The sequence below is a fragment of the Salvelinus namaycush genome, unplaced genomic scaffold, assembly GCF_016432855.1.
Source record: "Salvelinus namaycush isolate Seneca unplaced genomic scaffold, SaNama_1.0 Scaffold113, whole genome shotgun sequence".
NCBI classification, from domain to species: Eukaryota; Metazoa; Chordata; class Actinopteri; order Salmoniformes; family Salmonidae; genus Salvelinus; species Salvelinus namaycush.
Genome location: NW_024057820.1, coordinates 158,294 through 302,472, shown reverse-complemented (window position 1 = coordinate 302,472; position 144,179 = coordinate 158,294). Strand labels below are relative to the sequence as shown.

The 144,179-nt window shown below is 40.8% G+C and overlaps 2 pseudogenes; both read left to right on the top strand.

Annotated features, from left to right (window-relative positions):
* Nucleotides 1–25,823: 25,823 nt before the first annotated feature.
* Nucleotides 25,824–62,448, top strand: LOC120035883 (annotated as a pseudogene).
* A 10,534-nt stretch (nucleotides 62,449–72,982) lies between these two features.
* Nucleotides 72,983–142,159, top strand: LOC120035882 (annotated as a pseudogene).
* Nucleotides 142,160–144,179: the final 2,020 nt, after the last annotated feature.

Sequence of the window (144,179 nt, the reverse complement as noted above, 5' to 3'; positions counted from 1 at the left end):
GTTAGACCCTATGATTGTAATAGAAGATCATAAGTTTACAATCTGTTTGATGTTCTCGTTCACACAGGAGAGAGACATGACTATTGTGGATCCTCTGGGGAGCCTCAACAACATCATGATGCTGACGAGGCAGAGGAGAGTCTCTCCAGATCAGAACACCAGATGGTACAGCTTGGTTTGGTCTAGCATACAGCTTGCTCTATCAGGGTCTGGGCTGGGTTTCTGTAAAGCACTTCATGACAGCGGTGACATCAGCATCCATAATGGTCTGTGTCCCCTCTTTAGGGTTACCAGGACAACGCTAGCCCTTCCGTCCTCCCGGAGTCCCCGTGTTGTGCCTCTTCTGGTAGCGCCTTACTGCTGGGTATGAAGAGGTTGTCTGTGCTGCTGGTGGACTGCAGGAAAACATCGGGGCTGAGTGGAACTGTGAGAGGAGGAGGAGAGAAGAAAGGATCAGATTTGACTCATCAAAGTAAGTGCTGTAGTTTAGTTTGAACAAATAAAATAGATCTGCCCTCTGGTATCTGTTACCAGGACAACCAGTCTTGAAGGAGTTCCCACATATGCTAAGCACATGTTGGCTACTTTTCCTTCACTCTGCGGTCCAACTCATCCCAAACCATCTCAATTGGGTTGAGGTCGGTTGATTGTGGAGGCCAGGTCAACTGCTGGAGCACCACATCACTCTCCTAATTGGTCAAATAGCTCTGGGTGGCGGGTGCTCAGACGATGTGGAAGTCCTGGCCTGGCGTTGTTATACATGGTCTGCGGTTGTGAGACCGGTCGGATGTACTGCCAAATTCTCTAAAACAACGTTGGAGGCGGCTTATGGTAGAGAAATTAACATTACATTCTCTGGTAACAGCTCCGGTGGATATTCCTGCAGTCAGCATGCCAATTGCACGCTCCTTCAAAACTTGAGACATCTGTGGCATTGTGTTGTGTGACAAAACTGAACATTTTAGTGGCCTTTTATTGTCCCCAGCACAAGGTGCACCTGTGTAATGATCATGCTGTTTGATCAGCTTCTTGATATGCCACACCTGTCAGGTGAATGGATTATCTTGGCAAAGGAGAAATGTTCACTGACAGGGATGTTATCAAATTTGTGAACCAGATTTGAGAGAAATAATCTTTCATGCGTGTGTAAAAATTCTGGGATGTTTTATTTCAGCTCATGAAACATGGGACCAACACTTTACATATTTATATTTTTGGAACATCTACCCAAAATATTTCATTCTTTTTTTTTACTTTACTCAAAATATCATGACATTAATGATAGTCAAAATGTTTAAAAAATGTGTGAACTTAAATAAATAAAAATTGCCTTTTTTTCCCACCTTTATTTATCCAAGTTCTCATTTCCAACTGCGACCTGCCAAGATACAGCAAAGCAGTGCTACAAAAACAACACAGAGTTACACATAAACAAACGTACAGTCAACAACACAAAAGAAAAGGTCTATGTACAGCGTGTTAAAATGTAGTAAGATTAGGGAGGTAAGGCAATAAATAGGCCATAGGCCAATTTAGCATTAACACTGGAGTGATAGATGTGCAGATGATGATGTGCAAGTCGAGATACTGTGGTGCAAAAAAATCAAAATAACAATATGGGGATGAGGTAGTTGGGTGTGCTATTTACAGATGGGCTGTGTACAGGTAAGCTGCTCTGACAACTGATGCTTAAAGTTAGAGAGGGAGATACAAGTCTTGCTGCAAGTCTTGCTGCTTGTCTTGCTGCTTTTTGTTCTATGTTGCTCTGTCTGTATGCTACGTCTTGCTTGTCCTATGTTGCTCTGTCTGTATGCTATGTCTTGCTTGTCCTATGTTGCTATGTCTTGCTTGTTCTATGTTGCTATTGTCTATATTGTAATTGTTTTTAATAACCTGCCCAGGGACTGCGGTTGAAAATTAGCCGGCTGGCTAAAACCGGCACTTTTACTGAAACGTTGATTAATGTGCACTGTCCCTGTAAAAATAAAAATAAACTCAAACTCAAGTCTCCAGCTTCAGTGATTTTTGCAATTCGTTCCAGTCATTGGCAGCAGAGAACTGGAAGGACAGGCGGCCAAAGTAGGTGTTGGCTTTGGGTGTGACCAGTGAAATATACCTGCTGGAGTGCGTGCTACTGGTGGGTGAGCTGATGGTGACCAGTGAGCTGAGATAAGGCGGGGCTTTACCTAGCAAAGACTTATAGATGACCTGGAGCCAGTGAGTTTGGCGACGAATATGTAGAGAGGGCCAGGCAACGAGAGCATACAGGTCGCAGTGGTGGGTAGTATATGGGGCTTTGGTGACAAAACGGATGGCACTGTGATAGACTACATCCAATTTGCTGAGTAGAGTGTTGGAGGCTATTTTGTAAATGACTTCGCCGATGTCAAGGATTGTTAGGATAGTCAGTTTTACGAGCGTATGTTTGGCAGCATGAGTGAAGGAGGTTTTGTTGCGAAATAGGAAGCCGATTCTAGATTTATTTTTGGATTAGAGATGCTTAATGTGAGTCTGGAAGGAGAGTTTACAGTCTAACCAGACACCTAGGTATTTGTAGTTGTCCACATATTCTTAGTCAGAACCGCCCAGAGTAGTGATGCTAGTCGGGCAGGTGCGGGCAGCAATTGGTTGAAGAGCATGCATTTAGTTTTACTAGCATTTAAAAGCAGTTGGAGGCCACGGAAGGAGTGTTGTATGGCATTGAAGCTCATTTGGAGGTTTGTTAACACAGTGTCCAAAGAAGGGCCAGATGTATACAGAATGGTGTCATCTGAGTAGAGGTGGATCAGAGAATCCCCAGCAGCAAGAGCGACATCATTGATACAGTTGAAGTCAGAAGTTTACATGCACTTATGTTGGAGTCATTAAAACTCGTTTTTCAACCACTCCACAAATTTCTTGTTCACAAACTATAGTTTTGGCAAGTCGTTTAGGATATCTACTTTGTGCATAACACAAGTCATTTTTCCAACAATTGTTTACAGACAGATTATTTCACGTTTAATTCACTGTATCACAATTCCAGTGCCTTTACACAGCTTGGAAAATTCCAGAAAATGATGACATGGCTTTAGACGCCTCTGGTAGGCTAATTGACCTCATTTGAGTCAATTGGAGGTGTACCTGTGGATGTTTTTCAAGGCCTACCTTCAAACTCAGTGCCTCTTTGCTTGACATCATGGGAAAATCAAAAGAAATCAGCCAAGACCTCAGAAAAAAAATTGTAGACCTCCACAAGTCTGGTTCATTGTTGGGAGTAATTTCCAAATGCCTGAAGGTACTACGTTCATCTGTATAAACAATAGTACGCAAGTATAAACACCATGGGACCACGCAGCCGTCATATTGGCTCATTCATCCCCCTCTTCTCCCCTGTAACTATTCCCCAGGTTGTTGCTGTAAATGAGAATGTGTTCTCAGTCAACATACCTGGTAAAATAAAACATTTATAAATACAGCTACGGAAGGAGACGCGTTCAGTCTCCTAGAGATGAAGGTACTTTGGTGCGAAAAGTGCAAATCAATCCCAGAACAACAACAAAGGACCTTGTGAAGATGCTGGAGGAAACAGGTACAAAAGTATCTATATCCACAGTAAAACAAGTCCTATATCGACATAACCTGAAAGGTCGCTCAGCAAGGAAGAAGCCACTGCTCCAAAACTGCCATAAAAAAGCCAGACTCCGGTTTGCAACTGCACATGGGGACAAAGATCATACTTTTGGTCTGATGAAACAAAAATAGAACTGTATGGCCATCGTTATGTTTGGAGGAAAAAGGGAGAGGCTTACAAGTCGAAGAACACCATCCCAACCATGAAACACGGGGGTGGGAGCATCATGTTGTGGGGGTGCTTTGCTGCAGGAGGGATTGGTGCACTTCACAAAATAGATGGCATCATGAGGAAAGAAAATTATGTGGATATATTGAAGCAGTATCTCAAGACATCAGTCAGGAAGTTAATGCTTGGTCACAAATGGGTTTTCCAAATGGACAATGACCCCAAGCATACTTCCAAATTTGTGGTAAAATGGCTTAAGGACAACAAAGTCAAGGTATTGGAGTGGCCATCACAAAGCCCTGACCTCAATCCCATAGAATATTTGTTGGCAGAACTGAATAAGCATGTGCGAGCAAGGAGGCCTACTTACCTGTCTCAATTACAATTTTGGCCCTGTCAGGAAGGAATGGGCCAAAATTCACCTAACTTTTTGTGGGAAGCTTGTGGAAGGCTACCCGAAACTTTGACCCAAGTTAAACAATTTAAAGCCAATCCTACCTAATACCAATTTAGTGTATGTAAACTTCTGATCCACTGGGAATGTGTTGAAAGAAATAAAAGCTGAAATAAATCATTCTCTGTACTATTATTCTGACATTTCACACCTAAAATAAAGTGGTGATCCTAACTGACATAAGACAGGGAATTTTTACTGGGATTAAATGTCAGGAATTGTGAAAAACTGAGTTTAAATGTATTTGGCTAAGGTGTATGTAAACTTCCGACTTCAACTGTATATACAGAGAAATTGAACCCTGTGTCACCCCCATAGAGACTGTCAAAGATTTTAGAAAGGCAGGGCAGGATGGGAATAGGTCTATAACAGTTTGGGTCTAGAGTGTCTCCCCCTTTGAAGAGGGGGATGACCGCAGTAGCTTTTCAAATCTTTGGGGATCTCAGACAATACGAAAGACAAGTTGACCAGGTTAGTAATAGTTAGGGTTAGGGTGGGGTTTGCAACAATTTTGGGAAAGAGAGGTTCCAGATTGTCTAGCCCAGCTGATTTGTAGGGATCCAGATTTTGCAGCTCTTTCAGAACATCAGCTGTCTTGATTTGCATGGGGGGGTGCTTGGGCAAATTGCTGCAGGTGGTGCAGAGCTTTTGGCCGGGGTAGGGGTAGCCAGGTGGAAAGCATGGCCAGCCGTAGAAAAATGCTTATTGAAATGATCGATTATTGTAGATTTATCGGTGGTGACAGTGTTTCCTAGCTTCAGTGCAGGGGGCAGCTGGGAGGAGGTGCTCTTATTCTCCATGGACTTTAGTGTACCAAAACGTTTTGGAATTAGTGCTACAGGACGCAAATTTCTATTTGAAAAAGCTAGCCTGAGCTTTCCTAACTGGCTGTTGTGGTGGCATATTTCTACTTTACCAAATGAGGAGAGTTACAAACTTCACACACCAGTCAGAGTTATAGTTAAACTACATCTTTAATAATAAGAGCTTTGCAATAGCATTTTACTTTCAATGATGCGCTATCTCTAATGAACCATTGAAAGTGTCAACAGAAAAGTACAAAGATCTTTTATAGCCAAAATACACCCCTCTCAACTTACATGACGAACCACATATCTTAAGAAAAGTTCACAAAGAAAGACTTTTACTTGAGAGAGAGGAGTATCCCATAGCCAGATAGCATTCGCTATAAATTATCGTTCAGTTTGGTCCCTAAAATGAGGTTCTAATCTCGTTCCTGGTACTTCAAAGCACAAAAACATTACCTCATGTTATCTGGAATGCTCTTTAGGTTTTATCACCCAAAGACATCCGTAAATCTCTTCTGTCAGTGCTGTCTCATAGAGGCCCATCCTCAGTGGAACACACAATAGTTAACAGAACACTCTATTCTGTCGAATAAAACAACCATTATAATATATTATATAATATAATAATAATAATATATTATAATATAACGCAATACAAGCATTATAACATAATCAATGAGGCAGTGATCGCTAAGATCCTGGTTGAAGACGGCAGAGGTGTGGTAGCGGTCCCGTGTGGCTCAGTTGGTAGAGCATGGCGCTTGCAACGCCAGGGTTGTGGGTTCGATTCCCACGGGGGACCAGTACAAAAAAGTATGAATGTATGTACTTGTAAGTACTTGTAAGTTGCTCTGGATAAGAGCGTCTGCTAAATGACTTAAATGTAATGTAAATGTGTATTTAGAGGGCAAGTTAGTCAGGATGATATCTAAGAGGGTGCCCATGGTTACAGATTTAGGGTTGTACCTGGTAGGTTCCTTGATAATTTATGTGAGATTGAGGGCATCTAGCTTAGATTGTAGGACGGCCGGGGTGTTAAGCATATCCCAGTTTAGGTCACCTAACTGTACGAACTCTGAAGATAGATTGGGGGGAAATCAATTCACATATGGTGTCCAGGGCACAGCTGGGGGCTGAGGGGAATCTATAACAAGCGTGAGAGACTTGTTTCTGTCACTTTAACCATACCTACATGTACATACTACCTCAATAAGCCTGACTAACCGGTGTCTGTATATAGCCTTGCTACTGTTATTTTCAAATGTCTTTTTACTGTTATTTTATTTCTTTACTTACCTACACACACATACCTTTTTTTTTTCGCACTATTGGTTAGAGCCTGTAAGTAAGCATTTCACTCTAAGGTCTACACCTGTTGTATTCGACGCACGTGACAAATAAACTTTGATTTGATTCTGGAAAGGTGGATTTTTAAAAGTAGAAGCTCTAATTGTTTTTGGCACAGACCTGGATAGTATGACAGAACTTGGCAGTAGATTGTAACTCTGCCCCCTTTGGAAGTTCTATCTTGTCAGAAAATGTTGTAGTTAGGGATGGAAATGTCATGATTTTTGGTGGCCTTCCTAAACCAGGATTCAGACACGGCTAGGACATCAGGGTTGGCGGAGTGTGCTAAAGCAGTGAATATAACAAATTTAGGGGGGGGGGGGGGGGGGGGGGGCTTCTGATGTTAACATGCATGAAACCAAGGCTTTTACAGTTACAGAAGTCAACAAATGAGAGCGCCTGGGGAATGGGAGTGGTGCTGGGGGCTGCAGTGCCTGGGTTAGCCTCTACATCACAAGAGGAGGAGTAGGATAAGTGTATGACTAAAGGCTATAAGAACTGGTCATCTAGTGCGTTCAGAACAGAGAGTAAAAGGAGCAGATTTCTGGGCACGGTAGAATAGATTCAAGGCATAATGTACAGACAAGGGTATGGTAGGATGTGAGTACAGTGGAGGTAAACCTGGGCATTGAGTGATAATGAGAGAGGTTTTGTCTCTAGAGACACCAGTTAACCCAGGTGAGGTCACTGCATGTGTGGGGGGTGGGACAAAAGGGCTATCTAAGGCATGTTGGGCGGGGCTGGGGGCTCTACAGTGAAATAAAACAATAATAACTAACCTAAACAGCAATAGACAAGGCATATTGACATTAGGGAGAGGCATGTGTAGCCGAGTGATCATAGGGTCCAATGAGCAGCAATAGGTGAGTCAGGGAGCCGTTCGGTAGTCGCTACTACGCTAGGCGAGCTGGAGACACGGTGATTCAGACAGCTAGCGGGCAGGGGCTAGCAGATGGGTCTTCGGCGATGTCGGGCGATTACGTCGGCAGACCAGTCGTGATGGATCGGCGGGGCTCCGTGTCGGCAGTAATGGGTCCAGGCCAATTGGCAAAAGAGGTATTGTAGGCCAAGAATTAGCTGGTGGATCACTTTGGCAAGCTGGGAGATGGGCCTAGTTCGAGGCTAGTTCAAGTCTAAGTGGTGCTTGCTTCGGGACAGAGACGTTTGCCAGGAGTAGCTACTCGGATTGCAGCTAGCTAGCTGCGATGTGTAAAGGTTCAAAGCTTGCGGTAGGAATCCGGTGATGTGGTAGAGAAAAAGCAGTCCGGTATGCTCTGGGTTGATATCGCGCTGTCCAGACTGGCAGGTATTGACCGAGCTGAAGCTGGCTGGTGTCCGAGTTAACGGTGAAGACCGCTAGTAGTGGCTAACTGACTACTAGCTAGTAGCTAGTTAGCTGGCTAGCTTCTGATGGGGGTTCCGGTTCTAAAGTATAAAAATAGCAGATCTGTACCACATTGGGTGAGGCGGGTTGCAGGAAAGTTAATTCAGTCCGTAAATGGAAAGTGAGATTACAATATATACGAAATGAAAACAATATATAAAAATATTTACATGGGACAGGACGGGACAAGACAAAAAACACGTCCGACTGCTACGCCATCTTGGAATGTGTCGACCCTATCGACAACGGGGAGATGTTACTGATGTGCTTTGTGTCTGTCTCCAATGTAAAAATGAAACTTCCACACAAAATTACTTCTTTACTTAATTTAGGTTCAAGGAAGTGTGTAGGTCACATTCTGTATCATACAGCTATGAAGGTTATATATTTAGAACCACCTGCTGATTGGAATCCAGTCTGTGTCTTCAGTGTTCTAGAACTGTTTAGTGTTTTGTGATCTGACTTATATAACAGAAAGAATAATAAGTAATGTAAACATTATCAGTAATTACCAGGAAGCTCTACATCATTTGTTTTAAATTATGAAATGTTTGAAAACTGGCATCAGGATATTGAGCGATGTGATTTGGATTAAACCTCAGCAAGGCAGTTTTATCATGTGGAGATTTCATTCTGGCATCTCTTAAAATTAACACTGTCTTTTGCAGGAGGAAAACCAACCTTGGAGGAACCAAAGACGTCCAAACCAGCAAGACGACACCTCTGCTCCCATTGTGGATTTTTTTTTAACCAGTTAGTTAGCTTGAAAAGACAGGAGAGGGTACACATAAGAACGAAGCTTTCCAGTGTGGAAAGAGTTTTAAGCGGTTAGACACCCTCAAAGCTCATGAGCGAATACACACAGGGGAGAAGCCATGCCATTGCGCCCAGTGTGGAAAGAGTTTTACCCAATTAGGAAGCCTGAAAGAACACATGAGACTGCACACAGGGGAGAGGCCTTACCACTGCTCCCAGTGTGGAAAGAGTTTTAACCAGTCAGGAAGCCTGAAAGCTCATGAGCGAATACACACAGGGGAGAAGCCGTACCACTGCTCCCATTGTGCAAAGCGTTTTATCCAATTAGGAAGCCTGAAAGAACACACGAGAGTGCACACATGGGAGAAGCCTTTTCCACTGCTCCCAGTGTGCCAAGCGTTTTACCCATTTAGGAAACCTGAAAGAACACAAGAGACTGCACACAGGGGAGAAGCCTTACCACTGCTCCCGGTGTTCAAAGCGTTTTACCCATTTAGGAAACCTGAAAGCTCATGAGCGAATACACACAGGGGAGAAGCCTTACCATTGCTCCCACTGTGGAAAGCGTTTTAACTATTCAGGAAAGCTGAAAGAACACATGAGACTGCACACAGGGGAGAAGCCTTACAAATGCTCAGACTGTGGGAAGACATATTACTCATCACAGTCACTTAAACATCATGTGCGAATCCACACAGGAGAGAATAATTACTTCTCCTTGTGTGTAAATTTATATTTCACATCACATTAACTTAAAATTCATCAGAGAACATACACAGTGCTCCCAGTGTCTTATATTGTTGCCTGATAATGTGTTTACCTGTTTGTACCATATTAAATTAAATGGTTCAAAGTATACTCAAATGTATGTTTTTGTAATAAAACATGAATTGAATATGGAGTATGCCAGTTTGAATATAAAATTGATCAGATTCCATGGTCCTTTTTTAAACTCTGTGTGTGATTATCTGCATGGCATTCCTCCAGCACTACAGATAATCAACTGATATTTGGATGTGATGCATTTGTTCCATTGTTTAAATTTGCATTGTTGGCCCACTGATGATTTAATGACATGAAAAGGTTCACAGACTCTATAATGGAACATTTTAATCGTATGTGTCCACATATCTGAGTATGTTACTAACCTTGTGAAACTGACCTATTATAATCTCCTGTTCCTGGGAGTATCATCCTGTGTTGCAAACCAGCTGCACCTGTGCCCTTGTATGAATAAAGTCCCTCCCAGGAACAGGAAACTATAAAGATATGTGCTCATCACCCAATGCTTCAGGAATTCAGACTGTCTACACTGCGCTGTGTAACTCTGTTATTCTCTCTGAGCTCAGAAATAAAGAATCTTGGTTTGACTTGGACTCCAGCAGATCCTTATTTTATAATATCCACCACAACTCTCCCACGGATTGCTGTTTATCATTGTCTCAATGAAGAGTTCCTCGTTCCACTTTCCTGGGGGCATTTACAAGCCTCCCACTGGTTGAATAAACGTTGTTTCCACGTCATTTCAACAAAACAAATCCATGTGATGTTAGATCAATGCAGAAAACTGATTGGATTTGTAAAAAGCCGTCAACATCAGGAATCTTTATTTATTTTTCACCCAACTTGTAAGCTAAATCCAATGACAGGTGACATTTTGTGCTGATTTCATGTTGAATTCACTTTAGTTGACGACTCAAAGAAATGTAAATAGAAACTAGATGTTGAACTGACGTCTGTGCTCAGTGGGCTGGTTTGAATAAGTGGCAGGTGTTGGATCAATATCCACCTTTGTAGCTAAGTTTCCGTGCAATTTTCGACAGATTTTCATGTGAATATTCTTAAATATGTACAAAGCATTTTCCCACCAGAAATGTTTCTTTCAAACAGACTAATTGCAGACATAAGGCTTTGTGTGACAAATAAAAACATTTTTGCTGTTAAAATCCCATATACCGTATGAAAAATACAAGTTAAATGGGTTTCCGTCACATTTTCAACTACTGAGGGTTTAAAAAGCTGTTGTATTATATAGCAAACGTGCTCTTGTCCCGTGTACTGTAGCCTGCAGCACACATATACAGTGTTGGTAGGCTACCTACATGATGAGATTATTATGGATGAGAGAGATATTATTTTATTTGTCAAATGGCAACCAAGCATCAATCATCATGTCACCAGAATAAGACCATCAAAATGTATTGGAAAGGAGCATCAAGCTCATCACATGCAGTTTCACCACCCCGTGAAGTTCATAACTTACTTAATCTGTAGCCTAATAAACTACATGGTTTCCCAAGTCGTAGAGGGAGGACCACACAACATATCATCACGTGACTCCAAGTTAACTGAGATGTGATGGTTATTATATAAATATTTGCACATAAAAGGAGTTTCCATCGCCATTTCTCATTCATACATTTTTACTGACACAAAAAGACCCCACCATGTAAAACAAACTAACAAATTGTCTGTCTGCATTAATCAAATTGTACAGGCATATCCTGTTTCCATCAGCCCGGTGATTACTTTTGAAATGGTTGGATCAATATCCACTTTCATGATATGGATGAAGCCTGATTTGGAATGTCTGAGTAGTTCTATCTGATGTCATAATACACTCCTCTGATGATCAAGTGATATTTGGTATGTCTGAGTAGTTCTATCTGATGTCATAATACACCCCTCTGATAATCAAGTGATATTTGGAATGTCTGAGTAGTTCTATCTGATGTCATAATACACCCATCTGATAATCATGTGATATTTGGAATGTCTGAGTAGTTCTATCTGATGTCATAATACACTCTGATAGTGATCCATTTGCTCCATTGTTTCCATGTCAGTTGGTTTCCCACTCTGATGATTTATATCTCACAGAGGGGCTTTAAAGGAATAGTATGGTGACATCTTAGTGTGGCTTGAAATAAATAGTATGGTCATATTTACAGGTTGTGGCTCAGTATTCTTAGTATGATGTGAAAAAAGAACAATCAACTATTTATTGATAATGTATATTCCTATTCAGCTTCTACATCTGCATAGAGGCAAACAGTATCTTAAAACTTCTTAGGGATAGGGGGCGACATTTTCACTTTTGGATGAATTGGTGCCCAAATTAAACGGCCTCGTACTCTGTCCTAGATCATATGATATGCATATTATTATTACTATTGGATAGAAAACACTCTGAAGTTTCTAAAACTGTTTGAATTATATCTGTGAGTAAAACAGAACTCATATGGCAGGCAAACTTCCAAACAGGAAGTGAAAATTCTGAAATGGGTCGCTGTGAAAGGCATCGCCTATTCAATTCTCCTATATTTATGGATATGCACTTCATATGCCTTCCAGTAGTCAACAGGCAGTAGAACGTGGAATGAAGCGTATAGCTTGATGTGGGACCGAATGAGAGCCATTGGAGGGAGAGGTCAGGCATATTGCATACATTTATATATATTCTTGGCCACGCACACTACGCATGTGATGTCCTTCCTTGCTATCGGTTATATAGATATGAAGAAATGCTCCGTCTGGGACATTATTGGATATATATGAGAAAAACATCCTGAAGATTGATTCTCAACTGAGTTTGACCAGTTTATTCGATTTGTAATATCACTTTTTGAAGTTTTCGTTCATTAGCGTAAAGTTCTATGGACACGTGAACTACACATGCTAGCCAAAGTTGCTAATTCGACAGAAGTAATGGACATTATAAAACAAAAAAACGATTTATTGTGGAACTAGGATTCCTGGCACTGCATTCTGATGAAAGATCATCAAAGGTAAGGGAATATTTATGATGTAATTTCGTATTTCTGTTGACTCCAACATGGCGGAGAATGGCTGAGCGTTGTCTCAGATTATTGCATGCTGTGCTTTTTACTAAAATTATTTTTTAAATCTAACAGCGGTTGCATTAAGAACCAGTGTATCTTTAATTATATGTTAAACATGTATCTTTCATCAAAGTTTATGATGAGTATTTCTGTATTTCACGTGGCTATCTGTAATTACTTTCGCTATTTTGGAGCCATTTCTGAACATGGCGCCAACGTAAAACCACGATTTGTGGCTATAAATATGCACATAATCGAACAAAACATAAATGTATTGTATAACATGATGTCATATGACTGTCATCTGATGAAGTTGTTCAAAGGTTAGTGATTAATTTTATCTCTATTTGTGGGTTTTGTGAAAGCTATCTTTGCTGTGAAAAAATGGCGGTGTGTTTTTGGATATTGTGGTGAGCTAACATAAATATATGTTGTGTTTTCGCTGTAAAACATTTTAAAAATCGGACATGTTGGCTGGATTCACAATATGTTTATCTTTCATTTGCTGTATTGGACTTGTGATTTCATGAAATTATATTATGTTTGATTAAATATATATATATATATATATAAATTGTACATTTCTATTTTCACAATTTGAATTATTATTCATCAAAAACTATACCAACAATACACTGCAGCTTTGACTTCAAGAAGAGAATGGGCTGATGGGTGGTGGTGCTACTCTACAGGTAAGGCTGTCCAATATGAATGTTCAATATCAATCAATCAAGTTTATTTTATATAGCCCTTCGTACATCAGCTAATATCTCGAAGTGCTGTACAGAAACCCAGCCTAAAACCCCAAACAGCAAGCAATGCAGGTGTAGAAGCACGGTGGCTAGGAAAAACTCCCTAGAAAGGCCAAAACCTAGGAAGAAACCTAGAGAGGAACCAGGCTATGAGGGGTGGCCAGTCCTCTTCTGGCTGTGCCGGGTGGAGATTATAACAGAACATGGCCAAGATGTTCAAAATGTTCATAAATGACAAGCATGGTCAAATAATAATCAGGAATAAATGTCAGTTGGCTTTTCATAGCCGATAATTAAGAGTTGAAAACAGCAGGTCTGGGACAGGTAGGGGTTCCATAACCGCAGGCAGAACAGTTGAAACTGGGACAGCAGCAAGGCCAGGTGGACTGGGGACAGCAAGGAGTCATCATGCCCGGTAGTCCTGACGTATGGTCCTAGGGCTCAGGTCCTCCGAGAGAGAGAAAGAAAGAGAGAAGGAGAGAATTAGAGAGAGCCAAGATGTTCAAAATGTTCATAAGTGACAAGCATGGTCAAATAATAATCAGGAATAAATGTCAGTTGGCTTTTCATAGCCGATCATTAAGAGTTGAAAACAGCAGGTCTGGGACAGGTAGGGGTTCCATAACTGCAGGCAGAACAGTTGAAACTGGAACAGCAGCAAGGCCAGGTGGACTGGGGACAGCAAGGAGTCATCATGCCCAGTAGTCCTGACGTATGGTCCTAGGGCTCAGGTCCTCCGAGAGAGAGAAAGAAAGAGAGAAGGAGAGAATTAGAGAGAGCATACTTAAATTCACACAGGACACTGGATAAGACAGGAGAAGTACTCCAGATATAACCAACTGGCCCTAGCCCCCCGACACAAACTACTGCAGCATAAATACTGGAGGCTGAGACAGGAGGGGTCAGGAGACACTGTGGCCCCATCCGATGATACCCCCGGACAGGGCCAAACAGGAAGGATATACACACAATAGGTTGATCAGTAGCCAGTTAGCTAGCTGCTACAGTCCAATATGAATGTTCAATACAAACAATAGGTTGATCAGTAGCCAGTTAGCTAGCTGCTACAGTCCAATGTGAATGTTCAATACACACAATAGGTTGATCGGTAGCCAGTTAGCTGTGCTGCTACAGTCCAATGTGAATGTTCAATACACACAATAGGTTGATCGGTAGCCAGTTAGCTGTGCTGCTACAGTCCAATATGAATATTCAATACACACAATAGGTTGATCGGTAGCCAGTTAGCTAGCTGCTACAGTCCAATATGAATATTCAATACACACAATAGGTTGATCGGTAGCCAGTTAGCTGTGCTGCTACAGTCCAATATGAATGTTCAATACACACAATAGGTTGATCAGTAGCCAGTTAGCTAGCTGCTACAGTCCAATATGAATATTCAATACACACAATAGGTTGATCAGTAGCCAGATAGCTAGCTGCTACAGTCTAATATGAATGTTCAATACACACAATAGGTTGATCAGTAGCCAGTTAGCTAGCTGCTACAGTCCAATATGAATGTTCAATACACACAATATGTTGACTGTTGACCAATATGAATGTTCATAATGATGGAAAAATAAAGGTGGGCTCTCCTGTCAACATGGGGCTCCTGCTGCAGGTAGCCTAGCGGTTACTAGTGTTGGGCCAGTAACCGAAAGATCTCTGGTTTGAATCCCAAAGACAACTAGGTGAAAAATATGTCAATTTGCCCTTGAGGACAGCAGCAGCAGGAGCCTCATGTTTCTCCCATTCTTCTCTGCAGATCCTCTCAAACTCTGTCAGGTTGGATGGGGAGTGTCACTACAAAGCTATTTTCAGGTCTCTCCAGAGATGTTAAATCGGGTTCAAATCCGGGCTCTGGCTGGGCCCCTCAAGGACATTCAGAGACATCTCCCAAAGCCACTCCTGCGTTGTCTTGGCTTTGTGCGTAGGGTCGTTGTCCTATTGGAAGGTTAACCTTTGCCTTGGTCTGAGGTCCTGAGTGCTCTGGAGCAAGTTTTCAAAAATTCTCTCTCTGTATTTTGCTCCGTTCATCTTTCCCTCGATCCTGACGAGTCTCCCAGTCCATGCCGCTGAAAAACATCCCCACAGCATGATGCTGCCAACCCCATGCTTCACCGTAGGAATGGTGCCAGGTTTCCTCCAGACGTAACCCTTGGCATTCATCAGACCAGAGAATTTTGTTACTCATGGTCTGATAGTCCTTTAGGTGCCTTTTGGCAAACTCCAAGCTGGCTTTCATGTGCCTTTTACTGAGGAGTGGCTTCCGTCTGGCAACTCTACCATAACGTCCTGCTTGGTGGAGTGATGCAGAGATGGTTGTCCTTCTGGAAGGTTCTCCCATCTCCACAGAGGAGCTCTGTCAGAGTGACCATTGGGTTCTTGGTTACCTTCCTGACCAAGGCCCTTCTCCCCCGATTGTTCAGTTTGGCCGGGCAGCCAGCAGTAGGAAGGGTCTTGGTGGTTTCAAACTTCTTCCTTTTAAGATGATGGGGACCTTCAATGCTGCAGAAATGTTTTGGTACACTTCCCCAGATCTGTGACACAATCCTGTCTCGAAAGGAGTATATCACATCAAATACAGGCTACTTAAAGTTCTTGAGAGAACACACATATGCTCGTACTCTTGTCTCATTTAAAAAAATAATAATAATTGTGCTTTTGGTCATGCAATATTTTCTTCATATATATATACACTGATCATACCAAACATTTGGAGAGAAATAAACGTCCTAATATGGACTAGGAACCTCCTCCTTTTTCCCAATACAAAACCTAGGAGGGTTATGGTTCTCAAGGCTTCCATAGACTTAAACAGTAATTATGACAACTTCCGGTGGACATCCTCCAACCTATCAGAGCTCTTTCAGCATGAACCTTCTCCGCTGTGCAATATGGTTTCCGAGCTGGTCATGGGTGCACCTCAACCCCGCTCAAGGTACTAAACAATATCATAACCGCCATCGAGAAGAGACAATACTATGCAGCCGTATTCATGGGTTGGCACCCCCCATTGGGTTGTGCCATGGCGAAGATCTTTGTGGGCTATACTCGGCCTTGTCTCAGGATGGTAAGTTGGTGGTTGAAGTTTTCCCTGTAGTAGTGTGGGGGCTGTGCTTTGGCAAAGTGGGTGGGGTTATATCCTGCCTGTTTGGCCCTGTCCGGCGGTATCATCGGATGGGGCCACAGTGTCTCCTGACCCCTCCTGTCTCAGCCTCCAGTATTTATGCTGCAGTAGTTTATGTGTCAGGGGGCTGAGTCCGTCTGTTATATCTGGAGTATTTCTCCTGTCTTATCCGGTGTCCTGTGTGAATTCAAGTATGCTCTCTCTAATTCTCTCTTTCTCTCTTTCTTTCTCTCTCTCGAGGACCTGAGCCTTAGGACCATGCCTCAGGACTACCTGAAATGATGACTCCTTACTGTCCCCAATCCAGCTGGCCGTGCTGCTGCTCCAGTTTCAACTGTTCTGCCTGCGGCTATGGAACCCTGGCCTGTTCACCGGACGTGCTACCTGTCCCAAACCTGCTGTTTTCAACTCTCTAGAGACAAATGTTTCTTAGACAGAAAAAAACGGGATAAACATACCTGAATTTGTCAAATAAAATCAAACTTTATTTGTCAAATGCGCCGAATACAACAAGTGTAGACCTTACAGTGAATTGCTTACAAGCCCTTAACTAACAGTACAGTTCAGGAAGAGTTAAGAAAATGAGCAAATGACCAAAGTAAATAATTATAAAAAGTAACTCAATAAAATAACAATAACAAGTCTATATACAGGGGGTACTGGTACCGAGTCAATGTGCAGGGGTACAGGTTAGTCGAGGTAATTTATACATGTAGGTCGGGATGAAGTGACATTTCATAGATAATAAACAGCAAGTAGCAGCAGTGTACAAAACAAATGGAGGGTCAATGTAAATAGTCCAGGTGGCCATTTGATTAATTGTTCAGCAGTCTTATGGCTTGGGGGTAGAAGCTGTTAAGGAGCCTTTTGGTTCTAGACTTGGTGCTCCGGTACCGCTTGACGTGCGGGAGCAGAGAAAACAGTCTATGACTTGGGTGACTGGAGCATCTGACAATTTTTTGGGCTTTCTTTATAATTGTCCTGGATGGCAGGAAGCTTGGCCCCAGTGATGTTCACTACCCTCTGTAGTGCATTACGGTCAGATGCCGAGCAGTTGCCATACCAGGCGGTGATGCAACCGGTCAGGATGCTCTCGATGGTGCAGCTGTAGGTCTTTTTGAGGATCTGGAGACCCATGCCAAATCTTTTCAGTCTCCTGAGGTGGAAAAGCTGTTGTCGTGCCCTCTTCACGACTGTCTCGGTGTGTTTGGACCATGATAATTAGTTGGTGATGTCTTCAAGACTGTCTCTCACCTAAAAAACCTATCTCGACCTGTGTGCATCTACATTCTAAACTTTCAGTCATAGGCTAGGTTGTAGCAATCTCATGATGGGTATAGGGAAAATGTTAGTATCATGTAGTAGCCTAAACCTATTGCTGTTACATTGAACAGGGTGAATGGAATATGAATGACAGTCATCCAATATGCTGTAATAGATTTAAGGCCATGCTCATGAAAAAACAAATCGTTCTGCCTCATCTTAAACACCACTGTTTGGGTGGTGGATGATTCTTGGTACACATGGGAAACCGTTGAGCTGGAAAACCCCAGCAGCGTTGCAGTTCTTGACACAAACCGGCGCCTGGGACCTACTACCATCCCCCGTTCAAAGACACTTAAATATTTTGTCTTCCCCATTCACCGTCTGAATGGCACACATACACAAGCCATGTCTCATTTGTCTCAAGGCCTAAAATGCCTTATTTAACCTGTCTCCTCCCCTTCATCTACACTGATTGAAGGGGATTTAACTAGTGACATCAATATGGGATCATAGCTTCCAGCCCCAGCTAACACACCAGACTCCAATAATCACCTAATCATAATCTTCAGTTTAGGATGCAGTTTGATTAATCAGCTGTGTTTGCTAGCGATGGAGAAAAAGTGTGACACCAATCAGGCCCCCGAGGACTGGAGTTGCCCACCCCTGGTTTACAGGATGATTGGTATCTTAAAGAGCGTAGCTTTAATGGAATAGTACCGTCACATCTAGATAGAAACGAATGTGAAAAATGAACAGAGCAAATGTTTATTAAAACACTACCTATTCATAGAAGTATGTATTCATCATTTACAATATATCAGCTTATTGTTAAATAATTCTGACGTTTTTGCCAATACAAAAGTGTAGTAACTGTTGTTTCCAAACTGCGTTACCAACTCCAGTCAGCAGATGGCGATATGCGTCTTTCAGGTGTTGATTCTTGCGTGACGTATAATGGACTGGACGGGACGCTTCTTCAGGAACAATAACACGGCTACTCTTTCAACCACCTCGGTAGCTTGCTAGCCAACATAAAACTGAAAGATTGACGCTTTCGACCATGTTAATGTACATTAGCTAATCTCAGTGTTGTAAACGCAGTTCAGTTGACGTATCAACTGGTTAACTTTAACCTAATTTGCTTGTTCAATTTGCAAAGTTGTTAAACATTGATACTGAGCCTAGCGTTAGGCTAGTCGCTAATTCTAACATCCCAGACCATGAGCTCACTAAACTACTCCTCCTCCGTTAAAGAAGAAGAGGTCTGCTGTATGCAGAAAGAAGCTCTGAGGCTGAACATTGTCGTGAAAGAAGAAGAGGATGTTATAGAGGAAACAGAGGAAGAACCTTTCAGAGAGGAAGAGGATGCTATCTCAATAAAGGTGGAGGAAGACGAATTGGGAGTGAAAGAGGAGGAGACAGAATATCAGATTAACACCAGTGAGTACTGTCTTAAAAACAGAGTCACACACTATGCCGTTGTTGAACTAATGTGGGGGTTTTAAGGGGCATTCTACTGAAGTTCTACACTTGAATATGTTGTTCAGTACTGTAGGAATTGTTAAAGGGGCCATCTGCCTTTGTTAGTTTTAATCTGCCATTGGTACATATATTTTGGGGACTTTTAAATTAGATTTATTAAATTATCCATGTGGTCTACATTAAAGTGCATCTCATCTAGTATAACAGGCTTTTAAAATGCAATGTTGGAGCATAATTTATACTTAAAATATCAAAGGGATGCAAAAGGACCCATTTAGTGGAACGACCCTTTAACATTTGCATTTTAGGCCCTGTTTAGAGAGATTAATGCCTCTTGTAAGACCCTATGATTATAATAGACGGTCGTAAGTTCACTATCTGTTTGATGTTCTCATTCACACAGGAGAGAGACATGACTATTGTGGATCCTCTGGGGAGCATCAACAACATCCTGCTGACGAGGAAGAGAAGAGTCTCTCCAGATCAGAGCACCAGATGGTACAGCTTGGTCTGGTCTAACATACAGCTTGCTTTATCAGGGTCTGGGCTGGGTTTCTGTAAAGCACTTCATGACAGCGGTGACATAAGCATCCATAATGATATGTGTCTGTGTCCCCTCTTTATGGTTACCAGGACAACGCTAGCCCTTCCTCCCTCCTGGAGTCCCCGTGTCATGTCTCTCCCGGTAGCACCTTACTGCTGGGTATGAAGAGGTTGTCTGTGCTGCTGGTGGACTGCAGGAAAACAACGGGGCTGAGTGGAACTGTGAGAGGAGGAGAAGAGAAGAAAGGATCAGATTTGACTCATCAAAGTAAGTGCTGTAGTTTAGTTTGAACAAATACAATAGATCTGCCCACTGGTATCTGTTACCAGGACAACCAGCAGAGTTCTGTTAGTTGACAGGAAGATAGACTGGTGGATATGGATGTTATGAATATAACACTGGAAAAGGATTCTGCCAATGAAAAGAGAGAAACCAATAGACCATATAAAACCTTGATGGAAGTTAGCTTTAGAGAGAAAGTTTCAAGATGATCTGATGTAAGGTGCATGTTTTACAAAACCTTTTCCTTAAAACATTATGGGTGTTACATTGCCTGTCCCAGTCAACCGCCCCTATCTTTACAAGACTGTAGAACACACAAACTAAACTCCAGACACTTCAATATGGTCTGTATTGCTTCATTAACATCTGATCTACACAACTTGTTAAAGATGGCAAATATATATTTTAAAACAAGCTCCTTTTTTGTCTTGACCTTCGTCTCTGTAATGGACAAAGTTCATTTCATTTCCTACTTTAACAGGTCAAATAAAGCCTGAACTCCAACATATTGACCTTAAAGAACATGGTTTCATTTGGAAATGACTAACTTTATTAATAAAATGTGTAACTGATGCTAACAGTTGAAATTCCTCCACTGTCCCTGTCCCCATACCAGGCTCAAACCAGTGATCCTCTGCTTCTCAACACACGCGACCGCTCTCCTTGAGAATAAACTATATTCAGAGTTCTAGAGCCACACACTCACTATAGCACAATAATTACTATAGCACAGTGTATTTAACAGATGGTGAGATCAGAAACAAATCAGTCCCTTTGTTGCTCTGTTTCAGAGCTACTCTGCCTTCTGACGAAGGAAAACCTTTTCAACTATAAATGTATATTTGGCTGCCATTTAGGCTGCAACAACTATACAGTGGAACACCCCCTGATCTGTTGTTTTATGAAGGGTCACCTACGCCCAGTACCCAAACAGCTAGTCCCATCCTGGGATTTTTATGTTTTGCTTGAGGCCATTTCCGCTGTTGGAGCCGCTGGAAAGAATAGAAATTAGATTTATCTTGTTTAAAACTGCTTTACTTTAGCCATTATATCCGTATAATGAGTTACACCCCCATACCTTCATGGGGTTCTATAGTAGCAAGGATCTGACACCTCCGGAGGTCTTGATGGCTCAATCCACCAGAGGTATGGCTACAACATAGGCATTGTTCAAAGGCATCTCTGTTCAAGAGATCTGTAATGCAGCATGTTGTGGTGATGTACCTTCATGAGGTTCTACTGACTGGACATCACTACACATACGGTGAGTAGAGTGGGGACCTCTGAGGGATGATCCTGTCTAGACTTGGCATCAGAGAGTATATGAGCTCTGTGGTAGTTGACTATATCCCCAAAGTGAGAGACTAACGAGTCACTGAAATAGAACTGAAGGTTCCCTAACAGAACCCTGATTCAATGATATTCACCAGGTTACCTAACAGAACCCTGATTCTATGATATTCACCAGGTTACCTAACAGAACCCTGATTCTATGATATTCACCAGGTTACCTAACAGAACCCTGATTCTATGATATTCACCAGGTTACCTAACAGAACCCTGATTCTATGATATTCACCAGGTTACCTAACAGAACCCTGATTCTATGATATTCACCAGGTTACCTAACAGAACCCTGATTCTATGATATTCACCAGGTTACCTAACAGAACCCTGATTCTATGATATTCACCAGGTTACCTAACAGAACCCTGATTCTATGATATTCACCAGGTTACCTAACAGAACCCTGACTCTATGATATTCACCAGGTTACCTAACAGAACCCTGATTCTATGATATTCACCAGGTTACCTAACAGAACCCTGATTCTATGATATTCACCAGGTTACCTAACAGAACCCTGATTCTATGATATTCACCAGGTTACCTAACAGAACCCTGATTCTATGATATTCACCAGGTTACCTAACAGAACCCTGATTCTATGATATTCATCCAGGTTACCTTTCACACATGGAAGACAAATGGAAGACGGGAGCGACTATGTCCCTGATATAGGAAGTGGTCTGCTATTGGCCGTTGCTATCGGAGTGTACAGTGCCTCCTGAAAGTATTCAGACCCCTTGACTTTTTCCACATTTTGTTACATTACAGCCTTTTTCTAAAAACACAATACCAAACATTTTTGTTTGATAATTTTGCTAATTGATCAAAAAATACAAAACTGAAATATTACATTTACTTAAGTATTCAGACCCTATACTCAGAACTCTGTTCAAGCAGCAGGTTCTGCTCTGGAGCAGGTTTTCATCAAAGATCTATCTTAAAGGAGGACTGTAGCATCTAATGATGAAACATTATGGAGTCTTAAAGGAGGACTGTAGCATCTAATGATGAAACATTATGGAGTCTTAAAGGAGGACTGGGATGGGAAAGGAAAGGGGATATCTAGTCAGTCACAACTGAATCCATTCACCCTAAATGTGTCTTCCGCATTGAACCCAACCCCTCTGAATCAGAGTGGTGCGGGGGCTGCCTTAATCGACGTCCACGTTATCGGTGCCCGGGGAGCAGTTGTTGCAGGTTAACTGCCTTGCTCAAGGCAGCTTTTTTCTACAATAGAGATAGTGACCTGCGTCATAAGTCTTTGTATGGTGGATAGGCTTTCAATGGAAAAACAGGCATTTCAAAATAAAAGCATTTCCTGGGTGGATTTTCCTCAGGTTTTCACCTGCCATTTCAGTTCTGTTATACTCACAGACATTATTTTAACAGTTTTAGAAACTTCAGAGTGGTTTCTATCCAAATCTACTAATTTGCATATCCTAGCTTCTGGGCCTGAGTAGCAGGCAGATTACTTTGGGCACGCTTTTCATCCAAAATTCCGAATGCTGCCCCCTACCCTAGTGAGGTTAAAGGAGAAGTTTACCCAAAATCCAGAAACTCTGAAGTGATTCCATACATTGAAACTAGTCCAGTGGAGTTTTCTCTCTCCCTGTAGTGCTGTACTGAAACAGCTGCAAAACGTGACTTGTGACGTTGCTGGATGCGGGCCTCACTCTGCTGCTTTGCCAGTTTGTTATTTTATTACAGCTATGACCTCTGGCTTTCACCTGGAATTGTTTATTTATGTCTGAGAAAAAAAACACTTTTCAACCCATAAAATGTATATAAATATGATGATGTCATAGTGAATTCATGACATGTGACTGAACAAGCCTTTTCATACTTCATAACATGGCTACATACAGTGCCTTCGGAAAGTATTCAGACCCCTTGACTTTTCCATATTTTGTTACGTTACAGCCTGATTCAATCTACAAACAAATACCCCTTAAACCTGTCTAGCGGAACCCCTCGACAACATTCTGCGGGAAATCCAAAAATATTTTTTTGAAATATGTTTCACACATTAACAAGTCCAATACAGCAAATGAAAGATAAACATCTTGTTAATCAATTTTAGAACAATGCTGAAATGTAACAAAATTTGGAAAAGGTGAAGGGGTCTGAATACTTAACGAATGCACTTTATGTGTGTGTGTGTATACTGAACCAAAATATAAACAACAATTTCAATGATTTACAGTTCATATAAGTCAGTCATTGTAAATAAATAAATAAATTAGGCCCTAATCTATGGACTTTACATGACTGGGCAGGGGCGCAGCCATTGGTGGGCCCTGGAGGGCATACGCCCACCCATTGCAGTCAGAATGCCAATTGCTCGCTCCCTCAACTTGAGACATCTGTGGCATTGTGTTGTGTGACAAAACTGCACATTTTAGAGTGGCCTTTTATTCTCCCCAGCACAAGGTACACCTGTGTAATAATCAAGCTGTTCGATCAGCTTCTTGATATGCCACACCTGTCAGGTGGATGGATTATCTTGGCAAAGAATAAATGTTAACTAACAGGGATGTAAAAAATTCTGCAATCTTTTTTTTCAGATCATTAAACATCCAAACCTTTACATGTTGCATTTATATTTTTGTTTATTGTAGTTACTCTCAGTTTTAGGAACATCTTGCCAAATATTTCACTATTTTTTACTTTACCCAAAATATCACATCAGCGATAGTCAAAATGTTGAATATCTGTGAACGTCTAAATAAGAAATTGGGCCATTTAAACAGCATGTGTCGAACCCTTTCGTCAACGGGGAGAAGTTACTGATGTGCTTTGTGTCTTCGACGTAAAAATAAGTTTTGGACTTCCACTTAAAATTACTTATTTACTTATTTTATGTTTAAGGAAGTGTGTAAAGTTCTGGCCAAACGTTTTGAGAATGACACAAATATGAATTTTCACAGTCTGCTGCCTCAGTTTGTATGATGGCAATTTGCATATACTCCAGAATGTTATGAAGAGTGATCAGATGAGTTGTAATTAATTACAAAGTCTCTCTTTGCCATGCAAATGAACTGAATCCCCCCCAAAACTGGAAGCTTCAAAAGGAGGGTGGTGCTTGGAATCATTGTTCTTCCTCTGTCACCCATGGTTACCTGCAAGGAAACACGTGCCGTCATCATTGCTTTGCACAAAAAAGGCTTCACAGGCAAGGATATTGCTGCCAGTAAGATTGCACCTAAATCAACCATTTATCAGATCATCAAGAACTTCAAGGAGAGCGGTTCAATTGTTGTGAAGAAGGCTTCAGAGCGGTTTAATTGTTGTGAAGAAGGCTTCAGGGAACCCAAGAAAGTCCAGCAAGCGCCAGGACCGTCTCCTAAAGTTGATTCAGCAGCGGGATCAGGGCACCACCAGTACAGAGCTTGCTCAGGAATGGCAGCAGGCAGGTGTGAGTGCATCTGCACACAGACTGATATTCTGCAAAGGGTACAGGGATTGGACTGCTGAGGACTGGGGTAAAGTCATTTTCTCTGATGAATCCCCTTTTCGATTGTTTGGGGCATCTGGAAAAAAGCTTGTCCGGAGAAGACAAGGTGAGCGCTTCCATCAGTCCTGTATCATGCCAACGGTAAAGCATCCTGAGACCATTCATGTGTGGGGTTGCTTTCAGCCAAGGGTGTGGGCTCACTCACAATGTTGCCTAAGAACACAGCCATGAATAAGGAATGCCACCAACAAATCCTCCGAGAGCAACTTCTCCCAACCATCCAGTAACAGTTCGGTGACGAACAATGTCTTTTCCAGCATGATGGAGCACCTTGCCATAAGGCAAATGTGATAAGTGGCTCGGGGAACAAAACATCAATATTTTGGGTCCATGGCCAGGAATCTCCCCAGACCTTAATCCCATTGAGAACTTGTGGTCAATCCTCAAGAGGCGGGTGGACAAACAAAAACCCACAAATTCTGACAAACTCCAAGCATTGATTATGCAAGAATGGGCTGCCATCAGTCAGGATGTTTTAGCCCAGAAGTTAATTGACACCAGGGTGGATTGCAGAGGTCTTGAAAAAGAAGGGTCAACACTGCAAATATTGACTCTTTGCATCAACTTCATGTCATTGCCAATAAAAGCCTTTGACACTTATGAAATGCTTGTAATTATACTTCAGTATTTCATAGTAACATCTGACAAAAATATCTGAAGACATTGAAGCAGCAAACTTTGTGGAAATTAATATTTGTGTCATTCTCAAAACTTTTGGCCACGACTGTAGGTCGCATTCTGTATCATACAGCTATGAAAGTTATATATTTAGAACCACCTGCTGATAGGAATCCAGCGATGTTAGTGTCATAGAACTGTCTAGTTTTTTGTGTTCTGACTTGTAAAACAGGATGAATAAAATAAGTAATGTAAACATATCAGTAATTACCAGGATGCTCTACAACATTTGTTTTAAAATCACACCAAGATTGTTAAAACTGGCCTTAGCTTATTGAGCGATCTGATTTAGGATTTACCCTCGTAGCAAGGCCTATTTATCATGTGGAGGTTTCATTCAGATCTCTTTTTTTAAAAACACTCTGTCTTTGGCAGGAGAAAGACCAGACTCAGAGGAACCAGAGCCAGGGACGTCCAAACCAACAAGAAGACACCAGTGTTCCCTCTGTGGAAAGTGTTTTAACCAGTTAAGGGACCTGTACCGACATGAGAGAATACACACAGGGGAGAAATCTTACCACTGCTCGCAGTTTGGAAAGAGTTTTAACTGGTCAGGGGATCTGAAAAAACATGAGAAAATACACACAGGGGAGAAGCCTTACCAATGCTTGCAGTGTGGCAAGTGTTTTAAACAGTTAGGGGATCTGAAAAAACATGAGATAATACACTCAGTGGAGAAGCCTTACCACTGCTCCCAGTGTGGAAAGTGTTTCAACCGGTCATGTCATCTGAAAGAACACGAGAGAATACACACAGGGGAGAAGCCTTACCACTGCTCCCAATGTGGAAAGAGTTATAACCATTTAAGGACCCTGAAAGTTCATGAGATAATACACACAGGGGAGAAGCCTTACCACTGCTCCCAGTGTGGCAAGTGTTTTAACAAGTTAGGGAACCTGAAAAAACACAAGAGAATACACACAGGTGAGAAGCCTTACCACTGCTCCCAGTGTGGAAAGTGTTTCAGCCAGTCAGGGGATCTGAAAAAACATGAGATAATACACACAGGGGAGAAGCCTTACCACTGCTCCCAGTGTGGAAAGTGTTTCAACCGGTCAGGGCATCTGAAAGAACATGAGATAATACACACAGGGGAGAAGCATTACCACTGCTCCCAGTGTGGCAAGTGTTTTAGCAGGTCAGGGAACCTGAAAAAACACGAGAGAATACACACAGTGGAGAAGCCTTACCACTGCTCCCAGTGTGGAAAGTGTTTTAACAGGTCAGGGAACCTGAAAAAACACGAGAGAATACACACAGTGGAGAAGCCTTACCACTGCTCCCAGTGTGGAAAGAGTGAGCGTGTGGAAAGAGTTTTAACCAATTAAGCAGAACAAGAACACATGAGACTGCACATAGAGGAGAAGGCTTACAAAAGCTCAGACTGTGGGAAAACCATATGAAATTGCTTCTTCCAATTATTGATAAACATGTACCTGTTAAGAAACTGACTGTTAGATCTGTTAAGGCTCCATGGGTTGATGAGGAATTTAAAAACTGCATGTTTGAAAGAGTTGGGGCAAAAGGAGTGGCTAATAAGTCTGGCTGCACATCTGGCTGGCTTATGTACTGCAATTGGAGAAACTTTTTATCCCCTACTGAGGATCACCCCGCCCAGAGTGATGTCCCTTAACTTTAATACCACATAAGCTCATAATTAATAGTTGCTAATACAAAGACACCTCGCGGCACAACGCCTCTCCTCTATTTCACATAGATAGTTTGTGTGTATGCATTGATATGTAGTCTACGTGTGCCTTTTACAAAATGTATGTAGTTCTGTCCTTGAGCTGTTCTTGTCTATTGATGTGCTGTATTATGTGTCATGTTTTGTGTGGACCCCAGGAAGAGTAGCTGCTGCTTTTGCAACAGCTAATGGGGATCCTAATAAAATACCAAACTCTGTTATTCTCTCTGAGCTCAGAAATAAAGAATCTTGGTTTGACTTGGACTCCAGCAGATCCTTATTTTGTAATATCCACCACAACTCGCCCACAGATTGCTGTTTCATCATTGTCTCAATGAAGACTTCCTCATTCCACTTTCCTGAGGGCATTTACAAACCTCCCACTGGTTGAATAAACATTGTTTCCACGTCAAATTAAAATTAATCTTTAACATTGATGAACCTTCACCTTCTTCATCCCTAAACTAGTAACATTAACTATTGTATATTGTTATTCTCAGTGACCTTCCTGGCCTTATGAAATCCTAGCTAAATATAATGTTCCCACCAGTTTTCATGTCTTTCGTTATGCAAACATTTGTTTATTCAATTCTAATACTCATTAAAAACCTCTTTGGGCTAGGGGCCGGTATTTTGACGTGCGGATGAAAAGCGTGTCCAAAGTAAACTGCCTGCTACTCAGGTCCAGAAGCTATGTATTTGCATATAATTAGTAGGTTTGGATAGAAACCACTCCAAAGTTTCTAAAACTGTTAAAATAATGTCTGTGAGTATAACAGAACTGAAATGGCAGGCGAAACCCCTAGGACAACCCCCCCCCCCTCCCCCCAAAAAATGCTACCACTGATTTCAATGGCTTGCAGTATTATAATAAGGCAAAATCCTCCCCAATTGCAGTTCCTAGGTTTTTTTTCTTTTTCTCCGGTAAAGACAATAACGTTTCTCCGTCTTAAATTTTATTGTTTATTTACGTATTAGGGTACCTAAGGTTTGATTATAAACGTTGTTTGACTTGTTTGGAAAAGTTCATTAGTAACGTTTGGGATTCATTTTGTATGCATTTTGATGGAGGGAAACAGATTGGATTATTGACTGAAGCGCGCCAGCTAAACTGAGTTTTTATGGATATAAAGAAGGACTTTATCGAACAAAAGGACCATTTGTGACGTAACTGGGACCTTTTCGAGTGCCAACAGAAGAAGATCTTCAAAGGTAAGGCATATATTATATCGCTATTTCTGACTTTCGTGTCGCAACTCCCTGGTTGAAAATGATTTGTTATGTATTTGTATGCGGGGCGCTGTCCTCAGATAATCGCATGGTTTGCTTTCGCCGTAAAGACTTTTTGAAATCTGACACCTTGGCTGGATTAACAAGAATTTAAGCTTTATTTTGATGTATAACATATATTTTCAAGAATGTTAAATATTTGAATTTGGTATTTTTTAATTGCGCGTTCTGCAATTTCACCGGATGTTGGCCAGATGGGACGCTAGCTTCCCAACTACCCCAAAGAGGTTTTAAGATGAATGTTGTTTTAATTCTATATGGGTCATGCATTGCTTTGGTCTGGTGTTCTCTTATGGGTCAATGTTTTTAATTAGAATATAGCAATGAGGCTCTCTCCTCAATCACTGACAGTTTCTTTGGAAAGTATTCAGAACCCTTGACTTTTTTCACATTTTGTTACGTTACAGCCTTATTCAAAAATGGATTAAATAAAATTATTTTCTCAGCAATCTACACATAATAGCCCATAATGACAAAGTGGAAACAAGTTTTTTATACATTTTTGCAAATGTTTTAAACACACACAAATTATTTACATAAGTATTCAGACCCTTTGCTATATGAGACTCATAATTGAGCTCAGGTGCATCCTGTTTCCATTGATCATCCTTGAGATGTTTCTACAACTAGAATGGAGTCCACCTGTGGTAAATTCAATTGATTGGACATGATTTGGAAAGGCACACACCTGTCTATATAAGGTTCCACAGTTGACAGTGCATGTCAGAGCAAAAACCTAGCCATGAGGTTGAAGGAATTGTCCGTAGGGCTCCGAGACAGGATTGTGTTGAGGCACAGATCTGGGTAAGGGTAAAACATTTCTGCAGCATTGAAGGCCCCTGATTTAGCCCCTTGCAGTAAAAGGTTATTCATGGAGTAAAATTATCTGTTTAAGTCATTAGTAAAGGGCACATCGTTAAAGAATACAATTCTATTTTTTTTTTGTGGTCTATATCCTGTCAATCATTTATTCCTTCATAAACAGAAAACGTTTACCTAAACACAACATGTGTGCAAGGGCCCCTCTAGGTTCACAACCTCTTGACCATTACATCTGGATAGCTGACAACTATTTTTAAAAGGGTAAAAGTGATCTGTTTAGGTCGTCAGTAAAGGAAGCATAGTTAAAGAGTACAATTAACCTTTCAAAGAGGATGGTGTGAGGCCTCTGGGGCTTATTTTGGTGGGGTTGACTGAGACATCCCTCGGACACTCTTTTATGGGGGGTAAAATGTATCTGTTTAGGTCATCAGTAAAGGGGACATCTTAAAGATTACAATGACCCTTTCAAGACAGACATCCCCCGGACATCCCCCCATAACTATTTTTAAAAGGGTAAAAATTATCTGTTTAGGTCGTTAGTAAAACATATGTTTTGAAAGACACCTGGGGGTCCAGGTTGTTAGTTATTTTGTGTACATGTAACCGATGTGAAATGGCTAGCTAGTTAGCGGTGGTGCGCGCTAGCAGCCTTTCAGTCGTTGACGTCACTTGCTCTGAGACATTGAAGTAGTGGTTCCCCTTGCTCTGTAAGGGCCGCGGCTTTTGTGGAGCGATGGGTAACGATGGGTGACTGTTGTTGATGTGTGCAGAGGGTCCCTGGTTCGCGCCTGGGTATGGGCGAGGGGACGGACGTAAAGTTATACTGTTACATACATATAGTTCCCCTGTGTGCAAGGGCCCCCCTAGATTCACAACTTCTTGACCCTTAACATTCCCAGCCAAGGGGAGAGATAGAGGGAGAGAAAGAGAGAGAGATATATTTCATTGAAGGTAAATGACATTTTCTTTCAAACCTTTTATTTTATTCAAAAACTTTAGTACAGTCATTTAAACATACATATTACAATTATTAAAGTTTACTATGTAATATTAAATACTAAATTATGTCACTAATGTTTTTTTACTAAAGAACTTTATATAAATCATACATGTTATTATTACATGTAGCAACACAACATGACAACAACATGGTTGCAACCCCACATAACAACAACATGGTAGCAACACAACATGGTAGCAACGCAACATGGTAACAACACCACATAACAACAACATGGCAGCAACACCACATGGTAGCAACACCACATAACAACAACATGGTAGCAACCCAACATAACAACAACATGGTAGCAACACCACATAACAACAACATGGTAGCAACACCACATGACAACAACAAGGTAGCAACACAACATGGTAGCAACAACATATAACAACAACATGGTAGCAACACAACATGGTAGCAACACTACATGGTAGCAACACAATATAACAACAATATGGTAGCAACACAACATGGTAGCAGCACCACATAACAACAACATGGTAGCAACACCACATAACAACAACATGTTAGCAACACCACATAACAACAACCTGGTAGCAACACCACATGGCAGCAACACAACATGGTTGCAACACCACATGACAACAACATGGTAGTAACACAACATGACAACAACATGGTAGCAACACCACATGGTTGCAACACCACATGACAACAACATGGTAGTAACACAACATGGTAGCAACACAACATGGTAGCCACACCACATAACAACAACATGGTAGCAACACAACATGACAACATGGTAGCAACACCACATGACAACAACATGGTAGCAACACTACATGACAACATGGTACAAACATTATTGGGCACAGACAAGAGCACAAAGGCAAGAAGGTAGAGACAACAATACATCACGTGAAGCAGCCACAACTGTCAGTAAGAGTGTCCATGATTGAGTCTTTGAATGAAGAGATGGAGATAAAACTGTCCAGTTTAAGTGTTTCTTGCAGCTTGTTCCCATCGCTAGCTGCAGCGAACTGAAAAGAGGAGCGACCCAGGGATGTGTGTGCTTTGGGGACCTTTAACAGAATGTGACTGGCAGAATGGGTGTTGTATGTGGAGGATGAGGGCTGCAGTAGATATCTTAGATAGGGGTGAGTGAGGCCTAAGAGCGTTTTATAAATAAGCATTAAACCAGTGGGTCTTGCGACTGGTATACAGAGATAACCAGTTTACAGAGGAGTATAGAGTGCAGTGAGGTGTCCTATAAGGAGCATTGGTGGCAAATCTGATGGCCAAATGGTAAAGAACATCTTGCCGCCCAATGTATCCTACCATGACTATATCCAACTCTACTCCATGTGTTGCCACTATCATGTATCCTACCATGACTATATCCAACCCAACTCCATGTGTTGCCACTATCATGTATCCTACCATGACTATATCCAACCCAACTCCATGTGTTGCCACTATCATGTATCCTACCATGACTATATCCAACCCAACTCCATGTGTTGCCACTATCATGTATCCTACCATGACTATATCCAACCCAGCTCCATGTGTTGCCACTATCATGTATCCTACCATGACTATATCCAACCCTACTCCATGTGTTGTCACTATCATGTATCCTACCATGACTATATCCAACCCAACTCCATGTGTTGCCACTATCATGTATCCTACCATGACTATATCCAACCCAACTCCATGTGTTGCCACTATCATGTATCCTACCATGACTATATCCAACCCAACTCCATGTGTTGCCACTATCATGTATCCTACCATGACTAAATCAACCCAACTCCATGTGTTGTCACTATCATGTATCCTACTTGGCTGAAGCTTTGATCCAGAGGAAGAGGTATTGAGGAGCAGGGAGGTTAAAGGTCACTTCAGGATACAGCTGTTACTCTACACTATCTTTAGATAATCCAGTAATGAGAGAAACTGAATAGAATATTTAGGGCCCTATCAAATCCGTTTTCTTTTCTTTTTTTAACCTAATTACATTTTCTCAGTTTAGTTTTTCCAGGTTTCTGATTTGTCCCTGTTTTTCTGTTTTTCTCTCTAAATCACACTGTTAATAGAAAAACAACAACAATGGATGTTCTAAGTCCACAACAATACTTAAACCACATCAGGAGACCACTTTTGAAGTCTGAGAAAAATCTAAGAAATGTTCATTTTTGTGTGTAGATACACTTTAATGTTAGTGGCACCAGCAAGAGCCTTGCTTGGTTTGTGGTGTCTCTGTAGCACACATGTGATTGCAGAGTCTGCTGAACAAATCACAACTGGATTGATGCAAATAATCATGATATCATTCTGTCAGGTAGGCATAGACTACTTTGTAGTTAACATTTAATTGACAAGGTTTGTGGGAAAGCTTTTCAACCAGAAGATGGTTGTCATTAGCATAATCGCCCAACAGCTACACATAGTGGCAGACAAATGCACTCAGACAGGGGCATTTCCTGGCTGTTTCCTCTTCAGAAAGTTGAAGGAAAATACAAATCACTTAGGCTAATTTAGACGACTTGCAGGCAGTGGGTTCAGAATAACTATGACATAAAATTTAAAACTCTTTAATCTGTCACCTAATCCTACCTAATGGGCAGGTCAGCCCTGGAGTAAAGTATTGGCTGTAAGAGAAAACATAACATCTGTTTTTTTATTTTTTATTAGCTCTCATGACATTGCTTGCAAGAATAAACATTGTAATTAATATTTTTCCAATCTGCGTTACCCACCCCAGTCAGCAGATGGCGATTTGAGTCTTTCAGGTGATGCTGCTTGTGTGACGTATAATCTAGTGGACCGAACTGGAGGCTTCTTCAACAGCGACAAAAGGCTTCTGATTCAACCAACGTGGTGATTTGCTAGCGAACCTAAAACTGAAACATTGAAGCGCTTTAGACCAATCTTGTGTATTTTACTCTTAGTGTTTTGAATATAATTCTGTTTACTTATCTACTAGTTCATTTAAACGTAATTTGCTTGTTAAATTTGCAAATGTGGTAAACTGATAATGCACTAGGCTAATCGACCGGAGCATGAGTTCACTAAGCTCGGCGGAGAAAGAAGCTCTGATGAAAGGAGAGGAAGAAGCTTTCAGGATGAATAAGGAGGAAGAGGAAGCTATCACATTGAAAGAAGAAGAGGATGATATTACAGTGAAAGAGGAAGATGGGGAAGAGGTTGTCAAAGAACATGGCCAAGATGTTCAAATGTTCATAAATGACCAGCATGGTCAAATAATAATAATCACAGTAGTTGTCGAGGGTGCAGCACCTCAGGAGTAAATGTCAGTTGGCTTTTCATAGCCGATCATTAAGAGTATCTCTACCGCTCCTGCGGTCTCTAGAGAGTTGAAAACAGCAGGTCTGGGACAGGTAGCACGTCCGGTGAACAGGTCAGGGTTCCATAGCCGCAGGCAGAACAGTTGAAACTGGAGCAGCAGCACGGCCAGGTGGACTGGGGACAGCAAGGAGTCATCATGTCAGGTCGTCCTGAGGCATGGTCCTAGGGCTCAGGTCCTCCGAGAGAGAAAGAGAATTAGAGAGAGCATATTTAAATTCACACAGGACACCGGATAAGACAGAAGTACTCCAGATATAACAAACTGACCCTAGCCCCCCGACACATAAACTAATGCAGCGTAAATACTGGAGACTGAGACAGGAGGGGTCAGGAGACACTGTGGCCCCCTCCGATGATACCCCGGACAGGGCCAAACAGGAAGGATATAACCCCACCCACTTTGCCAAGGCACAGCCCCCACACCACTAGAGGGATATCTTCAACCACCAACTTACCATCCTGAGACAAGGCCGAGTATAGCCCACAAAGATCTCCGCCACGGCACAACCCAGACAGGAAGATCACGTCAGTGACTCAACCCACTCAAGTGACGCACCCCTCCTAGGGACGGCATGAAAGAGCACCAGTAAGCCAGTGACTCAGCCCCTGTAATAGGGTTAGAGGCAGAGTATCCCAGTGGAGAGAATTGGAATTGACCCTATACATTTGCAACACAAACAATATTTGACAAAATCATGATGAAAAAGGCCATTTTAGACATATTCATGCCTCTTGATTGTAATAGATGGTCCTAAGTTTACGTCTGTTTGCTGTTCTCGTTCACACGGGAGAGAGACGTGACTATCGTGGATCCTCTGGGGAGCCTCAACAACATCCTGATGCTGATGGGGCAGAGAAGAATCTCTCCAGATCAGAACACCAGATGGTACAGCTTGGTTTGTTCTAGAATACAGCTTGCTCTATCGGGGTCTGGGCTGCGTTTCTGTAAAGCACTTCATGACAACAGTGACATCAGCATCCATAATGATATATGTCTGTGTCCCCTCTTTATGGTTACCAGGACAACGCTAGCCCTTTCACCCTCCCGGAGTCCCCTTGTCGTGCCTCTCCCGTTAGCGCCTTACTGCTGGGTATGAAGAGGTTGTCTGTGCTGCTGGTGGACTGCAGGAAAACAACGGGGATGAGTGGAACTGTGAGAGGAGGAGAAGAGAAGAAAGGATCAGATTTGACACATCAAAGTAAGTGCTGTAGTTTAGTTTGAACAAATACAATAGATCTGCCCACTTGTATCTGTTACCAGGACAACCAGCAGAGTTCTGTTAGTTGACAGGAAGATAGACTGGTGGATATGGATGTTATGAATATCATAACACTGAAAAAGGATTCTGCCAATGGAAAGAGAGAAACCAATAGACCATATAAAACCTTGATGAAAGTTAGCTTTAGAGAGAAAGTTTCAAGATGATCCAATGTAAGCTGCTTGTTTTACAAAAACTTTTCCTTAAAACATTATGGATGTTGCATTGCCTGTCCCAGTCAACCCCCCCTATCTTTACAAGACTGTAGAACAGGAAAACTAAACTCCAGACACTGTTAATTAATAAACTAATACTGGAGGAAAGCTGTGATCAGGCTGCCCACTCAAGAGAAAGCTTCAAACTGTAACCAGTGCTGTCAACCTTGTTCAGGTTATCAGTCAACCTACCAGGGTAGTTACAAACAGTAGAGGAATGAAATCATCAACATGTTTTGATCATATCTTTACTAATGCTGCAGAAATGTGTTTGAAAGCAGTTTCCAGATCCATCAAATGTAGTGATCACAATATAGTAGCCATGTCTAGGAAAACCACAGTTCCAAAGGCTGGGCCTAATATTGTGTTTAAGAGGTCATACAATAAGTTTTGTAGTGATTCCTATGTTGTTGATGTAAATAATATTATTTGGTCCGTGGTGTGTAATGATGAGCAACCAGACGCTGCCCTTGACACATTTGAAAATGCTTATCCCAGTTACTAATAAGAATGCACCCATTAAGAATATTACTGTAAACACTGTTAAATCCACATGGATTGATGAGGAATTAAAAAATGGTATGATGAAGAGGCTAAAGAGATGGCAAATAGGTCTGGCTGTATAACTGATTGGCAAACGTATTGCAAATTGAGAAATCATGCGACTAAATAAAAAGAAGAAGAAACTACACTATGAAACAGATAAATGACATGAAGAATGATAGTAAAAATCTTTGGAGCATCTTCAATGAAATGTTGGGCAAAAAAATCAACAATGACATGTCACCGGCGTCTGACAACGTGGATGGAAAATTGAGGATAATAGCGGCCGATATTGCCACTCCTATTTGCCTTGTCTTTAATGTAAGCCTACTAGAAAGTGTGTGCCCTCAGGCCTGGAGGGAAGCTAAAGTCATTCCACTACCCAAGAATAGTAAAGCTCCCTTTACTGGCTTAAATAGCCGACCAATCAGCGTATTACCAACCCTTACATTTTTTGGAAAAAATAGTTTGGCCAGATACAATGCTATTTTACAGTTAACAAATTGAGACTTTCAGCTGATAGGGAAGGACATTCAATAAGCACAGCACTTACAAATGACTGATTGGCTGAGAGAAGTTGATGACGATAGAAATATTGTTGGGGCTGTTTTGTTAGACTTCATTGTGACTTTTGACAGTATCGATCATAGTCTGCTGCTGAAAAAAACATATGGCTTTACACCCCCTGCTATATTGTGGATAAAGAGCTTTAAAAAAAAAAATTTAACCTTTATTTAACTAGGCAAGTTGGTTAAGAACAAATTCTTATTTTCAATGACGGCCTAGGAACAGTGGGTTAACTGCCTTGTTCAGGGGCAGAACGACAGAGTTTTAGCTTGTCAGCTTGGGGATTCGATCCAGCAACCTTTTGGTTACTGGCCTAACGCTCTAACCACTAGGCTACCTGCCGCCCCAGAGCTACCTGTCTAACAGAACACAGAGAGTGTTCTTTAATGGAAGCCTGTACAACAAAATCAAGGTAGAATCAGGAATTCCACAGGGCAGCTGTTTGGCACCTACTTTTTTCAATCTTTACCAACGACATGCCAACGACATTTGAGTAAAGCCAGTGTGTCTATGTATGCGGATAACTCAACACTGTACACGTCAGCTACTACAGCAACTGAAATGACAGCAACACTTAACAAAGAGCTGCAGTGAGTTTCAGAATGGGTGGCAAGGAATAGTTAGTTAGTCCTAAATATTTCAGATTACCTTAAATTACATGGCCTACTATGCTAATTCTGTAGCAGTATTGTTAGAGGGGGGTAAAGATAAAGATTTTGTTGGGGAGCCAGGCAGGTATTAACCCTAGTTATTAAAGTTAGTTATTACGTATTATAACATTATTATTATTATAAAATATTATTAAAACCGAAAGGATGAGAGTAGGATAGATAGAGTAGCGCTTCCAGACACATTCTAAACATGATAGGGTCTTAAAGGAGGATTTTAGCATCTAATGATGAAACATGATGGAGTCTTAATCTTATGGCTGCAATCCCGGTAACGGGATGGTATGACAACAGCCAGTGAAAGTGCAGGGCGCCAAATAAAAAAAACAGAAATCTCATAATTAAAATTCCTCAGACATTCATGTGTCTTATATCATTTTAAAGGTAATCTTGTTGTTAATCCCACCAAAGTGTCCGATTTCAAATAGGCTTTTCAGCGAAAACACTACAAATTATGTTAGGTCACCACAAAACCACAATAATCACTGCCATTTTTTCCAGCTAAAGATAGCTTCACAAAAACCTGAATACAGATAAAATGAATCACTAACCTTCGATTATTTTCATCAGATGACACTCATAGGACTTCATGTTACACAATACATGCATGTTTTGTTTGATTCAATTCATATTTATATAAAAAAATCTGAGTTTACATTGAGGCGTTAGATTCACTAGTTGCAAAAACATCAAGTGACTTTGCATAGTCACATTGTTTCAACAGAAATACTCATCATAAATATTGAAGAATAATACAAGTTATACACATGGAATTATAGATATACCTCTCCTTAATGCAACCGCTGTGTCAGATTTTTTTTTTTAATTACGGAAAAGAAACCCACTCTATAATCTGAGACGGCGCTCAAAAGTAAAACACCACAGCCGCAAAGATGGCGTCAACATAAACAAGGAAATATATGATAAATATTCCCTTACCTTTAATGATCTACATCAGAAAGCACACCAGGAATCCCAGGTCCACAATAAATGTTTGTTTTGTTCGAAAAAAATCCGTTATTTATGTCCAAATACCTTCTTTTGTTAGCGTGTCTGGTTTACATATCCAAACACTAATTCTGGTCAGCGTTATATCGGACAAAAAGTGATATTACCGGTCGAAGAAACATTTCAAACTAAGTACACAATCAATCATTAAGATGTTTTTAACATATAGCTTCAATAAAGTTCCAACCGGAGTATTCTTTCTTGCCTTCGTGATAAATGGAACGCAAGTGACTCCCATGAGGAAAAAGCATGATCAGAAAATGTCTGCTTGATGGACACCTGACTGATTCTGCTCTCATTCTCTCCCATAACATCATAGAAGTCTCATTATAATTTATATTGATGGTTGACATCTAGTGGAACCCATAGGCAGTGCAAACTCATATCTCAAGGGAATTTCTTTAGGGACTCTGGTGAATACATACAAGCTCAGATTTCTGACTTCCTGTTTGGATTTCAACTCAGGACTTTGCCTGCCAATATGAGTTCTGTTAATCTCACAGACATAATCCAAACAGTTTTAGAAACTTTAGAGTGTTTTCTATCCAATACTAATAATAATATGCAAATATTAGCAACTATGACTGAGGAGCAGGCCGTTTGATATGGGCACCTTTCATCCAAGCTACTCAATACTGCCCCTTCAGCCATAAGAAGTTAAAGAAGGACTGTAGCATCTAATGATGAAACATTATGGAGTCTTAAAACTTCTTATGGCTAGTGGAACCCCTCGACAACATTCCGCTGAAAAGGCAGAGCGCTAAATTCAAAAATATTTTTTAGAAATATGTAACTTTGATGCATTCACAAGTGCAATACACCAAATTAAAGCTGAACTTCTTGTTAATCTACCCATTGTGTCTGATTTCAAAAAAGCTTTACAGTGAAAGCACACCATATAATTATGTTAGGTCAGAGCCTAGTCACAAAAACACACACAGCCATTTTCCAGCCAAAGAGAGCAGTCACAAAAAGCAGAAATATAGATTAAATTAAATTTATCACTAACCTTTGATGATCTTCATCAGATCGCACTTATAGGACTTCATGTTACACAATACATGTATGTTTTGTTCGATAAAGTTCATATTTATATCCAAAAATCTCAGTTTACATTGGCGCTTTATGGTCAGTAATGTTGTGCATCGAAAACATCCTGCAAATTTTCAGAGGCACATCAATTTACAGAAATACTCATAATAAACTTATAAAGGTTGGTACAAGTATTATGCACAGAATTACAGATATACTTCTCCTTAATGCAACCGCTGTGTCAGATTTCAAAAAAGCTTTACGGAAAAAGCAAACCATGCAATAATCCGAGTACGGCGCTCAGACACAAGCCATGCAGATACCCACCATGTTGTTGTTTCAGAAATACCGTTTTAAATATTCACTTTGATGATCTTCATCAGAATGCACTCCCAGGAATCCCAGTTCAACAATAAATGTTTGTTTTGTTCGATAAAGTCCAACATTTATGTCCAAATACCTCCTTTTGTTAGCGCGTTTGGTAAACAAATCCAAACTCACGAGGCGCGGGCAAGCAAGTCCAGGCGAAAGTTCAGATGAAAAGTTCGAAAATGTATATTACAGTTCGTAGAAACATGTCAAACGATGTATAGAATCAATCTTTAGGATGTTTTGAACATAAATCTACAATAATGTTCCAACCAGAGAATTCCTTTGTCTTTAGAATTGCAATGGAACGCAGGTTGCTCTCACGTGTAGGCGCGTGATCAGCTCATGCCACTCTGGCAGACCTCTGGTTGAAACAGCTCTCATTCCCCCCTCCTTCACAGTAGAAGCCTCAAACAATGTTCTAAGACTGTTGACATCCTGTGGAAGCCTTAGGAAGTGAATGTGACCCCATAGACACTGTATATTCGATAGGCAATGAGTTGAAAACTACAAACCTCAGATTTCCCACTTCCTGGTTGGATTTTTCTCAGGTTTTCGCCTGCCATATGAGTTCTGTTATACTCACAGACATAATTCAAACAGTTTTAGAAACTTCAGAGTGTTTTCTATCCAATACTACTAATAATATGCATATATTAGCTTCTGGGCCTGAGCAGGAAGTTTACTCTGGGCACGCTTTTCATCCGAACGTGAAATTGCTGCCCCCTTATCCCAAACAGGTTAAGTACTGCAGTGCATCTCCTCCTCATGGACTGCACCACATTTGACAGTACTTGCTGTGAGATGTTACCCCACTCTTCCACCAAGGCACCTGCAAGTTCTCGGACATTTCTGGGGGGAATGGCCCTAGCTCTCACCCTCCGATCCAACAGGTACCAGACGTACGCAATGGGATTGAGATCCGGGCTCTTCGCTTGCAGGAAATCACGCACAGAAGGAGCTGTATGGCTGGTGGCATTGTCATGCTGGAGGGTCTTGTCAGGATGACCCTGCAGGAAGGGTACCACATGAGGGAGGAGGATGTCTTCCCTGTAACGCACACCGTTGAGATTACCTGCAATGACAACAAGCTCAGTCTGATGATGCTGTGACACACCGCCCCAGACCATGACGGCCCCTCCACCTACAAATCGATCCCGCTCCAAAGTGCAGGCCTCGGTGTAACGCTCATTCCTTCGAACGATAAACGCGAATCCGACCATCCCCCCTGGAGACAAAACAGCGACTTGTCAGTGAAAAGCACTTTTTGCCAGTCCTGTCTGGTCCAGTGACGATGGGTTTGTGCCCAGAGGCGACGTTGTTGCCGGTGATGTCTGGTGAGGACCTGCCTTTCAACAGGCCTACAAGCCCTTAGTCCAGCCTCTCTCATTCAATTGCGGACAGTCTGAGCTAGAGGTCGACCGATTAATCGGAATGGCCGATTAATTAGGGCCGTTTTCATAATAAGAAATCTGTATTTTTGGGCGCCGAATTATTATTATTATTTAAAAAAAATGTATACCTTTAATTAACTAGGCAAGTCAGTTAAGAACACATTCTTATTTTCAATGACGGCCTAGGAACGGTGAGTTAACTGCCTTGTTCAGGGGCAGAACGACAGATTTTCACCTTGTCAGCCCGGGGGATCCAATCTTGCAACCTTACAGTTAACTAGTCCAACGCAATAACGACCTGCCTCTCTCTCGTTCCACTCCACAAGGAGACTGCCTGTTACGCAAATGCAGTAAGCCAAGGTAAGTTGCTAGCGAGCATTAAACTTATCTTATTAAAAACAATCAATCATAACCACTAGTTAACTACACATAGTTGATGATATTACTAGGTATTATCTAGCGTGTCCTGCGTTGCATATAATCTGACTGAGCATACAAGCATACAAGTATCTACCTTTCTGACTGAACGGTGGTAGGCAGAAGCAGGCGCGTAAACATTCATTCAAAAAGCACTTTCGTGCGTTTTGCCAGCAGCTCTTCGTTGTGCGTCAAGCATTGCGCTGTTTATGACTTCAAGCCTATTGACTCCCGAGATGAGGCTGGTGTAACCGAAGTGAAATGGCTAGCTAGTTAGCTTTCTTACATAGCACATATTGCACTTTTACTTTCTTCTCCAACACTTTGTTTTTGCATAATTTAAACCAAATTGAACATGTTTCATTATTTACTTGAGGCTAAATTGATTTTGTTGATGTATTATATTAAGTTAAAATAAGTGTTCCTTCAGTATTGTTGTAATTTTCATTATTACAAATAAATAAATAAAAATCGGCCGATTTAATCGGTATCGGCTTTTTTGGTCCTCCAATAATCAGTATCGACGTTGAAAAATCATAATCGGTCGACCTCTAGTCTGAGCACCGATGGAGGGATTGTGCGTTCCTGGTGTAACTTGGGCAGTTGTTGTTGCCATCCTGTACCTGTAGGTGTGATGTTCGGATGTACCGATCCTGTGCAGGTGTTGTTACACGTGGTCTGCCACTGCGAGGACGATAAGCTGTCCGTCCTGTCTCCCTGTAGCGCTGTCTTAGCCATCTCACAGTACGGACATTGCAATTTATTGCTCTGGCCACATCTGCAGTCCTCATGCCTCCTTGTAGAATGCCTAAGGCACGTTCACGCAGATGAGCAGGGACCCTGGGCATCTTTTAGTTTTTGTGTTTTTCAGAGTCAGTAGAAAGGCCTCTTTAGAGTCCTAAGTTTTCATAACTGTGACCTTAATTGCCTACCGTCTGTAAGCTGTTTGTGTCTTAACGACCGTTCCACAGGTGCATGTTCATTAATTGCTTGTTCAATGAACCATAAGCATGGGAAACAGTGTTTCAACCCTTTACAATGAAGATCTGTGACGTTATTTGGATTTTTACGAATATTCTTTGTAAAACAGGGTCCTGAAAAAGACCCGTAATTTTTTTTGCTGAGTTTATTTTGTATATGTTTTATGTTGAAAAGTGTGTTTTTCTCAGACATAAATAAACAACTCCAGGTGAAAGACAAAGGCCATAGCTGTAATAAAATAACAAATTAACTGGCAAAGCAGCAGAGCGAGGCACGCATCCAGCAACGTCATGAGTCACGTGTTTTGCAGCTGTTTCAGTACAGCACTACAGGGAGAGGGAAAAAATCCACTGGACTAGTTTCAATGTATGGAATCACTTATGAGTTTCTGGATTTTGGGTAAACTTCTCCTTTAAAGCATCAGACTCCATAGTAATTCATCATTAGAAGCTACAGGCCTCCTTTAACTTCTACTTGCTACGCATCCCGGATCCGGGAGCACCCCCCACAGTAAAAAAGCTGACTAGCATAGCCTAGCATAGCGTCACAAGTAAATACTAGCATCTAAATATCATTAAATCACAAGTCCAAGACACCAGATGAAAGATACACATCTTGTGAATCCAGCCATCATTTCTGATTTTTAAAATGTTTTACAGGGAAGACACAATATGTAAATCTATTAGCTAACCACGTTAGCAAAAGACACCACTTTTTTTACTCCACCAGTTTTTTACTCCATCAGTAGCTATCACAAATTCGACCAAATAAAGATATATATAGCCACTAACCAAGAAACAACTTCATAAGATGACAGTCTGATAACATATTTATTGTATAGCATATGTTTTTTTAGAAAAATGTGCATATTTCAGGTATAAATCACAGTTCTACATTGCAGCTGCAATCTGAAATAGTGCCGAAGCTGCCAGAATAATTACAGAGACCAACGTCAAATACCTAATTACTCATCTTAAAACATTTCTGAAAAATACACAGCGTACAGCAAATGAAAGCCCAACATCTTGTGAATCCAGCCAATATGTCAGATTTTTTAAGTGTTTTACAGCGAAAACACAATATAGCATTATATTAGCTTAGCACAATAGCCAGAAACACAAGCAATTTACCAGCAGCACAGGTTAGCGATCGTAACAATACAGCAAAAGATATATAATTTTTGACTAACCTTGATATACTTCATCAGATGACAGTCCTATAACATCATATTACACAATGCATATAGAGTTTGTTCGAAAATGTGCATATTTAGCAGCACAAATCGTGGTTATACAATGTCATCAGTTTCAACATTTCATGCATTCTGGCCGGCGCCATCTTGGAGAGGCACCTAATCTAATCAATAAATAATCAAAAACTTGACTAAAAAATACAGGTTGGACAGCAAATGAAAGATGCATTAGTTATTAATGCAACCGCTGAGTTAGATTTTTAAAATTAACGTTACTAGACATACAGTGTGCGTTACAGCCAGACTAGTGCCGCAATAATGGCGGACAAATCCGTTTACATTTTTCCACATAAATACGGAATAACATCATAAATAGCTCTTACTTTTGGACGAGCTTCCATCAGAATCTTGGGCAAGTTGTCCTTTGTCCAAAAGAATCGTTGCTTGGTTGTAAAACGTCGTCTTCAAATTCGGAATTAGCAGCTAACAATAGCTATGTGGCCACAACATGCCCAAATCCTCAAAACGCAATACTAAGGAAATTCCGAAAATAGCAATATACTCGCATAAACTGATATAACTCGGTTTAAAATAACTTCGTTATGATGTTTCTAACACCTATATCGAATTAAATTACAGACGGATATATCTAAGGTCGATAACTGAGCGTTTCAAAATGCCATCCTGAGGTCTTGCTTTGCGGAATGTCTAAAAGAGAGCTCCCTTCGTTCCTTGGCCTTTTATAATGTCTGAGAACTACGTAGAAACTCCATTCCACTTCTCATTGGTTACTGACATCCAGGGGAAGGCGGGTGCAGTTCATGTCGACCCATAGGATACATACAGAGCTTTAAACTGATCTGAGAACAGAGCCTCGTTTTCAGACCTTCGCAGTTCCTGTCATGAATTTCGCTGCAGAAAGAGTTCTGGTTCACCCACAGACATAATTCAAACGGTTTTAAACTAGAGATTGTTTTCTATCCAATAGTAATAATAATATGCATATTGTACGAGCAAGAAGTGAGTATGAGGTAGTTTAATTTGGAGACAATATTTTCCAAAGTGGAAACAGCACCCCCTATATTGAGAAAAGGTTAAGACTCCATGATGTTTAATCATTAGATGCTACAGTCCTCCTTTAATGCAGCTGGTGGCCACACCAGATACTGACTTACTTTTTATTTTTACCCCCCCCAACTTTGTTCAGGGACACATTATTCAATTTCAGTTAGTCACATGTCTGTGGAACTTGTTCAGTTTATGTCTGTTATTGAATCTTGTTATGTTCCAACAAATATTTACACGTTAAGTTTGCTGAAAATAAAAGCAGTTGACAGTGAGAGGACGTTTCTTTTTTTGCTGAGTTTAGATTGACGAGGGGGGGAAAACAATTGAATCAATTTTAGAATAATGCTGAAATGTAACAAAATTTGGAAAAGGTGTTGGGGTCTGAATACTTAAAACCTCTCTGGGATATGTGGGACGCTAGCCTCCCACCTGGCCAAAAGCCAGTAAAAATGCAGTGTGCCAAATTCAACTAAAATACTATAAATATCAAACTTTCATTAAATCACACATGCAATATAGCAAATTAAAGCTACACTTGTTGTGAATCCAGCCAACATGTCAGATTTCAAATAGGCTTTTCGGCGAAAGCAAACGATGCTATTATCTGAGGATAGCACCATAGTAAACAAAGAGAGAGAAGCATATTTCAACCCTGCAGGCGTGACACAAAACGCAGATATAGAAATATAATTCATGCCTTACCTTTGACGAGCTTCTTTTGTTGGCACTCCAATATGTCCCATAAACATCACAAATGGTCCTTTTGTTCGATTAATTCCGTCGATATATATCCAAAGTGTCCATTTATTTGGCACGTTTGATCCATAAAAACACTGGTTCCATCTTGCGCAACGTGACTACAAAGTATCTCAAAAGTTACCTGTAAACTTTTCCAAAACATTTCAAACTACTTTTGTAATACAACTTTAGGTATTTTTTTACGTAAATAATTGATCAAATTGAAGACGGGATGATCTGTGTTCAATACAGGAGGAAAACAAACTGTAGCTAGCTTTCTGGTCACTCGCCTCTATCTAACAGTACACTTCAAGTTACCCTCGTTCTGGATGGCCGTACTTCTTCATTACACAAAGGAAAAACCTCAACCATTTTCTAAAGACTGTTGACATCCAGTGGAAGCGGTAGGAAGTGCAAGAAGATCCCTTAGAAATCTGGATTCACAATGAAAAATAATTGAAAAGAGTGACCTAAAAAAAAATCTGAATGGTTTGTCCTCTGGGTTTCGCCTTCTAAATAAGTTCTGTGATACTCACAGACATGATTCAAACCGTCGTAGAAACTTCAGAGTGTTTTCTATCCAAATCTACTAATAATATGCACATATTATCTTCTGGGGATGAGCAGCTGGCAGTTGAATTTGGATATGCTTTTCATCCAAACGTGAAAATGCTGCCCCCTATCCTAGAGAAGTTTTTAACGAATGCACTGTGTGTGTGTATACTGAACCAAAATATAAACAACGATTTACAGTTTATATGAGTCAGTGATTGTAAATAAATAACTGAGGCCCTAATCTATGGACTTTACATAACTGGGCAGAGGCGCAGCCATTGGTGGGCCCTGGAGGGCATACGCCCACCCATTGGCTGGGCCTGGCTCCGCAATCAGAATGAGTTTTTCCCCACAAAAGGGCTTCGTTACAAAGAGAAATACAACTCGGGTGGCTGGTCTCAGACGATGTGGAGGTCCTGGCCTGTTGTCGTTACATGTGGTCTGTGGTTGTGAGGCCAGTTGGATGTACTGCCAAATTCTCTAAAATGACGTTGGAGGCAGCTTCTGGTAGAGAATTTAACATTCAATTATCTGGTAACAGCTCCAGTGGATATTCCTGCAGTCAGCATGCCAATTGCACGCTCCCTCAAAACTAGAGACATCTGTGGCATTGTGTTGAACTGCACATTTTCGTGGCCTTTTATTCTCCCCAGCACAAGGTGCACCTGTGTAATGATTATGCTGTTTAATCAGCTTGATATGCCACACCTGTCAGGAGGATGGATTATCTTGGCAAAGAATAAATGTTAACTAACAGGGATGTTAAAAATTCTGCAATCTGTTTTTTCAGCTCATGAAACATCCAACACTTTACATTTTGCGTTTTATATTTTTGTTTATTGTAGTTACTCTCAGTTTTAGGAACATCTTCCCAAATATTTCACTTTATTTTTTACTTTACCCAAAATATGACATCAGCGATAGTCAAAATGTTGAAAATCTGTGAACGTCTAAATAAGAAATTGGGCCATTTAAACAGCAGGTGTCGAACCCTTTCGACAACGGGGAGATTTAACTGATGTGCTTTGTGTCTTCGACGTAAAAACAAGTTTTGGACTTCCACTTAAAATTACTTATTTACTTATTTTATGTTTGAGGAAGTGTGTACAGTTGTGGCCAAAAGTTTTGAGAATAAAACAAATATGAATTTTCAGTCTGCTGCCTCAGTTTGTATGATGGCAATTTGCATATACTCCAGATACTCCAGAATGTTGTGAAGAGTGATCATATGGTGGCTGGTGGACAAACAAAAACCCACAAATTCTAACAACCTCCAAGCATTGATTATGCAAGAATGGGCTGCCATCAGTCAGGATGTTTTAGCCCAGAAGTTAATTGACACCAGGGTGGATTGCAGAGGTCTTGAAAAAGAAGGGTCAACACTGCGAATATTGACTCTTTGCATCAACTTCATGTCATTGCCAATAAAAGCCTTTGACACTTATGAAATGCTTGTAATTATGCTTCAGTATTTCATAGTAACATCTGACAAAAATATCTGAAGACACTGAAGCAGCAAACTTTGTGGAAATTAATATTTGTGTCATTCTCAAAACTTTTGGCCACGACTGTAGGTCGCATTCTGTATCATACAGCTATGAAAGTTATATATTTAGAACCACCTGCTCGATTGGAATTAAGCGACGTCTGTGTCTTGAGTGTCCAAAAACGGTTTCGTTTTTTGTGTTCTGACTTGTAAAACAGGATGAATAAAATAAGTAATGTTAACATATTATTAGTAATTACCAGGAAGCTCGACAACATTTCTTTTAAAATCACACCAAGATTGTTAAAACTGGCCTTAGGCTATTGAGCGATCTGATTAGGATTTACCCTCGTAGCAAGGCCTATTTATCATGTGGATGTTTCATTCAGGTCTCTTTTTTTTTTTAAACACACTGTCTTTGGCAGGAGAAAGACCAGACTCAGAGGAACCAGAGCCAGGGACGTCCAAACCAACAAGAAGACACCAGTGTTCCCACTGTGGAAAGTGTTTTAACCAGTTAAGGGACCTGAAACAACACGAGAGAATACACAGAGGTGAGAAATCTTACCACTGCTCGCAGTGTGGAAAGAGTTTTAACAAGTTAGGGAACCTGAAACAACATGAGAGAATACACAGAGGTGAGAAGCCTTACCACTGCTCAGAGTGTGGAAAGTGTTTCAACCAGCCAGGGGATCTGAAAAAACATGAGAGAATACACACAGGGGAGAAGCCTTACCACTGCTCCCAGTGTGGAAAGAGTTTTAACCAATTAAGTAGCCTGAAAGTTCATGAGAGAATACACACAGGGGAGAAGCCTTACCACTGCTCCCAGTATGGAAAGAGTTTTAACCAATTAAGGAGCCTGAAAGCTCATGAGAATTCACACAAGAGAGAAGCCTTAACACTGTTCCCAGTGTGGAAGGAGTTTTAACCAGAAAAGCAACCTCAACAAAATGAAATAATACACACAGGGGAGAAGCCTTACCATTCCTCCCAGGTGCAAAGCTTTTGCCCATTTAGGAAGCCTGAAAGAACACGAGACTGCACATAGAGGAGAAGGCTTACAAAAGCTCAGACTGTGGGAAAACCATATGAAATTGCTTCTTCCAATTATTGATAAACATGTACCTGTTAAGAAACTGACTGTTAGATCTGTTAAGGCTCCATGGGTTGATGAGGAATTTAAAAACTGCATGTTTGAAAGAGTTGGGGCAAAAGGAGTGGCTAATAAGTCTGGCTGCACATCTGGCTGGCTTATGTACTGCAATTGGAGAAACTTTTTATCCCCTACTGAGGATCACCCCGCCCAGAGTGATGTCCCTTAACTTTAATACCACATAAGCTCATAATTAATAGTTGCTAATACAAAGACACCTCGCGGCACAACGCCTCTCCTCTATTTCACATAGATAGTTTGTGTGTATGCATTGATATGTAGTCTACGTGTGCCTTTTACAAAATGTATGTAGTTCTGTCCTTGAGCTGTTCTTGTCTATTGATGTGCTGTATTATGTGTCATGTTTTGTGTGGACCCCAGGAAGAGTAGCTGCTGCTTTTGCAACAGCTAATGGGGATCCTAATAAAATACCAAACTCTGTTATTCTCTCTGAGCTCAGAAATAAAGAATCTTGGTTTGACTTGGACTCCAGCAGATCCTTATTTTGTAATATCCACCACAACTCGCCCACAGATTGCTGTTTCATCATTGTCTCAATGAAGACTTCCTCATTCCACTTTCCTGAGGGCATTTACAAACCTCCCACTGGTTGAATAAACATTGTTTCCACGTCAAATTAAAATTAATCTTTAACATTGATGAACCTTCACCTTCTTCATCCCTAAACTAGTAACATTAACTATTGTATATTGTTATTCTCAGTGACCTTCCTGGCCTTATGAAATCCTAGCTAAATATAATGTTCCCACCAGTTTTCATGTCTTTCGTTATGCAAACATTTGTTTATTCAATTCTAATACTCATTAAAAACCTCTTTGGGCTAGGGGCCGGTATTTTGACGTGCGGATGAAAAGCGTGTCCAAAGTAAACTGCCTGCTACTCAGGTCCAGAAGCTATGTATTTGCATATAATTAGTAGGTTTGGATAGAAACCACTCCAAAGTTTCTAAAACTGTTAAAATAATGTCTGTGAGTATAACAGAACTGAAATGGCAGGCGAAACCCCTAGGACAACCCCCCCCCCCCCCTCCCCCCAAAAAATGCTACCACTGATTTCAATGGCTTGCAGTATTATAATAAGGCAAAATCCTCCCCAATTGCAGTTCCTAGGTTTTTTTTCTTTTTCTCCGGTAAAGACAATAACGTTTCTCCGTCTTAAATTTTATTGTTTATTTACGTATTAGGGTACTTAAGGTTTGATTATAAACGTTGTTTGACTTGTTTGGAAAAGTTCATTAGTAACGTTTGGGATTCATTTTGTATGCATTTTGATGGAGGGAAACAGATTGGATTATTGACTGAAGCGCGCCAGCTAAACTGAGTTTTTATGGATATAAAGAAGGACTTTATCGAACAAAAGGACCATTTGTGACGTAACTGGGACCTTTTCGAGTGCCAACAGAAGAAGATCTTCAAAGGTAAGGCATATATTATATCGCTATTTCTGACTTTCGTGTCGCAACTCCCTGGTTGAAAATGATTTGTTATGTATTTGTATGCGGGGCGCTGTCCTCAGATAATCGCATGGTTTGCTTTCGCCGTAAAGACTTTTTGAAATCTGACACCTTGGCTGGATTAACAAGAATTTAAGCTTTATTTTGATGTATAACATATATTTTCAAGAATGTTAAATATTTGAATTTGGTATTTTTTAATTGCGCGTTCTGCAATTTCACCGGATGTTGGCCAGATGGGACGCTAGCTTCCCAACTACCCCAAAGAGGTTTTAAGATGAATGTTGTTTTAATTCTATATGGGTCATGCATTGCTTTGGTCTGGTGTTCTCTTATGGGTCAATGTTTTTAATTAGAATATAGCAATGAGGCTCTCTCCTCAATCACTGACAGTTTCTTTGGAAAGTATTCAGAACCCTTGACTTTTTTCACATTTTGTTACGTTACAGCCTTATTCAAAAATGGATTAAATAAAATTATTTTCTCAGCAATCTACACATAATAGCCCATAATGACAAAGTGGAAACAAGTTTTTTATACATTTTTGCAAATGTTTTAAACACACACAAATTATTTACATAAGTATTCAGACCCTTTGCTATATGAGACTCATAATTGAGCTCAGGTGCATCCTGTTTCCATTGATCATCCTTGAGATGTTTCTACAACTAGATTGGAGTCCACCTGTGGTAAATTCAATTGATTGGACATGATTTGGAAAGGCACACACCTGTCTATATAAGGTTCCACAGTTGACAGTGCATGTCAGAGAAAAAAAAAACATGAGGTTGAAGGCATTGTCCGTAGAGCTCCGAGACAGGATTGTGTTGAGGCACAGATCTGGGGAAGGGTACCAAAACATTTCTGCAGCATTTAAGGCCCCTGATTTAGCCCCCTGCAGTAAAAGGTTATTCATGGAGTAAAATTATCTGTTTAAGTCATTAGTAAAGGGCACATCGTTAAGAATACAGTTATCTTTTATTTTGTGGTCTATATCCTGTCAATCATTTATTCCTTCATAAACAGAAAACATATGTCTGCCTAAACACAACATGTATTCAAGGGCCCCTCTAGGTTCACAACCTCTTGACCATTACATCTGGATAGCTGACAACTATTTTTTAAAGGGTAAAAGTGATCTGTTTAGGTCGTCAGTAAAGGAAGCATAGTTAAAGAGTACAATTAACCTTTCAAAGAGGATGGTGTGAGGCCTCTGGGGCTTATTTTGGTGGGGTTGACTGAGACATCCCTCGGACACTCTTTTATGGGGGGTAAAATGTATCTGTTTAGGTCATCAGTAAAGGGGACATCTTAAAGATTACAATGACCCTTTCAAGACAGACATCCCCCGGACATCCCCCCATAACTATTTTTAAAAGGGTAAAAATTATCTGTTTAGGTCGTTAGTAAAACATATGTTTTGAAAGACACCTGGGGGTCCAGGTTGTTAGTTATTTTGTGTACATGTAACCGATGTGAAATGGCTAGCTAGTTAGCGGTGGTGCGCGCTAGCAGCCTTTCAGTCGTTGACGTCACTTGCTCTGAGACATTGAAGTAGTGGTTCCCCTTGCTCTGCAAGGGCCGCGGCTTTTGTGGAGCGATGGGTAACGATGGGTGACTGTTGTTGATGTGTGCAGAGGGTCCCTGGTTCGCGCCTGGGTATGGGCGAGGGGACGGACGTAAAGTTATACTGTTACATACATATAGTTCCCCTGTGTGCAAGGGCCCCCCTAGATTCACAACTTCTTGACCCTTAACATTCCCAGCCAAGGGGAGAGATAGAGGGAGAGAAAGAGAGAGAGATATATTTCATTGAAGGTAAATGACATTTTCTTTCAAACCTTTTATTTTATTCAAAAACTTTAGTACAGTCATTTAAACATACATATTACAATTATTAAAGTTTACTATGTAATATTAAATACTATATTATGTCACTAATGTTTTTTTACTAAAGAACTTTATATAAATCATACATGTTATTATTACATGTAGCAACACAACATGACAACAACATGGTTGCAACCCCACATAACAACAACATGGTAGCAACACCACATAACAACAACATGGTAGCAACACCACATAACAACAACATGGTAGCAACACAACATAACAACAACATGGTAGCAACACAACATGGTAGCAACGCAACATGGTAACAACACCACATAACAACAACATGGTAGCAACACAACATGGTAGCAACACCACATAACAACAACATGGTAGCAACCCAACATAACAACAACATGGTAAATTCCCAATCTGGCCCTCAAACCATCATGGTCACCTAATAATCCCCAGTTTACAATTGGCTCATTCATCCCCCTCCTCTCCCCTGTAACTATTCCCCAGGTCGTTGCTGCAAATGAGAACGTGTTCTCAGTCAACTTACCTGGTAAAATAACGGTAAATAAAATAATAAAAATAGCAACACCACATAACAACAACATGGTAGCAACACCACATGACAACAACAAGGTAGCAACACAACATGGTAGCAACAACATATAACAACAACATGGTAGCAACACAACATGGTAGCAGCACCACATAACAACAACATGGTAGCAACACCACATAACAACAACATGTTAGCAACACCACATAACAACAACCTGGTAGCAACACCACATGGCAGCAACACAACATGGTTGCAACACCACATGACAACAACATGGTAGCAACACAACATGACAACAACATGGTAGCAACACCACATGACAACAACATGGTAGTAACACAACATGGTAGCAACACAACATGGTAGCAACACCACATAACAACAACATGGTAGCAACACAACATGGTTGCAACCCCACATAACAACAACATGGTAGCAACACAACATGACAACATGGTACAAACATTATTTGGCACAGACCAGAGCACAATGGCAAGAAGGTAGAGACAGCAATACATCACACGAAGCAGCCACAACTGTCAGTAAGAGTGTCCATGATTGAGTCTTTGAATGAAGAGATGGAGATAAAACTGTCCAGTTTAAGTGTTTCTTGCAGCTTGTTCCCATCGCTAGCTGCAGCGAACTGAAAAGAGGAGCGACCCAGGGATGTGTGTGCTTTGGGGACCTTTAACAGAATGTGACTGGCAGAATGGGTGTTGTATGTGGAGGATGAGGGCTGCAGTAGATATCTTAGATAGGGGTGAGTGAGGCCTAAGAGCGTTTTATAAATAAGCATTAAACCAGTGGGTCTTGCGACTGGTATACAGAGATAACCAGTTTACAGAGGAGTATAGAGTGCAGTGAGGTGTCCTATAAGGAGCATTGGTGGCAAATCTGATGGCCGAATGGTAAAGAACATCTTGCCGCCCAATGTATCCTACCATGACTATATCCAACTCTACTCCATGTGTTGCCACTATCATGTATCCTACCATGACTATATCCAACCCAACTCCATGTGTTGCCACTATCATGTATCCTACCATGACTATATCCAACCCAACTCCATGTGTTGCCACTATCATGTATCCTACCATGACTATATCCAACCCAGCTCCATGTGTTGCCACTATCATGTATCCTACCATGACTATATCCAACCCTACTCCATGTGTTGTCACTATCATGTATCCTACCATGACTATATCCAACCCAACTCCATGTGTTGCCACTATCATGTATCCTACCATGACTATATCCAACCCAACTCCATGTGTTGCCACTATCATGTATCCTACTTGGCTGAAGCTTTGATCCAGAGGAAGAGGTATTGAGGAGCAGGGAGGTTAAAGGTCACTTCAGGATACAGCTGTTACTCTACACTATCTTTAGATAATCCAGTAATGAGAGAAACTGAATAGAATATTTAGGGCCCTATCAAATCCGTTTTCTTTTCTTTTTTTAACCTAATTACATTTTCTCAGTTTAGTTTTTCCAGGTTTCTGATTTGTCCCTGTTTTTCTGTTTTTCTCTCTAAATCACACTGTTAATAGAAAAACAACAACAATGGATGTTCTAAGTCCACAACAATACTTAAACCACATCAGGAGACCACTTTTGAAGTCTGAGAAAAATCTAAGAAATGTTCATTTTTGTGTGTAGATACCCTTTAATGTTAGTGGCACCAGCAAGAGCCTTGCTTGGTTTGTGGTGTCTCTGTAGCACACATGTGATTGCAGAGTCTGCTGAACAAATCACAACTGGATTGATGCAAATAATCATGATATCATTCTGTCAGGTAGGCATAGACTACTTTGTAGTTAACATTTAATTGACAAGGTTTTTGGGAAAGCTTTTCCATCAACCAGAAGATGGTTGTCATTAGCATAATCGCCCAACAGCTAAACATAGTGGTAGACAAATGCACTCAGACAGGGGGATTTCAGGGCTGTTTCCTCTTCAGGAAGTTGAAGGAAAATACAAATCACTGAGGCTAATTTAGACGACTTGCAGGCAGTGGGTTCAGAATAACTATGACATAAAAATGAAAACTCTTTAATCTGTCACCTAATCCTACCTAATGGGCAGGTCAGCCCTGGAGTAAAGTATTGGCTGTAAGAGAAAACATAACATCTGTTTTTTTATTTTTTATTAGCTCTCATGACATTGCTTGCAAGAATAAACATTGTAATTAATATTTTTCCAATCTGCGTTACCCACCCCAGTCAGCAGATGGCGATTTGAGTCTTTCAGGTGATGCTGCTTGTGTGACGTATAATCTAGTGGACCGAACTGGAGGCTTCTTCAACAGCGACAAAAGGCTTCTGATTCAACCAACGTGGTGATTTGCTAGCGAACCTAAAACTGAAACATTGAAGCGCTTTAGACCAATCTTGTGTATTTTACTCTTAGTGTTTTGAATATAATTCTGTTTACTTGTCTACTAGTTCATTTAAACGTAATTTGCTTGTTAAATTTGCAAATGTGGTAAACTGATAATGCACTAGGCTAATCGACCGGAGCATGAGTTCACTAAGCTCGGCGGAGAAAGAAGCTCTGATGAAAGGAGAGGAAGAAGCTTTCAGGATGAATAAGGAGGAAGAGGAAGCTATCACATTGAAAGAAGAAGAGGATGATATTACAGTGAAAGAGGAAGATGGGGAAGAGGTTGTCAAAGAACATGGCCAAGATGTTCAAATGTTCATAAATGACCAGCATGGTCAAATAATAATAATCACAGTAGTTGTCGAGGGTGCAGCACCTCAGGAGTAAATGTCAGTTGGCTTTTCATAGCCGATCATTAAGAGTATCTCTACCGCTCCTGCGGTCTCTAGAGAGTTGAAAACAGCAGGTCTGGGACAGGTAGCACGTCCGGTGAACAGGTCAGGGTTCCATAGCCGCAGGCAGAACAGTTGAAACTGGAGCAGCAGCACGGCCAGGTGGACTGGGGACAGCAAGGAGTCATCATGTCAGGTCGTCCTGAGGCATGGTCCTAGGGCTCAGGTCCTCCGAGAGAGAAAGAGAGAATTAGAGAGAGCATACTTAAATTCACACAGGACACCGGATAAGACAGGAGAAGTACTCCAGATATAACAAACTGACCCTAGCCCCCGACATAAACTAATGCAGCGTAAATACTGGAGACTGAGACAGGAGGGGTCAGGAGACACAGTGGCCCCCTCCGATGATACCCCGGACAGGGCCAAACAGGAAGGATATAACCCCACCCACTTTGCCAAGGCACAGCCCCCACACCACTAGAGGGATATCTTCAACCACCAACTTACCATCCTGAGACAAGGCCGAGTATAGCCCACAAAGATCTCCGCCACGGCACAACCCAGACAGGAAGATCACGTCAGTGACTCAACCCACTCAAGTGACGCACCCCTCCTAGGGACGGCATGAAAGAGCACCAGTAAGCCAGTGACTCAGCCCCTGTAATAGGGTTAGAGGCAGAGTATCCCAGTGGAGAGAATTGGAATTGACCCTATACATTTGCAACACAAACAATATTTGACAAAATCATGATGAAAAAGGCCATTTTAGACATATTCATGCCTCTTGATTGTAATAGATGGTCCTAAGTTTACGTCTGTTTGCTGTTCTCGTTCACACGGGAGAGAGACGTGACTATCGTGGATCCTCTGGGGAGCCTCAACAACATCCTGATGCTGATGGGGCAGAGAAGAATCTCTCCAGATCAGAACACCAGATGGTACAGCTTGGTTTGTTCTAGAATACAGCTTGCTCTATCGGGGTCTGGGCTGCGTTTCTGTAAAGCACTTCATGACAACAGTGACATCAGCATCCATAATGATATATGTCTGTGTCCCCTCTTTATGGTTACCAGGACAACGCTAGCCCTTTCACCCTCCCGGAGTCCCCGTGTCGTGCCTCTCCCGTTAGCGCCTTACTGCTGGGTATGAAGAGGTTGTCTGTGCTGCTGGTGGACTGCAGGAAAACAACGGGGATGAGTGGAACTGTGAGAGGAGGAGAAGAGAAGAAAGGATCAGATTTGACTCATCAAAGTAAGTGCTGTAGTTTAGTTTGAACAAATACAATAGATCTGCCCACTTGTATCTGTTACCAGGACAACCAGCAGAGTTCTGTTAGTTGACAGGAAGATAGACTGGTGGATATGGATGTTATGAATATCATAACACTGAAAAAGGATTCTGCCAATGGAAAGAGAGAAACCAATAGACCATATAAAACCTTGATGAAAGTTAGCTTTAGAGAGAAAGTTTCAAGATGATCCAATGTAAGCTGCTTGTTTTACAAAAACTTTTCCTTAAAACATTATGGATGTTGCATTGCCTGTCCCAGTCAACCCCCCCTATCTTTACAAGACTGTAGAACAGGCAAACTAAACTCCAGACACTGTTAATTAATGAACTAATACTGGAGGAAAGCTGTGATCAGGCTGCCCACTCAAGAGAAAGCTTCAAACTGTAACCAGTGCCGTCAACCTGGTTCAGGTTATCTGTCAACCTACCAGGGTAGTTACAAACAGTAGAGGAATGTAATCATCAACATGTTTTGATCATATCTTTACTAATGCTGCAGAAATGTGTTTTAAAGCAGTTTCCAGATCCATCAGATGTAGTGATCACAATATAGTAGCCATGTCTAGGAAAGCCACAGTTCCAAAGGCTGGGCCTAATATTGTGTAAAAGAGGTCATACAATACGTTTTGTAGTGATTCCTATGTTTTTAATGTAAATAATATTTGTTGGTCCGTGGTGTGTAATGATGAGCAACCAGACGCTGCCCTTGACACATTAGAAAATGCTTATCCCAGTTACTAATAAGCATGCACCCGATAAGAAAATGACTGCAAAAACTGTTAAATCCACGTGGATTGATGAGGAATCAAAAAATGGTATGATGAAGAGGGAGGCAAAAGAGATGGCAAATAGGTCTGGCTGTATAACTGATTGGCAAACGTATTGCAAATTGAGAAATCATGTGACTAAACTGAATAAAAAGAAGAAGAAACTACACTATGAAACAAAGATAAATGACATGAAGAATGATAGTAAAAAGCTTTGGAGCATCTTAAATGACATTTTGGGCAAAAAAATCAACAATGACATGTCACTGGTGTCTGACAACGTGGATGGAAAATTGAGGATAATAGCGGCCGATATTGCCACTCCTATTTGCCTTGTCTTTAATTTAAGCCTACTAGAAAGTGTGTGCCCTCAGGCCTGGAGGGAAGCTAAAGTCATTCCACTAACCAAGAATAGTAAAGCTCCCTTTACTGGCTTAAATAGCCGACCAATCAGCCTATTACCAACCCTTACATTTTTTGGGAAAAAATAGTTTGGCCAGATACAATGCTATTTTACAGTAAACAAATTGAGACTTTCAGCTTATAGGGAAGGACATTCAATAAGCACAGCACTTACAAATGACTGATTGGTTGAGAGAAATTGATGATGATAAAAATATTGTTTGGGCTGTTTTGTTAGACTTCAGTGCGGCTTTTAACAATATCGATCATAGTCTGCTGCTGACAAAAACGTATGGCCTTACACCCCCTGCTATATTGTGGATAAAGAGTTCAAAAAAAGCTCACCTTTCTTTAACTAGGCAAGTTGGTTAAGTACAAATTCGTATTTTCAATGACGGCCTAGGACTGCCTTGTTCAGGGGCAGAACGACAGAGTTTTACCTTGTCAGCTCGGGGATAAGATCCAGCGACCTTTCGGTTACTGGCCTAACGCTCTAACCACTAGGCTACCTGCCGCCCCAGAGCCACCTGTCTAACAGAACACAGAGAGTGTTCTTTAATGGAAGCCTGTACAACAAAATCAAGGTAGAATCAGGAATTCCCCAGGGCAGCTGTTTGGCACCTGCTTGTTTCAATCTTTACCAACAACATGCCAATGACATTTGAGTAAAGCCTGTGTGTCTGTATGCGGATGACTCAACACTGTACACGTCAGCTACCACGGCAACTGAAATGACAGCAACACTTAACAAAGAGCTGCAGTTAGTTTCAGAATGGGTTTCAAGGAATAGTTAGTTAGTCCTAAATATTTCAGATTACCTTAAATTACATGGGCTACTATGCTAATTCTGTAGCGGTATTGTTAGAGGGTGGTAAAGATAAAGTTTTGTTGGGGCGCCAGGCAGGTATTAACCCTAGTTATTAAAGGTAGTTAATACCTATTATAACATTATTATTATTTAAACCGAAAGGATGAAAGTAGAATAGATAGTGTAGCGCTTCCAGACACATTCTAAACATGATGGAGTCTTAAAGGAGGACTGTAGCATCTAATGATGAAACATGATGGAGTCTTAAAGGAGGACTGAAGCATCTAATGCTGAAACATGATGGAGTCTTAAAGGAGGACTGAAGCATCTAATGATGAAACATTGTGGAGTGTTACAGGAGGACTGTAGCATCTAATGATGAAACATTATGGAGTCTTACAGGAGGACTGTAGCATCTAATGATGAAACATTATGGAGTCTTAAAGGAGGACTGTAGCATCTAATGATGAAACATAATGGCGTCTTAAAGGAGGACTGTAGCATCATGAGGTAGTCACCTGGAATGCATTTCAATTAACATGTGTACCTTTTTAGAAGTTAAGGTGTGGAATTTCTTTCCTTAAAACCTGTTTGGGATAGGGGGCAGCATTTTCACATCCAGGTTGAAAGTGTGCCCAAAGTAAACTGCCTGCTACTCAGGCCCAGAAGCTAGGATATGCATATAATTGGTAGATTTGGATAGAAAACACTCAAAAGTTTCTAAAACTGTTAAAATAATGTCTGTGAGTATAACAGAACTTATTTGGCAGGTGAAACCCCGAGGACAAACCATCCAGGAGGAATTTTATTTTTGTTGAGTTGACTATGTTTTCAATTGTTTTTTTGTGGCACTTTTCTTTGGCACTTGGTTGCAGTTCCTATTGCTTCCAGTAGATGTCAACAGTCTTTAGAAATTGGTTGATGTTTTTCTTAAGAGAAATGAAGAAGTACGGCTATTCAGAACGAGGGTCCAGCCTAGTGCTCTCTAATGTTTTGATGCGCGCTCCAGGTCACATGCTTCACGTTGTTTTTATCCGGTATTGAACACAGTTTATCCCATCTTAAATTTTATCGATTATTTACATTTTAAAATACCTGAAGTGTGATTAGGAAAGTTGTTTGAAATGTTTGGACAGCGTTTACAGGTAACTTATTAGATATTTTGTAGTCATGTTGGGCGAGTTGGAACCGGTGTTCCAAATAAATGGACATTTTGGAGATATAACGACGGAATTAATCGAACAAAAGGACCATTTGTGATGTTTATGGGACATATTGGAGTTCCAACAGAAGAAGCTCTTCAAAAGTAAGGCATGAATTATATCGTTATTTCTGAGTTTTGTTTCGCGCCTGGCGGGTTGATATATGATTGTCATGTGTTTGTTTGATGGGGTGCTGTCCTCAGATAATCGCATGGTTTGCTTTTGCCGTAAAGCCTTTTTGAAATCTGACACAAGTTAAACTTGAATTTGGTGAATTGCACTTGTGAATGCATGAAAGTTAAATATTTCTAATAAAAAATATATATATTTCGCGCTCTGCAATTTCACCGGATGTTGTCGAAACGTTCCGCTAGTGGAACCCCTAGCCATAACAGGTTTTAATGTGTTTGAGCCAATCAGTTGTGTTGTGACAAGGTAGGGGTGGTATACAGAAAATAGCCCTGTTGGGTAAAAGACGAAGTCCATATTATGTCAAGAACAGCTCAAATAAGCAAAGAGAAACAACAGTCCATCATTACTTTTAGGACCATCACAGGAATGGGAGACCCAGAGTTACTTCTGATGCATAAGTTCATTAGAGTTACCAGCCTTAGAAATTGCAGCCCAAATAAACGCTTCACAAAGTTCAAGCAACAGACATCTCAACATCATCGGTTCACAGGAGACTTCGTGAATCAGGCCTTCATGGTCGAATTGCTGCCAAGGAACCACTACTAAAGGACACCAATAAGAAGAGACATGCTTGTGCCAAGAAACACGAGCAATGGACATTAGACCGGTGGATATCTGTCCTTGGGTCTGATGAGTCCAAATTTGAGATTTTTGGTTCCGAGCGTCATGTCTTTGTGAGATGTGAGGGAGGTGAACGGATGATCTCCGCATGTGTGGTTCCCACCGTGAAGCATGGAGGAGGAGATGTGATGGTGTGCGGGTGCTTTGCCGTTGACAATGTCAGTGATTTATTTATTCAAGTCACACTTAACCAGCATGGCTACCACATCATTGACCTTGGTCAACACACCTCCAGGCTGTGTAAGAGCTATTTGACCAAGAAGGAGAGTGATGGAGTGCTGCATCAGATGACCTGGCCTACTCAATCCCCCGACCTCAACCAAATTGAGATGGTTTGGGATGAGTTGGATTGCAGAGTGAAGGGAAAGCAGCATACAAGTTCTCAGCATATGTGGGAACTCCTTCACAACTATTGGAAAAGCATTCCAGGTGAAGCTGGTTGAGAGAAAGCCAAGAGTGTGCAAAGCTATAAAGGCAAAGGGTGGCTACTTTTAAAGAATCTAATATATATTTTGATTTGTTTAACACTTGTGGTTACTACATGATTCCATGTGTTTTTTAATAATTTTGATGTCTTCTCTATTATTCTACAATGTAGAAAATATTAAAAATAAAGAAAAACCCTTGAATGAGTAGGTGAGTCCTAACTTTTGACTGGTACTGTACATTAAATTCCCTGGCAACAGTTCCAGTGGACGTTCCTGCAGTCAGCATGCCAATTGCCCGCTCCCTCAGAGATCTGTGGCATTGTTGTGTGACAAAACTGCACATTTTCGAGTGGCCTTTTATTATCCTCAGCACAAGGTGCACCTGTGTAATAATCAAGCTGTTCAATCAGCTTCTTGATATGCCACACCTGTCAGGAGGATGGATTATCTTGGCAAAGAATAAATGTTAACTAACAGGGATGTAAAAAATTCTGCAATCTTTTTTTATCAGCTCATTAAACATCCAACACTTTACATGTTGAGTTTATATTTTTGTTAATTGTATTAACTGTCAGTTTTAGGAACATCTACCCAAAATATTTCACCTTATTTTTTACTTTACCCAAAATATGACATCGGCGATAGTCAAAATTTTGGAAATCTGTGAACGTCTAAATAAGAAATTGGGCCATTTAAACATCATGTGTCGAACCCTTTCAACAACGGGGAGATGTTACTGATGTGCTTTGTGTCTTCGACGTAAAAACCAGTTTTGGACTATCACACAAAATTAACTATTTAGTTATTTTATGTTTAAGGAAGTTTGTAGGTCACATTCTGTATCATACAACTATGAAGGTTATATATTTAGAACCACCTGCTGATAGGAATCCAGCGATGTCTGTGTTAGTGTCATAGAACTGTCTAGTTTTTTGTGTTCTGACTTGTAAAACAGGATGAATAAAATAAGTAATGTAAACATATCAGTATTACCAGGATGCTCTACAACATTTGTTTTAAAATCACACAAAGATTGTTAAAACTGGCCTCAGGTTATTGAGAGATCTGATTCAGGATTTACCCTCGTAGCAAGGTTGTTTTATCATGTGGAGGTTTCATTCAGGTCTCTATTTTTTTTTTTAACACTGTCTTTGGCAGGAGAAAGACCAGACTCAGAGGAACCAGAGCCAGGGACGTCCAAACCAGCAAGACGACACCAGTGCTCCCACTGTAGAAAGGGTTGTGACCGGTTATGGGACCTGAAACGGCATGAGAGAATACACACAGGGGAGAAGCCTTACCACTGCTCCCAGTGTGGAAAGAGTTTTAGCCATAAAGGAAACCTGAACCAACACGAGAGAATACACACAGAGAAGCCTTATCACTGCTCCCAGTGCGGAAAGAGTTTCAACCTGCCGGGGGAGCTGAAATGGCATGAGAGAATACACACAGAGGAGAAGCCTTACCACTGCTCCCAGTGTGGAAAGAGTTTTAACGATTTAGGGAACCTGAAAAAACATGAGAGAACACACACCGGGGAGAAGCCTTACCACTGCTCCCAGTGTGGAAAGGGTTTCAGCCAGCCGGCGAAGCTGAAACGGCATGAGAGAATACACACAGGGGAGAAGCCTTACCACTGCCCCCAGTGTGGAAAGTGTTTCAACCAGCCGTGGGAGCTGAAATGGCATGAGAGAATACACACAGGAGAGAAGCCTTATCACTGCTCCCAGTGTGGAAAGTGTTTCAACCATTCGGGGGACCTGAAACGGCATGAGAGAATACACACAGGGGAGAAGCCTTATCACTGCTCCCAGTGTGGAAAGAGTTTTAACGATTTAGGGAACCTGAAAAAACATGAGAGAATACACAGGGGAGAAGCCTAACCACTGCTCCCAATGTGGAAAGTGTTTCAACCAGCCGGGGGAGCTGAAATGGCATGAGAGAATACACACAGGGGACTTGCTGTCTTATATTGTTGAATAATAATGATTACCTGTTTTTACCATATGAACTTGAATTGTACAAAGTATACTAAAACATATATTTGTATGTTTTTATTAGAAAACATGAATTGAATATGGAGTATGTCAGTTTGAATAGAGTAGGTCAGATTCCATGTGTTTAAATTGTCCTTTTTTAAACTCTGTGTTTGTGTTTATCTGGGTGTCTTTCCTCCAGCACTACAGATAATCAAGTGATATTTGGATGTGATGCATTTGTTCCGTTGTTTACATTTGCATTGTTGGCCCACTGATGATTTAATGAAATGAAAATGTTCACAGACTCTGTAATGCAAAATGTTAATTGTATGTGTCCACATATCTGAGTATGTGACTTGTGGTGGATGAATCAGAATTAGTTGGGTAACATAGATAATTAAGATGTCTTATCTGCATAATATGCTCATGTGATATACTTGTTATTAGAATGTATCCCTTCGGACTCTGGTGTTGGCAGTTGCACTTCTTCCCTCAGCTGGGGCTCAGTCACCTGGGTCCCAGAGAGGGGAGAGGTCAGGCTTGTCTTTCACATTTCCCTGGTGCTATGCAGAATATCAGGAAGGGAAGAGGACAGGAGGGAACATTGTCTTCATATGTGAATGTATCTGTTAAACTATGTGAAGGGATGGTGTGATTAATGGGGAACCAATTACTGGTTTCCACAATGTCTGTGCGCAAGTCACTCCCTCCTTTGGCATTGGGGGGAGGTGTATGGCAGTGTCTGGAACCATTGTATGTCCTCTCTGATGTTGCACTTATCCTGGGATAGTGTATGACCTAGAGGCTCACTCCATTCAGTGAGTGTGTCCAGGAGTGGGGTCAAGAAGGGGTTTTACTTGAGATGGGGGTATCTAGAGTTGACAATTGAGTTATGCCATTGGATGAGTTGGTGTTTTTGTGCTATGAAGTACCAGGAACGAGATTAGAACCTTGTTTTAGGGACCAAACTGAATGATAAATTATAGCGAATGCTATCTGGCTACGGGATACTCTTTTCTCATTATAAAGTCTCACTTTGTAAACTGTTCCTAATATCTGTGGTTTATGTCGACTAGGGGGTGGATCTTTGCCATAAAAGATCTCAGTAGCCATTGTGTTGCCACTCTCAACGGTTCATTAGAAATAGTGAATTGTTGAAAGTCATTGCAAAGATCTTATTATTAAAGATGTAGTTTAAGTATAACTCTGATTGGTGTGTGAAGTTTGTCTCTCCTCATTTGGTAATACAGAAATTAACCACCACAGACTAACCTTGTGAAACTGACCTATTATAATCTCCTGTTCCTGGGAGTATCATCCTGTGTTGCAAACCAGCTGCACCTGCGTCCTTGTATGAATAATATCCCACCCAGGAACAGGAAACTAAAAAGATATGTGCTCATCACCCAATGCTTCAGGAATTCAGACTGTCTACACTGTGCTGTGTAACTGTTATTCTCTCTGAGCTCAGAAATAAAGAATCTTGGTTTGACTTGGACTCCAGCAGATCCTTATTTTATAATATCCACCACAACTCTCCCACGGATTGCTGTTTATCATTGTCTCAATGAAGAGTTCTTTGTTTGACTTTCCTGGGGTCATTTACAAGTCTCCCACTGGTTGAATAAACGTTGTTTCCACGTCATTTCAACAAAACAAATACATGTGATGATGTTTGATTAATGTGAAAAACTGATTGGATTTGTAAAAAGCCATGAACATCAGGTATTTTTTATTTTTCACCGAACTGGCAACCTAAATCCAATGACAGGTGACATTTTGTGTTGATTTCATGTTGAATTCACTTTAGTTGACGACTCAAAGAAATGTAAAGAGAAACTAGATATTGAACTGACGTCTGTGCCCAGTGGGCTGGTTTGAATACGCGGCAAGTGTTGAATCAATATCCACCTTAGTAGCTAAGTTTCCATGTAATTTGCGACAGATTTCCATGTGAATATTCTAAAATCTGCATGAAACAATAAACATATTTTCCCACCAGAAATGTTTGCATCAAACAGACTTATTGCGGATAAAAGGCTTTGCGTTATGACGTAGTGCACAAGAAGAATAACGTTTGCTGTTAAATTCCCATGTACCGAATGAAAAATACAAGTTAAATTGGTTTCCATCACATTTTCAACTCCACTGATGGTTTTAAAAACTTGCGTAAAATAGAAAACGTGCTCTTTTCCCGTGCACTGTAGCCAGCAGCTCACAGATACAGTGTTGGTAGGCTACCTATATGATGAGATTATTATGGATGAGAGCGATATTATTTTATTTGTGAAATGGTAACCAAGCATCGATCATCATGTCACCAGAAGAAGACCATCAAAATGTATTGGAAAGGAGCATCAAGCTCATCACATGCAGTTTCACCACCCTGTGAAGTTCATAACTTTTTTCATCTGTAGCCTAATAAACTACATGGGTTCCCAAGTCGTAGACGGAGGACCACACAACATATCGCGTGACTCCAAGTTAACTAAAATATGATCGTTATTAAATCAATATTTGCGCATAAAGGATTAATGCTGCCATTTCTCTTTTATACATTTTCACTGACACAAAAAGACCCCACCATGTCAAACGAAATAACAAATTGTCTGTCGGCATTTATAAAAGTGTACAGGCATATCCTGTTTCCATCAGCCCCGTCATTACTTTTGAAATGGTTGGATCAATATCCACCTTCATGATATGGATGAAGCCTGATTTGGAATGTCTAAGTAGTTCTGATGTCATAATACACCCCTCTGATAATCAAGTGATATTTGGAATGTCTGTGTAGTTCTATCTGATGTCATAATACATCCCTCTGACAATCAAGTGATATTTAGAATGTCTGAGTAGTTCTATCTGATGTCATAATACATCCCTCTGATAATCAAGTGATATTCACATGTGATGCATTTGCTCCATTGTTTACATTTAAGTTGGAGGCCCACTCTGATGATTTATGTCTTACATAGTGGGGCTTTAAAAGAATAGTATGGTGACATCTTAGTGTGGCTTGAAATGAATAGGATTATTAATGGGCTGATGGTTGGTGGTGCTACTATATAGGTAAGGTTGTCCAATATGAATGTTCAATACACACAATAGGTTGATCGGTAGCCAGTTAGCTAGCTGCTACAGTCCAATATGAATATTCAATACACACAATAGGTTGATCAGTAGCCAGTTAGCTAGCTGCTACAGTCCAATATGAATGTTTAATACACACACTAGGTTGATCAGTAGCCAGTTAGCTAGCTGCTACAGTCCAATATGAATGTTCAATACACAATAGGTTGATCGGTAGCCAGTTAGCTAGCTGCTACAGTCCAATATGAATGTTCAATACACAATAGGTTGATCAGTAGCCAGTTAGCTAGCTGCTACGTCTTTAGCCACGCAGCTAGCTAACACAACTCGCTATCAACAAAGTCAAAATGGACTCCAGGCCTGGTGGTGGCAGCAGTGCACTACAACCACTGCCACTACAAATGCAAATTAATTACTTAAAAATCATACAATGTGATTTTCTGGATTTTTGTTTTAGATTCCGTCTCTCACAGTTGAAGTGTACCTATGATAAAAAATGACAGACCTCTACATGCTTTGTAAGTAGGAAAACCTGCAAAATCGGCAGTGTATCAAATACTTGTTCTCCCCACTGTATATATATATATATTTAAATCAAATATTGAATTTGGGCTTTACTAATATTGCCCATAGAAATGCATTGATAAACACGTTTTAACTGGGAAAAAATACATATATATATATTTTAAGTAATAAGGTTTTGAAGTGTCTGTCCTATATCTAGGCGATATAAGAAAGCTCAGGTAATATTTTATATATTGTTTTACATATATTTAACCCCTTATTTTTGGGGCACAAAACTACCTCCGTACTTCCATGTGTGTGTATAGGTTACCTTCAAACGAGTTCCGATGAGCAACATAGAGAACACCGTTATGTTGGTGAGTCTCCCCTTTTCCATTTGATTTTGTAGCTCAAACGGTTTGGATGCTACAGACATTTTTTCGTGAGAAGACCTGATATTTGGGATGTCTTATGGTCTGACAAAAACCGCTGTAGCGACCACCTTCCACCTCACAGGCGGAAGGCCGACATTTGCAGATGTGATGGATTGAGACGCAGCCCATGCAACAAAACAGATCTTTATCTTAAACTGATGGATTTGGATGGGGATTTTTTTTTTTACTATGTTACTTAGATTGACACAAAAGTGCTTCAATAGACTCTTAAGGATTAACATCACCAGTAGCCTAAGGTTATCACATCCTTATGATATACAGTATCTATTTTCATAAGAGTAACGTGACTGCATTAACATCACCAGTAGGCTAAGGCTATCACATCCTTATGATATACAGTATCAATTTTCATAAGAGTAACGTGACTGCATTAACATCACCAGTAGGCTAAGGCTATCACATCCTTATGATATACGGTATCTATTTTCATAAGAGTAACGTGACTGCAAGAGACAGGTCGGGAATGTCAGACTGTTTTACGGGACAAATCAACCTTTTTTTGTAAATTAGTGGCGTTTGAATTTGTTGATAAAATGCAGGACATGATTGTTTGGTTGTGCGGGGACTGTCCGGGACATGTGGTCACCCTAATTACCCGCCTCACTGACTCTCCCTTGGCCAGGTGAAACGACCTCTCTCTCAGAAGCACTTCTCTCCCTGCCTCTCGCTTCAGTAACTCAGCCACTCTTTTACCATCAGATGGTCCGTCAATCTGTAAGTCTCTGCTTTCTTCGCTTTTGATGTGCTGGTTTAGTTTTAGTTGTGTTCTGTGGGCTCCTGCCTGTGCTACTTGGTCTCGAGTTGTTAACAATGTTGGGCTCTCGCTTGCTACTTACTACTTACTGTGGTGGTTGGCTAGCTAGGCTAGCTAGGCTAGTTAGCTGGCTAGGCTAGCAGGTTTAAATAGCTAATGTTAGCTGGCTGGCTAACATAACTGCATGTAACATGATTTGATAACTGGTTAGGTGGCATTGTGTATTTACAAAACTTTGGTTTACTTTAATGTGGCTCAATTTGCTATTAAAGCTGTAAATTAGCGCTAGCTAGGTGTTGATAGCCACTGGCTGACTCATGCAGTGCTGAAGTAGGTAGGTCTGGTAGGGCTAACATTAGCAGGCTAGTTGCCTAGCAACCTTGCAAGCTTATCTGTAACCGTCAATTCATAAAGTATTTGCTTGTAAGTTGGCTGAAGATGTTATTGAAACCCCTAGTCATGAGTGCACACGATTTGGTTTAATTTGAAGTGATCTATTTGAAGATGTTTCTGTCAGAGTTTACATTAGGGAATAGGCTGGCTAGCCGGGTCCTCCATATTACTTCACAGCCTGTAAAAAAACATTCTGACATGACTTCGGCATTCTTTGGAATTCTGATCGGTTTTATGTACTCTAAAAATAGAAAAGAGAGGTGTAACTTTGCATTGGGACTTGTGATGCTATACTAATGCAGATCCATATGTTACATGTGGTTACATTTAGCTACCTCCACTTTAAGGGAGTTGTATGGCCACATTTAGATGTGAATAAATAACAGACAGAGAAAACAATTTATATTCTAACAGTATTTGGGTCTTTCTTGAGCTCTGGTAATATTTCAGTCCCACTGACTGATTTTGATTATAAATTGAAATGTCCAGTATAATAAATTGAAATAAATATAAAATGAATTTAAACTTTATTATTACAAAATCATATTTTTTTAACTGACACCAAGAATTGTTTCATGTCCCCCAGGTGTTTCAATACATTTTTACTTGGGAAATTAATATTAAAATGTGCACATAATTTAATGCGAACATAAATTTGTGTTATTTTGTTGAGAAAGTATCTTTATCAAATAAATGCATGATTATTGATTAAATTTACACAATTTAGCTCTGTCCCTCAGTCTACATGTAACGGGTTGTAAATCTGTGACAGGGTTGAGTTATTTACTTTATTTATGAATATTGCATCTAAACAAATTAATAATTTAATATATTATACATTATATATTGTTTATATTCACTTATGAAACATGCTGTAACGTGTTCCATGTGAACAGAAAATATATTTTATGGCAGGTAGCCTGGTGGTAGGAGAGTTGGGCAAGGCTCTTCAGTTGTTCCTTTAAGTTGCTCTGGATCCTAAATTACTCAATGAGTATAGTGTATACATGTATATATTCTAAGAATCTTTGATTTAACGTTATTCCATTGAAACATCTAGGGAATGATGGCACCCACATCAGCAGCAGAACGACAAAGGCAGTGTCTAGCACGTCACAGTGCTGACCCAGTAAAAAGGGAACAGTACTTTGAGAGGGAGAGATGGAAAAGGAATGTTGATTCAGGGGAAAAAAGAAAAGATAATTGATTTATTAAGTGAGACAGACCAGCATCAGAAGCGTAAACAGTGGAGAACAGCATGCAAAAGAAGCAAGGAGAGGAAAGGAGCACTGAGGAACTTGACCACTAAGTCCACATCATGAACGTTGAAGAGAACGGCGGACAGGTTGGTGGCTAAGGGCCGTGATATCAGCGATGCACAGGAGCTTTACAAGGCCTCCATCAGACAAACACGTCAGTGAAGCTGTTCTGTGTGAAGAGTGCCGATGTTGAACGTGCGATGGAGATGATGCCAAGACCCATAAAAGCAGTGCCCTCCACCATGAGAATACACCAGGTCATCACCATGGCTCCTGGTGAGCTGATGTTTGGGGATGTCAGTTGCCTTTGTTCAACAAAGAAGGACCTAAACTGTACATGCTTTAATAACACACAGCACTTCAGTTTCAGGCAGAAGGTCCTGGCTGCTCCAGAACAGCCAGCCAATGAGGAAAATCCTTTTTTATCCAGGCATCATCCTCGGCACGGATGAAGTTAGTGTATAAGTGAAATATATACATCGCGAAGGACCAAACAGATTTTTCTGGAATTCTCGAGACGACTTCCACTAGTGTCAGTTTGATGAAGTCCTTGAGATGATTCCAGTCCTTGAGATGACCTCCCTACTCTACTACATTTGCACACACTGTACATAGATATTTCTATTGTGTTATTGACTGCACATTTGTTTATGTGTAACTCTGTGTTGTTGTTTTTGTCGCACTGCTTTGCTTTATATTGGCCAGGTCACAGTTGCAAATGAGAACTTGTTCTCAACTGGCCTACCTGGTTAAATAAAGGTGAAATAAATACAAATAAAAAAATACCATCATGAGGTTCTATAGTAGCGAGGATCTGACACCTCCGGAGGGCTTGATGGCTCAATCCACCAGAGGTATGGCTACAACATAGGCATTGTTCAAAGGCATCTCTGTTCAAGAGATCTGTAATGCAGCATGTTGTGGTGATATACCTTCATGAGGTTCTTCATGAGATTTCTCTGTATTAAATTGCCCATAACTTTAACACTAGCAGAGATCCTGGAACTAATATACCCTTATTTAATGTATATGTTCAACAATATATATAAAAAAATCGAAACATTTATATTTTCTATATTTATATTTTCTATATTAATAAATTCATGTAAGAAATGTATGAATGAAATCAAAATACAAATCAAATCAAATTTTAAGTGACGACCTTACAGTGGAATGTTTACTTACAAGCCCTTAACCAACAATGCAGTTTAAAGAAAAATAAGTGTTAAGTATAAAATACAAATAAATAATATTAAAGAGCAGCAGTAAAATAACAGTAGCGAGGCTGTATAGAGGTATTACCGGTACAGAGTCAATGTGGAGGATATACACAGGTATTACCGGTACAGAGTCAATGTGGAGGCTATATACAGGTATTACCGGGACAGAGTCAATGTGGAGGCTGTATACAGGATTACCGGTACAGTGTCAATGTGGAGGCTGTATACAGGAAGTACCGGGTGAGTCAAGGAAAAATACTACTCCTATTACAGAGCAAGTGGTAAAGCTTCATATGACACCCATTGTTGGAGGACTGTAGGATCTAATGATGAAACATGTAGCATCTCCACAGAGGAGCTCTGTCATGATTGTAGCAGGTTTACTAACGCGTTATATTAGCTGTGTTGACTATGACGTTACTTTAGCTAATATGGTGACAACGATGCTGTGTGTAGCAGTTATGAAATGGTTTGGTTTGGAAAGGTTTTTTCTCCTGGTCACCTACAGCTGATGTGTTGTGCACTGACGTCCACAAGCGAAGGGAAAAGGTGAGCGTATTGATGTGAGAGGAAATACAACGTGGCAGTTGTGAAAGTGAACTGTGTTTACGCGTCATCAGGGGTGAATTCATTCAGCCGATTCTGTTGACAAACGTTTCTTTAACGGAACAAAACTGGGATTAACATACCTGAATTTGTCCAATAGAATCTCTATTTCAGCTAGATGCAGGCAGGAGTGTGCAAGGCAGTATTGAATGTGTCTGTCCATGTGTCACTGTCTGTCACCTCAAATGTTTCTCTTGACCTGTGTGCACCTACATTCTAAACTTTCATTCATAGGCTAGGTTGTAGCAACCTTATGATGGGTATAGGGGAAATGTTAGTATCATGTAGTAGCCTAAACCTATTGCTGTTACATTGAACAGGGTGAATGGAATATGAATGACAGTCATCTAATATGCTGTAATAGAAATAAGGCCATGAATAAACAAATCGTCCTGCCTCATCTTAAACGGCACTGACCGCCACTGTTTGGATGGTGGAAAACCCAGCAACTTTGCAGTTCTTGACACAAACCGATGAGCCTGGCACGTACTACCATCCCCCGTTCAAAGACACTTAAATATGTTGTCTTCCCCATTCACCCTCTGAATGGCACACATGCACAATCCATGTCCCATGTCTCAAGGCTTAAAAATCCTTATTTGACCTGACTCCTCCCCTTCACCTACATTGATTGAAGTGGATTTAACTAGTGACATCAATAAGGGATCATAGCTTTAGCCTGGATTCACCTGGTCAGTCTAAGTCATGGAAGGAGCAGGTGTTCTTAATGTTTTGTAGACTCAGTGCATGGCACTACAGATATTCAAGTGCAATTTGCATGTGATGCATTTGCTCTATTGTTTACAGTATGATTTGTATCTTATAGAGCGTGACTTTAAGGGAAAAGTATGGTCACATCTAGATAAAAACGAATGTGATAAATGAACAGAGTATTAACACAAATGTGTATTAACACACTACCTATTCATATAAGTATTTATTCATCATCTACATATTCATATTTTAAGCTTCTACGTCTGTGTACAGGAACGTATTATTTGTAAGACGTAAGAGAAAATATATCAGTTTATTGTTAAATTATTATGACGTTCTTTCCAATACAAAAGTGTAGTAACTATTGTTTCCAAGCTGCGTTACCCACTCCAGCCAGCAGATGGCGATATGCGTATTTCAGGTGATGCTTCTTGCGTGACGTATAATGGACTGGACGGGACGCTTCTTCAGGAACAACAACACGGCTACTCTTTCAACCACCTCGGTAGCTTGCTAGCCAACATAAAACTGAAAGATTGACGCTTTAGACCATGTTATTGTACATTAGCTAATCTCAGTGTTTTAAACAAATTTCGGTTGACGTATCTACTGGTTAACTTTAACATAATGTGCTTGTTCAATTTGCAAACTTGTTAAAGATTGATACTGAGCCTAGCACTAGGCTAGTCGCTAATGCTATCAAACTAGCTAGCTAGCTAACGTCCCTGACCATGAGTTCACTAAACTACTCCTCCCTTGCTAATGAAGAGGAGGTCTGCTGTATGGAGAAAGAATCTTTCAGAATGAAAAAGGAGGAAGTGGAGGCTGTTATAGTGAAAGAAGAGAAAGAACCTTTTAGAGAGGAAGAGGATGCTATCTCAATAAAGGTGAAGGAGGAAGACGTTTTGGGAGTGAAAAAGGAGGAGACAGAAGATCCGATTTACACCAGTGAGTATTGTCTTAACAGGGACACAAACTATGCAGTTGTTGAACTAATGTGGGGTTTTTAAGGGGCATTCTACTGAAGTTCTACACTTGAATATGTTGTTCAGTACTGTAGGAATTGTAAAGGGTCGATCTGCCATTGGTTCATATATTTTTAGGACTTTTCAATTAGATGTATTGAATTCTCCATGTGGTCTATATTAAAGTTCCCCTCATCTAGTATAACAGTCTTTTAAAATTCAATATTGGTGCATATGTTCTACTTAAAATATCAAAGGGATGCAAAAGGAACCCATTTTGAGGAACGACCCTTTTACATTTGCATCACAAATATTTTTTTAGGAAATCAAGATGAAAGTGGTCATTTTAGGCCCTTTTTAGACATATTCATGCCTCTTGTAAGACTCTGTGATTGCAATAGAAGATCAATAGTTTACCATTTGTTTGATGTTCTCGTTCACACAGGAGAGAGACATGACTATTGTGGATCCTCTGGGGAGCCTCAACAACATCCTGATGCTGACGAGGCAGAGAAGAGTCTCTCCAGATCAGAACACCAGATGGTACAGCTTGGTCTGGTCTAGCATACAGCTTGCTCTATCTGGATCTGGGCTGGATTTCTGTAAATCACTTTATGACAACCGTTACATAAGCATCCATAATGATATGTGTCTGTGTCCCCTCTTTATGGATACCAGGACAACGCTAGCCCTTTCACCCTCCCGGAGTCCCCGTGTCGTACCTCTCCCGGTAGCTCCTTACTGATGGGTATGAAGAGGTTGTCTGTGTTGCTGGTGGACTGCAGGAAAACAACGGGGCTGAGTGGAACTGTGAGAGGAGGAGGAGAGAAGAAAGGATCAGATTTGACACATCAAAGTAAGTGCTGTAGTTTAGTTTGAACAAGTACAATAGATCTGCCCACTGGTATCTGTTACCAGGACAACCAGCAGAGTTCTGTTAGTTGACAGCAAGATAGACTGGTGGATATGGATGTTATGAATATCATAACACTGAAAAAGGATTCTGCCAATGAAAAGAGAGAAACCAATAGACCATATTAAACCTTGATGAAAGTTAGCTTTAGAGAGAAAGTTTCAAGATGATCTGATGTAAGGTGCTTGTTTTACAAAACCTTTTCCTAAAAACATTATGGATGTTACATTGCCTGTCCCAGTCAACCCCCCTATCTTTACAAGACTCTAGAACAGGCAAACTAAACTCCAGACACTTCAATGTGGTCTGTATTGCGTCATTAACATCTGATCTACAGAACGTGTTAAACATGCAAATGTACAGTTGTAGTCGGAAGTTTACATACACCTTAGCCAAATACATTTAAACTCATTTTTTCACATTTCCTGACATTTAATCCTAGTAAAAATTCCCTGTCTTAGGTTAGTTAGGATCACCACTTTATTTTAAGAATGTGAAATGACAGAATAATAGAGATTTATTTCAGCTTTTATTTCTTTCATCACATTCCCAGTGGGTCAGGAGTTTACATACACTCAATTCGTATTTGGTAGCATTGCCTTTAAATTGTTTAACCTTTGTCAAACGTTTCAGGAAGCCCCTTCCACAAGCTTCCCACAATAAGTTGGGTAAATTTTGTCCCATTCCTCCTGGCAGAGCTGGTGTAACCTTGCTCGCACACGCTTTTTCAGTTCTGCCCACATATTTTCTATAGGATTGAGGTCAGGGCTTTGTGATGGCCACTCCAATACCTTGACTTTGTTGTCGTTAAGCCATTTTGTCACAACTTTGGAAGCATGCTTGGGGTCATTGTTCATTTGGAAGACCCATTTGCGATCAAGCTTTAACTTCCTGACTGATGTCTTGAGATGTTGCTTCAATATATCCACATCATTTTCCTCCCTCATGATGCCATCTATTTTGTGAAGCGCACCAGTCCCTCCTTGTCATGAGAATTTTCAATCCCAATGATAATAACTAATAATCAATCAACTTTGACTAATCCCCGAGGTTTGTAAGACCATAGGTTTAATAATGATTAGGCAAGGACTTGTACAATTTATTCACGAGAACGTTCTGCAGTTCATATACAAAGACATTCCTTTTATACCATTCTTCTCACTTACACATGCACACTAACATTAGGAGAGCTGTCTTCTTCTCCAGAATTCTCACCACAGTTTATCACTACCCAGCTGACAGTAACATTCCCCCCCCAGATAAGGGAAACCTGGAGTGGTAATCCCTGTCCTATCGTACTTTCTCAGAGTTATAGCCGGGTCAGTTCAAACACAGTTTAATTGTCCTTTGTGCTTTCTTTAGGCATACACACACACATTCCTCTCTCTCCCCAATCCAACCTAGTTGGACTTCTGGATAATATTTTTATTATTCCTTATATATCCTAACCTATACTCCCTTATAGTTAAGTTTCCGGGTTTAATTATTTAATCATTATCTTTAACCTTTTAATTCTTTTATCACTCCTGCAGCAAAGCACCCCCACAACATGATGCTGCCACCCCCGTGCTTCACGGTTGGGATGGTGTTCTCCGGCTTTCAATTCTCCCCCTTTTTCCTCCAAACATAACAATGGTCATTATGGCCAAACAGTTCTATTTTTGTTTCATCAGACCAGAGGACATTTCTCCAAAAAGTACGATCTTTGTCCCCATGTGCAGTTGCAAACCGGAATCTGGCTTTTTTATGGCGGTTTTGGAGCAGTGGTTTCTTCCTTGCTGAGCAGCCTTTCAGGTTATGTCGAAATAGGACTTGTTTTACTGTGGATGTAGATACTTTTGTATCTGTTTCCTCCTGCATCTCCACACGGTCCTTTGCTGCTGTTCTGGGATTGATTTGCACTTTTCGCACGTACGCGGCCATCCTGAGCAGTATGACGGCCGCGTGGTCCCATGGTGTTTATTCTTGCATACTATTGTTTGTACAGATGAACGTGGTACCTTCAGGCATTTGGAAATTGCTCCCAAGGATGAACCAGACTTGTGGAGGTCTACAATTTTGTTTCTGATGTCTTGGCTAATTTATTTTGATTTTTCCATGTTGTCAAGCAAAGAGGCACTGAGTTTGCAGGTAGGCCTTTGAAACATACAGTGAATTTTAAGTGAAATAAGAAATTTGTGGAGTGGTTGAAAAACTAGTTTTAAAGACTCCAACATAAGTGTATGTAAACTTCAGACATCAACTGTATGTATATATTTTTAAACAAGCTTTGTAAGCCTTTTCTAAAAGCTGTGAAATTAATTAAATGAAGAAAAACATTTGTGAGACTTGTGCTCCGTCGACAAAATTAATTCCATTTTCTACTTTAACAGGTCAAATGAACTCCAACATATAGACTTTACAGAACATTGTTTCATTTGGAAATGACTCAGTTTTTTTGTTCATGTAGCTGACATCAGTGTGCTGCTTACAGTTTAGCTTCCTCCTCTGACCCCATGCTTGGCTCAAACTAGTGATCCTCTGCTTCTCAACACATGTGACCGCTCTACTTGACAATGAACCTATTGAGCTATACAAAAGGTACCAGTTGGATAGCTCCATCTGTGACGTTTCAAGCTAGCTGTGGAGTGAGTTTACGGCACGTTCTCACCTCCGTCACACATGTTCAGGTTGACTTTCCCACGGAATCGACCACATACACTACCAGTCAAAAGTCAGGACACAACTACTCATTCAAGGGTTTTTCTTTATTTTTACTATTTTCTACATTGTAGAATAATAGTGAAGACATCCAAACTATGAAATAACACTTATGGAATCATAGAGTAACCAAAAAAGTGTTAAACAATATCCCACACCGGTCAGGTAAATGGATTATCTTTGCAAAGGAGAATTTTTTGCTTTTTTACTTATTTATACTTATTTTATGTTTAAGGAAGTGTGTAGGTCGCATTCTGTATCATACAACTATGAAGGTTATATACACTGCTCAAAAAAATAAAGGGAACACTTAAACAACACAATGTAACTCCAAGTCAATCACACTTCTGTGAAATCAAACTGTCCACTTAGGAAACAACACTGATTGACAATACATTTCACATGCTGTTGTGCAAATGGAATAGACAAAAGGTGGAAATTATAGGCAATTAGCAAGACACCCCCAATAAAGGAGTGGTTCTGCAGGTGGTGACCACAGACCACCTTTTTTACTTATTTACTTATTTCAGGTTTTAAGGAAGTGTGTAGGTCGCATTCTGTATCATACAACTATGAAGGTTACATATTTACAACCACCTGCTCGATAGGAATCCAGCGATGTCTGTCTTGAGTGTCATAGAACTGTCTAGTGTTTTGTGTTCTAACTTATAAAACAGAAATAAACATAAGTAATGTAAACATATCAGTAATTACCAGGATGCTCTACAACATTTGTTTTGAAATCACACAAAGATTGTTTTAAATTATGAAACGTTTGAAAGCTGGCCTCAGGTTATTGAGGGATCTGATTTGGTTTAATCCTCATAGCAAGGCAGTTTTATCATGTGGAGATTTCATTCTGGTCTGTCTTAAAATAAACACTGTCTTTGGCAGGAGGAAAACCAAACTTGGATGACCCAAAGACGTCCAAACCAGCAAGTCGACACCTCTGCTCCCAGTGTGGCAAGTGTTTTAACCGGTTAGGGGCCCTGAAACGACATGAGAGAATACACACAGGGGAGAAGCCTTACCACTGCTCCCAATGTGGAAAGAGTTTTAGTCACTTTGGAAACATGAAAGTTCACGAGCGAATACACACAGGGGAGAAGCCTTACCACTGCTCCCAGTGTGGCAAGAGTTTTAGTCACTTTGAAACCATGAAAGCTCACGAGCGAATACACACAGGGGAGAAGCCTTACCACTGCTACCGGTGTGGGAAGTGTTTTAACTGTTTAGGGGCCCTGAAACAACATGAGATAATACACACAGGGGAGAAGCTTTACCACTGCTCCCAGTGTGAAAAAAGTTTTAGACGGAAAAGCTACTTGGAAACACATGAGAGAATACACACAGGGGAGAAGCCTTACAAATGCTCAGACTGTGGGAAGACATATTACTCATCACAGTCACTTAAAAGACATGTGAGAATCCACACATGAGAGAATACTTACTTCTAGTGTGAATATTGATATTTTACATCAAATTGACTTACAATTCATCAGAGAACATACACATTGCTCTAATTGTCTTTTGTTGTTGATTGAGAATGTGTTTACTTGTTTGTACCATATGAAATTAAATGGTACAAAGTATACTCAAACATATATTTTTATGTTATTATTAGAAAACATGAGGTGAATATATATAGTAGATCAGATTCCATGTGTTTAAATTGTCCTTTTTAAAACTCTGTGTGTGTGTTTATCTGGGTGTGTCATTCCTCCAGTACTACAGATAATACAGTGATATTTGGATGTGATGCATTTGTTCCATTGTTTACATTTGCATTGTTGGTCCACTGATGATTTAATGAAATTAAAATGTTCACAGACTCTGTAATGCAAAATGTTAATTGTATGTGTCCACATATCTGAGTATGTGACTAACCTTGTGAAACTGTTCTATTATAATCTCCTGTTCCTGGGAGTATCATCCTGTGTTGCAAACCAGCTGCACCTGTGTCCTTGAATAAATACCAGCTGCACCTGTGTATGAATAAAGTCCCGCCCAGGAACAGGAAACTAAAAAGGTTTGTGCTCATCACCCAATGCTTCAGGAATTCAGACTGTCTACACTGCGCTGTGTAACTGTTATTCTCTCTGAGCTCAGAAATAAAGAATCTGGTTTGACTTGGACTCCAGCAGATCCTTATTTTGTAATATCCACCACAACTCTCCCACGGATTGCTGTTTATCATTGTCTCAATGAAGAGTTCTTCGTTTTACTTTCCTGGGGTCATTTACAAGCCTCCCACTGGTTGAATAAACTTTGTTTCCACGTCATTTCAACAAAACAAATCTATGTGATGATGTTTGATTAATGTGGAAAACTGATTCGATATGTAAAAAGCCATGAACATCAGGTATTTTTTATTTTTCACCGAACTGGCAACCTAAATCCAATGACTGGTGACATTTTGTGTTGATTTCATGTTGAATTCACTTTAGTTGACGACTCAGAGAAATGTAAAGAGAAACTAGACGTTCAACACGTCTGTGCCCAGTGGGCTGGTTTGAATACGTGGTGTTGGATCAATATCCACCTTAGTAGCTAAGTTTCCATGCAATTTGCGCCAGATTTCCATGTGAATATTCTCAAATCTGCATAAAACTATATACACATTTTCCCACCAGAAATGTTTGCATCAAACAGACTTATTGTGGATAAAAGGCTTTGAGTTATGACGTAGTGCACAAGAAGAATAACGTTTCCTGTTAAATTCCCATGTATCGAATGAAAAATACAAGTTAAATTGGTTTCCATCACATTTTCAACTCCACTGATGGTTTTAAAAACTTGCGTAAAATAGAAAACGTGTTCTTGTACCGTGCACTGTAGCCTGCAGCACACAGATACAGTGTTGGTAGGCTACCTACATGATGAGATTATTATGGATAAGAGAGATATTATTTTATTTGTCAAATGGTAACCAAGCATCGATCATCATGTCACCAGAGTAAGACCATCAAAATGTATTGGAAAGGAGCATCAAGCTCATCACATGCAGTTTCACCACCCTGTGAAGTTCATAACTTATTTCATCTGTAGCCTAATAAACTGCATGGGTTCCCAAGTCGTAGAGGGAGGACCACATGTAACGGATGTGAAATGGCTAGCTAGTTAGCGGGTACGCGCTACTAGCATTTCAATCAGTTACGTCACTTGCTCTGAAACCTAGAAGTAGTGTTGCCCCTTGCTCTGCAAAGGCCGCGGCTTTTGTGGAGCGATGGGTAACGACGCTTCGTGGGTGACTGTTGTTGATGTGTGCAGAAGGTCCCTGGTCCGCGCCCGTGTCGGGGCGAGGGGACGGTTTAAAGTTATACTGTTACACATACAACATATCGCGTTGACTCCAAGTTAACTAAGATATGATCGTTATTAAATCAATATTTGCGCATAAAGGATTAATGCTGCCATTTCTCGTTTATACATTTTCACTGACACAAAAAGACCCCACCATGTCAAACGAACTAACAAATCGTCTGTCGGCATTTATAAAAGTGTACAGGCATATCCTGTTTCCATCAGCCCGGTCATTACTTTTGAAATGGTTGGATCAATATCCACCTTCATGATATGGATGAAGCCTGATTTGGAATGTCAGAGTAGTTCTGATGTCATAATACATCCCTCTGATAATCAAGTGATATTCACATGTGATGCATTTGCTCCATTGTTTACATTTAAGTTGGAGGCCCACTCTGATTATTTATGTCTTACATAGTGGGGCTTCAAAAGAATAGTATGGTGACATCTTAGTGTGGCTTGAAATTAATAGGAATATTAATGGGCTGATGGTTGGTGGTGCTACTATATAGGTAAGGTTGTCCAATATGAATGTTCAATACACACACTAGGTTGATCGGTAGCCAGTTAGCTAGCTGCTACGTCTTTAGCCGCACAGCTAGCTAACACAGCTCGCTATCAACAAAGTCAAAATGGACTCCAGGCCTGGTGGTGGCAGCAGTGCACTACAACCACTGTTTACCGGAGCTTCCAGAGTGATTTTTTTTTTGGCTATATAAAGAGGGCACGACAAAACCTATTCCCCCTCAGGAGACTGAAAAGGTTTGGCATGGGTCCTCAGATCACAACGCAGGGCCAGACGGATTACAAGGACGTGTACTCCGAGCATGCGCTGACCAACTGGCAAGTGTCTTCACTGACATGTTCAACCTCTCCCTGCCTGAGTCTGTAATACCAACATGTTTCAAGCAGACCACCATAGTCCCTGTGCCCAAAGAACATCAAGGTAACCTACCTAAATGACTACCGACCCATAGCACTCACGTATGTAGCCACGAAGTGCTTTGAAAGGCTGGTCATCTCTGTGGAGATGGGAGAACCTTCCAGAAGGACAACCACCTCTGCAGCACTCTGCCAGTCTGGCCTTTATGGTAGAGTGGCCAGACAGAAGCCACTCCTTAGGAAAAGGCATCATGACAGTCCACTTAGAGTTTGCCAAAAGGCAACCAAAAGATTCTCAGACCATGAGAAACAAGATTCTCTGGTCTGATGAAATCAAGATTGAACAATGGCCTGAATGCCAAGCGTGACGTCTGGAGGAAACCTGGCACCCTCCCTACGGTGAAGCATGGTGGTTGCAGAATCATGCTGTGAGGATGTTTTTCAGTGGCAGGGACTGGGAGGCTAGTCACAATTGAGGCAAAGATGAACAGAGAAAAGTACAGAGAGATCCTTGATGAAAACCTGCTCCAGAGATCTCAGGACCTCAGACTGGAGTGGTATAAAAAATATATGTGTTTAAAAATATACAGTACCAGTCAAAAGTTTGGACACACCTACTCATTCCAGAGATTTTCATTAGTTTTACTATTTTCTGCGTTGTAGAATAATAGTGAAGACATCAAAACTATGAAATAACATATATGGAATCATGTAGTAACCAAAAAAGTGTTAAACACATCTAAATATATTTTATGTTTGAGATTCTTCAAAGTAGCCACCCTTTGCCTTGATGACAGCTTTGCACACTCTTGGCAATGTAGAAAAAAGTTAAAATAAAGAAAAACCCTGCAATGAGTAGGTGTGTCCAAACTTTTGACTGGTGCTATATATATAAACATATATATATATATATATATATATATATATATATATATATTTAAATCAAATATTGAATTTGGGCTTTACTAATATTGCCCATAGAAATGCATTGATAAACACGTTTTAACTGGGAAAAAATACATATATATATATTTTAAGTAATAAGGTTTTGAAGTGTCTGTCCTGTATCTAGGCGATATAAGAAAGCTCAGGTAATATTTTATATATTGTTTTACATATATTTAACCCCTTATTTTGGGGGGCACAAAACTACCTCCGTACTTCCATGTGTGTGTATAGGTTACCTTCAAACGAGTTCCGATGAGCAACATAGAGAACACCGTTATGTTGGTGAGTCTCCCCTTTTCCATTTTATTTTGTAGCTCAAACGGTTTGGATGCTGCAGACATTTTTTCGTGAGAAGACCCGATATTTGGGATGTCTTATGGTCTGACAAAAACCGCTGTAGCGACCACCTTCCACCTCACAGGCGGAAGGCCGACATTTGGGATGTCTTATGGTCTGACAAAAACCGCTGTAGCGACCACCTTCCACCTCACAGGCGGAAGGCCGACATTTGCAGATGTGATGGATTGAGACGCAGCCCATGCAACAAAACACATCTTTATCTTAAACTGATGGATTTGGATGGGGATTTTTTTTTTATTATGTTACTTAGATTGACGCACAGGTGCTTCAATAGACTCTTAAGGATTAACATCACCAGTAGGCTAAGGCTATCACATCCTTATGATATACAGTATCTATTTTCATAAGAGTAACGTGACTGCATTAACATCACCAGTAGCCTAAGGCTATCACATCCTTATGATATACAGTGTCTATTTTCATAAGTGCAACGTGACTGCAAGAGACAGGTCGGAAATGTCAGACTGTTTTACGGGACAAATCAACCTTTTTTTCTAAATTAGTAGTGTTTGAATTTGTTGATAAAATGCAGGACATGATTGTTTGATTGTGCGGGACTGTCCGGGACATGTGGTCACCCTAATTACCCGCCTCACTGACTCTCCCTTGGCCAGGTGAAACGACATCTCTCTCAGAAGCACTTCTCTCCCTGCCTCTCGCTTCAGTAACTCAGCCACTCTTTTACCATCAGATGGTCCGTCAATCTGTAAGTCTCTGCTTTCTTCGCTTTTGATGTGCTGGTTTAGTTTTAGTTGTGTTCTGTGGGCTCCTGCCTGTGCTACTTGGTCTCGAGTTGTTAACAATGTTGGGCTCTGGCTTGCTACTTACTACTTACTGTGGTGGTTGGCTAGCTAGGCTAGTTAGCTGGCTCGGCTATCAGGTTAAAATAGCTAATGTTAGCTGGCTGGCTAACATAACTGCATGTAACATGATTTGATAACTGGTTAGATGGTATTGTGTATTTACAAAACTTTGGTTTACTTTAATGTGGCTCAATTGGCTATTAAAGCTGTAAATTAGAGCTAGCTAGGTGTTGATAGCCACTGGCTGACTCATGCAGAGCTGAAGTAGGTAGGTCTGGTAGGGCTAACATTAGCAGGCTAGTTGCCTAACAACCTTGCAAGCTTGTCTGTAACCCGTCAATTCATAAAGTATTTGCTTGTAAGTTGGCTGAAGATGTTATTGAAACCACTAGTCATGAGTGCACACGATTTGGTTTAATTTGAAGTGATCTATTTGAAGATATTTCGGTCAGAGTTTACATTGTAGGGAATAGGCTGGCTAGCCGGGTCCTCCATATTACATCACAGCCTGTAAAAAAACTTTCTGACATGACTTCGGCATTCTTTGGAATTCTGATCGGTTTGATGTACTCTAAAAATAGAAAAGAGAGGTGTAACTTTGTATTGGGACTTGTGATGCTATACTAATGCAGATCCATATGTTACATGTGGTTACATTTAGCTACCTTCACTTTAAGGGAGTTGTATGGCCACATTTAGATGTGAAAAAATAACAGACAGAGAAAACAATTATATTCTAACAGTATTTGGGTCATTCTTGAGCTCTGGTAATATTTCAGTCCCACTGACTAATTTTGTTTATAAAATGAAATGTCCAGTATAATGAATTGAAATAAATATAGCGTTAATTTAAACTTTCTTATTACAAAATCATATTTTTTTAACTGACACCAAGAATTGTTTCATGTCCCCCAGGCGTTTCAATACATTTTTACCTGGGAAATTAATATTAAAATGTGCACATCATTTAATGCAAACATAAATTTGTGTTATTTTGTTGAGAAAGTATTTTTATCAAATAAATGCATGATTATTGATTAAAATCACACAATTTAGCTCTGTCCCTCAGTCTACAGTCTGGTGGTAGGAGAGTTGGGCAAGATTCAGGGGGAAAAAGAAAATATAATTGATTTATTAAGTGAGACAGACCAGCATCAGAAGCGTAAACAGTGGAGAACAGCATACAAAAGAAGCAAGGAGAGGAAAGGAGCACTGAGGAACTTGACCACTAAGTCCACATCGTGAATGTTGAAGAGAACGGCAGACAGGTTGGTGGCTAAGGGCCGTGATGTCAGCGATGCACAGGAGCTTTACAAGGCCTCCATCAGACAAACACGTCAGTGAAGCTGTTCTGTGTGAAGAGTGCCGATGTTGAACGTGCGATGGAGATGATGCCAAGACCCATAAAAGCGTTGCCCTCCACCATGAGAATACACCAGGTCATCACCATGGCTCCTGGTGAGCTGATGTCTGGGGATGTCAGTTGTCTTTGTTCAACAAAGAAGGACATAAACTGTACATGCTTTAACACACAGCACTTCAGTTTCAGGCAGAAGGTCCTGGCTGCTCCAGAACAACCAGCCAATGAGGAAAATCCTTTTTTATCCAGGCATCATCCTCGGCACGGATGAAGTTAGTGTATAAGTGAAATATATACATCGCGTAGGACCAAACAGATTTTTCTGGAATTCTCGAGACGACTTCCACTAGTGTCAGTCTGATGAAGTCCTTGAGATGATTCCAGTCCTTGAGTCCTTGAGATGACCTCCCTACTCTTCTACATTTGCACACACTGTACATAGATTTTTCTATTGTGTTATTGACTGCACATTTGTTTATGTGTAACTCTGTGTTGTTGTTTTTGTCGCAGTGCTTTGCTTTATCTTGGCCAGGTCACAGTTGTAAATGAGAACTTGTTCTCAATTGGCCTACCTGGTTAAATAAAGGTGAAATAAATACAAATTAAAAAATACCATCATGAGGTTCTATAGTAGCAAGGATCTGACACCTCCGGAGGGCTTGATGGCTCAATCCACCAGAGGTATGGCTACAACATAGGCATGGTTCAAAGGCATCTCTGTTCAAGAGATCTGTAATGCAGCATGTTGTGGTGATGTACCTTCATGAGGTTCTACTGACTGGACATCACTACACATACGGTGAGTAGAGTGGGGACCTCTGAGGGATGATCCTGTCTAGACTTGGCATCGGAGAGTATATGAGCTCTATGGTAGTTGGAAGTTGACTAGGTTACCTTTCACACATGGAAGACAAACGTACTTAGATGTGAAGACGGGAGAGACTATGGCCCTTATATAGGAAGTGAAGTCATCTGCTAGTAGCTGTTGCTTGACAGATGTTGTTTGATTGGATCTCCCTAGACTCCGCCCCTAACGAGGCTTATAATATCATAGAACCGGGGTTGTGTTAGGTAACCTTAAGTTACAGGTCCTACTATGCTAATTTCTCTGTATTAAATGGCCCATAACTTTAACACTAGCAGAGATCCTGGAACTAATATACCCTTAAAGTATATTATGTTAAACAATATATATAAAAAATCGAAACATTTATATTTTCAATATTTATATTTTCTATATTAATAAATTCATGTAAGAAATGTATGAATGAAATCAAAATACAAATCAAATCAAATTTTAAGTGTCGACCTTACAGTGGAATGCTTACTTACAAGCCCTTAACCAACAATGCAGTTTTAAGAAAAATAAGTGTTATGTATAAAATACAAATAATTAATATTAAAGAGCAGCAGCAAAATAACAGTAGCGAAGCTGTATACAGGTATTACCGGTACAGAGTCAATGTGGAGGCTATATACAGGAGGCACTGGTACAGAGTCAATGTGCGGGGACACAGGTGAGTCGAGGAAAAATACTACTCCTATTACAGAGCAAGTGGTAAAGCTTCATATGACACCCATTGTTGGAGGACTGTAGCATCTAATGATGAAGCATGTAGCATCTCCACAGAGGAGCTCTGTCATGATTGTAGCAGGTTTACTAACGCGTTATATTAGCTGTGTTGACTATGACGTTACTTTAGCTAATATGGCGACAATGATGTAGGCTGTGTGTAGCAGTTATGAAATGGTTTGGTTTGGAAAGGTTTTTTCTCCTGGTCACCTACAGCTGATGTGTTGTGCATTGACATCCACAAGCGAAGGGAAAAGGTGAGCGAATTGATGTGAGAGGAAATACAACGTGGCAGTTGTGAAAGTGAACTGTGTTTACGCGTCATCAGCGGTGAATTCATTCAGCCGATTCTGTTGACAAACGTTTCTTAAATGGAACAAAACCGGGATAAACATACCTGAATTTGTCCAATAGAATCCTATTTCAGCTAGATGCAGGCGAGAGTGTGCAAGGCAGTATTGAATGTGTCACTGTCTGTCCATGTGTCACTGTCTGTCACCTCAAGTGTTTCTCTCGACCAGTGTGCACCTATATTCTAAACTTTCATTCATAGACTAGGTTGTAGCAACCTTATGATTGGTATAGGGGAAATGTTAGTATCATGTAGTAGCCTAAACCTATCGCTGTTACATTGAACAGGGTGAATGGAATATGATTGGCAGTCATCTAACATGCTGTAATAGAAATAACGCCATGAATAAACAAATCGTCCTGCCTCATCTTAAATGGCACTGACCGCCACTGTTTGGATGGTGGAAAACCCAGCAACTTTGCTGTTCTTGACACAAACCGATGAGCCTGGAACCTACTACCATACCCCGTTCAAAGACACTTAAATATGTTGTCTTCCCCATTCACCCTCTGAATGGCACACATGCACAATCCATGTCTCATGTCTCAAGGCTTAAAATTCCTTATTTAACCTGACTCCCCCCTTCATCTACACTGATTAAAGTGGATTTAACTAGTGACATTAATAAAGGATCATAGCTTTAGCCTGGATTCACCTGGTCAGTCTAAGTCATGGAAGGAGCAGGTGTTCTTAATGTTTTGTAGACTCAGTGTAAAGCACCACAGATAATCAAGTGCTATTTACATGTGATGCATTTGCTCTATTGTTTACAGTATGATTTGTATTGTATAGAGCGTGACTTTAAGGTAAAAGTACCGTCACATCTAGATAAAAACGAATGTGAAAATAAACAGATCAAATCTGTATTAACACACTACCTATTCATAGATGTATTTATTCATCATCTACATATTCATATTAAGCTTCTACGTCTGTGTACAGGAGCGTATTATTTGTAAGACGTAAGAGAAAATATATCAGCTTATTGATAAATTATTATGACGTTCTTTCCAATACAAAAGTGTAGTAACTGTTGTTTCCAAACTGCGTTACCCACTCCAGTCAGCAGATGGCGATATGCGTCTTTCAGGTGATGCTTCTTGCGTGACGTTTAATTTAGTGGACGGGGCGCTTCTTCAGGAACAACAACACGGCTACTCTTTCAACCACCTCGGTAGCTCGCTAGCCAACATAAAACTGAAAGATTGACGCGTTACACCGTGTTTGTGTACATTAGCTAATCTCAGTGTTTTAAACACATTTCTGTTGATTTATCAACTGATGACCTTTAGCCTAATTTGCTTGTTCAATTTGCAAACTTGTTTAAGATTGATACTGAGCCTAGCACTAGGCTAGTCGCTAATGCTAACTAACTAGCTAACATCCCCGACCATGAGCTCACTAAACTACTCCTCCCCTGCTAAAGAAGAGGGGGTCTGCTGTATGGAGAAAGAAGCTCTGGGACTGAACAATGTCGTGGAAGATGAGGGTGTTACAGTGAAAGAAGAGGAGGCTGTTATAGTGAAAGAAGAGGAGGCTGTTATAGTGAAAGAAGAGGAGGCTGTTATAGTGAAAGAAGAGGAGGCTGTTACAGTGAAAGAAGAGGAGGCTGTTATAGTGAAAGAAGAGGAGGCTGTTACAGTGAAAGAAGATGAGGCTGTTACAGTGAAAGAAGATGAGGCTGTTACAGTGAAAGAAGATGAGGCTGTTACAGTGAAAGCAGAGGAGGCTGTTACAGTGAAAGAAGAGGAGGCTGTTATAGTGAAAGAAGAGGAGGCTGTTATAGTGAAAGAAGAGGAGGCTGTTACAGTGAAAGAAGAGGAGGCTGTTATAGTGGAAGAAGAGGAGGCTGTTATAGTGGAAGAAGAGGAGGCTGTTACAGTGAAAGAAGAGATAGCATCCTCTTCCTCTCTAAAAGTTTCTATCTCAATAAAGGTGAAGGAGGAAGACGTTTTGGGAGTGAAAGAGGAGGAGACAGAATATCAGATTAACACCAGTGAGTACTGTCTTAAATAGGGGCACAAACTGTTGTTGAACTAATGTGTGGTTTTAAAGGGGCATTCTACTGAAGTTCTACACTTGAATATGTTGTTCTGTACTGTAGGAATTGTTTCAGGGGCCATCTGCTGTTGGTACATATATTTTTGGGACTTTTAAATTAGATTAATCGAATTCTCCATGTGGTCGACATTAAAGTGCACCTCATCTAATATAGCAGGCTTTTCAAATTCAATATTGTTGCATATTTTGTACATTAAATATCAAAGGGACACAAAAGGCACCCATTTCGTGAAACTACCCTTTCACATTTGCAACACAAACATTATTTTATAAAATCATGATGAAGTGGCCATTTTAGGCCCTTTTTAGACATATTCATGCCTCTTGTAAGACTCTGTGATTGCAATAGAAGATCATAAGTTTACAATCGGTTTGATGTTCTCGTTAACACAGGAGAGAGACATGACTATTGTTAGTTGACAGGAAGATGGACTGGTATCTGTTACCAGGACAACCAGCAGAGTTCTGTTAGTTGACAGGAATATAGACTGGTGGATATGGATGTTATGAATATCATAACACTGAAAAAGGATACTGCCAATTAAAAGAGAGAAACCAATAGACCATATAAAACCTTGATGAAAGTTAGCTTTAGAGAGAAAGTTCTAAGATGATCCTATGTAAGGTGCTCGTTTTTCAAAAACATTTTCTCAAAATATTATGGATGTTACATTGCCTGTCCCAGTCAACCCCCCTATCTTTACAAGACTGTAGAACAGGAAAACTAAACTCCAGACACTGGTCATTAATTAACTAATACTGGAGGAAAGCTGTGATCAGGCTGCCCACTCAAGAGAAAGCTTCAAACTGTAACCAGTGCCGTCAACCTTGTTCAGGTTATCAATCAACCTACCAGGGTAGTTACAAACAGTACAGAAATGTAATCATCAACATGTTTTGATCATATCTTTACTAATGCTGCAGAAATGTGTTTGAAAGCAGTATCCAGATCCATCAGTAGTAGTGATCACAATATAGTAGCCATGTCTAGGAAAACCACAGTTCCAAAGGCTGGGCCTAATATTGTGTAAAAGAGGTCATACAATCTTTTGTAGTGATTCCTATGTTGTCGATGTAAATAATATTTTTTTATGAAACAAAGATAAATGACATGAAGAATGATTGTAAAAATCTTTGGAGCACCTTCAATTCATTTTTGGTTAAAAAAAAATCAACAATGACATGTCACCGGTGTTTGATTTCTATTTTACCTTTATTTAACTAGGAAAGTCAGTTAAGAGCAAATTCTTATTTTCAATGACGGCCTAGGAACAGTGGGTTAACTGCCTTGTTCAGGGGCAGAACAACAGAGTTTTACCTTGTCAGCTCGAGGATTCGATCCAGCAACCTTTTGGTTACTGGCCTAACGCTCTAACCACTAGGCTACCTGCCGCCCCAGAGCTACCTGTCTAACAGAACACAGAGAGTGTTCTTTAATGGAAGCCTGTACAACAAAATCAAGGTAGAATCAGGAATTCCCCAGGGCAGCTGTTTGGCACCTGCTTGTTTCAATCTTTACCAACAACATGCCAACGACATTTGAGTAAAGCCAGTGTGTCTGTATGCGGATGACTCAACACTGTACACGTTAGCTACCACAGCAACTGAAATGACAGCAACACTTAACATAGAGCTAAAGTTAGTTTCAGAATGGGTGTCAAGGAATAAATTAGTCCTAAATATTTCAGATAACCTTAAATTACATGGCCTACTATGCTAATTCTGTAGCGGTATTGTTAGAGGGGGGTAAAGATAAAGATTTTGTTGGGGCGCCAGGCAGGTATTAACCCTAGTTATTAAAGTTAGTTATTACCTATTATAACATTATTATTATTATTATTAAATATTATGGAAACCGAAAGGATAAGAGTAGAATAGATAGAGTAGCGCTTCCAGACACATTCTAAACATGATGGAGTCTTAAAGGAGGACTGTAGCATCTAATGATGAAACATTATGGAGTCTTAAAGGAGGACTGTAGCAGCTAATGATGAAACATTATGGAGTCTTAAAGGAGGACTGTAGCATCAAATGATGAAACATTATGGAGTCTTAAAGGAGGACTGTAGCATGGTGTCTTAAAGGAGAACTGTAGCATCATGAGGTAGTCACCTGGAATGCATTTCAATTAACATGTGCCTTTTTAGAAGTTAAGTTATGGAATTTCTTTCCTTAATTGGGATAGGGGGCAGTATTTTCACGTCCGGATGAAAAGCGGCCCAAAGTAAACTGCCTGCTACTCAGGCCCAGAAGCTAGGATATGCATATAATTGGTAGATTTGGATAGAAAACACTCTAAAGTTTCTAAAACTGTTAAAATAATGTCTGTGAGTATAACATAACTTATTTGGCAGGCAAAACCAAGAGGACAAACCATCCAGGAGGATTATTTTGTTGTTGAGGTGACTGTTTTCAATTGTTTTTCTATGGGAACATAGATTTCTGTGGCACTTTGTTGCAGTTCCTATTGCTTCCACTAGATGTCAACAGTCTTTAGAAATTGGTTGATGTTTTTCTTTAGAGAAATGAAGAAGTACGGCTATTCAGAACGAGGGTCCAGCCTAGTGCTCTCTAATGTTTTGATGCGCGCTCCAGGTCCCGCGCCTCACGTTGTTTTTATCCGGTATTGAACACAGTTTATCCCGTCTTAAATTTGATTGATTATTTACGTTTTAAAATACCTAAAGTTGGATTAGGAAAGTTGTTTGAAATGTTTGGACAGAGTTTACAGGTAACTTATTAGATATTTTGTAGTCATGCTGGGCGAGTTGGAACCGGTGTTTTTCTGAATCAAATGCTCCAAATAAATGGAGATTTTGGAGATATAACGACAGAATTAATTGAACAAAAGGACCATTTGTGATGTTTATGGGACATATTGGAGTGCCAACAGAAGAAGCTCGTCAAAGATAAGGCACGAATTATATCGTTATTTCTGAGTTTTGTGTCGCGCCTGGCGGGTTGAAATATGATTGTCATGTGTTTGTTTGATGGGGTGCTGTCCTCAGATAATCGCATGGTTTGCTTTTGCCATAAAGCCTTTTTGAAATCTGACACGATGGGTAGATTAACAAGAAGTTAAACTTTAATTTGGTGTATTGCACTTGTGAATGCATGAAAGTTAAATATTTCTAATAAAAATATATATATTTCGCGCTCTGCAATTTCACCGGATGTTGTCAAAACATTCCGCTAGCGGAACCCCTAGCCATAACAGGTTTTAATGTGTTTGAGCCAATCAGTTGTGTTGTGACAAGGTAGGGGTGGTATACAGAAGATAGCCCTGTTGGGTAAAAGACGAAGTCCATATTATGTCAAGAACGGCTCAAATAAGCAAAGAGAGACAACAGTCCATCATTACTTTAAGGACCACCACAGGAATGGAAGGCCCAGAGTTACTTCTGATGCATAAGTTCATTAGAGTTACCAGCCTTAGAAATTGCAGCCCAAATAAATGCTTCACAGAGTTCAAGCAACAGACACATCTCAACATCATCAGTTCAGAGGAGACTGTGTGAATCAGGCCTTCATGGTCGAATTGCTGCAAAGAAACCACTACTAAAGGACACCAATAAGAAGAAGAGACTTGCTTGGGCCAAGAAACACGAGCCATGGACATTAGACCGGTGGATATCTGTCCTTGGGTCTGATGAGTCCAAATTGGACATTTTTGGTTCCGAGCGTCATGTCTTTGTGAGATGTGAGGGAGGTGAACGGATGATCTCCGCATGTGTGGTTCCCACCGTGAAGCATGGAGGAGGAGATGTGATGGTGTGCGGGTGCTTTGCTGTTGACAATGTCAGTGATTTATTTAGAATTCAAGTCACACTTAACCAGCATGGCTACCACAGCATTCTGCAGCGATATGCCATCCCATCTGGTTTGGGCTTAGTCCTACTATCATTTGTTTTTTAACAGGACAATGACCAACACACCTCCAGGCTGTGTAAGAGCTATTTGACCAAGAAGGAGAGTGATGGAGTGCTGCATCAGATGACCTGGCCTACTCAATCCCCCGACCTCAACCAAATTGAGATGGTTTAGGATGAGTTGGATCGCAGAGTGAAGGGAAAGCAGCCAACAAGTTCTCAGCATATTTGGGAACTCCTACAAGTCTGTTGTTGGAAAAGCATTCCAGGTGAAGCTGGTTGAGAGAATGCCAAGAGTGTGCAAAGCTGTCATCAATGCAAAGTGTGGCTACTTTGAAGAATCTAATATATATTTTGATTTGTTTAACACTTGTGGTTACTACATGATTCCGTTTGTGTTTTTTAATAGTTTTGATGTCTTCACTATTATTCTACAATGTAGAAAATAGTAAAAATTAACCTGTTATGGCTGCAGGGGGCGTATTGGAAAAACTGGAAAATATGTGCCAATTTTCAAACGGCCTCTTAATCAATTTTTGCTCTTACAATATGCATATTATTAATACTATTGGATAGAAAACAGTCTCTAGTTTCTAAAACCGTTTAAATTTTTTCTCTGAGTGGAACAGAAGTCATTTGGCAGCACTTTCCCTGACCAGGAAGTAGAATGTCAGAAATCTCTGCTCTCTTCAACGTTATGCCTATACATGGTCATTTGACGTAGGACCCTACGGACACTTCAGACGCCTTCCTCTGGGTGTCAAGAGGGTGTGAGAGAAGGAATTTTGTGTTCATCTTGTTTAGAGGTTGAATAATAGCTATTTCTTTGGCGTGACCGACCAATTCCGGAAGTCTGAAACGCGCGACTTGGGAGTGACATTGGGTTGTGTTTTGCTGCCGTTTTGGACGGGAACAATCTCCGGCTCGGTTTTTAGTTGATAAATGAGACCATATCATCGTAATGTATGTTTTTTCAATATAGTTTAATCAGATTATTTGAATTCTTTCGGGAGTTTTGCCGTGTTCCGTTCTCTGAATTTATTTATGTTGGACAGATCCGTGCCAGTGGACCGGTACCCATGCTAAATTAAGGTGGAAAGTTGCCATTATGAATCCAAACAACGACTCATCTGGACAAAGGACACATTGATCAACATTCTGATGAAAGATCAGCAAAAGTAAGACCCAATTTATAATGTTATTTCATATATCTGTCGTGCATGTCAACTGGTCGTGCGCGCCCAAGTGTGTCTGGCTAATGTGGCTATGCTAATATAGCGCTACATTTTGTTTTCGCTGTAAAACATTTAATAAATCGGAAATATTGTCTGGAATCACAAGAATCCTGTTTTTCAATTGCTGCACAGTATGTATTTCTCAGATATGTTTTATGAGGAGTAATTAGGTATTTGATGTTGGTGTCTGTAAATGTTATGGCTGCTTTCGGTGCAATTTCTGATTGTAGCTGAAATGTAATTTATGATTTATACCATAAATATGCACATTTTTCAAAAAAAACATATGCTATACAATAAATATGTTATCAGACTGTCATCTTATGAAGTTGTTTCTTGGTTAGTGGCTATATATATCTTTATTTGGTCGAATTAGTGATAGCTGGTGATGGAGGTAAAAACTGATGGTGTTAGAAAGTGGTGTCTTTTGCTAACGTGGTTAGCTAATAGATTTACATATTTTGTCTTCCCTGTAAAACATTTTAAAAATCGGACATGTTGGCTTGATTCACAAGATGTCTACCTTTCATATGCTGTATTGGACTTGTTAATGTGTGAAAGTTAAATATTTAAAAAAATAGCTTTTGAATTGCGCGCCCTGCACTTGAGCTGGATGTTGTCATAAGTGTACCGGTGTCGGGCTGCACCCCAAACAGGTTAAGAAAAACGCTTGAATGAGTAGGTGAGTCTGCCAATTGCACGCTCCCTCTGAGACATCTGTGGCATTGTTGTGTGACAGAACTGCACATTTTAGAGTGGCCTTTTATTATCCCCAGCACAAGGTGTACCTGTGTAATAATCAAGCTGTTCAATCAGCTTCTTGATATGCCACACCTGTCAGGTGGATTGATTATCTTGGCAAAGAATAAATGTTCACTAACTGGGATGTTAAAAATTCTGCAATCTTTTTTTTCAGCTCACGAAACATCCAACACTTGTTGTGTTTATATTTTTGTTCATTGTAGTAACTATCAGTTTTAGGAACATTTACCCAAATATTTCACCTTATTTTTTTACTTTACCCAAAATATGACATCAGCGATACTCAAAATTTTGAAAATCTGTGAACGTATAAATAAGAAATTGGGCAATTCAAACAGCATGTGTCGAACCCTTTCCACAACGGGGAGATTTTACTGATGTGCTTTGTGTCTTCGACGTAAAAACAAGTTTTGGACTTCCACTTAAAATTACTTATTTACTTATTTTATGTTTAAGGAAGTGTGTAGGTCGCATTCTGTATCATACAGCTATGGAAGTTATATATTTAGAACCACCTGCTCAATTGGAATCTAGTGACGTCTGTGTCTTCAGTGTCCTAGAACTGTTTAGTTTTTTGTGTTCTGACTTGTAAAACAGAATTAATAAAATAAGTAATGTAAACATATTATCAGTAATTACCAGGAAGCTCTACAACATTTGTTTTAAAATCACACCAAGATTGTTAAAACTGGCCTCAGGTTATTGAGGGATCTGATTAGGATTTACCCTCGTAGCAAGGCCGTTTTATCATGTGGAGGTTTCATTCGGGTCTCTATTTTTTTTTAAAACACTGTCTTTGGCAGGAGAAAGAACAGACTCAGAGGAACCAGAGCCAGGGAGGTCCAAACCAGCAAGACGACACCAGTGTTCCAACTGTGGAAAGTGTTTTAACCAGTTTGGGGACCTGAAACGACATGAGAGAATACACACAGGGGAGAAGCCTTACCACTGCTCCCAGTGTGGAAAGGGTTGTTACGTCTTATGGGAGCTTAAACAACATGAGAGAATACACACTGGGGAGAAGCCTTACCATTGCTCCCAGCGTGGAAAGAGTTTCCAAAGGAAAGGACACCTAAACCAACACGAGAAAATACACACAAGGGAGAAGCCTTTTCACTGCTCCCAGTGTGGAAAGTGTTTTTGCCAGTTAGGGGACCTAAAACGACATGAGAGAATACACACAGGGGAGAAGCCTTATCACTGCTCCCAGTGTGGAAAGTGTTTTAACCAGTTAGGGGAACTAAAACGACATGAGAGAATACACACAGGGGAGAAACCTTACCAATGCTCACAGTGTGGAAAGAGTTTTAACCAGAAAAGCTACCTGAAAATACATGAGAGAATACACATTGGGGAGAAGCCTTATCACTGCTCCCAGTGTGGCTCCCAGTGTGGCAAGTGTTTTAACCAGTTAGGGGACCTAAAACGACATGAGAGAATACACACAGGGGAGAAACCTTACCAATGCTCACAGTGTGGAAAGAGTTTTAACCAGAAAAGCTACCTGAAAATACATGAGAGAACACACACGGGAGAATCCTTACCACTGCTCACAGTGTGGAAAGAGTTTTAACCTGTCAGGGGACCTGAAACGACATGAGCAAATACACACAGTGGAGAAGCCTTACCACTGCTCCCAGTGTAGAAAGGTTTTGCAAGCCTGAAAGAACACATGAGACAGCACACAGAGGAGAAGGCTTACAAAAGCTCAGACTGTGGGAAAACATATTACTCATCACAGTCACTTAAAGGTCATTAGAGAATCCACACAGGAGAGATAAATTACTTCTCTTAGCGTGTATATTGATATTTCACGTCACATTGACTTTAAATTCATCAGAGAACATACACAGTGCTCCCATTGTCTTATATTGTTGACTGCTAATGATTACCTTTTTTTACCATATTGAATTGTACAAAGTATACTTAAACATATATTTGTATGTTTTTATTAGAAAACATGAATTGAATATGGAGTTGGTCAGTTTGAATATAGAGTAGGTCAGATTCCTTCTGTTTTAAATGGTCCTTTTTTTAACTCTGACACTGTGTGTGTGTTTATCTGGGTGTCATTCCTACAGCACTACAGATAATCAAGTGATATTTGGATGTGATGCATTTGTTCCGTCGTTTACATTTGCAATGTTGGCCCACTGATGATTTAATGAAATGAAAATGTTCACAGACTCTGTAATGCAAAATGTTAATTGTATGTGTCCACATATCTGAGTATGTGACTTGTGGTGGATGAATCAGAATTAGTTGGGTAACATAGATAATTAAGATGTCTTATCTGCATAATATGCTGATGTGATATACTTGTTATTAGAATGTATCCCTTCGGACTCTGGTGTTGGTAGTTGCACTTCTTCCCTCAGCTGGGGCTCAGTCACCTGGGGCCCAGAGAGGGGAGAGGTCAGGCTTGTCTTTCACATGTCCCTGGTGCTATGCAGAATATCAGGAAGGGAAGAGGATAGGAGGGAACATTGTCTTCATATGTGAATGTATCTGTTAAACTATGTGAAGGGATGGTGTGATTAATGGGGAACCAATTACTGGTTTCCACAATGTCTGTGGACAATGTCTCCCTCCTTTGGCTTTGGGGGGAGGTGTATGGCAGTGTCTGGAAGCATTGTATGTCCTCTCTGATGTTGCACTTATCCTGGGATAGTGTATGACCTAGAGGCTCACTCCCCTCAGTGAGCTTGTCCAGGAGTGGGGTCAAGAAGGGGTTTTACTTGAGATGGGAGTATCTAGAGTTGACATTTGAGTTATGCCATTGGATGAGTTGGTGTTTTTGTGCTATGAAGTACCAGGAACGAGATTAGAACCTCGTCTTAGGGACCAAACTGAATGATAATTTATAGCGAATGCTATCTGGCTACGAGATACTCCTTTCTCATTATAAAGTCTCACTTTGTAAACTGTTCCTAATATCTGTGGTTTGTTATGTCGACTAGGGGGTGGATCTTTGCTATAAAAGATCTCAGTAGCCATTGTGTTGCCACTCTCAACGGTTCATTAGAAATAGTGAATTGTTGAAAGTCATTGCAAAGATCTTATTATTAAAGATGTCGTTTAAGTATAACTCTGATTGGTGTGTGAAGTTTTTAAGTATAACTCTGACTGGTGTGTGAAGTTTGTCTCTCCTCATTTGGTAATACAGAAATTAACCACCACATACTAACCTTGTGAAACTGACCTATTATAATCTCCTGTTCCTGGGAGTATCATCCTGCGTTGCAAACCAGCTGCACCTGCGTCCTTGTATGAATAAAGTCCCGCCCAGGAACAGGAAACTATAAAGATATGTGCTCATCACCCAATGCTTCGGAATTCAGACCGTCTACATTGCGCTGTGTAACTCTGTTATTCTCTCTGAGCTCAGAAATAAAGAATCTTGGTTTGACTTGGACTCCAGCAGATCCTTATTTTATAATATCCACCACAACTCTCCCATGGATTGCTGTTTCATCATTGTCTCAATGAAGAGTTCCTCGTTCCACTTTCCTGGGGTCATTTACAAGCAACCCACTGGTTGAATAAACTTTGTTTCCACGTCATTTCAACAAAACACCTTTTGTTTCATGGACTTGCAACCTAAATCCAATGACAGGTGACATTTTGTGTTGATTTCATGTAGAATTCACTTTAGTTGACGAACCAAAGAAATGTAAATAGAAACTAGATTATGAACTGACGTCTGTGCCCAGTGGGCTGGTTTGAATAAACAACAGGTGTTGGATCAATATCCACCTTTTGTAGCTAAGTTTCCATGTAATTTGCAACAGATGTTCATGTGAATATTCTAAAATCAGCATTAAACAATATATGCATTTTTCCACAAGAAATGTTTCCATCAGACAGACTTATTGCTGATCAAAGGCTTTACGAGACCAAAAAATACTTTTGCTGTTGAATTCCCATGTGCCGAATGGAAAAATACAAGTTAAATGGGTTTCCATCACATTTTCAACTCTACTGATGGTTTTAAAAACTGTTGCATTATATAGAAAACGTGCTCTTGTCCCGTGTACTGTAGCCAACAGCTCACATATACAGTGTTGGTAGGCTACCTACATGATGAGATTATTATGGATAAGAGCAATATTATTTTATTTGTCAAATGGCAACCAAGCATCAATCATCATGTCACCAGAAGAAGACCATCAAAATGTATTGGAAAGGAGCATCAAGCTCATCACGTGCAGTTTCACCACCCCGTGAAGTTCATAACTTATTTAGTCTGTAGCCTAATAAACTGCATGGTTTCCCAAGTCGTAGAGGGAGGACCACACAACATATCATCACGTGACTCCAAGTTAACTAAGATGTGATGGTTATTAAATAAATATTTGCTCATGGAGGAGTTTTCACCATTTCTCACTCATAAATGTTTACTGACACAAAATGATCCCACCATGTAAAACGAACAAACAAATTGTCTGTCTACATTTATAAAAGTGTACAGGCATAACCTGTTTCCATCAGCCCTGTCATTACTTTTGAAATGGTTGGATCAATATCCACCTTCATGATATGGATGAAGCCTGATTTGGAATGTCTGAGTAGTTCTATATGATGTCATAAAACACCCCTCTGATAATCAAGTGATATTTGGAATGTCTGAGTAGTTCTATATGATGTCATAATACACCCCTCTAATAATCAAGTGGTATTTGGAATGTCTGAGTAGTTCTATCTGATGTCATAATACACCCCTCTGATAATCAAGTGATATTTGGAATGTCTGAGTAGTTCTATATGATGTCATAATACACCCCTCTGATAGTGATACATTTGCTCCATTGTTTCCATGTCAGTTGGTTTCCCACTCTGATGATTTATATCTAACAGAGGGGCTTTAAAGGAATAGTATGGTGACATCTTAGCGGGGCTTTAAATAAATAGGATTATTCATTAATTTAATACTCCTATACCAACAATAGACTGCAGCTTTGACATCAAGAAGAGATTGGGCTGATGGGTGTTGGTGCTACTATACAGGTAAGGCTGTCCAATATGAATGTTCAATACACACAATAGGTTGATCAGTAGCCAGTTAGTTAGCTGCTACGTTTTTAGCAACACAACTCGCTATCAACAAAGTCAAAATGCCCTCCAGGCCTGGTGGTGGCAGCAGTGTACTACATTAACTGTTTACCAGAGCTTGCTGAGGGGGAAACAATTAGGCTGTATATAGCTTGATTTTGGCGCCAGCAGCATACCACCCTACTTCCCACAGCTGGCTTGCTTCTGAAGCTAAACAGGGTTGGTCCTGGTTGGTTATGCAAACATTTGTTTATTAGATTATGTTTATCATTAAGAATATTGTTTTATTTCTAAATGGTCACGCCTTGCTTTGGTCATGTGTTCTCTTATGGGTCAATCATTTTAATTGGAACATAGCAATTATGGTCTCTCCTCAATCACTTCCAGTGCCTTTGGAAAGTATTCAGATTGGGGACATTGCCTTGTGTCGGTTGCCATCTTTCAGATGGGACGTTAAACGGGTGTCATGACTCTCTGTGGTCACTAAAGATCCCATTGCACTTATCATAAGAGTAGGGGTGTTAACTCTGGTGTCCTCGATTAATTCCCAATCTGGCCCTCATACCATCATGGTCACCTAATCATCCCCAGTTTACAATTTGGCTCATGCATTCTCCCTCCTCTCCCCTGTAACTATTCCCCAGGTTGTTGCTGTAATTGAGAATGTGTTCTCAGTTGACTTACCTTGTTAAATAAATAATAACCATGTTTCCGTCCAAAGTTTATTCATTAGGATATATACAAATATGATGATGTCATAGTGAATTCATGACATGTGAATGAACAAGCCTTTTCATACTTTATAACATGGCTATATACAATGCCTTCAGAAAGTATTCAGACCCCTTGACTTTTTCCACATTTTGTTACGTTACAGCCTGTGTATTAAATACTTTTTTCCCTCTCATCAATCTACAGACAATATCCCATAATGACAAAACAAAACAGGTCTTTAGAAATTGTTGTTCATTTATTAAAAAATAAAAAACTGAAAAATAACATTTACATAAGTATTCAGACGCTTTACTCAGTACTTTGTCGAAGGACCTTTGGCAGCGATTACAGCATTGAGTCTTCTTGGGTATGACGCTACAAGCTTGGCACACCTGTATTTGGGGAGTTTCTCCCATTCTTTTCTGCAGATTCTCTCAAGCTCTGTCAGGTTGGATGGGGAGCGTCGCTGCACAGCTATTTTCAGGTCTCTCCAGAGATGTTAGATCGGGTTCAAGTCCGGGCTCTGGCTCGGCCACTCAAGGACATTCAGAGACCAGAGACTTGACCCGAAGCCACTACTGGTTTGTCTTGGGTGTGTGCTTAGGGTTGTTGTCCTGTTGGAAGGTGAACCTTCGCCCTCAGTTTGAGGTCCTGAGCGCTCTGGAGCAGGTTTTCATCAAGGATCTCTCTCTACTTTGCTCAGTTCATCTTTCCCTTGATCCTGACTAATCTCCTAGTCCCTGCTGCTGAAAAACATCCCCACAGCATGACGCTGCCACCACCATGCTTCACCCTAGGGATGGTGCCAGGTTTCCTCCAGACGTGACGCTTGGCATTCAGGCCAAAGAGTTCAATCTTGGTTTCATCAGACGAGAGAATCTGGTTTCTCATGGTCTGAAAGTCCTTTTGGTGCCTTTTGGCAAACTCCAAGTGGGCTGTCATGTGCATTTTACTGAGGAGTGGCTTCCGTCAGGCCACTCTACCATAAAGGCTTGATTGGTGGAGAGGTGGAGAGATGGTTGTCCTTCTGGAAGGTTCTCCCATTTCCACAGAGGAACTCTAGAGCTCTGTCAGAGTGACCATCGGATTCTTGGTCACCTCCCTGACCAAGGCCCATCTCCCCCGACTGCTCAGTTTGGCTGTGCCGCAAGCTCTAGGAAGAGTCTTGGTGGTTCCAAACTTCTTCCATTTTAGAATGATGGAGGCCACTCTGTTCTTTGGGACCTCCAATGCTGCAGAAATGTGTTGGTACCCTTCCCAAGATCTGTGCCTCGACCCAATCCTGTCTCGACCCAATTCCTTCTACCTCATGGCTTGGTTTTTACCCTGACAGTCTCATAATAAAGGGTCTGAATACTTACTGTTATGTAAAGAAGGTATATTTTTTATCTTTAATAAATGTTTCTATAAACCTGTTTTTGCTTTGTCATTTAAATGTTTTATATTTAACTAGGCAAGTCAGTTAAGAACAAATTCTTATTTACAATGACGGCCTACCGCTGAACAGTGCCTTGTTCAGGGGCAGAACAACAGATGTTTACCTTGTCAGCCCTGGGATTCGATCCATCAACCTTTTGGTTACTAGCTCAATGCTCTAACCAATAGGCTACCTGCCACCCCAAATGATGGGCTATTGTGTGTAGTTTGCTGAATATATAAATATATTTTAAAAATCAATTTTAAAATAAGGCTGTAACTTAATAAAATGTGGAAAAAGTCATGGTGTCTGAATACTTTCTGAAGGCACTGTACAAACATCACATTGAATATTCACCTCACTTTTGAAAAGCTCCATGAGAAAGAAAGGATTCCCAGATGATCTTTTAGATGTTCTGTCTTCAGGATGTTCTGGGTTGATGTCTGTTGGAGAGGGGAGGGGCAGTTGAGTGAGCTGGGGCCTTTTATTGCCCTTCCTCTGGGAGCCTGTCAGCTGTGACATGATGAGAGAGAGTGAGAGAGGACCTACCTGTAAGATATATTGTGTTATAAATGTACTTCTATTTGAAGAGGTTTTTGACCATTCAGGAATCTAATCTCAAACACTCATGAAAACATGAAAAAAATATTGTCCACACGAAAGATAGAATTTGGTAATAAAAAAGATTTTTGACAAGTTATATGCATGAAAATAAATATGTTTAAAAAATGTGACATTTTGGAGAGGTTTTTGCAGACTATATGGGAGGCCTAAGCCTTGTTATGGATACATGTCTATAAACATAGACTGGTATTAGATATCAGCTCCATTTTTATTGAACATGTTGACAAGATGTTGGGGAATCACTGGAGGGGAATATTGACCAACTGAGCATCTCAGTGTACAGCTCAATAAACACAATAGGCATTTTGTTTCATTTCAGTCTTCTGTTATGTATTTAAAGTGTCATATTGGGATGCAAACTCAAATATGAATACATTTAAACTATATCTGACATGGTACTGGTGTCTTCTTTTTTAAAGCCCATAACCATGTGTGTGAAGTGTAAACAACAAAGGGCACCCCCCCATAAAAAGATCCCGCAACAGAAAGCTGCACAATATGTTGAGTAAAGTATTTTGCTTACCATGACTATATCAAACCCTACTCCATGTGTTGCCACTATCATGTATCCTACCATGACTATATCAACCCTACTCCATGTGTTGCCACTATCATGTATCCTACCATGACAATATCAAACCCTACTTCATGTGTTTCCACTATCATGTATCCTACCATGACTATATCAAACCCTACTCCATGTGTTGCCACTATCATGTATCCTACCATGACTATATCAAACCCTACTCCATGTGTTGCCACTATCATGTATCCTACCATTACTATATCCAACCCAACTCCATGTGTTGCCACTATCATGTATCCTACCACGACTATATCCAACCCAGCTCCATGTGTTGCCACTATCATGTATCCTACCATGACTATATCAAACCCTACTCCATGTGTTGCCACTATCATGTATCCTACCATGACTATATCAAACCCAGCTCCATGTGTTGCCACTATCATGTATCCTACCACGACTATATCCAACCCTACTCCATGTGTTGCCACTATCATGTATCCTACCATGACTATATCAAACCCTACTCCATGTGTTGCCACTATCATGTATCCTACCATGACTATATCAACCCTACTTCATGTGTTGCCACTATCATGTATCCTACCATTACTATATCAACCCAACTCCATGTGTTGCCACTATCATGTATCCTACTTGGCTGAAGCTTTGATCCAGTGGAAGAAGTATTGAGGAGCAGGGAGGTTAAAGGTCACTTCAGGATACAGCTGTTACTCTACACTATCCCTAGATAATCCAGTAATAAGAGAACATTTCTACATTATTTAGGGCTCTATAACATCTCTATCTATATATAACATCTCTATCAAATCCTTTTTTTTGTTTTTTACCCTAATTCCATTTTCTCCGTTTAGGTTTTTCCAGGTTTCTGATTTGTCCCTGTTTTTCTGTTTTTTCTCTAAATCACACTGTTAATAGAAAAACATCAACTTTTGATGTTCTAAGTCCACAACAATACTCAAACTACATCAGGAGACCACTTTTGAAATAAAATTCATTTTTGTTTGTAGATACCCTTTAATTCAAGTGGCACCAGCAAGAGCCTTGCTTGGTTGGTGGTGTCTCTGTAGCACACATGTGATTGCAGTGTTTGCTGAACAAATCACAACTGGATTAATGCAAATAATCATGATATCATTCTGCCAGGTAGGCATAGACTACTTTGTAGTTAACATTTAATTGACAAGGTTTTTGGGAAAGCTTTTCCATCAACCAGAAGATGGTTGTCATTAGCATCATCGCTAACAGCTACACATAGTGGTAGACAAATGCACTCAGACAGGGGCATTTCCTGGCTGTTTCCTCTTCAGAAACTTGAGGGAAAATTCAAATCACTTAGGCAAATTTAACGACGATTTGCAGACAGTGAATATAGAATAACTATGAGAAAAAATGAATACAGATTATACCACCACCCAAAAGGGCACTTCAGAGACTGTGAGGGCAAAGGGGCATGTGCTCTACAAAGGTAGAGCCCTATCTGTCCACATCCTATCTGTCCTTAAACAAAGCGGGCACTGCATCATGTGGAAACAGCAACACTCACCTAAATAGCCGATATGCCACTGGGTGAGAGAAGTTAGCATCGTATCATTAGCATTGTCTCTAAAGGAATATTTCACATCAAATATAAGCTACTTAAAGTTCATGAGAGAACACACATTCTGCTCGAACACTTTTTTTATAAAAATATAATTGTGCTTTTGGTCATTAAGCCACATTAAATCAAACTGTATAAAGCTGTATGTTTTCTATTTCAACACCTGCCTCTACACTGTGCCTCAGTACATTGACTCGATACATGGACCCCCTGTATATTAACTCTGTATTGTTTTCAACACCTGCCTCTACACTGTGCCTCAGTACATTGACTCGATACATGGACCCCCTGTATATTAACTCTGTATTGTTTTCAACACCTGCCTCTACACTGCCTCAGTACATTGACTCGATACATGGACCCCCTGTATATTAACTCTGTATTGTTTTCAACACCTGCCTCTACACTGTGCCTCAGTACATTGACTCGATACATGGACCCCCTGTATATTAACTCTGTATTGTTTTCAACACCTGCCTCCACACTGTGCCTCAGTACATTGACTCGATACATGGACCCTCTGTATATTAACTCTGTATTGTTTTCAACACCTGCCTCTACACTGTGCCTCAGTACATTGACTCGATACATGGACCTCTGTATATTAACTCTGTATTGTTTTCAACACCTGCCTCTACACTGTGCCTCAGTACATTGACTCGATACATGGACCTCTGTATATTAACTCTGTATTGTTTTCAACACCTGCCTCTACACTGTGCCTCAGTACATTGATACATGGACCCTCTGTATATTAACTCTGTATTGTTTTCAACACCTGCCTCTACACTGTGACTCAGTACATTGATACATGGACCCCCTGTATATTAGCTCTGTATTGTTTTCAACACCTGCCTCTACACTGTGCCTCAGTACATTGATACATGGACCCCCTGTATATTAGCTCTGTATTGTTTTCAACACCTGCCTCCACACTGTGCCTCAGTACATTGACTCGATACATGGACCCCCTGTATATTAACTCTGTATTGTTTTCAACACCTGCCTCTACACTGTGCCTCAGTACATTGACTCGATACATGGACCCCCTGTATATTAACTCTGTATTGTTTTCAACACCTGCCTCTACACTGTGCCTCAGTACATTGACTCGATACATGGACCTCTGTATATTAACTCTGTATTGTTTTCAACACCTGCCTCCACACTGTGCCTCAGTACATTGACTCGATACATGGACCTCTGTATATTAACTCTGTATTGTTTTCAACACCTGCCTCTACACTGTGCCTCAGTACATTGACTCGATACATGGACCTCTGTATATTAACTCTGTATTGTTTTCAACACCTGCCTCTACACTGTGCCTCAGTACATTGATACATGGACCCTCTGTATATTAGCTCTGTATTGTTTTCAACACCTGCCTCCACACTGTGCCTCAGTACATTGACTCGATACATGGACCCCCTGTATATTAACTCTGTATTGTTTTCAACACCTGCCTCTACACTGTGCCTCAGTACATTGACTCGATACATGGACCTCTGTATATTAACTCTGTATTGTTTTCAACACCTGCCTCTACACTGTGCCTCAGTACATTGACTCGATACATGTACCCCCTGTATATTAACTCTGTATTGTTTTCAACACCTGCCTCTACACTGTGCCTCAGTACATTGACTCGATACATGGACCCCCTGTATATTAACTCTGTATTGTTTTCAACACCTGCCTCTACACTGTGACTCAGTACATTGATACATGGACCCCCTGTATATTAACTCTGTATTGTTTTCAACACCTGCCTCTACACTGTGCCTCAGTACATTGATACATGGACCCTCTGTATATTAACTCTGTATTGTTTTCAACACCTGCCTCTACACTGTGACTCAGTACATCGATACATGGACCCCCTGTATATTAACTCTGTATTGTTTTCAACACCTGCCTCTACACTGTGCCTCAGTACATTGACTCTGTACATGGACCCTCTGTATATTAACTCTGTATTGTTTTCAACACCTGCCTCTACACTGTGCCTCAGTACATTGACTCGATACATGGACCCCCTGTATATTAACTCTGTATTGTTTTCAACACCTGCCTCTACACTGCCTCAGTACATTGACTCGATACATGGACCCCCTGTATATTAACTCTGTATTGTTTTCAACACCTGCCTCTACACTGTGCCTCAGTACATTGACTCGATACATGGACCCCCTGTATATTAACTCTGTATTGTTTTCAACACCTGCCTCTACACTGTGCCTCAGTACATTGACTCGATACATGGACCCCCTGTATATTAACTCTGTATTGTTTTCAACACCTGCCTCTACACTGTGCCTCAGTACATTGACTCGATACATGGACCCCCTGTATATTAACTCTGTATTGTTTTCAACACCTGCCTCTACACTGTGCCTCAGTACATTGACTCGATACATGGACCCCCTGTATATTAACTCTGTATTGGTTTTTTTATTGTGTTACTTTTTTTTCCTTTAGTTTATTCAGGAAATATTTTCTTGACTCATTTTTCTTAAAACTGTGTTTTTGGTTAAGGGCTTGTCAGGGAGCATTTCACAATAAGGTCTACACTTGTTGTATTCAGAATTTCACGTTAAGGTCTACACTTGTTGTATTCAGAATTTCACGTTAAGGTCTACACTTGTTGTATTCAGAATTTCACGGTAAGGTCTACACTTGTTGTATTCAGAATTTCACGTTAAGGTCTACACTTGTTGTATTCAGAATTTCACAGGAAGGTCTACGCTTGTTGTATTAATGTGACAAATAACATTTGATTTGAACTACATATGGAGTATGTCAGTTTCAATATTACGTCTTTTGATTAAATTATATTTTTCAAACTCAGGCTGTGTGTGTGTGTGTGTGTGTGTTTATCTCCGCCATTCCTTGATCATTCCTTGTGGTCCTGTAGCTCAGTTGGTAAAGTATAGTGCTTGTAAAACCAGGGTAGTGGGTTTGATTCCTGGGACCACACATATGTAAAGTGTTTGCACACATGACTGCAAATATGTACACAGATTACACCAAACATTTGGAACACCTTCCTAATATGGAGTTTGACCCTCCCCTTTCTCCCTCAGAACAGCTTCAATTCGTTGGGGCATGGACTCTACAAGGTGTCGAAAGCTTTCCACAGGGATGCTGGCCCATGTTGACTCTAATTCCTCCCACAATTGTGTCAAGTTGGCTGGATGTCCTTTGGGTGCAGTGGAGGCTCCTCAGAGGAGGAAGGGGAGGACCCTCCTCCTCAGTGATTTTCATAAAAATAAAAATGGTAAACATATAAAAAGTGATCATTTTTTAGATAAAACTATACTAAAGATAATCACGTCACCAAATAATAATTTAAATTTGAGTATCATGTAGTGGTCTAAACCTATCGCTGTTATATTGAACTGGGTGAATGGAATATGAATGACAGTCATCCAATATGGTGTAGTAAAAATAAGGCCATGCTCATGAAAAACAAAATGGTCCTCCCTCATCTTAAACGGCACTGTTAGGGTGGTGGACCATTCTTGGTACACCTGGGAAACTGTTGAGCTGAAAAACCCAGCAGCGTTGCAGTTCTTGACACAAACCGGGGCGCCTGGCACCTACTACCATACCCTGTTCAAAGTAACTTAAATATTTTGTCTTCCCAATTCACCCTCTGAATGGCACACATACACAATCCATGCCTCAATTGTCTCGCGGCTTAAAAATCCTTATTTAACCTGTCTCTCCCCCTTCATCTACACTGATTGAATTGGATTTAACTAATGACATCAATAAGGGATCATAGCATTCACCTGGATTCACCTAGTCAGTCTAAGTCATGGAAGGAGCAGGTGTTCTTAATGTTTTTTATACTCAGTGTATAGCACTACAGATAATCAAGTGCTATTTGCATGTGATGCATTTTCTCTGTTGTTTACATGATGATTTGTATCTTATAGAGCGTGGCTTTAAGGGAATAGTATGGTCACATCTAGATAAAAACGAATGTGATAAATGAACAGAGTATTAACACAAATGTGTATTAAAACACGAAAAACACTGTAATAACACACTACCTATTCATAGATGTATTTATTCATCATCTACATATTCATATTAAGCTTCTACGTCTGTGTACAGGAACGTATTATTTGTGAGACGTAAGAGAAAATATATCAGCTTATTGATAAATTATTATGACGTTCTTTCCAATACAAAAGTGTAGTAACTATTGTTTCCAAACTGCGTTACCCACTCCAGTCAGCAGATGGGGATGTGCGTCTTTCATGTGATGCTTCTTGTGTGACGTATAATTTACTGGACGGGACACGCTTCTTCAGGAACAACAACACGGCTACTCTTTCAACCACCTCGGTAGCTTGCTAGCCAACATAAAACTGAAAGATTGAAGCGTTACACCGTGTTAATGTACATTAGCTAATCTCAGTGTTTTAAACACATTTCTGTTGACTTATCAACTGATGCCCTTTAACCTAATTTGCTTTTTCAATTTGCAAACTTGTTTAAGATTGATACTGAGCCTAGCGTTAGGCTAGTCGCTAATGCTAACTAACTAGCTAACATCCCTGACCATGAGCTCACTAAACTACTCCTCCCCTGCTAAAGAAGAGGGGGTCTGCTGTATGGAGAAAGAAGCTCTGGGACTGAACAATGTCGTGGAAGATGAGGGTGTTACAGTGAAAGAAGAGGAGGCTGTTATAGTGAAAGAAGAGGAGGCTGTTATAGTGAAAGAAGAGGAGGCTGTTACAGTGAAAGAAGAGATAGCATCCTCTTCCTCTCTAAAAGTTTCTATCTCAATAAAGGTGAAGGAGGAAGACGTTTTGGGAGTGAAAGAGGAGGAGACAGAATATCAGATTAACACCAGTGAGTACTGTCTTAAACAGGGGCACAAACTGTTGTTGAACTAATGTGTGGTTTTAAAGGGGCATTCTACTGAAGTTCTACACTTGAATATGTTGTTCTGTACTGTAGGAATTGTTTCAGGGGCCATCTGCTGTTGGTACATATATTTTTGGGACTTTTAAATGAGATTAATCGAATTCTCCATGTGGTCGACATTAAAGTGCACCTCATCTAATATAGCAGGCTTTTCAAATTCAATATTGTTGCATATTTTGTACATTAAATATCAAAGGGACACAAAAGGCACCCATTTCGTGAAACTACCCTTTCACATTTGCAACACAAACATTATTTTATAAAATCATGATGAAGTGGCCATTTTAGGCCCTTTTTAGACATATTCATGCCTCTTGTAAGACCCTATGATTGCAATAGAAGATCATAAGTTTACAATCGGTTTGATGTTCTCGTTAACACAGGAGAGAGACATGACTATCGTGGATCCTCTGGGGAGCATCAACAACATCCTGATGCTGACGAGGCAGAGAAGAGTCTCTCCAGATCAGAACACCAGATGGTACAGCTTGGTCTGGTCTAGCATACAGCTTGCTCTATCAGGGTCTGGGCTGGGTTTCTGTAAAGCACTTCATGTCAACAGTGACATCAGCATCCATAATGATATGTGTCTGTGTCCCCTCTTTATGGTTACCAGGACAACGCTAGCCCTTCCTCCCTCCTGGAGTCCCCGTTTCGTGCCTCTCCCGGTAGCACCTTACTGCTGGGTATGAAGAGGTTGTCTGTGCTGCTGGTGGACTGCAGGAAAACAACAGGGCTGAGTGGAACTGTGAGAGGAGGAGAAGAGAAGAAAGGATCAGATATGACACATAAAAGTAAGTGCTGTAGTTTAGTTTGAACAAATACAATAGATCTGCCCACTGGTATCTGTTACCAGGACAACCAGCAGAGTTCTGTTAGTTGACAGGAAGATAGACTGGTGGATATGGATGTTATGAATATCATAACACTGAAAAAGGATTCTGCCAATGAAAAGAGAGAAACCAATAGACCATATAAAACCTTGATGAAAGTTAGATTTAGAGAGAAAGTTTCAAGATGATCTGATGTAAGGTGCATGTTTTCCAGAAACTTTCCCTAAATACATTATGGATGTTACATTGCCTGTCCCAGTCAATCCCCTATCTTTACAAGACTCTAGAAGAGGCAGACAAAACTCCATACACTTCAATGTGGTCTGTATTGCTTCATTAACATCTGATCTACAGAACGTGTTAAACATGCAAATGTACAGTTGTAGTCGGAAGTTTACATACACCTTAGCCAAATACATTTAAACTCAGTTTTTCACATTTCCTGACATTTAATCCCAGTAAATATTTAATCCCTGTCTTAGGTTAGTTAGGATCACCACTTTATTTTAAGAATTTGAAATGTCAGAATAATAGTAGAGATTTATTTCAGCTTTTATTTCTTTCATCACATTCCCAGTGGGTCAGAAGTTTACATACACTCAATTTGTATTTGGTAGCATTGCCTTTAAATTGTTTAACCTTTGTCAAACGTTTCGGGTAGCAATTGTTTAACCTTTGTCAAACGTTTCGGGTAGCCCCTTCCACAAGCTTCCCACAATAAGTTGGGTGAATTTTGGCCCATTCCTGCTGACAGAGCTGGTGTAACTGAGTCAAGTTTGTAGGCCTCCTTGCTCACACATGCTTTTTCAGTTCTGCCTACACATTTTCTATAGGATTGAGGTCAGGGCTTTGTGATGGCCACTCCAATACCTTGACTTTGTTGTCCTTAAGCCATTTTGACACAACTTTGGAAGTATGCTTGGGGTCATTGTCCATTTGGAAGACCCATTTGCGACCAAGCTTTAACTTCCTGACTGATGTCTTGAGATGTTGCTTCAATATATCCACATAATTTTCCTCCCTCATGATGCCATCTATTATGTGAAGTGCACCAGTCCCTCCTGCAGCAAAGCACCCCCACAGCATGATGCTACCACCCCCATGCTTCAGGGTTGGGATAGTGTTCTTCGGCTTGCAGGCATCCCCCTTTTTCCTCCAAACATAACGATGGTCATTGTGGCCAAACAGTTCTATTTTTGTTTCATCAGACCAGAGGACATTTCTCCAAAAAGTACGATTTTTGTCCCCATGTGCAGTTGCAAACCGGAGTCTGGATTTTTTATGGCGGTTTTGGAGCAGTGGTTTCTTCCTTGCTCAGCGGCCTTTCAGGTTATGTCGATATAGGACTTGTTTTACTGTGGATATAGATACTTTTGTACCTGTTTCCTCCCGCATCTTCACACGGTCCTTTGCTGTTCTGGGATTGATTTGCACTTTTCGCACCAAAGTACATTCATCTCTAGGAGACAGAACGCATCTCCTTCCTGAGCGGTATGACGGCAGCGTGGTCCCATGGTGTTTATACTTGCGTACTATTGTTTGTACAGATGAATGTGGTACCTTCGCGCGTTTGGAAGTTGAACCAGAGTTGTGGAGGTCTAAAAAAAAAAATCTGATGTCTTGGCTGATTTCTTTAGATTTTCCCATGATGTCAAGCAAAGAGGCACTGAGTTTGAAGGTAGGCCTTTGAAATACATCCACGGGTACAACTCCAATTGACTCAAATTATGTCAATTAGCCTATCAGAAGCTTCTAAAGCCATAACATAATCATTTTCTGGAATTTTTCAAGCTGTTTAAAGGCACAGTCAACTTAGTGTATGTAAACTCCTGACCCACTGGAGTTGTGATACAGTGAATTATAAGTGAAATAAGACATTTGTGGAGTGGTTGAAAAACGAGTTTTAATGACTCCAACACCAGTGTATGTAAACTTCAGACATCAACTGTATGTATATATTTTTAAACAAGCTTTGTAAGCCTTTTCTAAAAGCTGTGAAATTAATTAAATGAAGAAAAACATTTGTGAGACTTGTGCTCCGTCGACAACATTAATTACATTTTCTACTTTAACTGGTCAAATAAACTCCAACATATAGACTTTAAAGAACATTGTTTCATTTGGAAATGACTCACTTTTTTTGTTAATGTAACTGAAATCAGTGTGCTGCTTACAGTTTAGCTTCCTCCTCTGTCCCCATACTTGGCTCAAACTAGTGATCCTCTGCTTCTCAACACATGTGACCGCTCTACTTGACAATGAACCGATTGAGCTATACAAAAGGTACCAGTTGGATAGCTCCATCTGTGACGTTTCAAGCTAGCTGTGGAGTGAGTTTACGGCACGTTCTCACCTCCGTTACACATGTTCAGGTTGACTTTCCCACGGAATCGACCACATACACTACCAGTCAAAAGTCAGGACACAACTACTCATTCAAGGGTTTTTCTTTATTTTTACTATTTTCTACATTGTAGAATACTAGTGAAGACATCAAAACTATGAAATAACACTTATGGAATCATATAGTAACCAAAAAAGTGTAAAACAATATGCCACACCTGTCAGGTAAATGGATTATCTTTGCAAAGGAGACATTTTAACTAACAGGGATATAAACAAATTTGTGCACCAAATTTGAGAGAAATAAGCTTTTGTGCGTATGGAAAAAATCTGCGATATTTCAGCTCATGAAACATGGGACCAACACTTTACATATTTATATTTTTTGGAACATCTACCCCAAATATTTCATTATTTTTTACTTTACCCAAAATATCATGACATTAACCTCTCTAGGGTACGTGAGACGTTAGCGTCCCACCTCTGAAAGTGCAGGGCGCCAAATTCAAAACAACAGATATCCCATAATTAAAATTCCTCAAACATACATGTATTTTAGACCATTTTAAAGATACACTTGTTATAAATCCAGCCACAGTGTCCGATTTCAAAAAGGCTTTACGACGAAAGCAAACCAAACGATTGTTAGGTGAGTGCCTATTCACAGAATAACATAGCCATTTTTCCAGCCAAAGAGAGGATTCACAAAAAGCAGAAATATAGATCAGACGAATCACTAACCTTTGATGATCTTCATCAGATGACACTCATAGGACTTCATGTTACACAATACATGCATGTTTTGTTCGGTAAAGTTCATATTTATATCCAAAAATCTTAGTTTACATTGGCGCCTTACGTTCAGAAGTCACAAAACATCCTTTGATTTTGCAGAGAGCCACGTCAATTTACAGGAATAGTCATAATAAACATTGCTAAAAGATACAACTGTTATGCATGGGATTTTAGATGCACTTCTCCTTAATGCAACCGCTGTGTCAGATTTCAAAAAAGCTTTACGAAAAAAGCAAACCATGCAATAATCTGAGTCGGCGCTCAGAACCCAATCAAGACACAAATATAGCTTCCATATTATGCAGTCAACAGAAGTCAGAAGTAACAATATAAACATTCACTTACCTTTTGGTGATCTTCATCAGAATGCACTCCCAGGAATCCCAGTTCCACAATAAATGTTCGTTTTGTTCGATAATGTCCATTTATGTCCAAATTCCTCCTTGTTGTTCTAGCGTTCAGTACACTTTCCAAACTCACGACGCGCGGGCTGGTCCAGCGGAAAGTCCGGATGAAAAGTTAAAAGAGTTATATTATAGTCCGTAAAAACATGAGAAACGAGTATTGAATCAATCTTTAGGATGTTTTTAACATAATTCTTCAATAACGTTCCAACCGGAGTATTCCTGTGTCTTCAGAATTGCGATGGAACACAGCTCGCTCTCACGTGAACGCGCATGGTCAGAGCATGGTCACTTCATGGCAGACCTGACTCATTCCTCTCTCCGTCGGCTCCACTAAACAGTAGAGGCATCAGACAAGGTTCTAACGACTGTTGACATCTAGTGGAAGCCTTAGGAAGTACAACATTACCAATATCCCACTGTATCTTCAATAGGAGCTGAGTTGAAAATCGACCAACCTCAGATTTACCACTTCCTGGTTGGATTTTTTCTCCGGTTTTTGCCTGCCTGATGAGTTCTGTTATACTCACAGACCTCATTCAAACAGTTTTAGAAACTTCAGAGTGATTTCTATACAAATCGACTAATAATATGCTTATTCTAGCTTTTATGGCTTTGTAGCAGGCCGTTTACTCTGGGCATGCTTTTCATCCGGATGTGAAAATACTGCCCCCTACCTCAAAGAAGTTAATGATAGTCAAAATGTGTGAGCGTCTAAATAAAGAAATGCCATTGCGTCGACCCTATCAACGATGGGGAGAAGTTACTGAGGTGCTCTGTCTCCAATGTAAACAAACTAACTTTTAGTCATCCACACAAAATTACTTTTTTAAACTTATTTTATGTTTAAGGAAGTGTGTAGGTCGCATTCTGTATCATACAGCTATGAAGGTTCTATATTTACAACCACCTGCTTGATAGGAATCCAGCGACGTCTGTGTCTCGAGTGTCATAGAACTGACTAGTGTTTTGTGTTCTGACTTATAAAACAGAAATAAAAATAAGTAATGTAAACATATCAGTAATTACCAGGATGCTCTACAACATTTGTTTTAAAATCACACAAAAAAATGTACATTATGAAATGTTTGAAAGCTGGCCTCAGGTTATTGAGGGATCTGATTTGGTTTAAACCTCATAGCAAGGCAGTTTTATCATGTGGAGATTTCATTCTGCTCTGTCTTAAAATAAACACCGTCTTTGGCAGGAGGAAAACCAAACTTGGACGAACCAAAGACGTCCAAACCAGCAAGTCGACTCCTCCGCTCCCAGATTGGAACGAGTTTTACCAAGTTAGGAAGCCTGAAAATACATGAGGGAATACACACAGGGCAGAAGCCTTTCCATTGCTCCCAGTGTGGGAAGAGTTTTAAGCGGTTAGACACCCTCAAAACTCATGAGCGTATACACACAAGGGAGAAGCCTTTCCATTGCTCCCAGTGTGGGATGAGTTTTAAGCGGTTAGACACCCTCAAAGCTCATGAGCGTATACACACAGGGGAGAAGCCTTACAAATGCTCAGAATGTGGGAAGAAGTATAACTCATTTCACTCACTTAAAAGTCATGGGAGGATTCACACAGGGGAGAAGCCTTACCTCTGCTCCCAGTGTGGCAAGTGTTTTAACTGGTTAGGGGCCCTGAAACAACATGAGAGAATACACACAGGGGAGAAGCCTTACCACTGCTCCCAATGTGGAAAGAGTTTTGGTAACTTTGGAAACATGAAAGCTCATGAGCAAATACACACAGGGGAGAAGCCTTACCACTGCTCCCAGTGTGGCAAGAGTTTTACCCTGTCAGGGGCCCTGAAACGACACGAGAGAATACACACAGGAGAGAAGCCTTACCACTGCCCCGAATGTGGAAAGAGCTTTAGTCACTTTAGAAACATGAAAGCTCACAAGAGAATACACACAGGGGAGAAGCCTTACCACTGCTCCCAGTGTGGCACGTGTTTTAACCGGTTATGGGGCCTGAAAAGACATGAGAGAATACACACAGGGGAGAAGCCTTACCACTGCTCCCAATGTGGCAGGTGTTTTAGCCTGTTAGGGGCCCTGAAACGACATGAGAGAATACACCCAGGAGAGAAGCCATGAGACTGCACACAGGAGAGAATCCTTACAAATGCTCAGACTGTGGGAAGACATATTACTCATCAGTCACGAATAATTACTTCTGGTGTGAATATTGATATTTTACATCAAATTGACTTAAAATTCATCGGAGAACATACACAGTGCTCCAATTGTCTTATATTGTTGACTGAGAATGTGTTTAACTGTCTTTACCATATGAAAATGGTACAAAGTATACTCAAACATATATTTTTATGTTATTATTAGAAAACATGAAGTGAATATAGAGTAAATCAGATTCCATGTGTTTAAATGGTCCTTTTTTAAACTCTGTGTTTGTGTTTATCTGGGTGTCTTTCCTCCAGCACTACAGATAATCAAGTGATATTTGGATGTGATGCATTTGTTCCATTGTTTACATTTGCAATGTTGGCCCACTGATGATTTAATGAAATGAAAATGTTCACAGACTCTGTAATGCAAAATGTTAATTGTATGTGTCCACATATCTGAGTATGTGACTTGTGGCGGATGAATCAGAATTAGTTGGGTAACATAGATAATTAAGATGTCTTATCTGCATAATATGCTGATGTGATATACTTGTTATTAGAATGTATCCCTTCGGACTCTGGTGTTGGCAGTTGCACTTCTTCCCTCAGCTGGGGCTCAGTCACCTGGGGCCCAGAGAGGGGAGAGGTCAGGCTTGTCTTTTACATATCCCTGGTGCTATGCAGACTATCAGGAAGGGAAGAGGACAGGAGGGAACATTGTCTTCATATGTGAATGTATCTGTTAAACTATGTAAAGGGATGGTGTGATTAATGGGGAACCAATTACTGGTTTCCACAATGTCTGTGTGCAAGTCACTCCCTCCTTTGGCATTGGGGGGAGGTGTATGGCAGTGTCTGGAACCATTGTATGTCCTCTCTGATGTTGCACTTATCCTGGGATAGTGTATGACCTAGAGGCTCACTCCCCTCAGTGAGCTTGTCCAGGAGTGGGGTCAAGAAGGGGTTTTACTTGAGATGGGAGTATCTAGAGTTGACAATTGAGTTATGCCATTGGATGAGTTGGTGTTTTTGTGCTATGAAGTACCAGGAAAGAGATTAGAACCTCGTCTTAGGGACCAAACTGAATGATAAATTATAGCGAACGCTATCTGGCTACAGGATACTCCTTTCTCATTATAAAGTCTCACTTTGTAAACGGTTCCTAATATCTGTGGTTTATGTCGACTAGGGGGTGGATCTTTGCTATAAAAGATCTCAGTAGCCATTGTGTTGCCACTCTCAACGGTTCATTAGAAATAGTGAATTGTTGAAAGTCATTGCAAAGATCTTATTATTAAAGATGTAGTTTAAGTATAACTCTGATTGGTGTGTGAACTTTGTCTCTCCTCATTTGGTAATACAGAAATTAACCACCACAGACTAACCTTGTGAAACTGACCTATTATAATCTCCTGTTCCTGGGAGTATCATCCTGCGTTGCAAACCAGCTGCACCTGCGTCCTTGTATGAATAAAGTCCCTCCCAGGAACAGGAAACTATAAAGATATGTGCTCATCACCCAATGCTTCAGGAATTCAGACTGTCTACACTGCGCTGTGTAACTGTTATTCTCTCTGAGCTCAGAAATAAAGAATCTTGGTTTGACTTGGACACCAGCAGATCCTTATTTTATAATATCCACCTCAACTCTCCCACGGATTGCTGTTTATCATTGTCTCAATGACGAGTTCTTTGTTTTCTTTTGCTGGGGTCATTTACAAACCTCCCACTGGTTGAATAAACTTTGTTTCCACGTCATTTCAACAAAACAAATCCATGTGATGATGTTTGATTAATGTGGAAAACTGATTGGATTTTGAAAAAGCCATGAACATCAGGTATTTTAAATTTTTCACGAACTGGCAACCTAAATCCAATGGCAGGTGACATTTTGTGTTGATTTCATGTTGAATTCACTTTAGTTGACGAATCAAAGAAATGTAAATAGAAACTAGATGTTGAACTGACGTCTGTGCCCAGTGGGCTGGTTTGAATACGTGGCAGGTGTTGGATCAATATCCACTTTCGTTGCTAAATCCATGCAATTTGCGCCAGATTTCCATGTGAATATTCTCAAATCTGCAGAAAACGGTATACACATTTTCCCATCAGAAATGTTTGCATCAAACAGACTTATTGCGGATAAAAGGCTTTGCGTTATGACGTAGTGCACAAGAAGAAAAACGTTTGCTGTTAAATTCCCATGTACCGAATGAAAAATACAAGTTAAATTGGTTTCCATCACATTTTCAACTCCCCTGATGGTTTTAAAACTTGTGTAAAATAGAAAACGTGCTCTTGTCCCGTGCACTGTAGTCAGCAGCTCACATATACAGTGCTGGTAGGCTACCTACATGATGAGATTATTATGGATGAGAGAGATATTATTTTATTTGTCAAATGGCAGCCAAGCATCAATCATCATGTCACCAGAATAAGACCCTCAAAATGTATTGGAAAGGAGCATCAAGCTCATCACATGCAGTTTCACCACCCTGTGAAGTTCATAACTTATTTTGTCTGTAGCCTAATAAACTGCATGGTTTCCCAAGTCGTAGAAGGAGGACCACACAACATATCATCACGTGACTCCAAGTTAAAACAGATGTGATGCTTAGTATATAAATATTTGTGGATAAATGAGTTTCCACCGCCATTTCTTGGTCATACATTTTTACTGACACAAAAAGACCCCACCATGTCAAACAAACTAACAAATTGTCTATCTGCATTAATAAAAGTGTACAGGTATATCCTGTTTCCGTCAGCCCGGTCATTACTTTTGAAATGGTTGGATCAATGTCCACCTTCATGATATGGATGAAGCCTGATTTGGAAAGTCTGAGTAGTTCTATCTGATGTCATAATACACTCTGATAGTGATCCATTTGCTCCATTGTTTCCATGTCAGTTGGTTTCCCACTCTGATGATTTATATCTGACAGAGGGGCTTTAAAGGAATAGTATGGTGACATCTTAATGTGGCTTGAAATAAATAGTATGGTCACATTTACAGGTTGTGGCTCAGTATTCTTAGTATGATGTGAAAAAAGAACAATCAACTATTTATTGATAATGTATATTCCTATTCAGCTTCTACATCTGCATAGAGGCAAACAGTATCTTAAAGTTGATTAAATATATATATATAAATTGTACACTTCTATTTTCACAATTTGAATTATTATTCATCAAAAACTATACCAACAATACACTGCAGCTTTGACGTCAAGAAGAGATTGGGCTGATGGGTGTTGGTGCTACTATACAGGTAAGGCTGTCCAATATGAATGTTCAATACACACAATAGGTTGATCAGTAGCCAGTTAGCTAGCTGCTACAGTCCAATATGAATGTTCAATACACACAATAGGTTGATCGGTAGCCAGATAGCTAGCTGCTTCAGTCCAATATGAATGTTCAATACACACAATAGGTTGATCGGTAGCCAGATAGCTAGCTGCTTCAGTCCAATATGAATGTTCAATACACACAATAGGTTGATCAGTAGCCAGTTAGCTAGCTGCTACAGTCCAATATGAATGTTCAATACACACAATAGGTTGACTGTTGACCAATATGAATGTTCATAATGAGGGAAAAATAAAGGTGGGCTCTCCTGTCAACATGGGGCTCCTGCTGCAGGTAGTCTAGCGGTTACTAGTGTTGGGCCAGTAACCGAAAGATCTCTGGTTTGAATCCCAAAGACAACTAGGTGAAAAATCTGTCAATTTGCCCTTGAGGACACCAGCAGCAGGATCCACATGTTTCTCCCATTCTTCTCTGCAGATCCTCTCAAACTCTGTCAGGTTGGATGGGGAGTGTCACTACAAAGCTATTTTCAGGTCTCTCCAGAGATGTTAAATCGGGTTCAAATCCGGGCTCTGGCTGGGCCCCTCAAGGACATTCAGAGATATCTCCCAAAGCCACTCCTGCATTGTCTTGGCTTTGTGCGTAGGGTCGTTGTCCTATTGGAAGGTTAACCTTTGCCCCAGTCTGAGGTCCTGAGTGCTCTGGAGCAAGTTTTCTAAAATTATCTCTCTGTATTTTGCTCCGTTCATCTTTCCCTCGATCCTGACGAGTCTCCCAGTCCCTGCCGCTGAAAAACATCCCCACAGCATGATGCTGCCAAACCCATGCTTCACCGTAGGAATGGTGCCAGGTTTCCTCCCTTGGCATTCATCAGACCAGAGAATTTTGTTACTCATGTTCTGATAGTCCTTTAGGTGCCTTTTGGCAAACTCCAAGCTGGCTTTCATGTGCCTTTTACTGAGGAGTGGCTTCCGTCTGGCAACTCTACCATAACGTCCTGCTTGGTGGAGTGATGCAGAGATGGTTGTCCTTCTGGAAGGTTCTCCCATCTCCAGAGAGGAGCTCTGTCAGAGTGACCATTGGGTTCTTGGTCACCTCCCTGACCAAGGCCCTTCTCCCCCGATTGTTCAGTTTGGCCGGGCAGCCAGCAGTAGGAAGGGTTTTGGTGGTTTCAAACTTCTTCCTTTTAAGACGATGGGGACCTTCAATGCTGCAGAAATGTTTTGGTACACTTCCCCAGATCTGTGCCGTGACACAATCCTGTCTCGAAAGGAGTATATCACATCAAATACAGGCTACTTAAAGTTCATGAGAGAACACACATATGCTCGTACTCTTGTCTCATTTTTACAAAAATAGAATTGTGCTTTTGGTCATGCAATATTTTCTTTATATATATATACACTGATCATACCAAACATTTGGAGCGACATAAACGTCCTAATATGGACTAGGAACCTCTTCCTTTTCCCTCAGAAGAGCCTCAATGAACTCTTCAAAGTGTCCAAAGCCTTCCACAGGGATGCTGACTCCATGTTGACTCCAATGCTTCCCACAATTGTGTCATGTTGGCTGGATGTCCTTTGGGTGCAGTGGAGGCTGCTCAGAGAAGGATGGTCTTCCCCTTCCTCCTCTGAGAAGCCTCCACTGCACCCAAAGGACATCGAGCCAACTTTACATAATTGTGGGAAGGGATTTTCAGTGAGTTTCAGAAGAAAATAAATTGGTAAAACATTCAAATAAAATCATTTTTGGATAAAACTATACTAAATATAATCACATCACCAAATAATTGAATAAAACATACTATTTTGCATCCTCCTCTGGGTCATTGACTTCAATACAAACCTAGGAGGCTCATGGTTCTCAAGGCTTCCATAGACTTAAACAGTAATTATGACAACTTCCGGAGGACATCCTCCAACCTATCAGAGCTCTTTCAGCATGAACCTTCTCCGCTGTGCAATGTGGTTTTCCGAGCTGGTCATGGGTGCACCTCAACCCCGCTCAAGGTACTAAACGATATCATAACCGTCATCGAGAAGAGACAATACTGTGCAGCCGTATTCATGGGTTGGCACCCCCCATTGGGATGTGCCATGGCGAAGATCTTTGTGGGCTATACTCGGCCTTGTCTCAGGATGGTAAGTTGGTGGTTGAAGATATCCCTCTAGTGGTGTGGGGGCTGTGCTTTGGCAAAGTGGGTGGGGTTATATCCTTCCTGTTTGGCCCTGTCCGGGGGTATCATCGGATGGGGCCACAGTGTCTCCTGACCCATACTGTCTCAGCCTTCAGTATTTATGCTGCAGTAGTTTATGTGTCGGGGGGCTGGGGTCAGTCTGTTATATCTGGAGTATTTCTCCTGTCTTATCCGGTGTCCTGTGTGAATTTAAGTATGCTCTCTCTTTCTCTCTTTCTTTCTTTCTTTCTCTCTCTCGGAGGACCTGAGCCCTAGGACCATGCCTCAGGACTACCTGGCATGATGACTCCTTGCTGTCCCCAGTCCAGCTGGCCGTGCTGCTGCTCCAGTTTCAACTGTTCTGCCTGCGGCTATGGAACCCTGACCTGTTCACCGGAGGTGCTACCTGTCCCAGACCTGCTGTTTTCAACTCTCTAGAGACAAACGTTTCTTAAACAGAAAAAAACGGGATAAACATACCTGAATTTGTCAAATAAAATCAAACTTTATTTGTCAAATGCGCCGAATACAACAAGTGTAGACCTTACAGTGAATTGCTTACTTACAAGCCCTTAACTAACAGTACAGTTCAAGAAGAGTTAAGAAAATGAGCAAATGACCAAAAGTAAAAAATAATAAAAAGTAACACAATAAAATAACAATAACAAGGCTATATACAGGGGGTACTGGTACCGAGTCAATGTGCGGGGGTACAGGTTAGTCGAGGTAATTTGTACATGTAGGTAGGGGTGAAGTGACATTTCATAGATAATAAACAGCAAGTAGCAGCAGTGTACAAAACAAATGGAGGTGGGGTCAATGTAAATAGTCCGGTTGGCCATTTGATTAATTGTTTAGCAGTCTTATGGCTTGGGGGTAGAAGCTGTTAAGAAGCCTTTTGGTTCTAGACTTGGTGCTCCGGTACCGCTTGACGTGTGGGAGCAGAGAAAACAGTCTATGACTTGGGTGACTGACAATTTTTGGGTTTGCATTACGGTCAGATGCCGAGCAGTTGCCATACCAGGCGGTGATGCAACCGGTCAGGATGCTCTCGATGGTGCAGCTGTAGAACTTTTTGAGGATCTGGGGACCCATGCCAAATCTTTTCAGTCTCCCGAGGTGGAAAACTTGTTGTCGTGCCCTCTTCACGACTGTCTTGGTGTGTTTGGACCATGATAATTAGTTAGTGATGTCTTCACGACTGTCTGTCCATGTGTTACTGTCTGTCACCTAAAAAACGTATCTCCACCTGTGTGCACCTACATTCTAAACTTTCATTCATAGGCTAGGTTGTAGGAATCTCATGATGGGTATAGGGAAAATTCTAGTATCATGTAGTAGCCGAAACCTATTGCTGTTACATTGAACAGGGTGAACGGAATATGAATGACAGTCATCCAATATGCTGTCATAGAAATAAGGCCAAGCTCATGAAAAAACAAATAGTTCTGCCTCATCTTAAACGGCACTGTTTGGGTGTTGGATGATTCTTGGTACACATGGGAAACCGTTGAGCTGTAAAACCCCAGCAGCGTTGCAGTTCTTGACACAAACCGGTGCCTGGGACCTACTACCATACCCTGTTCAAAGGCTCTTAACTATTTTGTCTTCCACATTCACCCTCTGAATGGCATACATACACAATCCATGTCTCATTTGTCTCAAGGCCTAAAATGCCTTACAGGATGATTTGTGTCTTAAAGAGCGTAGCTTTAAGGAAATAGTACCGTCACATCTAGATAAAAACGAATGTGAAAAATTAACAGAGCAAATGTTTATTAAAACACTACCTATTCATAGAAGTATGTATTCATCATTTACAATATATCAGCTCATTGTTAAATTATTATGACGTTTTTTTCCAATACAGAAAGTGTAGTAACTATTGTTTCCAAACTGCGTTACCCACTCCAGCCAGCAGATGGCGATATGCGTCTTTCAGGTGATGCTTCTTGCGTGACGTGTAATTTACTGGACCGGACACTTCTTCAGGAACAACAACACGGCTACTCTTTCTACCGCCTTGGTAGCTTGCTAGCCAACATAACACTGAAAGATTGACGCTTTAGACCATATTAATGTACATTAGCTAATCTCAGTGTTGTAAACACTTTTCTGTTGACGTATCAACTGGTTAACTTTAACCTAATTTGCTTGTTCAATTTGCAAAGTTGTTAAACATTGATACTGAGCCTAGCGCTAGGCTAGTCGCTAATTTTAACATCCCAGACCATGAGCTCACTAAACTACTCATCCCCCGTTAAAGAAGAGGTCTGCTGTATGCAGAAAGAAGCTCTGAGGCTGAACATTGTCGTGAAAGAAGAAGAGGATGTTATAGAGGAAACAGAGGAAGAACCTTTTAGAGAGGAAGAGGATGCTATCTCAGTAGAGGTGAAGAAGGAAGACGTCTTGGGAGTGAAAGAGGAGGAGACAGAATATCAGATTAACACCAGTGAGTACTGTCTTAAACAGAGTCACACACTATGCAGTTGTTGAACTAATGTGTGGTTTTAAAGGGCATTCTACTGAAGTTCTACACTTGAATATGTTGTTCAGTACTGTAGGAATTGTTAAAGGGTCAATCTGCCTTTGATACATATATTTTGGGGTCTTTTAAATTAGATGTATTAAATTATCCATGTGGTCTACATTAAAAATGCATCTAATCTAGTATAACAGGCTTTTAAAATGCAATATTGGAGCATAATTTATACTTAAAATATCAAGGGGATGCAACAGGCACCCATTTAGTGGAACGACCCTTTAACATTTGCATTTTAGGCTGTTTAGAGAGATTAATGCCTCTTGTAAGACCCTTTGTGATTGTAATAGACGGTCGTAAGTTCACTATCTGTTTGATGTTCTCATTCACACAGGAGAGAGACATGACTATTGTGGATCCTCTGGGGAGCATCAACAACATCCTGATGCTGACGAGGCAGAGAAGAGTCTCTCCAGATCAGAACACCAGATGGTACAGCTTGGTCTGGTCTAGCATACATCTTGCTCTATCAGGGTCTGGGCTGGGTTTCTGTAAAGCACTTCATGACAGCGGTGACATAAGCATCCATAATGATATGTGTCTGTGTCCCCTCTTTATGGTTACCAGGACAACGCTAGCCCTTCCTCCCTCCCGGAGTCCCCGTTTCGTGCCTCTCCCGGTAGCACCTTACTGCTGGGTATGAAGAGGTTGTCTGTGCTGCTGGTGGACTGCAGGAAAACAACGGGGCTGAGTGGAACTATGAGAGGAGGAGAAGAGAAGAAAGGATCAGATTTGACTCATCAAAGTAAGTGCTGTAGTTTAGTTTGAACAAATACAATAGATCTGCCCACTGGTATCTGTTACCAGGACAACCAGCAGAGTTCTGTTAGTTGACAGGAAGATAGACTGGTGGATATGGATGTTATGAATATCATAACACTGAAAAAGGATTCTGCCAATGAAAAGAGAGAAACCAATAGACCATATTGGAAAGTTTCAAGATGATCTGATGTCAGGTGCATGTTTTACAAAAACATTTTTTCAAATCATTATGGATGTTACATTGTCTGTCCCAGTCAACCCCCCCTTTCTTTACAAGACTCTAGAACACACAAACTAAACTCCAGACACTTCAATGTGGTCTGTATTGCTTCATTAACATCTGATCAACACAACTTGTTAAACATGGCCAATATATATTTTAAAACAAGCTCCTGTTTTTGTCTTGACCTCCGTTTCTGTGATGGACAAAGTTCATTTCATTTCCTACTTTAACAGGTCAAGTAAAGCCTGAACTCCAACATATTGACCTTAAAGAACATGGTTCATTTGGAAATGACTAACTTTATTCATTTCATGTTTAACTGATGCCAGTGTGCTGCTAACAGTTGCAATTCCTCCACTGTCCCCATACCAGGCTCAAACCAGTGATCCTCTGCTTCTCAACACACGTGACCGCTCTCCTTGAGAATAAACTCCATTCAGAGTGCTAGAGCCACACACTCACTATAGCACAATAAGGGGTGTGTATTTAACAGATGGTGAGATCAGAAACAAATCAGTCAAATCAAATCAAATGTATTTATATAGCCCTTCGTACATCAGCTGATATCTCAAAGTGCTGTACAGAAACCCAGCCTAAAACCCCAAACAGCAAGCAATGCAGGTGTAGAAGCACGGTGGCTAGGAAAAACTCCCTAGAAAGGCCAAAACCTAGGAAGAAACCTAGAGAGGAACCAGGCTATGAGGGGTGGCCAGTCCTCTTCTGGCTGTGCCGGGTGGAGATTATAACAGAACAGGCCCTTTGTTTGCTCTGTTTCAGAGCTACTCTGCTTTCTGACGAAGGAAAACCTTTTCAACTATAAATGTATATTTGGCTGCCATTTAGGCTGCAACAACTATACAGTGGAACACCCCCTGATCTGTTGTTTTATGAAGGGTCACCTACGCCCAGTATCCAAACAGCTAGTCCCATCCTGGGATTTTTATGTTTTGCTTGAGGTTATTGCCGCTGTTGGAGCCACTGGAAAGAGTAGAAATTAGATTTATTTAAAACTGCTTTACTTTAGCCATTATATCCGTATAATGAGTTACACCCCCATACCTTCATGGGGTTCTATAGTAGCAAGGATCTGACTCCTCCGGAGGGCTTGATGGCTCAATCCACCAGAGGTATGGCTACAACATAGGCATGGTTCAAAGGCATCTCTGTTCAAGAGATCTGTAATGCAGCATGTTGTGGTGATGTACCTTCATGAGGTTCTACTGACTGGACATCACTACACATACGGTGAGTAGAGTGGGGACCTCTGAGGGATGATCCTGTCTAGACTTGGCATCAGAGAGTATATGAGCTCTGTAGTAGTTGACTATATCCCCAAAGTGAGAGACTAACGAGTCACTGAAATAGAACTGAAGGTTCCCTTACGGAACCCTGATTCTATGATATTCACCAGGTTACCTAACAGAACCCTGATTCTATGATATTCACCAGGTTACCTAACAGAACCCTGATTCTATGATATTCACCAGGTTACCTAACAGAACCCTGATTCTATGATATTCACCAGGTTACCTAACAGAACCCTGATTCTATGATATTCACCAGGTTACCTAACAGAACCCTGATTCTATGATATTCACCAGGTTACCTAACAGAACCCTGATTCTATGATATTCACCAGGTTACCTTTCACACATGGAAGACGGGAGCGACTATGTCCCTGATATAGGAAGTGGTCTGCTATTGGCCGTTGCTATCGGAGAGTACAGTGCCTCCTGAAAGTATTCAGACCCCTTGACTTTTTCCACATTTTGTTACATTACAGCCTTTTTCTAAAAACACAATACCAAACATTTTTGTTTGATAATTTTGCTAATTTATCAAAAAATACAAAACTGAAATATTATATTTACTTAAGTATTCAGACCCTATACTCAGAACTCTGTTCAAGCAGCAGGTTCTGCTCTGGAGCAGGTTTTCATCAAAGATCTATCTTAAAGGAGGACTGTAGCATCTAATGATGAAACATTATGGAGTCTTAAAGGAGGACTGTAGCATCTAATGATGAAACATTATGGAGTCTTAAAGGAGGACTGGGATGGGAAAGGAAAGGGGATATCTAGTCAGTCACAACTGAATCCATTCACCCTAAATGTGTCTTCCGCATTGAACCCAACCCCTCTGAATCAGAGTGGCCTTAATCGACGTCCACGTTATCGGTGCCCGGGGAGCAGTTGTTGCAGGTTAACTGCCTTGCTCACGGCAGCTTTTTTCTACAATAGAGATAGTGACCTGCGTCATAAGTCTTTGTATGGTGGATAGGCTTTCAATGGAAAAACAGGCATTTCAAAATAAAAGCATTTCCTGGGTGGATTTTACTCAGGTTTTCACCTGCCATTTCAGTTCTGTTATACTCACAGACATTATTTTAACAGTTTTAGAAACTTCAGAGTGGTTTCTATCCAAATCTACTAATTTGCATATCCTAGCTTCTGGGCCTGAGTAGCAGGCAGATTACTTTGGGCACGCTTTTCATCCAAAATTCCGAATGCTGCCCCCTACCCTAGTGAGGTTAAAGGAGAAGTTTACCCAAAATCCAGAAACTCTGAAGTGATTCCATACATTGAAACTAGTCCAGTGGAGTTTTCTCTCTCCCTGTAGTGCTGTACTGAAACAGCTGCAAAACGTGACTTATGACGTTGCTGGATGTGGGCCTCGCTCTGCTGCTTTGCCAGTTAATTTGTTATTTTATTACAACTATGGCCTTTGGCTTTCACCTGGAATTGTTTATTTATGTCTGAGAAAAAAAAAAACTTTTAAACCCATAAAATGTATATAAATATGATGATGTCATAGTGAATTCATGACATGTGACTGAACAAGCCTTTTCATACTTCATAACATGGCTATATACAGTGCCTTTGGAAAGTATTCAGACTCCTTGACTTTTCCATATTTTGTTACGTTACAGCCTGATTCAATCTACACACAAATACCCCTTAAACCTGTCTATGACATGCGTTCCGCTAGCGGAACCCCTCGACAACATTCCGCGGGAAATTCAAAAATATTTTTTAGAAATATGTAACTTTCACACATTAACAAGTCCAATACAGCAAATGAAAGATAAACATCTTGTTAATCTACCCATCGTGTCTGATTTCAAAAATGCTTTACAGCGAAAGCACAACATATGATTATGTTAGATCACCACCAAGTCAAAAAAACACAGCCATTTTTCCAGCCAAAGACAGGAGTCACAAAAAGCAGAAATATAGATAAAATTAATCACTAACCTTTGATGATCTACATCAGATGACACTCATAGGACATCATGTTACACAATACATGTATGTTTTGTTCGATAATGTGCATATTTATATCCAAAAATCTCAGTTTACATTGGCGCCATGTTCAGAAATGCCTCCAAAATATCCAGAGAAATTGCAGAGCCACATCAAATAACAGAAATACTCATCATAAACTTTGTTGAAAGATACATGTTTTACATAGAATTAAAGATACACTTGTTCTTAATGCAAACGCTGTGTCAGATTTCAAAAAAACTTTACGGAAAAAGCACACCATGCAATAATCTGAGACGGCGCTCAGAAAAAAAATTTCTCTGCCATGTTGGAGTCAACAGAAATCAGAAATTACACTATAAATATTCCCTTACCTTTGATGATCTTCATCAGAATGCACTCCCAGGAATCCTAGTTCCACAATAAATTGTTGTTTTGTTCGATAATGTCCATTATTTATGTCCAAGTAGCTACTTTTGTTAGCACGTTTAGTACACATATCCAAACGCTCGTGCAGGTCCAGGCAAACGTCGGACGAAAACTTCAAAAAGTTATATTACAGGCCGAAGAAACTTGTCAAAGTAAGTATAGAATCAATCTTTAGGATGTTGTTATCATAAATATTCAATAACGTTCCAACCGGAGAATTCCTTTCTGTGTAGAGAAGCACAGGTCGCTATCATGTGAAATGCGCGTGACCAGGAAATGGCTCTCTACCAGTAACCTGACTCATTCCCCTCTTATTCAGCCCCACAACACAGTAGAAGCCCCATTCAAGTTTCTAAAGAGGGATGACATCTAGTGGAAGCCGGAGGAAGTGCAAACAGATCCATATCCTACTGTGCATTCAATAGGGACTGAGTTGAAAATCGACCAACCTCAGATATCCCACTTCCGGGTTGGATTTTTCTCAGGATTTCACCTGCCATATGAGTTCTGTTATACTCACAGACATCATTCAAAAAGTTTTAGAAACGTCAGAGTGTTTTCTATCCAATAGTAATAATAATATGCATATATTAGCATCTGGGACAGAGTGGGAGGCAGTTCACTCTGGGTACGCTATTCATCCATAAGTGATAATGCTGCCTCCTATCCCAAGAAAGTTAACCACAAAGCAAAAACAGGTTTTTAGACATTTTTGCAAATGTAAAAAAATACATATCTTATTTACATAAGTATTCAAACCCTTTGCTATGAGACTCGGAATGGAGCATCCTGTTTCTACTGATCATCTTTGAGATGTTTCTACGACTTGATTGGAGTCCACCTGTGGTAAATTCAATTGATTGGACATGATTTGGAATGGACACACCTGTCTTTATAAGGTCCCACAGTTGACAGTGCATGTCAGAGCAAAAACCAAGCCCTGAGGTCGAAGGAATTGTCCTTGAGAGAGGATTGAGTGACAGCACAGATCGGGGGAAGTGTACCAAAACATTTCTGCTGCATTGAAGGTCCCAAAAAACACAAGGTCCTTGATCATTCTTAAAAGGAAGAAGTTTGGAACCACCAAGACTCTTCCAAAAGCTGGCTGCCTGGCCAAACTGAACAATCGGTGCAGAAGGGCCTTGGTTAGGGAGGTGACCAAGAACCCGATGGTCACTGACAGAGCTCCAGAGTTCCTCAGTGGAGATAGGAGAACCTTCCAGAAGGACAACCAACTCTGGCGCACTCCAACAATCAGGCCTTTATGGTAGAGTGGCCAGATGGAAGCCACTCCTCAGAATAAGGCACCTGACAGCCCACTTGGAGTTTGCCAAAAGGCACCTTAAGGACTCTCAGACCATGAGAAACAAGATTCTCTGGTCTGATGAAACGAAGATTGATCTCTTTGACCTGAATTCCAAGCGTCACGTCTGGAGGAAACCTGGCATCATCCCTACAGTGAAGCATGGTGATGGCAGCATCATGCTGTGGGGATGTTTTTCAGCAGCAGGGACTGGGAGACTAGTCAGGATCGAGGGAAAGATGAACGGGGCAAGGTACAGAGAGATCCTTGATGAAAACCTGCTCCAAAGCACTCAGGACCTCAGACTGGGGCAAAGGTTCACCTTCCAACGGGACAACGACCCTAAGCCAACAGCCAAGACAACGCAGAAGTGGCTTCGGAACAAGTCTCTGAATGTCCTTGAGTGGCCCAACCAGAGCCCGGACTTGAACCTGATCGAACATCTCTGGAGAGACCTGAAAATAGCTGTGCAGCAATGCTCACCATCCATCCTGACAGAGCTTGAGAGGATCTGCAGAGAATGAGAGAAACTCCCCAAATACAGGTGTGCCAAGCTTGTAGGGTCATACCCAAGAAGCCTCAATGCTGCCAAAGGTGTTTCAACAAAGTACTTAGTAAAGGGTCTGAATGCTTGTGTAAATGTGAAATGTAAGTTTTTTAATACATTTGTAAAAATCCAAATCAAAATTCCTGTTTTTGCTTTGTCATTACGGGGTGTAGTTTGTACATTTTAATGAGGTAAAAATACATTTTAATCAGTTTTAGATTATTAAAGTGGCTAGAGATTTAAACGGCTTGGAAAATTCCAGAAAATGATGTCATGGCTTTAGAAGCTTCTGATAGGCTAATTGACATAATTTGTGTCAATTGGAGGTGTACCTGTGGATGTATTTCAAGACCTACCTTCAAACTTGACACCAGGAGAAAATCAAAAGAAATCAGCCAAGTCTGGTTCATCCTTGGGAGCAATTTCCAAACGCCTGAAGGTACCACGTTTATCTGTACAAATAATAGTACGCAAGTATAAACACCATGGGACCACGCAGCTGTCATATTGCTCTGGAAGGAGAAGCGTTTTCAGTCTCCTAGAGATGAACGTACTTTGGTGCGAAAAGTGAAAATCATTCCCAGAACAACAGCAAAGGACCTTGTGAAGATGCTGGAGGAAACGGGTACAAAAGTATCTATATCCACAGTAAAACAAGTCCTATATCGACATAACCTGAAAGGCCGCTCCGCAAGGAACAAAACCGCGTTGGGTGAGAACATTTCGTTGAGGTGATGTGACAAAGTCTCACTTCTCATGAGAACGTCGCCCACATAGATTATCGTCCCCCTAGAGGCTGCGTCTGGCATTACCTTGTGCAGAAAGATGTTGAACTCTGAGGGGGAGTTCACATACCCGAGCGGGCAACGATTTAACGTGAAGAGCTTGTTCGAGAAAGAGAAAGCCAACTTGTGTTGGTCACGAGGGTTGACAGTCATGGTCCAGAAACCGTTTGCCACGTCTACGGTGGAGAAGTTCTTGGCATTTGCCACCTTTGGCAACTCTTGGTTGAGCTGTGTCATTGGCCAACGAGACAACGGAACCAGTTTGTTGAGTTGTCTATAGTCAACGGTAAGACACCATTTACCGGTTGGTTTTAGAACAGATGTCAGAATCGACATCCAGCCTGAACGTTGATGTGTTGTCAAGTGGCAATATGGGGGTTACTGCGAATGCCTTTGACAGACAAGTAAACAGCGTACCTCCCTCGCCATCTAGGTCTAGGGAGGATGGAAGAGGCCCAATCATGGGAACAACCAGTTCAAAATCATGGAAGGAGTAATCGATCAATGTTCCTAGCTGAGTGTGCCGAGGAATGGAAATATCCGCTTGAGTCAGATTTTGTACCGGGGGTAAGTGGATCTAGTGGTCAGTTCCAACAGCGGGTTGCCATTGATAGTTAGCCCCAAGTCGAATAGTTGCGGAGAGGGTTGGAAGAACGCAGTGGTGCCTTCCACCCGGTATCCGGGCGCCAGGTTCAGTCTTACAGAAACCTCTGTGGTTCTTGCCGGAATCATCATGGCGGACTCAGTTATCACCTTGCAAGCTTCAGGAATAGTCTGCCCGGATGCCATTCACACCGGGTCGAAAGACAAGGCATGTTGGTTTGGCTGCGCCAAAGACCAAAGAACTTGGTGTATGGTATCGAGTTTAACACCCAATCTTACCAAAATGTCCGCTCCCACATAGACTGTGTGTGGGAGGTCTGCGACAACCAGTAGGTAGTGAGATACTTCCTTGGTTACAATGCGGATCGATAGCGCACACACCCCTATTGCGGTGAGCGTCGTCTGGGGAGTCGTTCCCAGTGGAAATCTAAACGTTTTCGGCACAAGGGGATGGCAGTTAGCCATTTTCGAAATTTCGTTGAACATTTCCAAACTGATTGCAGATTTTTCTGACCAGGTTGCCAGTCTGGCATCCTCAACCATAGTGCCGTTTAGGCACACGCCCCCTATCAGAGGAGGTCGGTATGTGGCTGGTGAATCACCCAAGCCACACAGGAAAACCTCATGTTCGGTTAAGTTCCAAGTTGAACTCACCTTGTCATCTGTCACCAATGGCGGACTCATGACCAAGTTCACCGGGTTTGCGGCAGATGCTGACGTCGAACAAACGCCGTTGCACAATGTATGACAGGTAGCCTTGGAAGAATGCGGTGAAGTCAACGGAGTTGGCATACATATTTGTGACCAGATTTGGTTGGTTTTCCAATCCATTAGTGGTACCAAGCGATGGTAACCAAGGCGTCCTCTATGTCTGCTAAGAATATCTCAGTGTTGTTTGGCTTTCCTGGAACGGGGTCAAAGAGGCGGAAGTTTTTGATGATTTTGTCAAGGCGATCCCCGCCGAGTGCGCGGGGAGCATCTGGACCCTCCCGTTGGTAATTGTGGGTCGAAAGGCCAAGAGGAAAAGTCAAGCTGTGGTTGTGTTTGCGAGGAGGCCCCATGTCACTGTGGGCCGAATGGCTAAGAGAAAGAGGCTGAAATCTCCTGTCGTCTACATTCCCTCGTTCTCTGAGCTCCGGATGTGAGCCAGGTTGCTTGGTTTGGTTGTCCCGCAATAGTGCGTGACTGTTCTGGAGTTCCTACAGATGATACCTAAAGGTGGTGTTCTGTTTCATCGCAGATTCCATCTGGGAGTTGAGGGTGTTTATTTTAGACATGTAGGTGTCGCCCTTGCTCCGCTCGGCCTCATACTTATCTGTCATGGTTTGCAGGGAGGGGTCTCAAGTGTGGAGTGAAAGATCCAGTGATGCGATGTCCTTTTGTTTAGAGGTCACATTTTCCAACTTTCTCACCTGGTTTTTCTCATCCTTCATTAAATCAGCGACTTCAATGAGTTCTGCTGTTTTGTCCTCCAACTTGGTCATTGTGTTCATTAACTGATCGTCTTTGGTCTGCAGCTTTTGGAATAGAACATTATTGCTTTGAGGGGTTTCATTCACAACCGTTTGCAGGGCATCAAGTTGCTCGCCCCGGTTTCTAGCTAGCTCGTCAGATTCATCTAGTTTTGCGTGGACTTCATCGTATTTAGTTTTGGCTAAAACGAGTTGTTCCTTTCGGATACGGACTTGGTCAAGAGTTTGTTTGCGTTCTTTGAGTGTTAGCCAGATCTTCCAATTTATCTGTTCTCACACACAGTTCCTCGTCTAGCAGTAGCTTATCTTTTTCGGCTTTCGATGCCAGCTCCCTGGTTCTCTCCACCTGTGCCTTGAACTCCCCAGCTTCCTGCTCGTGCCTCTGTTGGGCACTGAGGTACTGGTGCACTATCCATCTCTGCTGGTGGGCACTGAGGTATTGGTGCACTGTTCATCTCTGCTGGTGGGCACTGTGGTACTGGTGCACTGTCCATCTCTGTTGGGTACTGGTGCACTGTCCATCTCTGTTGGGCACTGAGGTACTGGTGCACTGTCCATCTCTGTTGGGCACTGAGGTACTGGTGCACTGTCCATCTCTGGTGGGCACTGAGGTACTGGTGCACTGTCCATCTCTGCTGGTGGGCACTGAGGTACTGGTGCACTGTCCATCTCTGCTGCTGGGCACTGAGGTACTGGTGCACTGTCCATCTCTGCTGCTGGGCACTGAGGTACTGGTGCACTGTCCATCTCTGCTGCTGGGCATTGAGGTACTGGTGCACTGTCCATCTCTGCTGCTGGGCACTGAGGTACTGGTGCACTGTCCATCTCTGCTGCTGGGCACTGAGGTACTGGTGCACTGTCCATCTCTGCTGGGCACTGAGGTACTGGTGCACTGTCCATCTCTGCTGGTGGGCACTGAGGTACTGGTGCACTGTCCATCTCTGCTGCTGGGCACTGAGGTACTGGTGCACTATCCATCTCTGCTGGTGGGCACTGAGGTACTGGTGCACTGTCCATCTCTGCTGGTGGGCACTGAGGTACTGGTGCACTGTCTATCTCTGCTGGTGGGCACTGAGGTACTGGTGCACTGTCCATCTCTGTTGGGTACTGAGGTACTGGTGCACTGTCCATCTCTGGTGGGCACTGAGGTACTGGTGCACTGTCCATCTCTGCTGCTGGGCACTGAGGTACTGGTGCACTGTCCATCTCTGCTGGTGGCCATAGTTGAGGGCTAAACTGGAGAGAACCTTCACAAGGCCTCCGCCTGATGGTCTATTTTGGAGAGCGTCTGTCACAATGTCTGCATTTTTCTCGCTTATCTAACATTTTCAGCCCCTCGGCATAGTTAGGATTTGCATCGTTGCTGAGGTCAGTGATCAATCTTTCCGTGGGTGAAGGTCCACTGATTAGAGGGGGAATGGGTGGAAACACATCTGATGGATTGCTCGTTTTATGATGATCAGTTATTTCACTTTACGTAATATTTGGGTTTTTGAGTTGGAGGCTGCAAACACGATTTAACTCAGTTTGTAAATGTCAATGAATCATCAAGACTGAGTCAGTAATGCGAGTTGGTTATTACTGAACTTGCCAAAACAGATTTGATTGATTAAATCGGTTTTAATGATAAATCTAACCTGTATAGGCTATTTGGGAATTTTAACTTTAATTCACCTGAAAGAGTTGCTATCGCTAAGTTAACGTTGAAAAGTTTAACTATGTCTCATTGGTTAGAAGACATTAGTTTGTGTATTATTCCAATAACCAACCTGGAAAGGTAGTGTAGCAATTTAATGTATGTATTAAATTGAATGAGACAATGATATCCAATCAGTTGAGACTGGTTTGATATCATACAGCGTAACCTGAATTATTTTAAAGTAATTATTGCCGATTCTTCACCACCGGAGGTCTCTATTAACACAAGCTAAAATCGCCAAGGTATCAGTGAAGGTGGAATTTCACAATGCTGTTAAAAGGTCTCCTTAAACACCATTGAACTGGTAAAACGGATTTAATCTATTAATCAATTTGAATGATTTGTCAACCCTGTATATGCTAAAGGTATTAGCTTTAATTAACCTGAAATAGTTGTTATATCCAAGTTAATGTGGAAAAGTTTAACCATCTCATTGGTTAGAAGACATTAGTGTGTGTATTATTCCAATAACCAACCTGGAAAGGTAGTGTAGCAATTTAATGTATGTATTAAATTGAATGAGACAATGATATCCAATCAGTTGAGACTGGTTTGATATCCTACAGCGTGACCTGAATTATTTCATGAAAAATGACTGGCGATTCTTCGCCAGAGGTTACTGATAGCGCAAGCTGAGATCTCACATGATTCCCGCCCGGCGCGGGAATTCACTATGAACAAAGGGGAAAACAAAAATGGCTGATCTGGCGCAATGCTTAGCTTTCCTTCCACTTCGCCGCGCAAGGGAAGTTCCCCCCCAACAAGGGAACGGGTTTACTAGGTGACGTCTCACGTTCAACCCTTAAACTCTTCACGTTACCAAATGCGAGAGGTAGAAAGATAATGGCTTCGGTCAAACGAATATATCTACTAAAATTTCCGTAATGGCTGGCTCATATGTCCTCTGCTCTAGGAATTGCTTATGACCGAGTCAGATCACTCCTGAAAGCGACCTACTAGTTGGTCCACTAGTATTATTCTCAGAATGTCTACATCGGCTGGTACATATGCCCTAGCACGTAGCATTCAGTAGACCCTCCGACACACTGGCATTCGTCAGATGTACCACAGGGGTGGTTCTCTCCCGACCAGTATCTGGGTGAAATGGAACGACACACACACGCTTCTCCCACACCAGTCCTGCCTATAGCTATAAATGGTATATATGTATCTTGCTACACAATTGGTATGGAATTAACCCAAAAGTGCGGCCATAGTTTTATCTTCAATGCCTCCCACGGGGTGCCAATATGTTGTGACGTTGTATTAGTTAATGTGACGACTGCTGCTCATCGAATGATTAACGGTTTATAATTGCGTAATTAAATGAATCAGACAATTATTAACTCATTAACCTGGGCACCATGGGAAAATTAGTTTTATTGAGTTTCTATTTCCCAAATTACCTCAAAGAATATCAGAATATCGATTTGACAACAGTCGCTAATTAATCAATTTCCTCTACAGTCTCATTGTGAACGTCGCATAATCCAGGAATCTGCACAAACCCGAGTCCCACCAATGAGTTCGTACCACACCAATTTTAGTTGACTATTTATTTACTAGAAAGCTAAAATGATAATAGAAGATACGCATAAACAAAAACACAGTCTAGGCTGTTGATTAGAACTTAGTACAACGGGCCAACACACTCTGACGCGTGTTACCCCAAAATGGGGATTTAAAAGAGAGAAAAAGAAAAGGTACACGAGAGAAATATCCCTTTGGGTGCATTTGACAGCTATGCTTATTTGAACCCTAACCTTGCCCCGAACTGCCGCTCTTATGGGTCAGAATATAATGATGTACTTACGTGTTGAAGGTCTCCGCCGTGGGTCTCTCCACGTGGGCCGTTTAGGCTTCAAGAAATGACGCACTTCTCGGGTGCAACTCTCTGGTTGTCCTCACGATGTCAGTGTCCTTTTTGCTTAGTGGTCTGATTCCTCACCCTTGTTCTGAAAGTATTCTTCTGAGGACAGCCAGCCCTGTAGCTCAGGGCTCACGGCGTAGGAATGAAAACAGTGTAGATACCACGATTCGATGGGGGGTTGAGACCGGGTGGTCCGGCTTGAATTCACCCGCTTAGATGCAGCTATTCATCCATAGCATGAGAAGAAAAGGATTCCTTTGTCTTCAACCTCGTGTTGTGTTTTGGGTTCGTTGACTACTCAGACCTTTGCTGCAGCTCGGGTCACTTAGTCTGATATGTTAATTCTTAACTCGCATGTCTTATACCCTCGGGTCAGATGTGGGCGTAACCGCCTTTAGGGCAATTCTCTGGGCCTACCAAGTTATGAGGCAAGGTCTAGATTTTACTCAAATCCAATTTTAGACAACTAACTTCACATTTCATCTTTACCAAAACATTCTCTTTGATTTGAACATTTTCCACACAACGTACAATGTATAAACATCAAGCATATACTAGGAAAACTCTTAAAGTTACAATGTTTTCATAATGACGTCGTCCTTTAACCTTTAATAACAAAACAAAAATGACATAAATTTTCATATTCCATCTATCGTCATTACCACCATTGTGGCTGACGGAAACCATTGTTCCAAAGTCCATTTATTCCATGTTTAATGTTCTGAGGCCGGTTCTCCATAGTGAGAGGACAAAAGAATTTTGTCTGTTGCCTAAGATTTACAATGGGTGTGAGGGGTCAAAAACCCCCCACATCTTCATACCCCTAGATCTCTCCTAAGTTGGGGGTGAGAGATAATCGGTACGGTCATGACACCTCATACAAGGCAGCATTATCATGAAGAGGTTTCATTCAGGTCTCTCTTTAAATAAACACTGTCTTTGGCAGGAGGAAAACCAAACTTCGAGGAACCAAAGATGTCCAAACCAGCAAGACGACACCTCTGCTCCCAATGTGGAAAGAGTTTTAACCAGTTAGGAAGCCTGAAAGCTCATGAGCGAATACACACAGGGGAGTTGCCTTACCACTGCTCCCAGTGTGGAACTAGGTTTACCAAATTAGGAAGCCTGAAAAGACATGAGAGGATACACACAGGAGCGAAGCCACACCATTGCGCCCAGTGTGGAAAGAGTTTTAACAAGTTAGGAAACATGAAATCTCATGAGCGAATACACACAGGGGAGAAGCCTTACCACTGCTCCCATTGTGGAAAGAGTTTCAGAGAGTCAGGAAAGCTGAACGCTCATAAGCAAATACACACAGGGGAAAAGCCTTACCGCTGCTCCCACTGCGGAAAGCGTTTTAACCATTCAGAAAAGCTGAAAGAACACATGAGACTGCACACAGGGGAGAACCCTTGCAAATGCTCAGACTGTGGGAAGACATATTACTCATCACGGTCACTTAAACGTCATGTGAGAATCCACACGGGAGAATAATTACTTCTCCTCGTGTGTAAATTCATGTTTCACATCACATTGACTTAAAATTCATTAGAGAACATACACAGTGCTCCAATTTATATTGTTGACTGAGAATGTGTTTACTTGTTTATACCATATTGAATTGTACAAAGTAGTCTTAAACATATATTTGTATGTTTTTACGAGAAAACATGAAGTGAATATGGAGTCTGTCAGTTTGAATATAGAGTAGATCAGATTCCATGTGTTTAAATGGTCCTTTTTTAAACTCTGACTGTGTGTTTATCTGGGTGTGTCATTCCTCCAGCACTACAGATAGTACAGTGATATTTGGATGTGATGCATTTGCTCCATTGTTTACATTGGGGGGGAAAACAATTGAATCAATTTTAGAATAATGCTGAAATATAACAACATTTGGAAAAGGTGAAGGGGTCTGAATACTTAACGAATGCACGTGTGTGTATACTGAACCAAAATATAAACAACAATTTCAACGATTTACAGTTCATATAAGTCAGTCATTGTAAATAAATAAATTAGGCACTAATCTATGGACTTTACATGACTGGGCAGGGGCGCAGCCATTGGTGGGCCCTGGAGGGCATACGCCCACCCATTGCGGAGCCAGGCCCAGCCAATCAGAATGAGGTTTTCCCCACAAAAGGGCTTCATTACAAAGAGAAATACAAGTCGGGTGGCTGGTCTCAGACGATGTGGAGGTCCTTGGCTGGCGGCGTTATATGTGGTCTGTGGTTGTGAGGCCAGTTGGATGTACTGCCAAATTCTCTAAAACGACGTTGGAGGCGGCTTCTGGTAGAGAATTGAACATTCAATTATCTGGTAACAGCTCCAGTGGATATTCCTGCAGTCAGCATACCAATTGCACACTCCCTCAAAACTTGAGACATCTGTGGCATTGTGTTGTGATAAAACTGCACATTTTAGAGTGGCCTTTTATTGTCCCCAGCACAAGGTGCACCTGTGTAATGATCATGCTGTTCAGTCAGCTTCTTGATATGCCACACCTGTCAGGTGGATGAATTATCTTGGCAAAGAATAAATGTTAACCAACAGGGATGTAAAAAATTCTGCAATCTTTTTTTTTAGCTCATGAAACATCCAACACTTTACATGTTGCAATTATATTTTTGTTTATTGTAGTAACTATCAGTTTTAGGAAAAATATTTCAACTTATTTTTTACTTTACTCAATATATGACTTCAGCGATAGTCAACATGTTGAAAACCTGTGAATGTCTAAATAAGAAATTGGGCCATTTAAACAGCAGGTGTCGAACACTTTAGACAACGGGGAGAATTTTTTGATGTGCTTTGTGTCTTCGACGTAAAAACAAGTTTTAGACTTCCACACAAAATTACTTCTTTACTTATTTTATGTTTAACCTGTTGAGGATAGAGGGCGCTATTTACACTTTGGGGAAAAGTCGTGCCCAATTTAAACGGCCTCGTACTCTATTCTTGCTCGTACAATATGCATATTATTATTACTATTGGATAGAAAACACTCAAGTTTCTAAAACCGTTTGAATTATATCTGTGAGTAAAACAGAACTCATTTTGCAGCAAACTTCCTGTCAGAAAGTGAAAAATCTCAAATCGAGGCTCTGTTCTAGGGCTTGCCTATAAATGTGCTTGATATATATTAGTATACATGCACTTCATACGCCTTCCACTAGATGTCAACAGGCAGTGAGAGAAGAAATGGAGTGTATAACTTGATCTGAGGTCGAATAAAAGCTCTTGGCATGACGTGACACCAGTTTCCTGTTTTCTGGAGCGCGCGAGAAGGGACCTGGTATTGCCTTCTGAAAAGCTGTCGTTATAGACGACTAATATCTCCGGCTTTGATTTTATTTGATAAATGTGACAATATCATCGTAAAGTATGTTTTTTCAATATAGTTTTATTAGATTATTGAAATTTTTTCGGGACGTTAGGCGTGTTGCTTTGTCTGCGTTTGTTCACGAAGGAGAGCTTCGCGCCACTTTGCTAGCTTTCCGTGCTAATTGACTGCAGAAGACGACATTCTAAAACCAAACAACGATTGTTCCCGACAAAGGACCCATTGTACAACATTCTGATGGAAGATCATCAAAAGTAGGACCCATTTTATGATGCTATTTCATATATCTGTCGTACATGTGTACTATTAGTTTGCGCCCAGATTTTGGGCACTCTCTCGCCATAACGTAAGCTGGATGTCGTAATGAAGTTATTTTTAGAATTCTAACACGGCGATTGCATTAAGAACTAGTGTATCTATAATTTCCTATACAACATGTATTTTTTAGTAACGTTTATGAATAGTTATTTGGTCAGAATAGGTGAGTGTCCTAAAAATATCCGGACTTTCTGGGAAAAAGATGCTACGTTAGCACAATGTATAACCACTGATTTCAGCTCTAAATATGCACATTTTCGAACAAAACATAAGTATGTATAACCTGATGTTATAGGACTGTCATCTGATGAAGCTTGTCGAGGTTAGTCAAAAATTATATATCTTTTGCTGGTTTGTTACGATCGCTAGCTTTTGCTGCTGGTAAATGTCTTGTGTTTCTGGCTATTGTGGTAAGCTAATATAATGCTATATTGTGTTTTCGCTGTAAAACACTTAAAGAATCGGAAATATTGGCTGGATTCACAAGATGTTTGTCTTTAATTTGCTGTACACCATGTATTTTTCATAAATGTTTTATGATGAGTATTTAGGTATTTCAATTTGGTCTCTGAAAAATGTCTGTGCTTTTATATTTGTATTTGGTGGTGAGCTAACATAAATATACGTGGTGTTTTCGCTGTAAAACATTTTAAAAATCGGACATGTTGGCTGGATTCACAAGATGTTTATCTTTCATTAGCTGTATTGGACTTGTTAATGTGTGAAAGTTAAATATTAAAAAAATATATTTTTTGAATTTCGCGCTCTGCCTTTTCAGTGGAATGTGGGAGGAGTGGCGCTAGAGGAACCCCTGTCCTAGACAGGTTAAGGAAGTGTGTAGGTCGCATTCTGTATCATACAGCTATGAAAGTTATATATTTAGAACAGCTATGAAAGTTATATATTTAGAACCACCTGCTCAATTGGAATCCAGCGACGTCTGTGTCCTAGAACTGTTTAGTTTTTTGTGTTCGGACTGGTAAAACAGGATGAGTAAAATAAGTAATGTAAACATATCAGTAATTACCAGGAAGCTCTACATTTATTTTAAAATCACACTAAGATTGTTAAAACTGGCCTCAGGTTATTGAGGGATCTGATTAGGATTTGCCCTCATAGCAAGGTTGGTTTATCATGTGGAGGTTTCATTCAGGTCTCTATTTTTTAAAAACACACTGTCTTTGGCAGGAGAAAGACCAGACTCAGAGGAACCAGAGCCAGGGATGTCCAAACCAGCAAGACGACACCAGTGCTCCCACTGTGGAAAGGGATGGAACCGATTATGGGACCTGAAACAACACAAGAGAATACACACAGGGGAGAAGCCTTACCACTGCTCCCAGTGTGGAAAGCGGTTTAACCAGAAAGGTAATCTGAATGAACATGAGAGAATACACAGAGGGGAGAAGCCTTACCACTGCTCCCAGTGTGGAAAGTGTTTTAAACAGTCAGGGGAGCTGAAACGGCATGAGAGAATACACACAGGGGAGAAGCCTTACCACTGCTCCCAGTGTGGAAAGAGTTTTAACGATTTAGGGAACCTGAATCGACACGAGAGAATACACACAGGGGAGAAGCCTTACCACTGCTCCCAGTGTGGAAAGCGGTTTAACCGGAAAGGTTATCTGAATGAACATGAGAGAATACACAGAGGGGAGAAGCCTTACCACTGCTCCCAGTGTGGAAAGCGGTTTAACCGGAAAGGTCATCTGAATGAACATGAGAGAATACACAGAGGGGAGAAGCCTTACCACTGCTCCCAGTGTGGAAAGTGTTTTAAACAGTCAGGGGAGCTGAAACGGCATGAGAGAATACACACAGGGGAGAAGCCTTACCACTGCTCCCAGTGTGGAAAGAGTTTTAACGATTTAGGGAACCTGAATCGACACGAGAGAATACACACAGGGGAGAAGCCTTACCACTGCTCCCAGTGTGGAAAGTGTTTTAAACGGTCAGAGGACCTGGAACGACACGAGAGAATACACACAGGGGAGAAGCCTTACCACTGCTCCCAGTGTGGAAAGCGGTTTAACCAGAAAGGTCATCTGAATGAACATGAGAGAATACACAGAGGGGAGAAGCCTTACCACTGCTCCCAGTGTGGAAAGAGTTTTAACGATTTAGGGAACCTGAATCGACACGAGAGAATACACACAGGGGAGAAGCCTTACCACTGCTCCCAGTGTGGAAAGTGTTTTAAACGGTCAGAGGACCTGGAACGACACGAGAGAATACACACAGGGGAGAAGCCTTACCACTGCTCCCAGTGTGGAAAGAGTTTTAACGATTTAGGGAACCTGAATCGACACGAGAGAATACACACAGGGGAGAAGGCTTACTACTGCTCCCAGTGTGGAAAGGGTTTTGACGAGCCGGGGGAGCTGAAATGGCATGAGAGAATACACACAGGGGAGAAGCCTTACCACTGCTCCCAGTGTGGAAAGTGTTTCAACCAGCCGGGGGAGCTGAAATGGCATGAGAGAATACACACAGGGGACTTGCTGTCTTATATTGTTGACTGATAATGATTACCTGTTTTTACCATATGAACTTGAATTGTACAAAGTATACTAAAACATATATTTGTATGTTTTTATTAGAAAACATGAATTGAATATGGAGTTTGAATATAGAGTAGGTCAGATTCCTTCTGTTTTAAATGGTCCTTTTTTAAACTCTGACACTGTGTGTGTGTTTATCTGTGTGTCATTCCTCCAGCACTGCAGATAATCAAGTGATATTTGGATGTGATGCATTTGTTCCGTTGTTTACATTTGCAATGTTGGCCCACTGATGATTTAATGAAATGAAAATGTTCACAGACTCTGTAATGCAAAATGTTAATTGTATGTGTCCACATATCTGAGTATGTGACTAACCTTGTGAAACTGTCCTATTATAATCTGGTGGATGAATCAGAATTAGTTGGGTAACATAGATAATTAAGATCTCTTATCTGCATAATATGCTGATGTGATATACTTGTTATTAGAATGTATCCCTTCGGACTCTGGTGATGGCAGTTGCACTTCTTCCCTCAGCTGGGGCTCAGTCACCTGGGGCCCAGAGAGGGGAGAGGTCAGGCTTGTCTTTCACATGTCCCTGGTGCTATGCAGAATATCAGGAAGGGAAGAGGACAGGAGGGAACATTGTCTTCATATGTGAATGTATCTGTTAAACTATGTGAAGGGATGGTGTGATTAATGGGGAACCACTTACTGGTTTCCACAATGTCTGTGCGCAAGTCACTCCCTCCTTTGGCATTGGGGGGAGGTGTATGGCAGTGTCTGGAACCATTGTATGTCTTCTCTGATGTTGCACTTATCCTGGGATAGTGTATGACCTAGAGGCTCACTCCCCTCAGTGAGCTTGTCCAGGAGTGGGGTCAAGGGGTTTTACTTGAGATGGGGGTATCTAGAGTTGACAATTGAGTTATGCCATTGGATGAGTTGGTGTTTTTGTGCTATGAAGTACCAGGAACGAGATTAGAACCTCGTCTTAGGGACCAAACTGAATGATAAATTATAGCGAATGCTATCTGGCTACGGGATACTCCTTTCTCATTATAAAGTCTCACTTTGTAAACTGTTCCTAATATCTGTGGTTTGTTATGTCGACTAGGGGGGTGGATCTTTGCTATAAAAGATCTCAGTAGCCATTGTGTTGCCACTCTCAACGGTTCATTAGAAATAGTGAATTGTTGAAAGTCATTGCAAAGATCTTATTATTAAAGATGTAGTTTAAGTATAACTCTGATTGGTGTGTGAACTTTGTCTCTCCACATTTGGTAATACAGAAATTAACCACCACAGACTAACCTTGTGAAACTGACCTATTATAATCTCCTGCTCCTGGGAGTATCATCCTGCGTTGCAAACCAGCTGCACCTGCATCCTTGTATGAATAAAGTTCCTCCCAGGAACAGGAAACTATAAAGATATGTGCTCATCACCCAATGCTTCAGGAATTCAAACTGTCTACACTGCGCTGTGTAACTTATTCTCTCTGAGCTCAGAAATAAAGAATCTTGGTTTGACTTGGACTCCAGCAGATCCTTATTTTATAATATCCACCACAACTCTCCCACAGATTGCTGTTTATCATTGTCTCAATGAAGAGTTCTTTGTTTTACTTTCCTGGGGTCAAACTGTTGCGTGAAATAGAAAATGTCCTCTTGTCCCGTGCACTGTAGTCAGCAGCTCACATATACAGTGATGGTAGGCTACATACACAATGAGATTATTATGGATGAGAGCAACATTATTTGTCAAATGGCAACCAAGCATCAATCATCATGTCACCAGAATAAGACCATCCAAATGTATTGGAAAGGAGCATCAAGCTCATCACATGCAGTTTCACCACCCTGTGAAGTTCATTACTTATTTCATCTGTAGCCTAATAAACTACATGGTTTCCCAAGTCGTAGAGGGAGGACCACACAACATATCATCACGTGACTCCAAGTTAACTAAGATGTGATGTTTATTATATACATATTTGCTCATAAAGGAG